A 143,197-nucleotide genomic window follows, 5' to 3' on the forward strand; every position below is an offset into this window, starting at 1 on the left:
GCCTTGGGGCTATAATTGTTTGATCTCAATATTGGAAGGCCTCAATCTGGTGCCTCTTCCTCTTCCTCCTCCTCTCCAGCTCCTGGGCCGTCGCGTTGGTGGGTGCCTTGGTCCTTCTAGGCTTGTTTGCTGTGGTCTACCTCCCCAGTCAGTCCGAGGATCCTCTCTTCTACGGTACGTTGGCTCCCCTCTTCCTTCTGCTGGATCAGGCCAAACGTCCATCTAGCACCCCATCCAGTTTCCCGCCCTGGCCACCCAAATCCCCTCCGGAATGTATACCAACAAGGTAGAGAAGTCCTTATGTGGGGGATCCGGTGCAAACTTCTGTGATTCATGTGCTCTAATATACATCCGGCCCCCAGCGTGGTGTAGTGGTTAAGAGCGGTGGTTTGGAGCAGTGGACTCTAATCTGGAGAACCGGGTTCGATTCCCCTTTCCTCTACATGAGTGGCAGACTGATCTGAAGAACCGGGTTGGTTTCCCCACTCCTCCACATGAGCGCCGGACTCTGATCTGGAGAACCAGGTTTAATTCCCCACTCCTCCACATGAGTGGCAGGCTCTAATCTGGGGAACTGGGTTTGATTCCCCTCTCCTCTACATGAGCGGCAGACTTTGATCTGGAGAACCGGGTTGGTTTCCCCACTCCTCCACATGAGTGGCGGACTCTAGTCTGGAGAACCGAGTTTGATTCCCCACTCCTCCACATGAGCGGGGGACTCTAATCTGGTGAACCCGGTTGGTTTCCCCACTCCTCCACATGAAGCCAGCTAGGTGACCTTGGGCTAGTCACAGTTCTCTCCGAACGCTCTCAGCCCCACCTACTTCACAGGGTGCCTGTGGCGGAGATAGGAATGGAAGGAGATTATAAACCGGTTTGATTCTTCATTAAGTGATAGAGAGAGTCGGCATATAAAAACCAATTCTTCTTCTTCTTAATCTCTCTCTTCCAGTGTTCATGGTCTTTTCCTTCACGTCTGTGATCGACACCATAATCGCTTTGGAAGAAGAGGGTTATATTGGCGGATTCATGGAGTTCTACATGAACGAGGTACCAGGCCGGTCTGGGGTATGGCCCCCGATTCGCCTACCCTGGCTTGGCTGTACAGTTCAGCTCCCGATCCTTGGGCTCTGAGGTTCAGAACAAACAGCAATAGAGGTCGGCACAGTTGGGCAGCTGTCCAGGGCCACCGTCTGGGAAAAGGCCCCCTGTGGACTGGAGACATGGGCTGTTTCCCAGAGGGAGGTGTGCTTGGGGGGCAGTGGAAGAAGCAGAGCGCATGTCCCTTGGCTGCTGCCCCTTACCCCCCTTTGGACCAAAAGACTCTCTTGTGATAGGGTCGTTTATGCATGGGTACTTTCACTCATGTTCTCCCCCGGTCTGAGTTGGTTGTTCCTTGGAGTCATGCCTGAGTTTTCCATCCATTAGAGATGACCTCGCGCCCAGTCCTCACAATGTCCGAGTCTTCCCATTCCTCTGTTAACCCGACTTTTCCCTCTCCCGTGAGCAAAGCTCGGGTGAAATCCCCATGCGGAAGGCAAAGTGCGGGACACGCAAGCTTGCTTTCTCTCGCAGCCAAGTACAAAGCAGCATGTCCAGAGGCAGGGTGTCAGATACGTCCTGCTTCCTCGGAGCATTTTCTGAGCACAAGAAAGGCTTTTTAAAACCGAGGCTTGGATTTCCCCCCCCCCTTTCAGATTGCTCCGTTTTTGTTTTTGTTTTGTTCTTAAAATGCTTTTTTAATGTGGCAACTGGGTTTTTTTGGGGGGGATTTTCTCTTGTTGTAAGCACTCCAAGTAATCCAATTACAAAGCAGCATTTCAAGGGGCGGGGTCTTGATTTGGAGACTGCTGGTGCATAGATTCCTAACCAGAAAGCGTGGGTCCAGCCGGCAACGAACCTCAGATGAAACTCCCATGCACAAATGACCTTGTGAGAGGATGCGGCCTAACCACACGATCTCAGTTCTGTTTTGTTTCTTGGGCAGCGGGGACAGAGCTGGGCCCTCACATCTCTCTGACACTTCTTTTGCCAGGGTGAGCCGTACCTCCGCACAGCCTATGGGATTATGATCTGTTACTGGGACGGAGTGGTTCATTATGGTCTCTACCTCATGATGATTACAGCCATTTCTCAAAGGTAAAGGGGGGAGATGTAAAGGGCTGGGGATCTGTCATGGTGAGCAGTTCAGTTATGGTGTGGGACAGGCAGAAGTTCAAGGGGTGCAGTTGGAACAGCTACAGTGCTGGGGCGTTGCACCAGCTGGATTACTGCTATAGCAAATCAGGGAGAGTTTGGAGTTGTGTGACCATGGGAGAAGATCTTGGCAGTCAGTTCAGGAAGTGGAGCTTGACAGAAAAGATATAGTTAGCTTGTGGAACTTCCTGCCACAAGAGATGGCCAGGACTGCTAGGTTTAAAAAACGGATTGGTCAAACTCCAGAAGGATACATTTCTTCAGGTGTTAGCCACGCTAGCTAAGTAAAACCTCCATGTGCAGTGCAGTTTAAAAAACCTTCACATACTAAATGTGCAAAGCAGCTCCAAAGTTAAGTTAGTAGAGAAAGTAGTGGCCGAATAACACAAAGGAACTGTTTCTTCTGTTTCTGTTAATTTGATAAAAAATTGGCATCCTGTAAAACTGGTGGTGGGGAAAAACGCCATCAAGTCACCGCCGACATAGGGTTTCAAGGCAAAGGCCAAACAGAGGTGGTTCGCCATTGCCTGCCTCTGCGTCACAACCCTGGTATTCCTTGGTGGTCTCTCATCCAGGTATTAATCAGGGCTGAGCTGCATAGCTTCTGAGATCTGGTGAGATCAGGCTAGCTTGGCCCCCCCTGTTAAACTAGATTACAATAATTCTTACCGGAGTACGGTAATATGGATTGCAAATGTTTTTGCTGACGGTGAACAGTTCTATGTAACGGGGCCAGATCACATCAGGGAAAAGTTCCTGAAGCTGGTGGAAAGCGCTCCTTCGAGCAGAGCGAATCCAACCCGATATATACACGACAAAAAGAAATCCCAGCATCCCAGGGTGGGCGATGTCCTTGAGAAAGATTCTTTTTTAAAAAAATATAATTTTTATTGAAATTTCAGAAAAAACAAAAACACACATAACAAACTCAGTCATTCCCATATATACAGTATAGTCCAGCTTCCAGGGGGTTCATTTTAAATTTATCAGTTCAAACTTACAAGAAAGAAAAAAAGAGAAAAGCAAAGGCCTATTCAGCTGTCTTTCAATATACTGCTTAATCTTAAACTATACCAGTAATATTAATCATTTCTACCTATTCACTTAATCTTCACTTGGCTAATAATCTGTATTTACCATTCCATATAAACTATATCATATGTCCATTGAATTTATAATCTAATATTGCTGTTCCAATTTTCTCTCTCTCTTTTTTATCCTTGACGAAGATTCTGTGATTCTTTTTCAGAAAGAGTTACCGGAATTTCGGCCTCTATTGGATCGGGTCCCTCACAATGAGTCTTGTGGTTTTCCTGCTGGGTAACATTGTCGGTGAGGAACTTTGCAACCATTCTGTGTCGAGCACTGCGGCAGAAAGACACCGGGAGGAATGTGCCGAAGAAATAAATGCGTGGCTCTTTCTTTCCGTTTCAAGTTTGAAAGAAAGCCTCGGTCTCTCACCTTCCCGTTGGTGCACAACACACACAGGGTAGCTCACGACAAGATGAAAAAAGCAGATTTGAAAAACTGAACTCTGAAATGTTAACGACAGATAGAACGTTTGAGAAGGGAACAATGACGGTTGAAAGTCAGCGGTGACTGAATTTTGCGGCCCAGTTTCGTTTGGCATGCTAATCTGGCCCAGAGTATCAAGGATTGTCACAGGGAAGCTATGCAATGGGCTGCTCCCCTGCGAGTTCCACCAGGACAAATAATTATCTCCTGGAGCGATTTGGGGTCATGAAAACAGTGGGGGGGTAGGGACCAGTGAAGGCCCTTCTCACACCATGTCATGGTTAGGGTTGCCAACCTCCAGAGGAAGGCAACAAAAATGGTGAGGGGTCTGGAGACCAAGTCCTTTGAGGAAAGGTTGAAGGAGCTGGGGATGTTGAGCCTGAAGAGGAGAAGACCGAGAGGGGATATGATAACCATGTTCAAGTACTTGAAGGGCTGTCAAATAGAGGAGGGGGTGCCGAGTTGTTTTCTGTTGCCCCAGAAGGTCGGACCAGAACCAACGGGTTGAAATTAAATCAAAAGAGTTTCCGTCCAGACATTAGGAAGAATTTTCTAACAGAGCAGTTCCTCAGTGGAACAGGCTTCCTCGAGAGGTGGTGAGCTCTCCTTCCCTGGAGGTTTTTAAGAAGAGGTTAGATGGCCATCTGTCAGCAATACTGATTCTATGACTTTGGGCAGAGGATGAGAGGGAGGGCGTCTTGGCCATCTTCTGGGCATGGAGTAGGGGTCACTGGGGGTGTGGGGGAGAGGTAGTTGTGGATTTTCTGCATTGTGCAGGGAGTTGGACTAGATGACCCTGGTGGTCAACTCTATGATTCTTTGATTCTAAGTGGTAGCTGGAGATCTCCCGCTATTACAAATGATTTCCAGACGACAGAGATCCGTTCACCTGGAGAAAAGGGCCACTTTGTAAGGTGGACTCTATGGCATTATACCCTATTGAAGTTCCTGCTCTCCCCAAACTCCGCCATTCTCTGGCTTCACCCCAAAAAAATCCAGGTATTTCCCATCCTGGAGCTGTTAACCCTAGTCATGTTCCTGCCTAGAACTGGGCCCCCGCGACATGTCTACATTGAGTTGCCACAAGAAGCTTGCACCTGCTGTATGGCTGAGAAGGTCCCATGGCTATCATGGGTGAAATGTAATTTGTAGATTGGCCCTGTGTTTCCCGTATGCGAATTCACACCTAGTTGAAAATTGTGCACATTTAACAAGGATAGTTCACTGTGAACTATCCTTGTTAAACGTGCATAATTTTCAACCAGGTGTTTCTTTTTTTAAAACACAATTTTATTTTAACAAACACAAACAATCGCAAACACATAAACTCAATATAATAATATGTGTGAAGCATGCCATTCAAAACTGCAATTCTACTGTCAACCTCATTAAATTACATCGCTCTTTGTTTATAACCTGCTGTTTCATATCGGTTAGCACACTTATTACTTACTTACTACCTGTGTGTGTAAAGTGCCTTCAAGTCGCAGCCGACTTATGGCGACCCCTTTTGGGGTTTTCATGGCAAGAGACTAACAGAGGTGGTTTGCCAGTGCCTTCCTCTGCACAGCAACCCTGGTATTCTTTGGTGGTCTCCCATCCAAATACTAACCAGGGCTGACCCTGCTTAGCTTCTGAGATCTGACGAGATCAGGCTCGCCTGGGCCACCCAGGTACCTAAAGCTGTTTTATTTTATCTAAATTTGATTCCGTTGTGTTCCAGATTTCTAGCTGTACAATAAATAAGAAAAACCACATTCCATTTTCTCCAAAATTCTGCGATTTATGTATAAAAGATATCTTTTATGTATAAAAGATATCAGCTTGGCCATAGTTGCGTATTCTGTTAATTTGTTAATCCATTCATCTAAATCTGGGTATTTCTCTGCTTTCCATTTTGCTGCATATACCACTCCTGCAGCCATTATCATATACTTAGTTCACTATGTGTTTTTGAAACGTTGCTTGGTAAAATATTTAATAACATACTTTTCGAGTCCAGGTGTTTCTGAGGTGGTTGTGGAGTTTTTTTTCTTTTTCTTTTTCTTTTACAGCATAAACCAAACTGGGATCCTCCATTGCTGAAAAGGGCCTGATTCTGACGAGTAACTAGCTCTGATTAGTAATAAGCAACTCAGGGAAAAGACAGTGTTACAGACTGCAGAAGAAAGCAAACAGAATGAAAAATAGACAGTCGCCCTTCTCTCTTGGACCTGCACGTTGTGGAGGGGGAGAGAGAAAGAGATGTGTGTTTGTGTGTTCTCTCCATAGGGAAATATGGGTCTGAGATCCGGCCAGCCTTCCTCCTCAACTTCCCTTATCTTCTCATCCCCATCTGGGCCGCGAGGAGAATCTTCAGCCAGCCCAAGACATGGCCTCTTCTCATGGAGGATAAGGTACTTAAGAAGAGCAGTGCTGAATCAGGACAGGAGGTTTCGGCATGAAAGCAACTGCCCTTCGCCTGTTGGTGATTCTCAGGATTCTGGAGATCGACTGCCCCTTCACATGGAGGTTCTGTTTAGCTTCCCTGGGAACATCCTCCAATTGGGATCACGTTGTACTTAACATTGCCTCCTGGATACCAAACAGGAGGATGTATGTCAAACCGAGTCAGACCTGATACAGCCTGGTATCAATCTATTCTCACTGTCAGCAGGGCTCCAAGTTTCAGGCAGAGAAGAGCCTTTCCCAGCCAGGGATGGTTTTCTCTGGAGATGGTGTCTTTCAATGTGCAAAGCATGTGTCCTGCCCCTGAGCTAGGGTCCTTCCACTGACACACTGATCTTATGGCTGCCGTGTAAATATCTGCAATACCATCTCTGGCCATTGACTGGGGTGGTGCTAGAGAGCAACAGAAAACCCCTTCCCCTTCCACCTAATGGTGATGCAGAGAGAACGGAGCATCTGTCTTCCTCTCCTGAAGACCTCCATTCAAGACCCCGACACTTCTCATGCCCTGCTTTCCAAACCTGCTGCCCCACCCCAAGCCTTCTGCTCTAAAATTCAGCACCTTCCTTTTTTGCTTTTCTTTTTGTTTGGGGGCAGGTTTTTGAAGAGCAGAACAAAAGTCTGCTCCGGCGCCCGCTGGACTTGGGACTGGTGGGATTCCTTCTCCTTGCCGCAGCATTCACGCTTTTCCGAGGACTGGTAAGCAACAGCTTGGCCTTCCGTTTGGGCTTTAGAAGATTGGGATGTGGGGGAGGGACAAATTCAAACCCTTCCGGCCCTCTTGGCTCTCTTTGACTTCCTTCCTCTGGAAGAGTTGGGCCTTAACTGATGGGCAGGGCTGCTGGTTGTTCAGGGAAGCAAAACAACAATAACTTCACATTGCTTTCTGTGTTTGTGCCTGTGCATTTCTGGCTATTTAGGTGGTTTTGGATTGCTCTGCTGACACTTGCTTCAATTACGTGTACCAGCAAGAGCCATACCTGCGGGACCCCGTGGCGTACCCCAAGGTCCAGGTGAGCAGAGAGCATCCTACCTGGCCTGGCGTAGGTGTCCGCTGGGGGCCCTTTCACAATACCATTAGCTTGATGCTTTAGGTCTGGAAGAGAAAAAAAACCCTGACCCGTCTTTTGTGATGAACAGGACAGGCCTGCCTGTGCCCCCGGAAAAACTGGGGACCCCCAAACACCCCCTCTCCCCACTTCCCTGCTGCATTGATGTCATAGTCCCGCTGTACACTGCATTGGTATCGACAGTGGAATCGGCTACCTGGGGAGGTGGTGAGCTCCCCCTCACTGGCGGTCTTTAAGCAGAGGCTGGACAAACACTTGTCAGGGATGCTCTAGGCTGATCCTGCATTGAGCAGGGGGTTAAACCAGATGGCCTGTATGGCCCCTTCCAACTCTATGACATGATATGATTGCTTGCCAGGTCACTTTCTCAGGCAGCCCTTCTCCCCACGAATCCCTCCCTCTCGTTCTCTAGATGCTGGTCTTCCTCTTTTACCTCCTCCCGTATTTCTGCCTCTGCTTCTACGGTCTCTTCCGTCCTGGGTGCACCTGGATGCCGGACTGGGCCTTGGTTTTCGCCGGTGCCGTGGCGCAGGTAATTGGAGAATCTCTCTTCCCTCCAACGCACATGGTCATGATTGTCGAGGTCCTGTCCAGCCCCGTCGGCCCTGCTCTTTCCCTCGTGTGAATGTGGGGGCGGGGGAGCTTGTTTCCCAGCAGCATCTCCACTGCCAGTTTTCTGCCCGCCACGCTAAGGACACCATTTGGGTGAAAAACTGTGAGGTGCCCATGGGGAGTGGCCAGAAATCCCTCTCTGCTGCCGCGTCCAGGGGGCATCTGTGGAGAAAGGAAGAGCATGCCCCGGTGTAAATTTTCCCCTTAGGGAGTTTTAGTGAAGGGGAGAAGCCCCCCGTGGTGATGACTGCTTGGGCCCTGGGTCGGCAGTTTCAGCCATGGAAAGTGTGTGGCTGGAATTCAGGTAGCAGAGTGTGCCTCTGGGCATGTGCAGAATGCATTCACCATTTTGTGAGCAAAGGTGCTTTCTGGAAGGATTTTCAGAGAGCAGAGGGTGTGGGTTCCAGGTCTCTTTGGCCTCCCAAATGCCTCTCTATTTCCAAATTTTGCACCGTCTCAGAGTTTAGGTGGGTGGTATTCCATGCGGCGTTACTATAAATCAACGTATTATAATTTAATCATAACCTAACTGCGGCTGTTGCGTGTATTCAAGCAGTTTTGGTCTGTTAAAAAGGTAAAGGTCCCCTGTGCAAGCACATGGTCATTCCTGATCCATGGGGTAACGTCACATCCCGACGTTTCCAAGGCAGACTTTGTTTGCGGGGTGGTTTGCAAGTGCCTTCCCCAGTCATCTTCCCTTTACCCCCAGCAAGCTGGGTCCTCATTTTACCGACCTCGGAAGGATGGAAGGCTGAGTCAACCTTGAGCCAGCTACCTGAAACCAACTTCCGCTGGGATCGAACTCAGGTCGTGAGCAGAGCTTTTGACTGCAGTTACTTTTAAAAAAAATTTATTAAGAGAAAATGAGAATATAACAATAAAAGAAAATGAAAATATAACAATAACAGAAAATGGAAATAGAACATTACTAAAATACTCATAATACAAAATTCTTGAAAAGAAACTAAAACCGTGCTGCTAATACAACGAAAATATCCGTAACATTGAACCAAGCAATAGTCTATCTATTTATCTAAAATCAGTATGATTATTACATCACTACCTCTCTGCGATTTACACATTGGGGTGTTTTTTCCATCTTTGAAATTGCTAAATTCTAGCGAGCGTCCATTTCTTCCGTATTTTTGTCATTATTATAATACGTCAACTTAATTAAAGCATAGGTTTCTTTAACCTTATCAAGCCAATTATTTAAATCAGGGAATCGATTGCTTTCCCAGTATCTCCCAAGATTTGTTCTAGCAACCGTTAGTATATGGAAAAACATAACTCGAATATCCTTTGGTTCATCTGGAAAATAATTTGCAGTTTGGGTCAGTTAATTTTATGAGTTTGGTTATTTATCCAGTAAATCTGCATAATTTAAATCTGCATCAGTTTGCATGTGAGGAAAAACCTGAATCGTTCTAAAAGGGGGGGGGGAACGATATTTTCTTTTTGTTGACATCCTCTTAGAAGACGTCTACCAAGCTTGCCTCATTGGAACTCAGCCATTTTTTATAAGTGTTTGCGTTTTAATGTCTTTTAAAAAAAAAAATCAGCTGCAAGTATGAATCGAGGATGGGGAATTATTTTTTAGGTTTTCCAAAATGTTTAAAACCAAAAGCCAGTCTGGTGTTCTTGTTAGGGATTGGCATTGAAACTAGGGTTGCCAATTGCCCGGTGGTGGCGGGTAAACTACCACCCATCTACCGGGCTGCCTGCCGGCCAGCTGAGGACCAGCGGGCACTGTGGGCTCGCACTCACAGACGCGGCGCACACGTCACTTTTGGGTAAACTCAAAAGTGATGCGGACGCTCTAGCACCCTCAGCTAAAACTCTATGGAAACCATAGAGTTTTGGCTGGGATCGCTAGAGTATCCCCATCACTTCCGGGTTAAACCGGAAGTGCCATAGGCGCATCGCGCGCGGGTGTGCCAATCCAGGCACATGCGCACATCGCACGCTAACGCCACGGCCCCGCGAAGCTCCCACCGGTGGAGCTGCGGGGCCTGGCAAGCCTAATTGAAACCCATTCTCTAGTTGACACTTGCCAGCTGGCCTGGGACCTCTCATTCACTTTCAGCCTAGCCTACCTCACAGGGTTGTTGTGCAGATAACCTAGGGAAGGCAAACTTGTGGGAGAAGGGGTAACCTAGGGAAGGAGGAAGCAAGTATGCTGCTTGGACTTCCTCGGAGGAAGGGCGGGATACAAATGTATGGAAGAGATGAGTCTCCCTTTAATTCTTGAAATAATGATTGCTGGTAGCTGGAGCAGAGGATATGAGGAAGGCAGCTGTTGCTGCTTGAAGCTTACTATTTGGACAGCGTGGTAGAGAGGGAGAGAGGCAAGGCTAACCTTGGGTTGCCAACCTCCAGGTGGTGGTTGGAGATCTCCCACTATGACAACTGATCTCCAGCCTATAGAGATCAGTTCCCCTGGAGAAAATGGCCACATTGGACATTGGACTCTACGGCATTGAAGTCCCTCCCCTCCCCAAACCCTGCATTCCTCTGGCTCCGCCCCCAAAACCTCCAGGTATTTCCTAACCCGAAGCGGGCAACCCTAGGCTAACCGGAGGCGCCCCTCCCAATAAGGGGGGGTGGGCGGCTGGGGGCCATAGCTGCCTTGTCTTTACCTGTCAATTCAATTTCACAGGCACAGTTCTCGCACGTTGGGTCTTCCCTCCACCACCACACCCCCTACCCCTACCGCACCCCCGAAGATGCTTGGTGGCCTGTGATGATCTCCAACGTGGCCTATGCTATGGGGCCCCACCTCCTCGCCTACCGCTGCCTCCGCAGTCCTGCCTTCTTCTGTCCGGCAGCCTCCCGAGACGAAGACAAGAAGAAGCAGTGAGATGGTGGGCGGCCTCCCCTTGAGAAGCGAAGTGTGTCGTATGCCTAGGGTTGCCAACCTCCAGATGGTGGCTGGAGATCTCCCGCTATTACAACTGATCTCCAGGTGATAGAAATCAGTTCCCCTGGAGAAAATGAGTGCTTTGGCATTCGGACTCTATGGCTTTAAAGCCCCTCCCCTCTCCAAACCCTGCCCTCCTTAGGCTCCACCCCCAAAATCTCCAGGTATTTTCCAACCCGGAGCTGGCAACCCTACGTACACCCCACTGAAGAGGGGCTCTGTCTCGGAACGGAAGGAGGTTTGTGGGATAGGGTTGCCAACCTCCAGGTGATGGCTGGAGATCTCCTGCTATTACGACTGATCTCCAGCTGATAGAGATCAGTTCTCCTGGAGAAAATGGGTGCTTGGGCAATTGGACTCTATGGCATCGAAGTCCCTCCCCAAACCCCGCCCTCCTCTGGCTCCGCCCCCCAAAACCTCCCTATTGTGAGACGATTCTTCTGCAGTCTTTGCTCTCTGTTTGAGGACCTGCACTGGGTGTTGAAAGTCAGTTTAAAATCGGGGCCCACGCAAGGCATCTTGGGAGCGGGAATGTGACTCAGAAGCACCTGGGCATCCTCACGACAACTTCCTGTTTGGGGGGGGGAGGAAATGGGTTCAAAGAGCTTTACTTGTTTAATATAGGTAGGGTTGCCAACCTCCAGGTACTAGCTGGAGATCTCCTGCCATTACAACTGATCTCCAGCCGATAGAGATCAGTTCCCCTGGAGAAAATGGCCACTTTGGCCATTGGACTCTACGGCATTGAAGTCCCTCTCCAAACCTCGCCCTCCTCAGGCTCTCCCCCAAAAACCTCCCGCCGGTAGTGAAGAGGAACCTGGCAACCCTAAATATAGGTGAGCCAGTTACTGCAGGCCAGGACCATATTTGGTAGGGGGTAAGGGGGCTATTTTTCTAAATTAAAGGTAGCTTTTTTTTTGTTTAAAGAAAAGCCCAGAAATGGACAATGGAGGTACTATTGGAAGTCCTTGTTTACAACATTAAAAAAGATATGTATGATTTTTAAATGGTGTGCCGTGTGACGGTCGTTTTTGTGGATTTGCCTGTGGTTTCCGTGCCCCAAAAGCAAGCAGCCCTCCCTTACGTTGAATACTTATGCATGGGATCAAAGATAGAATGCCCCAGTGCGTGAAGGATCCATTTAGATATCTTGGTGAAAAGCTGTTGATGCTCATGGAAGGCGAACCCATCAGAAGTATCGTGCTGGAGTGGACGAAAGAACACATATAGAACACATTTGGGAATTGCGACTTTAAAAGCTGCAGGAGCAGGCAGAAATTCAACAGGTTTGGCAACCGTAATCTACAGAAACCCTTCTGCCGTCTCTTCCTAAACGGAAAGCAGTAGAATTCCAGCTGAGCCGTAGTACCATGTCACACTGTGTGAGTCAAAAGAAATAAAAGGGCCGCACCAGTAACAGGAAATAAAAATAAGGCCAAGGCCAATGGTGCAAAATAGATTAAAATATTTTTTTATTACTCAGAATAAAAATTCCCTACGCGTTTTGCCCAGGGGGCTTCTTCAGGGGAATCGGCTGTTATTACAGTAGTAGAAGAAGAAGGGTTGGTTTTTATATGCCAACTTTCTCTGCCACTTAAGGGAGAATCAAACCAGCTTACAATCACCTTCCCTTCCCCTCCCCACAACAGACACCCTGTCAGGTAGGTGGGGGTGAGAGAGCTGTGACTAGCCCAAGGTCACCCAGCTGGCCTTATGTGTCGTCTTTGCCCTCTGTTTGTCAGTAGTCCTTGTGAGCATAAATTCCATAGCAAGTTGCTAATGAAAGGACCTTACTATATACTATTATCTACCCAAGGCAGTATCTTTCTCATTCCTCATGTTTCCGAGGAGCCGGCCTGGCTGCGGAAACCCCTGGCTGCACAAAGAGGAAATGGAGTGTTTGCATTGAGATCCCCCAGGATTCTAACACCTGTGGATCCCCCCCCCCCTTTGCAGCTGAAATGGGAGAGGACTGATCCCGAGAAACTGGATAGCTGCTTGTGATGCAGCCCGAAAGGAGAAGGCAGAGACGGGGAAACCCGATAGACTAGCAAAGCTGGCTGTCTCGAGAAGCTGGGTTTGAAGTTGAAGCCGGGACAGCTTGGTGGAGATGGGGCTTGAAAGGTCCCACCATCTGCCACCCAATCCCAAATTTGTGCCTGCGTTGGAATACATGAACACATAGAATCATAGAGTCGGAAGGGACCACCAGAGTCATCTCGACCAACCCCCTGCACAATGCAGGGAATTCACAACTACCTCCCCCCCCCACACACACACACTCCATGCCCAGAAGATGGCCAAGATGCCCTCCCACTAATCTGCCTAAGGTCATAGAATCAGCATTGCTGACAGATGGCCATCCAACCTCTTCTTAAAAACCTCCAGAGAAGGAGAGCCCACCACCTCCCGAGGAAGCCTGTTCCACTGAGGAACCGCTCAAACTGTTAGAAACTTCTTCCTAATGTAGATGGAAACTCTTTTGGTCTGACCTTCTGGGGCAACAGAAAACAACTCGGCACCCTCCTCTATATGACAGCCCTTCAAGTACACAGCCCTTCAAGTACATGAAGCTGCCTTATACTGAATCAGACGCTCGGTCCATCAAAGTCAGTATTGTCTCTCCAGGGTCTCAGGTCAAGGTCTTTCACATCACCTACTTGCCTAGTCCCTTTAACTGGAGATGCTGGGGATTGAACCTGGGACCTTCTGCATGCCAAGCAGATGCTCTGCCACTGAGCCATGGCCCCTCCCTCTGGGCCTGGCCTGGGCTCCAATCCTGCTTCTTCAGCAGCTCTGCCCGGCTCCCGTCCAGGCAAAAGGATTTGCAAAGTTCCCCTTTAAAATGATCTTCTCTCCCCCCCACCCCGGCTTTATCCCTCCTTCCGGTCCCATTGCAGCCTCCTTTAATGCAGTAGTTGCAACCGTCTCTTTGCCACCAGTCCCTTTGCGCAACTTTCGCCTCTTGCAAGCAGCTGTTTTCCCTCCCTCCCCCTCCCCCAGCACCAGCCTCTGGCTCCCTTGCACTTTTGCTGAGCAAGATGCCAGAAGGGATTCTGCAACTCATCAACCTCGTCCTGATGTACTGGAAATAAAAAAAATAGGGAGAGAGGGAAAGGAGAAACGTGAGAGCCGGGTTTCTTTTTTCCCCTCCCCCCAAACTGCATCAGTCTCAAGTTCTCCAGCACCTGAGAGCTACTTCTGGGCTGGGACACCCCGTCCCCCTTCAAGGAGAAATGGTGAGTTGTTGGGGGTTTTTTTTGTGCAAGGTTGTCTTACAGTTTGCGATTCACCTTGATCGTGCAACATTGCTGCAACGTCTCCGGAGAGCATCCTTCAGTTCAGCTGGGTACCACTTTCCCAGGGATGCTGACGGGGAGGCGGGATTTAGCTGCATCTCTGAGAGGCTTTTCGGTGGCAAGGGAAAGAGATACGTCGCAGTGGGATGCAGAAGGAGACACAGTTCTTGAGACTAGCTTTGGAAGAATTAGGGGATGGGGTTTGGTTTCGTAGCTCAGTGGCAGAGCATCTGCTTGGCATGCAGGAGGTCCTAGGTTCAATCCCCGGCATCTCCAGTTAAAGGGACTGGGCAAGTAGGTGGTGTGAAAGACCTCTACACCTTGAGACCCTGGAGAGCCGCTGCCGGTCTGAGTAGACAACACTGACTTTGATGGACCAAAGGGTCTGATTCAGTATAAGGCAGCTTCATGTGAAGTCAATAGGCTTTAGTGGAGGGGCCGGTGCTCAGTGGTAGAGCATCAGCTTGGCATGCAGAAGGTCCCAGGTTCAATCCCCAGCATCTCCAGTTAAAGGGACTAGGGAACTAGGTGATGGGAAACACCTCTGCCTGAGACGCTGGAGAGCCATGGAGAGGGGCCATGGCTCTGTGGTAGGGCAACTGCTTGGCCTGCAGAAGGTCCCAGGTTCAACCCCCGGCATCTCCAGTTAAGGGGACTAGGCAAGTAGGTGATGTGAAAGACCTCTGCCTGAGACCCTGGAGAGCCGCTGCCGGTCTGAGTAGACAATACTGACTCTGATGGACTGAGGGTCTGATTCAGTATAAGGCAGCTTCATGTGTTCATGTGTACTTTTCTCTCCTCCCTGGGGAACAGAAGCGTCAGGCTTCCCCTGCCTTTCTACCCGTGCAAAGAAAGTTTGCATCGTAAAAGAGTGCATTGAAGTGGAGGGGAATGCAGAAAATTTTCTCTGGATTGCCACAACGTGTCTAAGGCAGTTGGAGACCGGAGTCCATTTGAGGTTAAGAGAACTTCTGCAAATCCATTTTTCTCCGCCAGATGAGATGTTTGCTTTATTAACTCCTGTCTATGGCATGTTTATACAGCACCCCAGACCCTTATATTGCCTGCTGAATCCCACAAAGAAAAATAATTTCCTATAGTAGGATTTTTCAGTGAGCTGGATTGCCCTAGCTGGCCGGCCCAGTGACCAAGGGTCTTTCTACTCAACCAGTTTAGAAACTGCAGAAGAGAAATTGAAATATTAAAGAACCCTTGCTCTGTGGAGAATTGTGCCTGCCCGCAGAAACCGCCAGTCTTGGTGCGGGCAGTGGGAGGAGACGGTGGAGGAAAGCAGAGGGGGAACCATAGAATCATAGAGTTGGAAGGCACCACCAGGGTCATCTAGTCCAACCCCCTGCACAATGCAGGAAACTCACAACTACCTCCCCCACCCCCCACCCCCAGTGACCCCTACTCCATGCCTAAAAACCGCAGAGGAATGCCAACAGAAGTCAGTTCCCCATTCTCAGGCTTGGCTTGGTTTGGGAGGTGTATTCCAGAATGATTACCATATATCAAAAGCTTGGCTGCCAAAAGGCGGGTTTTGAGGAAGGATTTTAAGGCAAAATGTGGTGTGTGTGTGTGTGAGAGAGAGAGAGAGATGGGCACTTTCACACGTGCCGAATAATGCATTTTCAATCCACTTCCAATGCACTTTGCAGATGGATTTTACTGTGTGAATCGGCAAAATCCACTTGCAAACAATTGTTAAAAGTGCATCGAAAGTGGATTGAAAGGGCATTATTCAGCATTTACGAAAGCGCCCACACACAGAGAGAGAGGTGTCATGTGAGGTCCATTGGATAAGGGGCAGAGCCATTCAAGGGACCAGGAGATCTAGGAAATTCTGGGAGGAGAACCCAAGCACCAGGGGCAGCATGGGAGAAGATATTCCTTCCCCCATTAGCCTGATAGCCCATACTTAGCAATAGAGAAGGGATCTGGTTTTCCTCTTTGGTTCAGCAGGTGAGTCTGAGGATCTAGTTTGGCTCCTGTCCCCATTACCCAACACCCTCCCCCCCACTACCACCATCCTGACAGGTCCCCCAGCACAAAGGAAGCAAGTTAGGGTTACCAACCTCCAGGTAGTATATTATAGCTACATATACACTTTACAGTATGTGGTAATGAAACCAACAACAACACATACATTCAGTACAACAGTGGATGTACAAAATTTCCACAGCTCATTTGAATTCCATCTGGTATCAAATAAGTCCTTTAAAGTAATTATCTTAGTCTTTTCTCAAAACAGATGCTGCAAGATGAACAGTCAAGGAGAATACGATCGTTTCGGAGCACAAGGGCCACTTGAGCCCTTACCAGGAGTGGAAGGAACTCAGCATCTTACCCCTCTGGGGAAGTATTATGCACTTTATTCTGGAAAAGGTTATTCTTTGAAACCTGATATCATGGATGTTGATATAGGATTGCATGCATTGCATCTTTTGAAGAACTGATGAAGAACTGAGCCCTTGTGCTCCGAAACGATCGTATTCTCCTTGACTGTTCATCTTGCAGCATCTGTTTTGAGAAAAGACTAAGATAATTACTTTAAAGGATTTATTTGATACTTACCAGATGGAATTCAAATGAGCTGTGGAAATTTTGTACATCCACTGTTGTACTGAATGTATGTGTTGTTGGTGGTTTCATTACCACATACTGTAAAGTGTATATGTAGCTATAATATATTGGCATTGTTAGCAGCATTGCTCCTGTACTGGTTTTCTCATCCTCCTGATAATAGTACAGAGGTGTCTTTTTTCTCCTTAACCTCCAGGTAGTAGCAGGAGATCTCCTGTCATTACAATTGATCTCCAGCCAATAGAGATGAGTTCACCTGGAGAAAATGGGCGCTTTGACAATTGGACTTTATGGCATTGAAGTCCCCTCTCCAAACCCTGTCCTCTTCAGGCTCTGCCCCCAAAATCTCCCGCCGGTGGTGAAGAGGGACCTGGCAACCCTAAAGCAAGCAGAGGGCCCTGGATTCAGTCCCGAGTTGACCTGGATGTTCACAAAATTGCTAGTCTCGGTTCATCTTTTCCTGCCCCCTGCCCCAAATTACAACTTCCAAGCAATGCTGAGATCAGGAATCAGGTCATAAAGACGGGTGGCTGTCCTGGACGGACTAAGGAGCAGAACAGCTAATGACTGGTACACCCTCCCTCCCATAAGAACATCACAAAGGCCCTGCTGGATCAGACCAAATTCCATCAAGTCCAGCAGTCTGTTCTCACAGTGGCCAACCAGATGCATCCAGGAAGCCCCCAAACAAGACGGCTGCAGCAGCATTGTCCTGCCTGCGTTCCACCGCACCTCATATAATAGGCCTGCTCCTCTGATTCTGGAGAGAACAGGGATGCATCATGACTAGTATTCATTTTGACTAGTAGCCATGGATAGCCCTGTCCTCCATAAGAAAAGCCCTGCTGGATCAGACCGAGGCCCATCAAGTCCAGCAGTCTGTTCACACAGTGGCTAACCAGGCGCCTCTAGGAAGCCCACAAGCAAGACAACTGCACCAGCGTTGTCCTGGCTGTGCTCCACAGCACCCAATATAATAGGCCTGCTCCTCTGATCCTGGATAGAATAGGGGGATCCATTTTTACTAGTAGCCATGAATACCCCTCTCCTCCATGAACATGTCCACTCAACTCTTAAAGCATTCCAAGTTGGCAGCCATCACCACATCCTGGGGCAAGGAGTTCCACAGTTTAACTCTGCATTGTGTGAAGAAATACTTCCTTTTATCTGTTTTGAACATCTCACCCTCCAGCTTCAGCAGATGACCCCGCGTTCTGGTCTTATGAGAGAGGGAGAAAAGCTTCTCCCTGTCCACACTCTCTATACCATGCGTAACTTTATAGACCTCTATCATGTCTCCCCTTAACCGCCTTCTTTCCAAGCTAAGCTCCAGAAACCCCCTCACAGCATTTTCTGTGTCAGCGGTAAATGAGGCTGAAATATTTTTGCGGGCGTCAGAAGGGCCCTGCTGGATCTGACCCAGGGGCGTCCGTCTAGGCCAGCATCCTGTTTCCGACAGAGGACAGCCAGATGCTTCCAGGAAACCCCTGGAGTGGGCCTAAAGTCATGTACACTCTCCTCCTTTGCTAGATCCTCCCGGGAGGTCCAACTCTTCTTCACGGTGCCACCTCGACACTGCTTCTCCTGACCCTGTTCTGCCAGCTGGCCGTTGCCCAGAAAGGCCGGAAAAAGGTTGTACATGTCTCAGGTGCGTGATGGTACTCTTGCTTTTGAGGTCGGGTGTATTGTGCATGCGCCATTTGGGGCAATCAGTCCATGGTCTTAATTCACGTCCCATGTGAACATAGGAATCTGACTTAAATGGGGTGGTTGTACAAAATACACATTTTTTCCATTTCTTTGAATTTTTGCACATGTGAAGGAACATCCCTTTTTGTCTTGCTTATTTTGTTTGGTAAATTTCTAGTTTCTTTTTGTCATCCTCCCCCGCCCCGCAACGTAATTTTTACATTGATCCCCAACCAAAACCCAGTTACATTACAAAACCCAGGAGGGAAGGTGGCATGGTATAGCCTGATCTTCTCAGATCTTGGAAGCTAAGCAGGGTCAGTGCTTGGAAGGGAGACCACCAAGGAAGACTCTGCAGAGGAAGGCAATAGCAAACCACCTCTGCTTCTCACTTGCCTTGAAAACCCTTTGTTTCTTATTTATTTATCCATCCATCCATTCAAGTATTGCCAACCTCCAGGTACTTGCTGGAGTTCTCCTGGCATTACAACTGATCTCCAGGCAGCAGAGATCAGTTCCCTTGGAGAAAAATGGCCGCTTTGGAAGGTGGGCCCTATGGCATCATACCCCTCCCCAAACCCCGCCCTCCTTAGGCGCCGCCCTGAAAATCTCCAGGTATTTCCCAACCCAGAGCTGGCAACCCTATTCATTCATTCACTTCGTCTGTACCCTGCCTTTCTCCTGAATGGGGCCCCAAAGGAGCTTATACCATTCTCCTTTCCTCCATTTCATCCTCACAAAAACCCTGTGAGGTATCAAATCAAATCAAATTTATTAATACGGTCAACTGGCACTCACATGCAAACACATCAAAAATTTCCAGACTCAATGGTTTTGCACTGCAGAATCACAGACTGCCTGTACAAATAAAGCTGTAAGATCAATAAAAACAACCCCTGGTTAAAATCATCACCTTAAAATTGATAAAATTATAAAATATCCTAACGATAATTCTCTAATAAAGTTCGCATATTTTAATAGCAACGGCGCAGAACTTGGTAGTTTGGAGCGTCAGCTGAGGGTCTTCTCCTAACAGGAGCTTCTTTGCCAAAAACTCAACTGACTCTTCAGTAGGGTTGCCAGGTCCTTCTTCGCCACTGGCTGGAGTTTTTTGGGGCGGAGCCTGAGGAGGGCGGGGTTTGGGAAGGGGAGGAACTTCAATGCCATAGAGTCCAATTGCCAAAGCGGCCACTTTCTCCAGGGGAACTGACCTCTATCTGCTGGAGATCAGTTGTAATAGCAGGAGATCTCCAGCTACTACCTGGAGGTTAAGCAAACCAGAAACAGCACGTAAGAACAATATGATATAAATACAAATATATTAAGGTGACAAGTGAAAAGGTGAAATAAGCAAAAATACAAACAGAACAAAATGCACAAATATATACAACAAAAAATTCCCAGCCTAGACAATTCAAACAATGGTCAGAAACTGATATAATATAACAAGTTCAAAGGTAAGTATTCAGATCACAGATCTTGAAAAATGCTTGTTCTATATAATCTTGTATTTCTCTTTTGCAGGAAGAAGTAGACAAAAGGCTTGGAAACAAATATCAAGAGTTAATCCGTAGCTTCATTGATAGGACGTGTTGTCTAGATCATGTGACCACGTTTCGCTATGGGCTTCATCAGCTATGCAATCAATAAAAGAGGAAATAGAATGCACCTAATAGGTATCATTTCATAACAGACCAGACTGGTTCCTCACAAGGATCTGCATAGCTGATGAAGCCCATAGCGAAATGTGGTCACATGATCTAGACAACACGTCCTATCAATGAAGCTACGGATTAACTCTTGATATTTGTTTCCAAGCCTTTTGTCTACTTCTTCCTGCAAAAGAGAAATACAAGATTATATAGAACAAGCATTTTTCAAGATCTGTGATCTGAATACTTACCTTTGAACTTGTTATATTATATCAGTTTCTGACCATTGTTTGAATTGTCTAGGCTGGGAATTTTTTGTTGTATATATTTGTGCATTTTGTTCTGTTTGTATTTTTGCTTATTTCACCTTTTCACTTGTCACCTTAATATATTTGTATTTATATAATATTCTTGCATGCTGTTTCTGGTTTGCTTTACCTACTATACAGCACGGAGCCTTCCCTTTTTTTCCAGGACTACCTGGAGGTTAGCAATCAAAGTAAAAAAAACTAGTGCCTCAATAAATGGGTAAATCAAACACAACAGCACTTATGGCCCCAAAATGCAAAAATATGCCGCTTAAATACAATTATCTATATTTATCTGATTCTTAACATGAATCTGAATATACTCCCAGTTGTACAATATATAAACCCTAATTACAAATTTCATTACATATGTAAGAAAGTCCAAACTCTACCACTCAAAGAGAAGTGGTCAGAGTATTACAAACGTCCATAGATGCCAATAACAAAAGATGGGTTTCCGGTATTTATGCCCATTTCGTTCAAACTTCTTCAATAACGGCAATCTTGTGACGATGAAGCAATCATGGAACATATGTCCTGTAAAAAATTATATGCATATTCTTGCAATTTTGGCCCATAAGTACTGCCTGGAGGTTGGCAACCATACCCGGGGAAACCCTGTGAGGTAGGCTAGGCTGAGAGAGCTCGAAGTTCCGAATCCCGGAGTGCTAACACCCTTCTCTGTCCTCAGAGGATGACAGTGGCGCCGTCGTGGTGCAGACGGCCCCGGGCAAGGTGGTGACCCACCGCGGCGGGACGATCGTCCTCCCTTGCCGCTTCCACTACGACGTGTCGGCCCACGACCCCGACGAAATCCGCCTGAAGTGGACCAAGATGGCGGACCCCCTGTCGTTCGAGGACGTCTTCGTGGCCATGGGCAAACAGCGCAAGGCCTTCGGGAGCTACCGGGGCCGCACTGCCCTGCAGGAGGACGATGCCGGGGACGCCTCGCTCATCATCCGGAACGTCACCCTGCAGGACTACGGGCGCTATGAGTGCGAGGTGACGAACGAGCTGGAGGATGACGCGGGGATGGTGAAGTTGGACCTGGAAGGTAACGGGAGGCTGTTCGGGGTGAGGGAAGCCAAGGGGATCAAGTCACCCCCTCACCTCATTGAGGAGAGATTGGAGGGACAGTGGCTCAGTGGGAGAGCATCTGCTTGGCATGCACGTGGTTCCAGGTTCAATCCCCGGCATCTCCCATCAAAACAGGGGTGTCGAACTCATTTAGAATAAAACCATAGGCCATTTTTGCATGGTCAGTTTTGATGCTCACTCACAGCTCTTTTTAAAAATGCAACTTTAAAAATGCCTATTCACGGTCCCGGCGCAAAAGGAGAAATTCCACCCCCCACTTGCCTGTTCCTTTGTTCCTGTTTGCATAGCCATTAGCATGTGCATAGCGAACGCGTCGCTTTTGTTTTGCATGGTTCCTTCAGGGGATTCTTCTGGGCTTCGGCGGAGCAAACACAAAAGGTCACGTTATAGGGGCTCTTAATTAATGCAAAGCAGGTCTGCGCCGGCTTCACAGTCACTTCCGGAATGACTGTTCAGTGTGAAAAATTCAAAAAAATATGCGGGGCAATTCAGCCTGGAACGCACTGCTAATTACCATGCAAAAATGGCCATAAAATCATAGAGTTGGAAGGGACCCACCAGGGTTATCTAGTCCAACCCCCTGCACAATGCAGGAAATTCACAACTGCCTCCCTCCCTTTCCTAAGGGAGTTTCTATACATACAGTAGTCCACAACGGAGTGCACATTTACAGCCGGCATAACAGGCTTGTACACGGCTGATGTGTGAGGATTCCTACCTTTTGCATTTAGCTTTAATAACATCTTGCTAACCATTACATCTTCAGCAGTCACTTACTGTTTTAAACATTCATGGGAGTTTTTCAGTCACTTGTGTGGGTTGTAGATATTATTGCTGCTGTCACCATATATGTTAAGTAATTATTGCACTGTGGCTTTGCATTGTACATTGATTGCATTAGACATAGGAATATTTATTGTTATATTTAAAATATAGTGTATTTGTTGACTTATTGACATTACCTGGAGGCTGGCAACCCTAACTGGGGGGATGGCTGCCTCGGCCGGCTCGCGGGCCAGATAAGAACTCTCAAGGGGCCGGATCCAGCCCCGGGGCTGTATGTTTGACACCCCGGAGTTAAAAGGACCAGGCAGTAGGTGATGTGAAAGACCTCTGCTTGAGACCCCGGAGAACCGTTGCCAGTCTGAGTAGACAATACCAATCTTGATGGACCAAGGGTCTGATTCAGCATAAGGCAGCTTCATGTGCGAGATGGAATAGGAGGCAGATTTGGTGTTTAAAATCAGTGCAGGGAAAGGCTCGCATGAATGTAATGGAGATCTGGAATATCACGAAAACGTAAATCATGAACTATGTAATCACCTATGAAGCTGCCCCAGTGTTAAGTCAGACCAGACCCTTGGTCTGTCAAGTTTAGTGTTGCCTGCACTGACTGGCAGCAGCTCTTCAGTGTCTCCAGCAGAGAAAGGCCTTTCCCCACTCATGAGACCCTTGAACAGCAGGGATGAGACTAGAACCCAGAACACTCTACATTCAAATCAGGTGCTTGATCCTGAACCGGGGGCCCTTAATGAACACGTGAAGCTGCTTTATACTGAATCAGACCCTTGGTCCATCAAAGTTGGTATTGTCTACTCAGACCGGCAGCGGCTCACCAGGGTCTTAGACTGAGGTCTTTCACATCACCTACTTGCCTAGTCTCTTTCACTGGAGATGCCAGGGATTGAACCTGGGACTTTCTGCATGCCAAGCACATACTGTACCACTGAGCCATGGCCAGCTAAGATGCTGGGTGGGCTTCAAAAGGGTGTGATAGAGGTTTTAAAAAATATTGTGTGCTGAGAGCAAGGAGAAATGTTTTCTTTCTGTCCCGGCGACTCATGCAGAAACTGCTGGGACTCCTCCAAGAGTTACCTTGTTCTTTCACTTGGTGGTAGAAGGTGCTGTCAAGTGGCAGTTGACTTATGGCAACCCCCCAGGATTGCTCCGTAGGCAAGAGACAAACAGAGGTGGTTTGCCATTGCCTGCCTCTACATAGCGACCCTGGACTTTCTTGATTGTCTCCCATCCTGGTGCTAACCAGGGCTGACCCTGCTTAGCTTCTGAGATCTGATGAGATCAGCCTAGCCTGGGCCATCCAGGCCAGGGCAAAGATGAACAGAAGAAGAAGAGTTAGCTTTTATATGCTGACTTTCTCTACCACTTAAGGGAGACTCAAACTGGCTTACAATCACTTTCCCTTCCTCTCCCCACAACAGACACCCTGGGAGGTAGGTGGGGCTGAGAGAGTGTGACCAGCCCAAGGTCACCCAGCTGGCTTCAAGTGTAGGAGTGGGGAAATAAATCCAGTTCACCAGATTAGCCTCCGCTGCTCATGTGGAGGAGCGGGGAATTGAACCCGGCTCTCCAGATCAGAGTCCACTGCTCTTAAACACTACACCATGCTGGCTCTCTGCCTCTGCGTAGCAACCCTGGACTTCCTTGGTGGTCTCCCATCCAAATACTAAACAGGGCTGACCCTGCTTAGCATCCAAGATCTGACAACATTGGGTTAGCCTGGGCCATCCAGGGTCCGTCTTTCCCCTAGGCACTGTAATTTTCCTATTCCCAGGATTTGCATGTAAAGAGGCAAGAATAAATTTCTAGCTGATTTTAATTTAAATGAGTTGGAAGAGCTGTCTGGGGGAGGGGGGGGGTCCGTGAGGGCACAAATTCAGAAAGGTCCCACTGGGGGCTTTGCTCCCTCCCTACGCTCTGGTAGGGGTTTATTTATTTCTTATTCCTCCCTGTGAAAACTGCCTCCCCCCCCCCCCACCCCATACTCTCTTCCTCCAGTCGGGATGTTTTACGAATCTGCTCTCTGCAATCCATCTTCCCGGTTTTATTAGCCGCTGACACGTAAACCTTCAGCCGCCATAAAAGTCAATAAGAGCGACGATAAAGCACCTCAGACACGCTCCCCCATTGCGGGGGTGGGGGGTGGGTAGAGGGAGCAATGAAAGAAATGGAAGGGGGGAGGCCAGAAAGCCAGTAAAAGAGGAGCTGACTGTTTCCCATGAGAGAATCAGCTGCAGTTACCTGGAGGTGCTGGAAAGAAACCCTCTGTGAAATAGTTCCCAACATCCTGTCCCATAGAACTAGGAAGAAGAAGAAGAGTTGGTTTTTATATGCCGACTTTCTCTACCACTTAAGGGACAATCAAACCAGCTTACAATCGCCTTCCCTTCCCCTCCCCACAACAGACACCCTGTGAGGTAGGTGAGGCTGAGAGAGCTCTTAATAGAACTGTGACTTGCCCAAGTTCACCCAGCTGGCTTCGTGTGGAGGAGTGGGGAAACACATCCAGTTCACCAGATTAGGCTCCGCCGCTCATGTGGAGGAGTGGGGAATCAAACCCGGTTCTCCAGATCAGACTCCCCTGCTCCAAGCCACCACTCTTAACCACTACACCACACTGGCTCTCATGAGGGCATGAGGTCCATGAGGGCAGGGAGAAGGAGAACGGCCATCTAGACATTTTCAAATAGAAGAAGACAACGAAGATGATGATGAAGACAACGAAGAAGAAGAGTTGGTTTTTATATGCCGACTTTCTCTACCACTTAGGGAAGAATCAAACCGGCTTTCCTTCCCCTTCCCACAACAGACACCTTGTGAGGTAGGTGGGACTGAGAGAGCTCTAAGAGAGCTGTGACTAGCCCATGGTCACCCAGCTGGCTTCATGTGGAGGAGCGGGGAAACCAACCTGGTTCTCCAGATTATCTCCTAAAATAAGGTTTCTGGGTGGGGAAGAGACAAATTTACTACTGAAAAGCACAAGTTTGGCTCACTCCCAGTGCTCTGTCCAGAATTTGGAAATAAACAGAAGAACAGAGGGTTCCTAGTGTGCCAGCTTCCCTCTGGAAACAAGCCCAAATAATTCTGAACTCCACATTCTGGGTATACATTTGGACGAGGAGAGCTTCGGAAATATCTCAGCGTGGTGTAGTGGTTTGGAGCGGTGGGCTCTAATCTGGAGAACCCGGTTTGATTCCCCGCTCCTCCACATGAGTGACGGAGGCTAATCTGGTGAACCAGTTGGTTTCACCTCCACATGAAGCCAGCTGGGTGACCTTGGGCTACTCACAGTTCTCTCAGGACTCTCAGCCCCACCTACCTCACAGGGTGTCTGTTGTGGGGAGGGGAAGGGAAGATGATTGTAAACTGGTTTGATTCTCCTTAAAGGTAGAGAAAGTTGGCATATAAAAACCAACTCTTCTCCGTCATCATCTTCGTCATCTTCTTCTTTTTCTCCACTCCTCCACATGAAGCCAGCTGGGTAACCTTGGGCTAGTCACAGTTCCCTCAGGACTCTCTCAGCCCCACCTACCTCACAAGGCGTCTGTTGTGGGGAGAGGAAGGGAAGGTGATTGTAAGCCAGTTTGATTCTTCCTTAAAAGGTATAGTAGGTCGGCATATAAAAACCAACTCTTCTTCTTCGATTCCCCGCTCCTCCACATAAGCGGCAGATTCTAATCTGGAGAACCGGGTTCGATTCCCCACTCCTCCACATGAAGCCTGCTGGATGACTTTGGACTAGTCACAGCTCTCTCAGCCCCACCTACCTCACAGGGTGTCTGTTGTGGGGGGGGAAGGGAACGTGATTGTAAGCCTGTTTGATTCTGTTTTAAGTGGTAGAGAAAGTCGGCATATAAAAACCATCTCTTCTTCTTCTTCTTCTTCTTCTTCTTCTTCCTCCTCCTCCTCCTCCTCCTCCTCCTCCTCCTCCTCCTCCTCCTCCTCCAAAACCCAGGCCCGCTATATTGTGCTGGGCAAAACTGTGCCAGTAGATGGTCCCCTTCTCTCCCTGCCTTGTGCTTCTCCCGCCGGACACAGTTAATATCCGATTCCGCTGGGGATTGGTGTTAAATTGCAAGATTGAGTTAGGATTGGATTGCGGGGAGAGGACACCGAAGCTGCTTGCTGCAATAAAGGGAGATTTCCCCTGGACGTTGTCCGCCTCTGGTGCTGATACTGCTGTAATCCCCAAACAAGCCATCAAACTGCCGAGTGCCGCGGAAAGGAATTCATTAAATGGCATAAGGTTTCCGTCAGCGCATCTGCACAAGTGGCCCGTCAGGGAGAGTGCCTGTTTGTGTCCCTGCATGAGTTGCTGCTCTGGACTGGGCTCTTTGCAGATGGGGAAGCCCTGTGGTGGTTGCTTGAAAGCAGGTATACATCTGATAAGATGCTGGCTAGTTCTTTAAAAACAAGATATTACTCAGATACAGAGACAAGCCCTGCAAGAAATGAGGCGGAGTCCATTACAACAAGATTTTAAAATAAGAATGTAAGAACACAAGAAAAGCCCTGCTGGATCAGTCCAAGGTCCATCAAGTCCAGCAGTCTCTTCATACAGTGGGCAACCAGGTGCCTCTAGGAAGCCCACAAACAAGATGACTGCAGCAGCATTATCCTGCCTGTGTTCCACAGCACCTAATATAATAGGCATGCTCCTCTGACCCTGGAGAGAATAGGCATGCATCATGAACATAAGAAAAGCCATGCTGGATCAGACCAGGGCGCATCAAGTCCAGCAGTCTGTTCACACAGAGGCCAACCAGGTGCCTCTAGGAAGCCCACAAACAAGATGGCTGCAGCAGCATTGTCCTGCCTGTGTTCCACAGCACCTAATATAATAGGCCTGCTCCTCTGATACTAGAGACAACAGATATGCATCATGACTAGTATTCATTTTGACTTAATAGCCATGGACAGCCCCATCCTCCATGAACACGTCCCCTTCCCTCTTAAAGCCTTCCAAGTTGGCAGCCATCACCACACCCTGGGGTGGAATAATGTAAGCTTCCTGGAGACATCTGGCTGACCACTTTTGGAAGCAGGATGCTGGGCTTGGTGGCTCAGTGTGGTATAGTGGTTAAGAGTGGCGGATTCTAATCTGGAGAACCGGGTTCGATTCCCCGCTTCTCCACATGAACAGCGGATTCTAATCTGGAGAACCAGGTTCGATTCCCCACTCCTCCACATGAAGCCTGATGGATGACTTTGGGCTAGTCACAGTTCTCTCTGAACTCTCTTAGTCCCACCTACCTCACAAGGTGTCTGTTGTGGGGAGGGCAAGGGAAGGTGATTGTAAGCCGCTTTGAGACTCCTTTTGGTAGAGAAAAGTGGGGTATAAAAACCAACTCTTCTTCTTCTTCTTCTTCTTCTTCTTCTTTCCCTCAAGGTAATTCTCATCCTTGTCTCCCTTAGGGGTGATCTTCCCGTACCACCCACGGCTGGGCCGCTACACCCTGAACTTCCACGAGGCACAGCAAGCGTGCCTGGAGCAGGATGGGATCCTGGCTTCCTATGACCAGCTGCACGAGGCCTGGCTGGAAGGGATGGACTGGTGCAACGCTGGCTGGTTAGAGGATGGGTCGGTGCAATACCCCATTTCCAAGCCCAGAGAGGAATGTGGGCAGAAGGAGACCCCTGTTGGAGTGAGGAACTACGGATACCGGCACAAAGATGACGAGCATTATGACGCATTCTGCTTTACTTCCAACCTTAATGGTAAGGGACAGAGGAATGAGTTAGTGTTGCCTGTGAGATTGGGTGGGAGGGCGGAAATCTGGTGAAATGGACTCATGTCACACCGCAATATCACTTCTGGCTGTGACATAATCGGGTCGCATGATGCTCTAGGATTTCCTTGAAACTCTATGGTAAAAACCATAGAGATTGGGGAAATTCCTAGAGTGTCACATGATGTGGTGGCGTCACTACAACTGGAAGGGACATTGCAGCATTGCATGACATCATTTCCTCCCAATATCCTTCTCAATTAGTCGAGGCAAGATTTTGAAATCAATTGACCTAGCTCAGTGGTCGGCAAACTCATTAGTCAACAGAACCAAATATCAACAGTACAACGATTGAGATTTCTTTTGAGAGCCAAAATGCCTTTTAACAACCATTCATGCACGGGAGGTTTTGCCTTGGATTTGCCGCTCTCTAGATGCACATTTTCCCCATCTGCATTCTCAAAACTCTGCAGGGGGGCTTATTGTTGAGTTTTGAGAATCTGGATGGGGAAAATGTGCATCTGAATGGCAAATCCAAGGCAAAACCTCCCATTCATAAATGGCCAATAACGCCCCCCCCCCATGCAGAGTTTTGAGAATCTGGATGGGGAAAATGTGCATCTGAGTGGCAAATCCAAGGCAAAACCTCCCATTCATAATGGCCAATAACCACCCCCATGCAGAGTTTTGAGAATCTGGATGGGAAAAATGTGCATGTAGAGAGTACAAATCCCAAAAAGAGAGTACAAATGAATCAAACATGGCTTCGCCTCCCAGCCCCCAACGTCCTCCTCCTCCTCCTCCTCCTCCTCCTCCTCCTTACCGCCGCCGCCTGGGCTCCTTCCTTCCTCCGCCAGCCAAAACCAGCACGAAAAATCCCGCCCGCTGATTGGCTGCCACCGCCCGCCTTGGCTCCGCCGGCCCTTGAGCGCCGCGTGCAAAACCCGGCCACGCTGTGAGGGGAGGGAAAGGGGGGAGGAGGAGGAGGAGGGCGCTTTCCAGAGCCGCACTCTAAGGGCCAGAGAGCCGCATGCGGCTCTTGAGCCGCGGTTTGCCGACCACTGACCTAGCTGATGAATGGAGGATGTGGCACAATCATATTTTTAAACTAGATTTGCTAATGGAAGAGGAGGACGTAGCTCGCTCCTCCGCCTCCTCCCCCTCCTCTAACTTGGATAGTTTTCATGATTCCCTGCCTGGACCAAGTGGGGTTTGCAGCAGCGGCTGCCGGTCGTTTGCCAGAAGCCGAACACAGCCGCCGAACCAGCAGGCCTGCCAGATTTATACGACAGGCAGTATGTTATAAGCAGCTTGTCAAGGTCCTTTAGTAATAAAACCTGTAATGGGTGGAGGAGAGGGAGAGAGGCCTTTATTCTATCTGTGGCCCAAACGCCATGAGTTGCGATTAAGAGCGGCGGACTCTAATCTGGAGAACTGGGTTTGATTCCCCGCTCCTCCATATGAGCGGCGGACTCCAATCTGGTGAACCGGGTTGGTTTCTCTGCTCCTACACACAAAGCCTGCTGGGTGACCTTGGGCTAGTCATAGTTTTCTCTGAACTCTCTCAGCCCCACCTACCTGTTTAGGGTTGCCAACCTCCAGGTAATAGCTGGAGACCTCCTGCTATTACAGCTGATCTCCAGCCGATAGAGATCAGTACCCCTGGAGAAAATGGCCACTTTGGCAATTGGAGTCTAGGGCAATATATCCCTCCCCTCCCCTCGCCCCACCCTCGTCAGGCTCTGCAGTAAAAACCTCCAGGTATTTCCCAACCTGGAGCTGGCAACTCTATGTCTGTTATGGGGCGAGGAAGGGAAGGCAATTGTGAGCCGCTTTGAGAGAAAGGTAGAGAAAATCGGGGTATAAAAAACCAACTCCTCCTCCTCCTCCTCCACTACTACTACTACTACTACTTCTTCTTCATCCTCCTCCTCCTCCTCCTCTCTGCCCATGATAAGTTAAACCCATTTATGTGTTTGTCTGAATCTTTATCTAATTATATATTACTGAAGTTGCTTGGGTCCCATTTGTTAAATTATGGGGGGCAGGCAGGTGCTGTCAAGTTGCGTCCGACTTATGGTGACCCGATCAAGGGGGTTTTCAAGGCAAGAGTTGAGTAGTGGTGGTTTGCCATTGCCTGCCTCCACGCTGCAACCCTGGCCTTCTGGGTGGTCTCCCATCTAAGTCCTAACCAGGGAGGAATCTGCTTAGCTTCCATATTCTGAGGAGACCAGGTTAGCTTGGGCTCCATAGTCTGTTATGGAGGGAGGGGGAGAATCAGAATTGTCCAGGGTCTGTCGCAAAGAAGAAGAGTTGGTTTTTAAATGCCGACTTTCTCTGCCACGTAAGGGAGAATCAAACTTGCTTAGAATCACCTTCCCTTCCCCTCCCCACAACAGACACCATGTGAGGTAGGTGGGGCTGAGAGAGCTCTAAGAGAGCTGTGACTAGCCCAGGGTCACCCAACTGGCTTCATGTGTAGGAGTGGGGAAACAAATTCAGTTCACCAGATTAGCTTCTGCCGCTCATGTGGAGGAGTGGGGAATCAAACCCGGTTCTCCAGATCAGAGTCCATCACTGCAAACCACCGCTCTTAACCACTACACCACGCTGGGGGGAAAAATCTGCCCTTCTCTCCAAAGGACTCAGGTGGGTTTAGGGTTGCCAGGTGGGTGGTTTGGGTGGGCCATTGCCTGCCAATCCACCCAGCTGCTCGCTTCCGGAAGTGCCACATCGCTGGGGCTGCTTTAGCACTCAGACCCCCAAAATTATCCCTGAAAAAGCCCCATCTGGTACTTTAGTAGTTGGCTTAGAAAAAATATCTTATAAAATATTTCTAAAGTGACTTATGAGAACAGATTTTCAAAAAAGCACAAAGGTATGATAAAAGTTCAAACAGAGCCGCTGTGATATATCCTAGTGCTGGATTAGACTCTGAGAGATCTGTGTTCCAATTCCTGCAACTGCCCCGATAAGTCAATTGATTTCAAAAGAAATCTTTCAGCCATACCTACCACACAGGGTTGTTGTGAGATGGGGAGTGGAGAACCCTGTATACCGTCCCCTCAGCTCCTTGGAGGAAGGGCAGGATAAAAATAGACTAGACAGAATTTTAAACCAAGGCTGCTGAGATTTTTCCTTTCTGCTGTAGCCAGCAAAGAGTACATTATGAAATGAATGTAATCAATAACCGGCCAAATCGATAAAACAGCAATGTAAAAAGAAAATAGCTGTGGGGGGAAAGCATGGTTAAAAACCATTTCTGCAAGGGCCAGCAGCAAATTAAAAGTAAATAACATTTCGAGCTGGCAAAATGAAAACCTCTCTGCCGTCTGCTTCCGCATGCCATAGAGTCCAGTGGCCAAAGTGGCCGTTTTCTCCAGGGGGACTGATCTCTATTGACTGGAGATCAGTTGTAATAGAGGGAGATCTCCAGCTACTACCTAAGTAGTACGACTGCCCCAAGAAAGAAGGAGTGAGCGTACCTACAGTCTGTGTATAGAACACACAACTCAGGCTTGACGGTGGCTTACCGGTTGCACAATATACAATTCATCTTCAGTTGCCACCGGAATCAGCTAACTTTGAAATGAGCTAATGAAGCTTTTCAGAACATGACAGGACTAGTCACAAATGCTCTCTTTTCGGAACTATTTGCCTCCGGACTTTGTCGGGACTTTCCGCACCCACAGAAAAACAGCAGCGCTGTACTGAACCCAACTTACGGGCTTTGGACGGTTGTTATTGGGTCCTAACACTACAGGAACTCAAGGCTTTGCCCGATTCTCAGTTGTGTTGTATAGGATTGTAATCCTTTGTTTTTGACTCTTGTGTTGTTCGTTCGGGGTTTGGCTTCACAGATTGTATATAACACGGTGTTTTCGATTTTTGTTTATTAGTTTAATAGGGGCATGAAGTTAATGCCTTATAAATAAACTGTTTAATGGAATGTTTAGATGTTTAATTAAGTATATGAGCCTCCATGCTGTCAATTTCTTAAGTTGTCTTAACTCTGGCATAGGTATTATTATTGTTTTGTAACCACTACCTGGAGGTTGGCGACCCTAGCTCAGTGCGAGAGAGGGTGACTGGCCAGCCAGTAGGCTTGCCGGCTGGGTAGGGGTTTTCACCTGTATTTAAGTCCACCAAACAGCCCTACATTTTGGGGACGTGCACAGCCCAAGATTATTGGACTGTTATCTTGTTTCGCGTTGATATTGTGATAGCTTCTTCAGACTACATTTATATCCGACTGCAACTTTGCAGTTCATGAGAATGACTCTTCAGTCCTTCTGCCCCTCACTCGCTTCTCCCCGCCCCGCCTTCCCTTTCAGGCAAGGTCTACTTTTTGAAGACCTATCGGAAGCTGAGCTTCCCCGAGGCTGTCCAGGCCTGCAAGAAGAACGGCGCCGTGGTGGCCAAGGTGGGTCAGCTCTACGCCGCTTGGAAGATCCAACTGCTGGACAAGTGCGAGGCCGGCTGGGTGAGCGACGGCAGCATCCGGTACCCCATCGTCAACCCACGGTCGCGGTGCGGAGGCAGGGAGGCCGGAGTCCGCAACCTGGGCTTTCCGGACAAGAAATACAAACTCTTTGGCGTTTACTGCTACAAGGCCGCAGACAGCACGGAGCCCAAGAAGACGGAAAAAGACGGGCCTGGGAGGTGGAAACCATTCCAGGTGTAGAGGCAGGGAGTCACAGCCCAACCGTTGACCTGCGAGGAGATCTGCCCTCTTCCTTTCTCTTCTGGAGTGTTGGGGCGTTTCCTCAGCAACTCCTTTGAGCGAACGGACCGTGCCCAAAATGGCCGGGTTGCGAAGCTGCAAACAGGAACGTGTCTGATTCAATTTACGTGCTGGAACCGCCCAGGCTGCCCAGACGTCTGGCTTGCGTCCGGTCCGGCTGCTCATGTCTGGCTGTGGCTGCTAATCCTTCTGCTTGTCCCCCCCCCCTCCCCGTGAGAAAATGGAGGGTCTGTCTTGGCTTCTCGCAGCTTGCTCATATTAATGCTTCTGGTAAAGCTTTTGGGGGATTTCTCTGGGTTTCAAAAAAAAAAAAGGAAAAAAAGAAAAGGCCAGATTTGCCCTTCCAGATTTGCCCTTCCAAAAATTATCGTGACTTTTTACGATCTGGTGGCATCCGGTTGAAAAAGAGACTCACGTGGCGCTGCTATTTGGGTGAGGGTTTACACCTCTCTTTTGCCTGATTGCATCAGAAAGCTCCCAGCAGGGGTCCCAAAATGAAATGGGGGGAGCCCACCAGCCACCACTACAAACACACACACCCCACCTTGGACTGCAGGTTCCCTCCTCTGGTTTCCTTTCCACTCTGGCAATCCAAAAGTGCCGTCAACTTTGTTCGTTACTTGGCTTGTTGCGTAGGATTGTAACCCCTCTGTGAGCCAAGGTGTGTGTGTGCTATCAAGTCACAGATGATTCATGGTGACCCCCGTAGGGTTTTTAAAGCAAGAGGCGTTCAGAGGTGGTTTGCCATTGCCTGCCTCCATGTGTTCTGAGAAAGTTCTGGGAGAACTGTGAATGGCCCAAGGTCACCCAGCATGCTTCATGGGGAGGGGAATCGAACCTGGTGCTCCAGATTAAAGTCTGCTACTCTTAACCACTACTTGGGTTGCCAACCTACAGGTTCTTAGTAAACAGAGGCAGCAGCATAAAATGCAGAAACACTAAGATTTGTAACAGTAGTGGTATTATTGAAGCATATCCACTCAAAGTTACATAAATACAAAAGATACTTTCAAAGTAGTATATACATTGATATACATGGGTCAATTTGAAAGCAAATTCACTTGTACATTGACAAGATTAAATAAATCAAATATACTGATTATTCAGCGTCTTGTGGTTTTTCCATTCAAGAGGTGTAGTTCTTTACAGAGGTCCAGGTTATCTCTCTGTTTCGGCTAAGAAGCCTTCCTCAGGGACCACTAAATACATAATTATGCCATATAATAAACAACAATAGAACAAAGCATCAGGGCATAAAACAGGACAGATTTTGCTTATATACAATGTAGTATAAAACATATACTCACATGCTGGCAGTTCACACGCTAAGCAAGTTACGAACTTTTCTTATGTTCTTATGTATGTCTTGTTTGGGGGCTTCCTAGAGGCCCCTGGTTGGCCACTGTGAGAACAGACTGCTGGACTTGATGGGCCTTGGTCTGATCCAGCAGGGCCTTTGTTATGTTCTTATGTTTAACAATGGAGGTTCCATGTAACCAGTCTGGCTAATAGCTAGGGTTGCCAGTCTCCAGGTGGTCCTGGAGAGAATGAAGGCTCAGTGCTGTATAGATGATGGAAAAGATCCAAACAGCACTACAAAGTAATATCAACACAAGATAAATTTATAAAGGTGCAGGTAAGTGCAAAGAGTGAACATATGTACAAAGATTAAGGGAAACACAATCAGGATTTTTTTAAACAATTAGCATAAATAGTCCAGCAAGATATGCAATATGACAAAAGAAATTGTCCAATGGATCACATAAAAACAATATAGCTGTCCATGAAAGACTTTCCTGTATTTCTCGGTAGCTGGACACAAAATGTCAAAAAAGAGGACCACAGCGAGGAGGTGCCAGAGGAGGTGCCCGGACGTGTCGTCTAGATCATGCACACGTTTCGCACATGGCTTCATCAGCTACACATATCAGAAAAGTTTATAACAATCATATCAATTTCAAAGAGGGACCGAGAGGATTTCTGTATAGGTCTCCAAAGCATATAAGCTTTGGAGATATATGCTTTGGAGACCTATACAGAAATCCTCTCGGTCCCTCTTTGAAATTGATATGATTGTTATAAACTTTTCTGATATGTGTAGCTGATGAAGCCATGTGCGAAACGTGTGCATGATCTAGACGACACGTCCGGGCACCTCCTCTGGCACCTCCTCGCTGTGGTCCTCTTTTTTGACATTTTGTGTCCAGCTACCGAGAAATACAGGAAAGTCTTTCATGGACAGCTATATTGTTTTTATGTGATCCATTGGACAATTTCTTTTGTCATATTGCATATCTTGCTGGACTATTTATGCTAATTGTTTAAAAAAATCCTGATTGTGTTTCCCCTAGTCTCCAGGTGGTGGCTGGAGATTTCCTGGTATTTCAACTGATTTCCAGGCGACAGAAATAAGTTCACCTGGCCACTCTGGAAGGTGGGCTTTATGTCATTATACCCCCATGGAAGTCCCGGCCCTCCCCAAACTCCATCCTCCTCAGGTTCCACCCTCAAAATCTCCAGATATTTCCCAACTCAGAGCTGGCAACCTACTAATAGCCCCATGAGTGTGTCTGACTCCTCTAAACAGCATTCTCAGCTAAGTGCCTGTCTCTACAGCAGTTGGGTTCCACAAGATTGTCATGTGTTGTGTGAAAAGAGGTTGTCAGCGCTGGACGCAGCTTCACTGGACGTTTCTGATTGTGGGAGAAGAGAGGGGGAGAGTTCACTGTTTCTACCCCATCCGAAGTTTTATCAGCCTCTATCAAGTCTCTCTTTAATTGCATTTTCTACGAGATCCCGTCCTCTTTTGCTTTTCCTTGCAGGGAACGAGTGTTCTGGGTTGCAATCCCTAGCACAGAATTATCTCCTCCAGGAAAGGTGGCTCACGTCGCCACCCACCTGCCCTGAAAGGAGCACGGAGTTCGGTTGTGACAAATGCCGATCACAGGCTTGGGAACCACTGTCGGGAAGCCCTGAGCAGGATTTGGCCTGGAAGCCAATGATCTCTCTCTCTCTCTCTCTCTCTCTCTCTCTCTCTCTCTCTCTCTCTCTCTCTCTCTCTCTCTCTCTCTCTCTCTCTCTCTCTGGTTCTGTAAAATATTGGATGTCCTTGCTCAATTGACTATCCTGATTAAAAACTATCCCTGGTGGTGATCCCAGAGTGTATGTTGTCATGCCTGTTAGATAATGCAGAGGAGTACTAGCACAGCAGTGTGGGAACGTCGGTTTGCCAACTTTGGGTTGGGAAATACCTGTAGATTTGGGTGGGGAGGGCCAAGATTGGGGAGGGGAGGGACCTCAAGGGAGTATAATGCTATAAGGGCTCACCTTCCAGAGCAGTCCTTTTCTGCAGGGGAAATGATCCCTGTCAACTGGAGATCCACTGTAATCCCAGGAGATCTCCAGGTGCCCCCCGGGGCTTGGAAGCCCTGGGTCCAGGGCTTCTGGATCCAATGAGCCATATGCATGACACAAATTGAGCCCATCTGCATCCTTTCGCTGTGCAGCGCTTATCTGTGGGATGGACCAAAGAGCTAAGCAGGGCACCCTCTTTGCTTTTTTAAAGTTTTTTAAAAATGCAAGCTTCTTGTCTCTCAAGGTGTGCTTCAGAAAAGGGATCGAGCCATGATCCGCAGCCAGAGAAGTGTCTGGTTTGTTGGAAGAGTTGCAATGTCTAGCATGCAAAGGAACTGATGAGGAGACCCAGCAGGGGGTGAGCAAGTGGTCAGTTAGTTAGGGTTGTAAGGCTACAGGCCTTTCCACCCTTTTCACACCTCTTGACTGTCCTCAGACTGATACTCTCAGGGTCAATGTCCTTTTTCTTCTCTGATGACATCACTCCCTCCCTCTCCCTCCTTAGATAGTTAGACAGCTAGAGGCTCTGTCTCTCAGCTTTCCTATCTAAAATGTAGTTTCCTCAATAAAGAGCAACTTCATCTTTAATCAGTGAGTCTGACGCTTGTGTGAGTACTTAACATATCTGCCAACAAAGGTTATGGGCCCAGACTCAGTTAAACTGATTAAAAGAAAAGTTTGCCCCAAGGCTCAGCAGAGTCAGTGGGACAAAGACAAAAGAAGTTAAGGTAACCCCCACCCCCGTGGCGATCAGTACTGTTGCTTGGAAGCTTTAACAGAAAAGAATGATGGCACATGGACAATCCAAATGCAAGGCTTATTACAACAGGAAAAATTATGGAGCGCTGTTTCTTCAGAACGACCCACAAAGCAAACACAGCAAGTAACATGGGATGAGCAGAGTAAGTCTGATGCTTCTCTGTGTGCTTAACATATCTGTGAACATGGTTTTCCATGGGGTGAGAGAGTGGGCATTCTTTGGCCTCCAGGAGGGATATTTTACTCCCTCTCGGAAGCACACCTTAACGTGGTGAGGGGGCTTGTGTGTGTCAGTGAAGCTGAGAATAATACCATAAGGAGTTTAGACTCTGTCAAGAGGTTAAACATAGAAATAGAGAAGTGATATGATAACCATCTTCAAGTACTTGAAGGTCTGTCATAGAGAGGACGGAGCAGAGTTGGTTTCTGTTGACCAGAAGGCCGTGCAAGAACCAACAGGTTGAAATTAAATCAAAAGAGTTTCCGGCTAAACATTAGGAAGAACTTACTGACAGAGTGGTTCCTTAGTGGAACAGTCTTCCTTGGGAGGTGATGGGCTCCTTCTTTGGAGGTTTTTAAGCAGAGGCTAGATGGCCATCTGTCAGCAATGCTGATTCTGTGAATTTAGGCAGATTATGAGAGGGCGGGCAGGAAGGGTTGCATCAGTGGTTGGCTCTCATGGCCCTTTCTTACATGCCCAGGGTGATGCTGAGCACCACTTTGGGGTCAGGAAACAATTTTCCTTCAGGCCAGATTGGCCAGGGATCCTGGAGGGCTTTTTGCCATCTTCTGGGCATGGAGTAGGGGTCACTGGGGGTGCCGGGGGGAGGTAATTGTGAATTTCCTGCATTGTGCATGGGGGTTGGACTAGATGACCCTGGTGGTCCCTTCCAACTCTATGATTCTATAGAGCTGGAAGGGAGCTTAAGGTTCATCTAGTCCAAACCCCTGCATGGTGCAGGAAATTCACAACTACCTCCCCTCCCACTCCCCCAGTGTCCCTTGCTCTATACACAGAGGAAGGCAAAAAAACCTCCCGGATCCCTGGCCAATCTGGCTGGAGCCCCACTGGGAAACGGGAGACAGCCCAGAGGAACCAACAACATAATCGAGACCTCTGGGCAGAGAGAGGTACTGGAGGGTGTGGAGGAGGGACTCCCGAGCTCCTTTTAGCTTTGCTTCTCCAACCCCAGAAACCGAAGCAGGGTGTGTGGGGTGTAGATGGGGTGGTGGAGAAGGTGTTGTGGGGGCAGGCCCCTCAAAAACTGCTTTCTGAGCCAGAATCAAAGGGAAGCGTAGGTCTGATCCAACCCCTTCATTTGCTCATCTGATCGGTCTCCCCTACATCATTGCAATCGGCACATCTATTTGCATGCAGGATTTAGGCTGGGAATCTTGACAGCTGGAATGACGGGCGGTTTCTCTCCCCCTCCCCCTTATTAAAAGGTTAATTCAAATGGAAATTCATGGGGGGGGGGAGGGATTTTAATTGTGTGTCAGGGAGGCAGGCCCAGGCCTCTGTTTCAAATTAGCTGTGTGAATAGGGTTCCAGGTCCTTCTTTGCCACCGGTGGGAGGTTTTTGGGGCAGAGCCTGAGGAGGGCGGGGTTTGGGGAAGGGAGGGACTTCAATGACATAGAGTTCAGTTGCCAAAGCTGCCCTTTTCTCCAGGGGAATTGATCTCTATTGGCTGGAGATCAGTTGTAATAGGAGGAGATCTCCAGCTAATACCTGGCGGTTGGCAACTCTATATGTGAAACCACAGCCCCAAATCACGCGCCCCTCAGTCGCCCTGTCAATAGAAGCACCGAAGAAAGAAAACAGGCTGTGGTCTTAGGAACTGTTAAAAAAATTTATTAAAATGTCCGGCAGTACAGAAACCGCAGAGGGCTTTCCCCCCACCCTCCCCCATTTGTTTTGGAAAACCACAAGGCTGAAGGGGGGGGGACACACAAGGAGGAATAGTGGACAATGCAGTTATGGGCAAAACAGCAGAGGCGTCAACCGCCACACTCCACACTGGCTCTCCCACCAATCGCGCCGAAAGGAAAAAAAAACCAGTTTCAAACATGACGACTTTTCAGCACAGAAAAGCATTCTGTGTAGCAGAGGGAGAGGGGGCACATTTACATAGGTGGGGGTGGCATCCATGCCCATTTCCCCAGAGGTGTCTTATGCAACGTTAGATGGTCTTGTCTCCCCAGCTCAAGAGAGGCTGGACACGTCCCCTACCCTTGAACACATGAAGCTGTCTTCTACTGAATCAGACTCCTGGTCAGTATTGTCTACTCAGACCGGCGGCGGCTCTCCAGGGTCTCAGGAATAGGTCTTTTACATCACCTACTTGCCTAGACCCTTTAACTGGAGAAGCTGGGGATTGAACCTGGGACCCTTCTGAGATCCTCTGATACTGGAAATGTCTGGAGCCGAACCTGGGCCCTCCCTTCTGCATGCAAAGCAAAAGCTCTCCTGGCAGGGGTTTGGAGCTTAGGGTGTCTGGCCTGTCTCATTGCAGCTCCTTAGAGCTCCTTGCCAACTCCAGGTCGGGACATTCCCGGGAATTTTGTGGGGGGGTGGAGCCTGGGGAGGGTGGAGTTTGGGGAGGGGAGGGATTTCAGTGGGGTCTGATGCCCTAGAGCAGGGTTGTCGAACTCATTTTTTGCAAGGGCCGGATATGACATAAATGTCACTTGGTTGGGCCGGGCCACGTGGACCATAAAATTTAATACCAGGGACCGGAGATACAAACTTTATAGAAGACACAGGCAAAGCCAATCAGTGATATTAATGACATTAAAAAATTTAAACTTGGGGGGGCTGCCTTGTCTGGCAAGTGAGGGTGGCTGCCCACGGGCCATACCTTTGACTCCCCTGACTTAAAATTTACTGTGGCAGAAGAACACCATTATCGATAGACATACTTATAACATCGATAAAGGGTATCCGTAAACACACAAAGCTGCATTATATTGAATCAGACCATTAGCCGTCAAGGTCAGTATTGTCTACTCAGACCGGCAGCTGCTCCCCAGGGTCTTGGGCGGAGGGGTCTTTCACATCCCCTATTTGCCGATCTTTTAAGCTAGAGATGGAGAGGACTGAACCTGGGACCTTCTGCATGCCAAGCAGATGCTCTACCCCGGAGCAGCCGAGGCCTACAGTCATTCGGTTTGACAGTACTCCCAGCCCAGGAGAAACGGATCCCTGTCCTGCCATTTGCTCTAAGCAAGCCTCTTCCTCAGTGAAGGGAAGCGCTAATTCTCCGAGGAAGGAAAGACACTCTTTCCCTGCTCAGTCCACCGGGACTAGTTATACTTGTCACCGATTTGTGTCTGTTTACACCAGTGAGTAAACCAAACTTGATGGGAGAGGCTCTCTGTTGACTGTCTCTCCACAAAAGCATTTTCCTCATAGCAGGCCTGCCCTGGTTGAAAACGATCCCAAATGGAAACTGGAGAAAGCTGAAATGAATTTGGGTTCCATCCCAATCCTCAAATCTGACACACACACACCCTTTACTCCAAATGAACATCGAGATCTCGTTGTGAATGTTATCATTCGCAACGAAATGTTTTGCATTGTATGAAGCCCCTGGAAACATTCCACGTACATTCTCTTAGGAACTCTGTAAAGGCAGGTGTTGGAAGGCAAAGGGAGGAAGCTTGTCAAAGCTCTTTTGGTATGCTGGTGGCAGAGGCGAGATTCGAACTGGAGACTTGCCGGATCTCAGGTTGGGTCCTTGGCCACTCTGCTGTATTGACTTTCACCTGGGCTAGGTAACGACCCCAAAGGCCAAGCTGCCGTCCTCTCCCCTTCTTGGTTAAGAGACGTAGCTTGTTCTAGAAAAATATGTTTACCGTGGAAGGACAAAAGGGGGGGGGGAGGACTAGGGCAAAGGTGGAAGAGCCTGCTGTTGGATCAGGCGGGTTTTCGGAAGCAGCTTGCCTCGAAGAGGCGGAAGTCTGGCTCACATGGGTGAGTAGGTCGCTTGAGGACTGTATGTGTGTGTATAAAGTGCCGTCAAGTCGCAGCTGACTAATGGACACCCAGTAGGGTATTCAAGGCGAGAGACTCACAGAGGTGGTTTTGCCATTGCCTGCCTCTGCATAACAACCCTGGTATTCCTTGGTGGTCTCCCATCCAATTACTAACCAGGGCCGACCCTGCTTAGCTTCTGAGGTCTGATGAGATCAGGCTAGCTTGGGCCATCTAGCAGCAGGGAAACCCCCATCCCTCTCTTGGAAGATACTGCAGGTTTTTTAGGTAGCATCTTCTAATATTGAAGAAGATAAAGATCCAGGCAAACACATAAAGGGGGTTTAACTTATTTTGGGCAAGGAGGAGGAGTTGGTTTTATATGCCGACTTTCTCTACCACTTAAGGAAGAATCAAACTGGCTTACAATCACCTTCCCTCCCCACAACTGACACCCTGTGAGGTAGGTGGGACTAAGAGAGTTCAGAGAGAGCTGTGACTAGCCCAAGGTCACCCAGCAGGCTTCGTGTGGAGGAGTGGGGAAACCAACCCGGTTCACCAGATTAGAGTCTGCCACTCGTGTGGAGGAGGGGGGTGGTTCGAGACTGACACGAACCCTTACAACCACACTGGCTCTTGATCAAGTTTCCCCTTTGCAGAATTAGGCCTCGAGCCCCTGGAATTTTCCCACCCTAGGCCACTGGGTACAAGCTCCCTCCAAAGGTGGTCGAGATGTGTCAGCTGGCGCCAATGATCTCCAGCAAGTCAAGTAAGAGCAGCCCAGCCTCCAGGTCTTCACCTCAGTCAGAGCCGCTTCCCACTGCCTGCATGAATTATGCAAAGCGAGCACGTTTCCCTAATTTATTCCGCATAGCTCTTGCGCTGCTTTGCATAATGAAATCTGGTTTTGCTTGTCACTGGGGGGCGGGGGGACTGGGGCACGGAGATCACCCCTGGAAAGTCTTCGGTATAGACTTCCAGACAAATATTTGCAGCCGTAAAAGGCTAGCGAATCGCTTTCGTCTGTTGCTAAAAAGCTGAGATGCTGAGGAAGCGGAACCGACTTGAGGTTGCCAACTCAAGGCTGGGAAATTCCTGGAGATTTGGGGGTGGAGCCTGGGGAGGGGAAGGACCTCAACAGGATATAATGCCGTCGAGCCCACCCTCCGAAGCTGCCTTTTTCTCCACGGGGGACTGATCTCTGTTGCCTGGAGATCTGTTGTAATTCCAGGTCTCCAGACCCTACCTGGAGGCTGGCAACCGTAGGAACTGCACAGAGGGTTCCTGGGGAATTGTGCGGTGGGCGTGCAGCCGTGATCCCCTAAGGACTGTCCGCTGAAGGGAAGGTGCTCTTTACAGCAAGAAGTTTCCAATGCAACCCCCCATCATTTTACAAATCCATACTTGTGCAGAAGAGCGGTAAATCCTGCACATGTGTTTAGGGTTACCAGGTCCGTCTTCGCTACCGACGGAAGGTTTTTGGGGCGGAGCCTGAGGAGGATGGGGTTTGGGGAGGGGAGGGACTTCAATGCCATAGAGTCCAATTGCCAAAGTGGCCATTTTCCCCAGGGGAACTGATCTCTGTCGGCTGGAGATCCATTGTAATAGCGGGGGATCTCCAGCTACTACCTGGAGGTTGGCAACCCTACGTGTGTTCCATTCCTTACCTTACAGAGTCCTAGGGCAGAGGCTAACAAAAAAAAAAAAGAGAGAGAATGATTAGGAGGGGGCGATGGGGGAGCAGGAAAGGCATCAGCTAGTCCATCCATCCATCACACACGCAAGGCCGTCACATCCTAGGTGGGCCCGAGGGAGGAGAGGGGAAGTTGGGGAAGGGGCGGGGGGTGGGGAGCAGGAATTTGTGCTTTTTGTTCAGGGGGGCTGTCGTTAAAAGTAGTTCCCGTCCTCCTCTGTCCAGTCCAACTTCGGGCGCTTGGGGCGTTTTCGCCGGTCCTTGCGGGATTTGTGGTGGTGGTGCTGGTGGTGCTGGTGGTGCTGGTGGCGGTGGTGTCTCCGGGTTCTATGGGCCCGTCTGGCTGTACGGAGACAAGGAGGGGGGGAGAAGATATGTCACTTTAGTAGGGTTGCCAGGGTCCCTCTTTGCCAATGGCGGGAGGTTTTGGGGGCGGAGCCTGAGGAGGGCGGGGTTTGGGGAGGGGAGGGACTTCAATGCCACAGAGCCCAATTGCCAAAGCGGCCATTTTCTCCAGGGGGGCTGATCTCTATTGGCTGGAGGTCAGTTGTAACAGCAGGAGCTCTCCAGCTAGTACCTGGAGGTTCAGTACAGGAAAATAGCTGGTAACATTGCTAAATATATTGTAGCTATGCAATTCACAGTATGTGGTAAAAAATCCACCAATCACCCTATATACTGCAAAGAAAAGATGTACAATTTTTAATAATCCTAACAGGTAAGTCTAATTACATCCCTCTAACAGGTAAGTGGTAGTTCAAAGTTCGTAGTAAAAATTCATTGGGTGCAATTTCTCATTATATCAGCTGCAAGATGTTCAAGGAGAATATGATCGTTTCGGAGCAATTTTGCATTGGAGGTAAAAGAATTTAAAAGAACTGATTCTGACTTTACCTTCAAAATACGCTCCTTTTCCAATTGTAATACCAAATATTGTATTTGTTTGATTTGTCCCTGCCAACGTATTTATGTGGGCTCTAGTATTCGACCAATTAAAGCACGGATTTTGGAGCACAGGTCCAGAATTAGGGCGGGCGTGACTACAGCCCCGGTTGTGGAGCACTTCCAACAATTAAAACATAATGAGAACGATTTGAGATTTTTTGTAATTTGGCGCTTACAACCTAATAGATTTAATAGGAGTGACAATGAAAGAATCCTTAGACGCAAGGAATCTTACTTTATACACATTTTGAACACCATGTCACCTCATGGCTTGAATTTAGAGAACGACTTGTCTTGTTTCTTGTAAATGTGTACTGTCACTTTAAGAATCGTTCTCAGAGGTTAGTGCATCAGCCGGGACACAGAATACACACCGGATGGGTATTTAAGTTACTGAATAAACCATGTGAATAACGCCACCTGAGTCCTTACCCAGAGTGGAAGGAATTCAGCATCTTACCCCTTATGGGGAAGCATTGCACTTTACTCCGGAAAAGGTTATTCGTTTGAAACCAGTTAGTATGGATGGTGATATATAACTCACATTGTATTTTTGTAAGTATTTGAAGTATTTTTGTATATATTTAAATTATTTATTGAGAAATATGAAATGTATTTTAAAGAGATTGTAGAATGTGAAAAGGTCTTGTTTGTTGTGTTGCATAGGAAGAACTGAAGAAGGATCGGGCTTCATGCTCCGAAACGATCGTATTTTCCTTGAACATCTTGCAGCTGATATAATGAGGAATTGCACCCAATGAATTTTTACTATGAACTTTGAATTACCACCTACCTGTTAGAGGGATGTATTTAGACTTACCTGTTAGGATTATTAAAAATTATACATCTTTTCTTTGCAGTATATAGGGTGATTGGTGGATTTTTTACCACATACTGTGAATTGCATAGCTACAAAATATTTGGCAATGTTAACAGCTATTTTCCTGTACTGATTTTCTCATCCTTTTGATATATGTACAGAGGTGTCTGTTTTCTCCTTCGGTACCTGGAGGTTGGCAACTCTACTCTTTAGGGAACAGTGGGGTAAGCAGGCCCCGTCCTTCATCCCTGCGAGATGCTCCATGCGAAGGAAACGTCTTTTAAGAAAACATCCCAGCTATTTTCTTTCTCTCCAAATATTTTTCTCTGCTTCTTTCCCTTTGTCTACTTATCTGATCTCCTCCAGTCGTTCTCTGAGCATTTATTCTTTTTCCCAGTCCCCCCCAGCCCCGCCTGTCCCTTTCACACCCATTAGGGATGTGTGTTTGCTTGCCAAGGAATGAAAACAGACAAGAATGGCAACGAACACTTGAACGCTTTCCCTTTTGGTTTGCTGCCCTGTCTTTTGCCTCTGAAACCTGGCCCTGTTCTCCCACTGGACTGAAACATAGCTGGGACAATTCCTTGTTTATGGAGAATAATAATCCCTCAATGTTCGATCACGCTGGATGGCAAACACACTAGTTACAGCTAGGAATGCCTCCCACAGGATTTATTGAATGGAATTTAATAATGAAAATGGACTCCTGTAACAACCAGGGAGGAGCCAATTTGGCTTTTCGCTCAGATTTTGATGCGTGTTGCTCTCGGTTTTGGTCAGCCTTGCTTTCGGTGCCACGGTGGATACTGCATTTCTTTTGTTTCCTGAATGACAATTCTAGCCCATTTAGATACAATCATGTGCAAAAACACTGGAAAACGTTTGGGGCAAAGAGAAATTGAGGTTTACTTTTGACAAGGAAGAAGCAAAATCAAAAAGGGGGTATTCAAATTCGACCAGCCAGTTTTTCAAAACTTGGTCTCAACCCTAGTAATAATGATAAAAAGGTAAAGGTCCCCTGTGCAAGCACCGGGTCATTCCTGACCCATGGGGTGACGTCACACCCCAACGTTTCCAAGGCAGACTTTTGTTTATGGGGTGGTTTGCTGTTGCCTTCCCCAGTCATCTTTCCTTTACCCCCAGCAAGCTGGGTACTCATTTTACCGGCCTCGGAAAGATGGAAGGCTGAGTCAACCTTGAGCCGGTGACCTGAAACCAACTTCTGTTGGGATTGAACTCAGGTCGTGAGCAGAGCTTGGACTGCAGTACTGCAGCTTACCACTCTGTGCCACAGGGCTCTTAGTAATAATGAAAGTAATTAAAATAAATTAAGCATTTCAAATGAAAACAAATAAAGAAAGTGTGTGTGTGTGTGTGTGTGTGAAAGCTCCTTCCCCTCAGTCGGGTCAGTTCACATTTGGTGAGAGCGGAAGGAATGTAGGGCTGCCACCGTCCCGCTGGTGGTGGGAGATCTACCCTCTTCTCCGAGTTCCCACTGCCACTCAGCTGAGCAGGGGAAGGAAAACGGGTAGTGAAATGGGGGGGGGAGGTGCGATTAGTGTCCCCGGCTCAACGATGCAACTTCTGGGGCGACCAAATGACATCATCACTCTATGGTTTGGGGCAAATGCTATATTGCCCCTGGCGTGGTGATGTCACTTCTGGGACATGCCAGAAGTTGTGTTTTCATGCCAGGGATGTTGATTGAACCCCCACCCACAGAGTAAGTCCCCGCTTTTTCTGTCTCCCACGGGTTGCCTGGCAACCCTGGACAAACGTGAGGGAACCTCCAACGGCACTCTCATCCAAACTACAACTCCCAATAACCTTTGCAGGGCTTTGCCCTGCTAGTTAAAGTAGAGCAAAACCAACATAAGGTTGGAGGAATGGTGAAATTTAGTTTTGAAAGCAGGCTGGCTTGATTCGAAGCTGCTCCTCTTGGGGCATCTTTATTTGTGAAGCAGTTTCTCTTCCCATGTGCTGATTCCCCCCCCCCCATTAAAATTAATATATTTTTCAATGCTCTTTTTGCACCCTTCTTGTATAAATGACGTCAAAGAAAAACAAGACAGATCAACGACAGCAAAACGTGAGGTGAACTGAAACCAAACAAAGGCCAAAGGGCTACTGAGCGCAGCATCCTATTTCCCACACAGCAGCTAGTCAAATGCCTCTGGGAAGCCCGTAAGCACAGTCTTCTGGCAACAGCTCCCGATGCCCTCCCCCAAAAGAAACAGAAGTGGCCGTATCAGATCAGCCTTGGTTTGAAGGCCCTCGGGCTCTCCCCGCAAACCCTCTGAGACCCCCCCCCCAACCTGACTGGGCATCAGGACACTCACGTTTTGTGCAGAGGATTCTGGGCTGGTCCCACGTCCCATCATCATGGCACCTAATGGTGGGCAGGTGCCTCTGGATGAATCCTTTCTCGCACTGGTAGCGTACCGTGGAATGGACACTGTACTTCTCCTTCTTCTTCCTCTTGCCTAAGGGGTAGGCATTCTCGACCGAGGGGGGAGACCCACAAAGCACTAGAGAGGACCGTGGGAGGGGGAAGGGCAGAACAGACAACATCTCAGATTATGATTATTACAATCAGTTCACATTGTACCATCCAAACACAAACCGAGGCTGCGTTCCACGAGTCCTTGGGTTTTGTGCAAGTGTCGGGCTAGACAATACACTCACAGCTAGGACAAAATAATTCTGTTGCAAAGATTGCAACAGTGTGTGTGAACACAGCCTGAGAGATCATTGAATCAAGGGGAGGGGCGGCAAAGGGGAGCTGGGATGACCCAAGACGGTTATGTCTTGTCTACAGATGACCCACAAAGACATTCCTGAATGCTTTTTCTGTGCACTCATAGGAGCCCCCTGGCACAGAGTGGTAAGCTACAGTACTGCAGTCAAAAGCTCTGCTCACGACCTGAGTTCGATCCCGACAAAAGTTGGCTTCAGGTAGCCGGCTCAAGGTTGACTCAGCCTTCCAGCCTTCCGAGGATGGTAAAATGAGTACCCAACTTGCTGGGGGTAAAGTGTAGACGACTGGGGAAGGCAACAGCAAACCACCCCGTAAACATAGTCTGCCTAGTAAACGTCAGGATGTGATGTCACCCCATGGGTCAGGAAGGACCTGGTGGTTGCACAGGAGACTACCTTTACCTTTAATAACTTTGCCAAGGGTGAAGGACCTCACCATCTGTTTGCACTCTGTCGCTCTGCTATATGGCTTTTTCGATCAGGGGTGTCAAACATATGCCCCAAGGGCCGGATCCAGTCCCTTGAGAGCACTTATCCGGCCTGCGAGCCAGCCACCCCCACTATCGATCTGGGCTGGCGAGGCCTGGCCTGGCCTGACCAAGTGACATTTATGTTGTATCTGGCCCTCGTAACAATGGAGTTTGACACCCCTGTGCTATGTACTGCATGGCTAGATACACCCTAGTTCAGGGATGTCAAACATATGGCCCAAGGGCTGGATCCGGCCCCTTTAGAGCACTTATCCGGCCTGCGAGCCAGCCGAGGCAGCCACTTCCCTACTCTTGATCTGGGCTGGCGAGGCATGGCCTGGTCTGACCAAGTGACATTTATGTTATATCCGTCCCTCGTAACAAAGGAGTTTGACAATCCTATTTTAGATGGCATCAACAGAGCAACGTACGCTATTTATTCCTATAATATCGTTTCAGAGAAAATATAGTCATGGGTTTGACTCTGCGCAAGGGAAGTGCAAACCCAATATGAGGGGGTTCAGGTTGAAACAGCAGGGACAAGCTATTCAAGACCTCTCCCCAAACCAAGGTCTTAAGGATGTGAGTAGGAATCATAGAATCATATTATAGAATCATGGAGTTGGAAGGGACCATACAGGTCATCTAGTCCAGGGCTTCTTGAACTTTTCCCACTCGTGACCCCTTTTCACCCAAGACCTTTTTACGCGACCCTGGGTATATAGGTATTTAACATAGGTATATATTTACTTATAATAAATCATAAAGAAATTTATTTTAAAACAATTCTTTTACTGTTGCTAAATTTTTTGCAACCCCCACATTCAGTTACGTGACCTCATATGGGATCCCGACCCACAGTTTAAGGAGCTTTGATCTAGTCCAACCCCCTGCTTAATGCAGGATCAGCCTAGAGCATCCCTGACAAGGGCTTGTCCAGCCTCTGCTTAAAGACTGCCAGTGAGGGGGGAGCTCACCACCTCCCTAGGTAACCGATTCCACTGTCGAACAACTCTTACTGTAAAAATATTTCCCCCTAATATCTAGCCAGTACCTTTCCTCTCGCAATTTAAACCCATTATTGCGAGCCCTATCCTCTGCTGCCAACGGGAACAGCTCCCTGCCCTCCTGTGACGGCCCTTCAAATACTTAAAGAGAGCAATCATGTCTCTCCCCCCCCCCCCGCCAACCTCCTCTTCTCCAGACTAAACATTCCCAGCTCCTTCAGTCTTTCCTTGCAGGGCTTGGTCTCCAGGCCTCTGATCATCCTCATCGCTCTCCTCTACACGCCTCTACACTCGCTCCATTCTGTCCACACGTGTAACACAGCCTGATTCCCAAACTTATTAATGGAATCCTCTTCTGTTAGCTGAAGCGATGCCCTATTTGTATAGTATAATAGTACTGAGAGTTATGGCTTTAGAAATCTAATCTGTTTGGAGTGGCCGGTTCTGGGCTCCAGCATTTTGGGAGGGGGAGAGGAGGAGGACAGATTTACATATTTAATTAATGGCCGTTATCAGGACCGATACATCATTAGGCCTTTGCCAGCGGGGAATTGGAAGGCATATTTCTTTCGTTTGTCGCGAACAGCTGGAGGTTAATGTAACTTTCCAGATAAAGAAAGGAGTCTTAATAGTTTTTAATGGCCGCTTTCCCAAGCAAATTAAAGTGAAGGAATTGGTGCGGGGAGGAGGGGTCCTGCAGTTGGAGGCGGATATTCCTTCACTTACAGTGTTGGCATGCCGCGAGGCAATGAAATTAAGATCCCGGAGCGGGCACAGGCTGGGCTCAGCAAAACGCCTGATTATGCAAAATCACAGCTTTAAGAAGAAGAGTTGGTTTTTATATGCCAATTTTCTCTACCACTTAAGGGAGAATCAAACTGGTTTACAATCACTTTCCCTTCCCCTCCCCACAACAGACACCTTGTGAGGTAGGTGGGGAGAGTTCAGAGAGAACTGTGACTAGCCCAAGGTCACCCAGATGGCTTCATGTGGAGTGGGGAAACCAACCCGGTTCCTCAGATTAGCCTCTGCCGCTCATGTGGAGGAGTGGGGACTCAAACCCGGCTCTCCAGATTACAGTCTGCCGCTCCAAACCACCACTCTTAACCACCATGTTGGTTCTTTAGTTCTTCCCTCCCTTCCCCCTCCGCTCCCTCCCCAGTTATAATCTGCTGTAGTTACAGAGGAAAATCTCCAAAATTGGAACTACATTTTTTCTTTAACCATCCTGTTTCATGCACCCCTTTTCCCTTGGGCGCTGGAAAGAGGCCGGAGACTGTTTGCAGGGTGAAAAGGAAGGGGAGACTAGCAGGCTTTGCAGCAAATCGATCTCTTTTTCAAAGGCTCACATACATGAACACAACCCGTGAGCATGCCTTACTGTATTGTCCTCTCCATCATGAGATAAGAGTCAAGACTATCCAGGAAATTTTAAAAAACAATACGGGTCTGTCTGATGAAATTCGTACTCAACAACTTTTGGAAGATAGTAACCCATTAATCTCGAGATGTGTGGCTGAACTTTGTGCCACTATATATAAGGCACAGAAAGATGTAAGTCATAAATAGTAAATGCTATTAGATAAACCTTTTAGAAGTTAGAATATGGTCCATTTCAGAAATGGGATTTTATTGGGATCGTGTTGATAATTTTTATCTATGGATTTGTTGAGCAATTAATATTGCTTTATGGTGATTGTATGTTATTTTGACGTGGTCAAATGACTGTAAATTAAAGATTGATTGATTGATACATGAACACACATGAAGCTGCCTCATGCTGAATCAGACCCTCGGTCCATCAGTATTGTCTGCTCAGACTGGCAGCGGCTCTCCAGAGTCTCAATGTAGAGGTCTTTCACATCACCTGCTTGCCTAGTCCCTTTAACTGGAGATGCCGGGGAATGAACCTGGGACCTTCTGCATGCCAAGCAGATGCTCTACCACGGAGCCCCAGCCTCTCCCCCGCCCACTCGAACCAAGCTGATGTTGTAAGGATGCAAGAATAAGCCCACAGTCTGGTAATATTAGTCTCCAAGCAATGTCAGGACCCTGTGATCTCCCCTCACCCCAAGAAATCTCCAGGAATTTCCCTGCTCAGCATTGGCAACGCTGTATAGCCATGGCTCAGAGTGATGTGTTTCTACCAGGGCTGGCAACATGCAGGGAGGGTGGGGGCGGCTCAAGATGTGCAGACACTCAGACTGAGGGACTAGCTGTTGCATACACCCCAATGGAATTGTGTTGGAAAAAGCAACTTCTTTGGACCTGACTGTCTCTGATGTGGTTTTTGGTTCAGATTGGGCCAAGGGCTTACATTAGGGTGGAGCAAGGGCTATCTAGTGCTTATCATCCCCAGACGGATGGGCAAACTGAACGTGTCAATGCTGTACTGGAATGTTATTTACGTTGTTATGTCAATTACCACCAAGATGATTGGGTTGAACTGTTGCCTTTGGCAGAATATGTTTACAATAATGCTGTACATCAATCTACAGGATTCAGCCCTTTCTATGCTGTGTATGGTCAGGACTTCGGTCCTATTGCCCCTGTAGAGGTAACCGAGGGGGAGGGGGATCCTGACGTAGCCTCTTGGGTGCATGCTCTCCGCACCATATGGCCATGGCTGGTGAGAAACCTAGACAGAGCCAAGCGCAAATATAAAGCTCAAGCAGATAAGCATCGCTCTCCCAGCACAGACTTTCAAATTGGTAACTTGGTGTATCTTTCCACCAAAAACCTACGATCCACTCGCCCTTGCCACAAACTTAGTGCCAAGTACATAGGGCCATATCCCATTGCCCGGATCATCAACCCTGTCACCGTGGAACTGACTCTCCCTAAAACCTTAAGACGTATCCACCCAGTCTTCCATGTCAGTCTCCTCAAACCTCATGTCGCATCCTCGGAATGGCACCCGGAACCGCCTCCCGAGCAACCCGTGATGGTGGGGGGGGGGGGAGGAACATTTTGAAGTGTCAAAGATCCTGGATTCACGTATACGGCATGGGTCTCTACAATACCTAATTCGCTGGAAGCACTTCCCCCCCTGCCTATGACGAGTGGGTACGTGCGCGGGATGTATCCGCCCCACACTTAGTGAACGCCTTTCACACCGCCTACCCTGACAAGCCGTCCCCCGTGCAAGAGGGGGGGCCTTAAGGGGGGCAGAATGTCAGGCCTGTCTCTCAGTTGGTTTTGTTTTCCCACTGACCAGCTCTCAAGGACTGTTATGCATACCTGAACTCTTTTGAAGCTCTTTTGAAGCTGTTTGTGTTTTGTCATCTCTTGCTTTTTTCAGGCTTTTATATTACCAAGTACAAGCCAGCAAGCTCCATTGCTGTCACCTTTTCTTTGTTCTCTGTTAACCTATTTGACCAGTAAAAACCAACTTCTTTGGACCTGACTGTCTCTGATGTGGTTTTTGGTTCAGATTGGGCCAAGGGCTTACAAACTGTCTAGATCAGGGGTGTCGAGCTCATTTGTTACAAGGGCCGGATATGACATAAATGTTACTTGGTCAGGCCAGGCCTCACCAGCCCAGATTGAGTGTGGGGGTGGGCGGCTGGCTGCCTCAGGTGGTTCACAGGCCAGATAAGAGCTCTCAAGGGGTTGGATCCTGCCTGCAGGCCTTATGTTTGACACCGCTGGCCGGGGCGACTATTTTCTCCAGGGGAACTGACTGTCGTACCTGCGGGACCACCTCTCCTGGTACACCCCCAAAGAGCTTTATGCTCAAGGAACAGCAATTTGCTGGTGGTCTCTGGCCCCCGGAGCGTGCGGCTGTCCTCGGCCCCGGCCTGGTGGAACAGTCTACCAAGTAACAGCAGGGCCCTGCGGGACCTAAATGAGTCCCGCAGGGCCTGCAAAACAGAACTGTTCCACAAGGCCTACACCTGAGGGCAGCTGCACATCTTTCTGCTATCATCATTTGCTGGCCTCCCCATCCCCCCCACCTTGTTTGGGGGTCCAGTGCTGATAGGGTTGCCAATTGCCCGGTGGTGGCAGGTAAACTGCTGCCCATCCACTGGGCTGTCCGCCAGCCAGCTGTGGGCACGCGTGCGTGGATGCAGCACAAGCGCGCACAGACGCAGCACACGTGTCACTTTTGAGTAAGCCTGAAAGTGACGCAGACGCTCTAGCACCCTCGGCTAAAACTCTATGGAGACCATAAAGTTTTATGGGACCACCTCCATAGACTCTATGGAGACCATAGAGTTTTGGCCGCGATCACTAGAGTGTCCCCGTCACTTCCTGGTTAAACCGGAAGTGACATAGGCGCACTGCGTGGGGGTGCACCATGCCAGGCGCACGCACATCGCGTGCTAAGGCCACAGCCCCGCAAAGCTCCCGCCGGTGGAGCTGCGAGGCCTGGCAAGCCTAAGTGCTGACCAGGCCTGTCAAGCGGCTGTGATTGGAATGAGATGTCATCTTGTTTATTGTAATATGAAATATGAGTTTTAAAGGATGTTTTAATGTATGTTTTAATTGATGTTTTTATAATTATGTTGGGACCCGCTCTGAGCCCTGCTTGCCGGGAATGAGGGCGGGATATAAATGCAATAAATAAATAAATTAATAAATAGATCTCTTATGTCATTTGAGCCCTGATGAACTATCAGCTGCAATGTCACCCTCTGACTACCTGCTGTGGTGGTGCTGTGGAGCAAAAGAACAGCTCCTTCCTCCAACATGGCGGCACAGACCATGTTCAAGGCCTCTGCAGTTACATTCGGGGTACTCTGCCCGAGATTCTCATCTTAACTCTGCCCATGGAGGGATTCCATTTGTTTGTTAGCTTGGTTTACCTGTGTCCTTCTTGCAGACGTATGGGAGGTTGTAGTTGCACGGGACATCGTTCCACTTGCCGGTCTCATGCGACACCAGCACCACACAATCCTCGCCACCCGCAAAGAAGTTGTCTGGCTGGTTTTCTTGCCAGTTCTCGTATTGCTGGAAGGAACAGCAGAAAGCGGCAACGGAAGTTAAGCATAGCCCTGGAGCCTGGGCATCGGACTGTTCAGAGTTACCACCTCTACTCGGCTCTTCCGTTTGCGTGCCACAAGACCAGGCCACAGTTATCCATACTCTGATCTTACCCAGGTTAGACTACTGCTATAAAGCTGTGCGCGGTGCTGCCCTTGAAGACTGTTTGGAAATTCCATTTGTTCAAATACAGCTGTGAAATGCCTGGCTGGTAAAGATGAATGGGAATAGAGCTACTCAGGGTTTTTCGGAATGTCACTGGCTGCCATATTGTTTCCTTGCACCGTACAATTACCTCTAAAGCCATGAATAATATGGGCAACAGGATATTTGACATACGGCCTACTACCCTATGAACCCTGCCCAGCAATCTGTGGAGACCAACTTCTGTCTGCTGCACCCATCCTCTGAGTTGTGTTTGTGTATGTGTGTGTGTATGTGTGTGTGTGTGGGTAGATTATTGAGACAGGGCCTTTTTGGTTGTGGCACCCTGACTGTGGAACTGCCTCCGTGCACCTGCTCACTTCAGACCTCTTCTCTGGTGCCCAGGTGAAGCTATGTTAGTTTTTCCAAGTCCGTCATCTGTCTGTCTTTCTTCCCCACCTGGCAAGTGTTTATTTCTAAATCCCTGTTTGAGAAATAAATGGGGGAGGTGGGTAATTTGCCAGGGAGAGTCAACGGATTGGAAGGAGGGGTGTGCCAAACCTTGCCAATCATCCACCCCGAGAAACTTTCCCGTAACTATAATCCCTGGGATTAATCTATCAACACTAGGCTGTTGTTACCATTTTGGTTATATTTTCTTTGTGGTTTGGTTATAATGGGGCTTCACTTCAATGATTATTGCTTCTGTTAGCAACAGATTTATTTGGTCTATGTATGCTTTGTATGGTCCTCCATGCCCTGACCTGGATAGCCCAGGCCAGCCTGATCTCATTAGATCTTGGAAGCTAAGCAGGGTCGACCCTGGCGAGCATTCGGATGGGAGACCTCCAGGGAATACCAGTGTTGTGACGCAGAGGCAGGCAATGGCAAACCACCTCTGAACATCTCTTGCCTTGAAAACCCTAAGGGATCATAAGTCAGATGTGACTTGATGGCAGAAAAAAAAGGTCTTTCATAAGACACCCAGAGAAGTGAGAAAAAGAAGACTTGGTTTTTATACCCCGCTTTTCTCTACCTTTAAGGACTCTCAAAGCGGCTTATAGTCTCCTTCCCTTCCTCTCCCCACAACAGGCACCTTGGGAGGCAGGTGGGGCTGAGAGAGTTGACTGGCTGAGATCTGTGACTGGCCCAAGGTCACCCAGCAGGCTTCAAGTGGAGGAGTGGGGAATTGAACCCGGTTCTCCAGATTAGAATTCACTGTCTGCAGCTCTTAACCACTAGACCATGCTGGCTCTTGAGGTGGCACAGTTAATCGCTTCAATTAACTGGTCTCTGTGCCATTCCTGAAGGGGCAGTTGGATGCTGTGACACAGTGCATGCTCAATATGCAGAAGATGCCCTGTTCAGTCACTGGCCTCTGAGAACTTGGGCATGCCGGCGATGTACTCTGCTGCCCTGGGCTGATGTCTCCTGTATGGATGCCTACCAGTCCCGTGTTATCCGTCCACTGGAAATCCTGTTCCACGATGCGGTCGTTGAGTCCAATCCACGTGTTCTCGTACCCGAAACCTGAACAGGAGGGAGGTTAAGACGTCATTAGTTCCACTCCTTGGATAGCGAGAGCTTCTCCGCCCCACAGGAGACCTTTTGGTGCTTCCTGATTGTCTTGCTACAAGACCTGGAACTTTTCTGTCAGAAGGGTAGAGATTTCCCTAAAACAGGGGTGTCAAACATAAGGCCCAGGGCCGGGGCCAGACCCCTTATCTGGCCTGCGAGCCAGCCGAGTCAGCCCCCCCCCCCACTCAATCTGGGCTGGCAAGGCATAGCCTGGCCCGACCTAGTGACATTTATGTCATATCTGGCCCTTGTAACAATTGAGTTCAACACCCCTGCCCTGAAATCTAAACTCCTGGAAACGTGTCCATTGGTAAATCTGGCCCTTGACGAAGCAGCTCTCTGCCAGAATGTAGTTACTGTGCTCACTGTGTTAAGATTTCAGTCTCAAGCAAGCGCTCCCGGCTTCCATAATGTCGCAACTCAGTCCTGAGATATTACCAAATTTCATGTTTGGATCGGAAAATCCCAATCTCTGCCATGGATTTTCCCCACTTGGGAAGAAAGGAAGGTGGACTTTGTTCCCTGACCGGATGAATGTAATTTAAAACGCTTTGAATACGTCCACACATACTTTTTAGCTTTTTGGGCACATTATCTTCTCATGTATGGCTATGTGGTACTTTATTTAGGCTGATGAAGTGCTAAGCCATGTAACGACCTTCGGTCCTGGACATTTGTCGTCCCTGCATATCACCAGGTAGCTACTTGACCAGCTTTGTCAGACTGTTTTTCACAGTTACGTAGAATTCCTTTCTGCTCATATTACAGAAGAGAGCCCTTCAGTACGAATACAGCACAGAACTTTTTCAGTAGAGACGTTTATCATCATTTTGGGAGTAGGCTGCTCCCATGTGTTCAGCTATGTTTGAAGTTCAAGATAAGCAATTTTCTATCTGATTAATCTCTACACTTGAGGACTCGTAATTACGGTAAATAAGAATTTATTTGGGATAATACCTTTATAAGAACTGTAACCTAGTTAATTGGTGAGCTCATTTTGGCTGCGACTGTACTGCTGTTTAATTCTACACAACAGTTGTTCACATATGTACTGGATGCTAAGAATTATCGTGGTGATATTTGTTGTTATCTTTATTTCACATATTAAGTACTTTGAAGTTTGAAGCAATTAGTATAAACTAGAGACATATTTTTGCTAGGTTAATTGAGTTTACTTTTCACTGTTTACGGTTGAGATATTTTTGGCTTCCTATGCTTCATTTTGTATGTTGTAATTTAAAATTGCCAGGCTGTGCAAGCCGGTGGGAGCTTGGGGGCGGGTAGGGACATGAGGGGAGGGCATGCCATGTCACATACACCATGATGTCAATTCCAGGAGAACCTGAGAATAGCTCTAGGAATCACCAGAAACTCTATGGAAAAACCATAGAGTTTCTAGTGATTCCTAGAGCTACCCAACATCACTTCCAAGATTTCCCTGGAAGTGAAATCATAGTTCACATGAAACCAACAGGATTTTTAAAAATTCTCCTACTACTGCCTGGAGCGGCGGCAGGCAACGTGGGACACCATTGGGAGGCAACCCATCATACTGGAAGGCCTAGAAACCTTAACAGAATTTGATAGGAATGTTCCCGTTAAAATGGACTCCTGACTTTGGCCATTTATGCACAGCTGTTTCCTCGCATTTACCCGCAGACTACTTCGGGGCTTTGCTTTGATTATGCATACATTTTCCAACCGTCAGAGGACACTCTCCCCGTGTGCTTCTGTGCATTTTCCGGATGCTAGCTAAACACGAATCCAGAAAATGTGGGCAAAACATTGTGAGGAGAGCAAGGCGACCTCTGATGGTCAGAAAATGCAAGCATAATCAAAGCAATTACTATTACTATGTATGGGTGTGAAAGCTGGGCAACGAAGAAAGCTGATAGGAAGAAAGCAGATTCCTTTGAAATGTGGTGTTGGAGGAGTGTTACGGATACCGTGGATGGCCCAAAAAAAAATCAGTGGGTTCTAGATCAAATCAAGCCTAAACTGATCCTAGAAGCTAAAATGGCTAAACTGAAGCTGTTGTACTTTGATCACATTATGAGAAGACGAGAGTCACTGGAAAAGACAGTCATGCTAGGAAAAGTTGAAGGAGGCTGTCAGGCTGCTATCTCGGTTTCGTTATTGCCTCTGTCTCTGCGCTGTATTGTCTGCCCCCCAAGGTCGCATACCTAGGCCTGGGAACTCAGCTCCTGGGAAACTGTATTCAGCCTGTGCGTGTAATCTCCCGCCTTTCCTGCCTTATAATATCTCCCAGCTAGTGAGCCTCTCATAGCTGTCATTTTATTCGTTTGCACTGTATGCCTATTTGACCAGTAAAAGCCATCTGTTTGGACTCTATATGACTTTGTGGTGATTTCTGGTTCTGTGGGCCAAGGGCTTACATTATGACAGCTATCCCTTCTCTTCACCATTCTACTAGCCAGGCTGGAGCCCAGGGGGGTTCGCCTGCCACTTGGATGGGAGCTGTGCAGCTCTCCAGGTGATCTACACCCTGGAGCCCTTCTCTGAGGATCCTACTCTGTTACAAGACTTAATCGCTGAACTTTTCCGGACGACCCGAGAGGTTTGCCGCTTGAGGGGACTGGTACAGGAACAGTGGCAATCTCTTAAAGGACGTCTCTGGATGTTAACGTCGGAGGATACTGATGCTCGTCTAGATCTTCAGGACTTGGATCAATTACTGGACGATGCCCGATTGGCGACTGAGGATTTACAAATATTAACTGGACTTTTGGATAATCTTATTTCTCGAGAAACTCTTTCTACCATGGCGGGAGCCCCGCCGGAGGGTTTTTCCCTGATCCCGGATGCAGCCAGCTGTCAGGCTGAGGCCAAGCGAGTCGCTATTAGCACCGCTCTTCTCCTTGTGGAATGTACAAAGGACACCCCGGTAGCCACCTTGGCTCAAGTTTTGACCTCGACTTTTGGAGCCGAGGCACCCGCACTGGCGGTTCGAGTACAACCTCTGCTGGGCGGGGAACCCGACCCCCTACTCGCACTCCTGGAAACAGAACTTTTGCCGCGCATTACGGCAGAGACTGCCCTAAGACTTGAGAACGCCAAAGTTCTTGCGGATCAGCAAGCCGCCGAAGCGGCTAAGGTCGCAAGAGAGAGAGAGGCTGCAGAAGCAGCCAGGGCGGCTGCAGCAAGGATTAGGAATCTGGCGAACGTGGACACGCGCCCCAAAGACAATGTACTAGGGCTATCGGGTCTGTCTTATTCCCCGGCGTTTGTCCCGTCGCGCGCGACCCAACGCGCACGCCGTTTGGCTGACCGACGTCGAGACTCAGGAGAGTCTGAAGACGAGGATTTATATGGGGATAGCTCTCAATGGGCCACAAGCTTCCGGACCAGTAAGCCTCATCTTACTGGTGGCCCAAGTGAGGAGGTTCATCTCTTACGAGCCCAGAATCGGGAGCTCTCCGACCGTGTTGATCAACTCCAGGAAGTAATGGAACTTATGCTTCAAGAGAACAGGCAATTACAACAAACCCTGATAGCGCAGAGACAGCCCATTCCGATACCGGGTCAGGGGGTACCCGTACAGCCACCCGCCAATGTGCCTGCCCCACCCTTGCCTCCTGGAGCTCCCGTTGCTCCTCCGCCCGGACCACCCGTGCAACCACCCGCTAATGTGCCTGCTCCACCCTTGCCTCCTGGAGCTCCTGTTGCTCCTCCGCCCGGACCACCCGTGCAACCGGGTCAACCTGCGCCCGGCCCTTGGAAGCAACTCAAATTGAGGACTACGTATGACGGATCTCTCGAGACTTTGCCTTGTTTCTTGCATCAAGTGGACAGTTATATGCGAGAACAAGGACAACTTTTCCCCACGGAAGACAGCCGGGTGCGTTACGTAGCTTCCCTTCTGACAGGTAAAGCGGCTGACTGGATGGTCCTCCAGTTTGACACCCGCTCTCGTGCTATTCGTTCCCTCAACAACTTCATGACTGCCCTGAGAAGGAGGTTTGAGGACCCCTTCCTGGGGGAAAGAGCCAAAACGGAACTCTTACAATTAAAACAAGGCTCTGCTACAGTTCGAGAATTTGCCGATGAATTTCAACGACTGGCAAGTAAAATTGTAGGTTGGCCCGAGACCACCCTGATCCATCATTTCAGGGAAGCCTTGCATCCTGACATTCTGAACTGGTCTTACATGCGAGGCGATCCCGATACCCTCGAAGACTGGATCCTATTAGCCGAGGAAGTGGAAAGCCGCCGACGCTTCATTTCTCTCGTCCGTCAAAAGCACAAGGAAAAAGGCACCCAAAAGCCTCAACCCAAGGCACCACTGCTCGTCCCACGAAATCCCCCACGTCCGCCCCAGGAACGTGAAGCCCGATTTCAGAGGGGTGCCTGTCTTACTTGCGGAGAAATGGGCCACTTTGCAGCCGTTTGCCCACGCCGCCAGGAAATATTTCGTCCCAGCACGACAACCCGCGCCCGAGGTCGTCCACCACGCAGAGGCACCGCGGCCACCCGCAGCGCAGCTCCGGGAAGACCCACACCCTCTGCACTCCATGCCGGGGACCCAGCCTCCCTGCCTACTACCAACGACCCCGCCGGGTCTCGGATTACAAGTGCCCCATTGGGGGACGATTTTCCCTCTTCGGATGAGGAAAAGCCTTGGATTTCTCCAGCCTTAAACCTGGAATCTCCCCTCGACTTGTCAAAAAACGGCTCCGGTCTGTGGTGAATGGAGCGTCTCCACAGACCTCTCAGGATCTTCCTATCAAACCGAATGCTCCTACCAAAATCAAAGAAGTGGACTCCACCGTCTACGTGGATGCAGTTTTACAGCAACTTAACGGTGGCCCACAAATCCCCGTCAAAGCACTAATTGACTCCGGTTGCTGTCGCACTCTCATAAGCGAAACCACTTTTGCTGCACTCAGAGCCGACTCTGAGGCTTTACCCGCCCCCGTCCAATTTGCCCAAATGGACGGAAGCCATTTCCAGGGGGGTCCAGTTGATCACCGCACCATAGGGGTGGCAATGGGAATTGGTTCCCACTGGGAACAAATAGACTTCACTATAGCCCCTATCCGATTTGAAGTGGTCTTGGGAATTAACTGGATTAAAGGACATAGTCCCAGTATTGATTGGGAAACAAACACTATCTCCTTCGCTAGTCCCACCTGCGACCAGCATCGGCAAAACTTTGCTCTGCTATATCCGCCCGTTCCAGCATTAACCTCTACTGCCCCAGCACCACCGGCTCTACCCGCTGTATACCGGGACTTTGAAGATGTCTTCGACCTTAGGGAATGTGATGCCTTACCCCCCCACCGGGCCTCAGACTGTGCGATTGAAGTGGTAAAGGACTGCACATTAACCAAGAGTAAGATTTACCCTATGAGCGCTTCCGAGCGCACTGTCCTCCGGGACTTTTTGGACAAAAACCTCGCCAGAGGGTTCATTCGCCCTTCGAATGCCCCAAACTCGGCCCCCGCGTTTTTCGTCCGGAAAAAAGAGGGCGACCTTCGCCTGTGCATTGACTTTAGAAAGCTCAATGCGGTTACCCAGACCAACGCCTATCCTATCCCATTAATATCCGATATTTTGGGACAATTACAGGAAGGCCATGTGTTCTCTAAATTAGACTTGGTGGAAGCTTACTACCGAGTCCGTATCCGCGAAGGGGATGAGCACCTCACTGCCTTCTCTAGCTGTTTCGGAATGTATGAATTCCTTGTGATGCCGTTCGGATTAAAAGGGGCCCCGGGGGTCTTCATGCAACTCATCAATGAAATCCTACATGACCTTCTATATCGTGGGGTGGTGGTCTACTTAGATGACATTCTCATTTATTCGAAAACTATGGACGAGCATGTGGCTCTGGTCAGGGAAGTTCTGCAACGCCTGCGTAACCATCAACTTTTCGCAAAACTAGCTAAGTGCGAATTTCACCAAAGCAAACTCACGTTTTTGGGATACATCATCTCCCACCAAGGTCTTCGCATGGACCCCGCCAAAGTCCAAGCCGTCCTCGATTGGACTCCCCCCACCAACCGGAAGCAAGTACAGCAATTTCTGGGATTTGCAAACTTCTATCGAGGATTCATCCCTAACTTCGCCCAGGTGGCTCTACCCATTACGGACCTACTGAAAACTAAGGGAAAAGTAAGCTCGGCTGCCTTGCCCTCCGCGAAAATCCTATGGACTGAGCAATGCCAAGCCGCCTTTCTGGCCCTCAAACGCCTCTTCACTTCGGAGCCGGTGCTACAGCACCCAGACCCAAATCAAATGTTCATTGTGCAAGTCGATGCTTCCGATGTAGCCATGGGAGGGGCTCTCCTCCAGCAAGGACCGGATGGTCTTCTTCACCCTTGCGCTTACTTTTCAAAAAAATTTGCGCACGCTCAATTAAACTGGCCCATCTGGGAGAAAGAGGCCTCAGCAGTTCATCATGCACTGACTCTATGGCGACAATTCTTGGAAGGGTCTAAAGTCCCCTTTGAGGTTTGGACCGATCACAAAAATCTAGCTGCCCTCACGGGGTCCCATAAGCTATCGGCGAAACAACAACGGTGGGCGGAGTTCTTTGCGCAGTTCCGTTTCACCCTGAAGCACGTCCCTGGGAAGCAGAACGTTCTTGCGGATGCCCTCTCCCGTTTACCACAATATCCGGTAAAACTCGAAAGACCCACCAACTCTCTGTTCACCCCTATGCAACGTGGGGCTCTACCTATGCTGGCTGTGCAAACTCGATCCCAGCATCAGCACACCTTACCCAACGTACAAGCTCCGCCAGCCCAACCGGCTGCCCAGCCGCCACCGCAACAAACCGGAGTTCCCGCCCTTCCTACCCCTCCGACCGCCCAGCCGCCTGCAGTCTGCGCGCCGCCGCACGTAAGCACTAGCCCCATAACTGTTTCTAAGATCTCCATGGCCGACGGGGGGGCCCCCTCCAAAATCCCCATCTCCGAGTCCTTTTTAACTGTCCTTCGGGACCAGTGCCTTTTAGAACGTTCCACTCATACCCTACCTCCTGGTGTTTTGGAACAAGGAGGATCCTGGTACAAGGACTCGAAATTGTATGTCCCCAAGGCTCTCCGGAAGGACGTTTTACATTTAGCCCATGGAGCCAAAACAGCTGGGCACTTTGGGTTTCTGAAAACCCTTCACTTATTGCGCAGACAGTTCTGGTGGGGGGGAATGCGTTCCGACATTGACTCCTTCATCCGCAGCTGTCCCGTTTGTGCCGCTGCGAAACGATCGCAGGGCAAACCCCCGGGACTGCTACAACCTCTTGAAACGCCCAGCAAACCTTGGGAAGTGATTGCTATGGACTTCATGACTGATCTCCCTCTCAGTGGGGGTAAAACTGTGTTGTGGGTTGTTACTGATTTGTTTTCTAAGCAAATACATTTGATTCCATGCGCAGGGATCCCCTCTGCTCAGAAACTGGCCCGCCTCTTCGTGACGCATATCTTTCGTTTACATTCGTTTCCGCGTAAGATAATTTGTGACCGCGGAAGTGGTTTCGTTTCTAAGTTTTGGAAAGCTTTCCTCAAGTTGGTGGGAGTGGAACAAGGGTTGTCTAGTGCATACCATCCTCAAACTGATGGTCAAACTGAACGTGTCAATGCTGTACTTGAATGTTATTTACGCTGTTATGTTAACTACCACCAGGATAACTGGGTGGAACTGTTACCTTTAGCAGAATATGCCTACAATAATGCCATGCATCAATCCACAGGTTTTAGCCCATTTTTTGCTGTGTATGGACAAGATTTCAGTCCCATCGCTCCTACAGATGATATAGAGGGGGAGGAGAACCCCGACATTGCCTCCTGGGCACACGCCCTCCGTACCACTTGGCCCTGGCTCGTTAGCAACCTCGACCGGGCCAAACGTAAATACAAAGCGCAAGCTGACAAACATCGCTCCCCCGGGGGTGATCTGCAAGTGGGTACTTTGGTTTACCTTTCCACCAAAAATCTCCGTTCCACCCAACCGTGCCATAAGCTCAGTGCTAAATACATTGGCCCTTTCCCCATCACCCGGGTCATAAACCCTGTCACGGTGGAACTGGCTCTCCCCAAATCCTTGAGGCGTGTGCATCCTGTTTTCCACATTAGCCTCCTCAAACCCCATGTTGCTTCTCCACAGTGGCATCCGGACCCACCTCCTGCGCAACCCATCATGGTGGGGGGGGAGGAACACTTCGAAGTCTCCAAGATCCTTGACTCCCGTGTTCACCATGGCAACCTGCAATATTTGGTCCGTTGGAAACATTTCCCCCCTGCCTATGACGAATGGGTACGCGCACGGGATGTCTCCGCCCCCGACCTTGTCGACGCCTTTCACATTGCTTACCCAGATAGGCCAGCCCCCTTGCGAACTGGGAGGGGGCCTTGAGGGGAGCAGAATGTCAGGCTGCTATCTCGGTTTCGTTATTGCCTCTGTCTCTGCGCTGTATTGTCTGCCCCCCAAGGTCGCATACCTAGGCCTGGGAACTCAGCTCCTGGGAAACTGTATTCAGCCTGTGCGTGTAATCTCCCGCCTTTCCTGCCTTATAATATCTCCCAGCTAGTGAGCCTCTCATAGCTGTCATTTTATTCGTTTGCACTGTATGCCTATTTGACCAGTAAAAGCCATCTGTTTGGACTCTATATGACTTTGTGGTGATTTCTGGTTCTGTGGGCCAAGGGCTGACAGAGGCAAGGAACAGAGAAAGACCCAATGTGAAATGGATTGGCTCTATAAAGGAAGCCACGGCCCTCAATTTGCAAGACCTGAGCAAGGCTGTTAAGGACATTTTGGAGGACACTGATTCATGGGGTCGCCACGAGCCAGACTTGACGGCACTTACGGTATCACACACAATCAAAGCAAAGCCCTTTAGTGGCCTGTGGGGTGACCGCCAGGAAACAGCTGTGCACAAATGACCTTTGTGTAAAAATGGCGTGAAAAAACACAGAATAAATAGGTGAGGACAAAAATGCTCACAATTAACACGAAATGAAAAGTGGACTATTGGCCCACGCCAAGTGCGGCCTCCCTCTTGGTTCCAATGTTTGGAGCCGTGTCCCTCTCTGCCCTCCCCCTCCCAGATCGCCAACCTACTGTTGATGAAGTTATGCTCCTCCCTCGAGTGGATACTGGTCAGGTGACCGGACCGCCGACGGCAGTCCCGTTCCGCGTCCTCCCAGGAGCGCCGGTGAGCAACGTAGCGATAGCAGTGACCCTGGAACTTGTGCCAGCTGTGTTCGCAGCCCTCCGTGTCTGGGGGGGGGGGGTGGAAGAAAGAAGGGAAAGGAATTGCCTTTGAAAAAACTGATCTGCCGTCTGTGCGACAAGGGCTGATTCGTGGCCAAATACGACGGTGTCTGCTGGGGTGAGCGTGCCGGCATGGGTGAAGGGCAACATCTGTGCAGCCCTGTCTCCGATCATGGATGGTCCTGACCTACCCCACCAGCAACCCCCCCTCCCCGTTCCTCTCAAGCTGACTGTGCTGGTGCCGATAGTGTAAAATTAATAAAGGATAACTAGACTTTGAAGCCCAACGGGGAGTCTCAGACTGCTTTGATCTCTGAGGAAGGCGGATGTGGTGGGAGATTAAAAATGGTGCCTCAGAAGGATAATTCACCCCCCATACACACACACACCCCTGGTTAGATATTTCAGAGTGGGTGGAAGATCTGCTAAAATCCTGTTTTGCACTGCTTTGTTCTGCATAATAGGATGTGAGTGGAAAGAGCTCCTGTTCTCCCCGTCGGGGGGGGGGGGGATTATCCTGCCCCAAAGCGGCGTCGAGTCCCCAGAAGCAGCGTTGGGACTGAGGGGGCGGATCAGATTTATATGATTCGTTCGATCTCATATTTTTCTGCTGTAAGGAAGCCTCTTACACAGGCAGGGAAAGAAGGCAGCTGCGTGTCGAACCAACCAGGGCTTGTCAGGGAGCAGCTGGGGCAGCAGGCACAGTTTGGTGGCCTGGGGACCGTCTGGGGGTACAGGCACAGTTCGGTGGCATGGGGATCATCAGGGTCATCAGGCACAGTTCGGTGGCGTGGGGAACGTCAGGGGAGGCAGGCACAGTTTGGAGGCATGGGGAATCGTCAGGGGCGGCAGGCACAGTTTGGAGGCATGGGGAATCGTCAGGGGCAGCAGGCACAGTTTGGAGGCATGGGGACCGTCTGGGGGGACAGGCACAGTTCGGTGGCATGGGGATCATCAGGGGCGTCAGGCACAGTTCGGTGGCGTGGGGAACGTCAGGGGCGGCAGGCACAGTTTGGAGGCATGGGGAATCGTCAGGGGCGGCAGGCACAATTTGGAGGCATGGGGAATCGTCAGGGGTGTCAGGCACAGTTCGGTGGCGTGGGGACCATCAGGGGTGGCAGGCACAGTTCGGTGGCGTGGGGACCATCAGGGGTGGCAGGCAAAGTTCGGTGGCGTAGGGACCATCAGGGGTGGCAGGCAGAGTTTGGCTGCGTGGGGACCGTCAGGGACGTCAGGCACAGTTTGGTGGTATGGGGATTGTCAAGGGCGGCAGGCACGGTTCAGTGGCATGGGGACCGTCAGGGGTGGCAGGCATAGTTTGGTGGTTTGGGCATCGTCAGGGACGTCAGGCACGGTTTAGTGGCATGGGGACCGTCAGGGGCGGCAGGTACAGGTCGGCGAAGGGGGATTGCATGTGTGTGCACACCTCGAATCTTATACCTAGCATCTTAAATTCGCAAAATGAATAAATACATGCATTAGCAGGGGTAGAAGCAGTATGAGGTGGTAGATGAAAGGTATTTACACCCCAGCGATCCTTTTCCTCTAGTCCCTATCCAAATGTGTAATGGGTTAAAGGCCTCCAGGCAGCAGGGTGGTGGGTGGCCTCTCTAGTTAGCTTTCTGGGGCAGGACTGGCCCAGCAGGTAGCCTGACGCCTTCCTCCCTCACCTCTGTCGCACAAGTTTCCCCCGTAGCTGGGCAAGCAGAGGCAGACAAAGGAGTTGGTTTCGTCGATGCAGGTGCCGCCGTTCTGGCAGGGGGTAGACAGGCAATCGTCGATATCTGTCGAGGAGAGAGGATTCAGAGGCAGCTTTCAGAAGAGGGTCAGGAGGGGGGGATGCGGTGGAGAGAGGCGACCTATTGGGAATTTCCCCAGAAGCTGTCTGGGGCAGACAGGTTATCCTCTAAGTTCCACTGGGAAGACTCCCTTCTGAATGGCTGCTACTCGCAAAGTTATTTTCCAGAGAGGGTTGCCAACCTCCAGGTAAGCCTGGAGATCTCCTGGAATTAGAATGGACCTCCAGACGACAAGAGACCGGTTCCCCTGGAGAAAATGGCTGCTTTGGAAGGTGGACTCTCGGGCATAACACTCTGCTGAGGTCACTCCCCTCCCCAAACCCTGCGTATGGCCAAAGGCTGCTACAAAAATTAATCTAAAAACAGAGTAAGTCCAGATAACAAGCAATAATAATATCAGGAAAAAGCATACTTCTCAGAACCACCAATACTATGCACAGAACATTGTTTGAAGTTAAACATACAGAATTATCTAAAATCTGACAATCTAAAATCAACAAACAGACTTTATAATAATCAGCAAAACCAAACAGAACTTGAAATTAAGACTTTGTGGTATTAGCCTCTGGTCCATGGAATTTGCAGTTCAGTGTTTACTACACTGGGCAGCCTGGCCCGAATTTTCTTTGCAGCTAGAGAAAAGAGTAGGGTTGCCAACCTCCAGGTACTAGCTGAAGTTCTCCCGCTATTAAAACTGATCTCCAGCCGATAGAGATCAGTTCCCCTGGAGAAAACGGCTGCTTTGGCAATTGGACTCTATGGCATTGGAGCCCCTCCCCTCCCCAAACCCCGCCCTCCTCAGGCTCCGCCCCAAAAACCTCCAGGTATTTTCCAACCCGGAACTGGCAACCCTAGGAGAAGCACCGCCATACACTTTGCCTGTGGAGGCCGGAGGGGTGTGACCCGTGCCCCATAATGCCTTGCAGGAGGGGCCACTCTGCAGAGACACCATTCCACGGTTCACGACTGTCTCGCCCAGTGACTAAAGCCGTTCCACGCAATTATAAGGCGGCACAGAACGGCCCTCGCCCACGTCAAACGGCGAGCTTCCCTCCACGCTCTAGGAGACAGAGGGACTGGGATTGCGTACTGACAACTACATCAGGATTGATGACTACAGACTCCGGGCCCCGGATCTCCACCCCAGAACAGAATGCCAACAATCTGTCTTGTAAAAATGGCCTTAGCTATCACCTGCTCCACCTAAACCTACAAATAGGGCTTGCCAACCTCCAGGTGGTGGCTGGAGATCTCCCGCTATTACGTCTGATCTCCAGGCGACAGTAGAGTGGCCAACCCCCAGATGGTGGCTGGAGAGCGCCTGCTATTACAACTGATCTCCAAGTGACAGAGATCAGTTCCTCAGGATAAAATGGCCGCTTTGGCAATTGGACTCTATGGCATTGAAGTCCCTCCCCTCTTCAGGCTCTGCCCCAAAACCTCCCGCCAGTGGCGAAGAGGGACCTGGCAACCCTAGGGAAGGAAGAGAGTAGAACAGGGATGTGAGGTCATGCTATTACAACTGATCCTCGGGTGACAGAGATCAGTTTCCCAGGAGAAAAATGGCCGTTTTGGCAATTGGACTCTTTGGCATTGAAGTCCCTCCCCTCCCCAAACCTTGCGCTCCTCAGGCTCCGCCCCAAAACCCTCCCGCCGGTGGCGAAGAGGGACCCGGCAGCCTTAGCAAAGAGGGCGACTTTATGAGGGACAGTTGGCTCTGCATCTGCAAGGAAAAACCGAACTTTCTCCATCACAGTACGTTGATCTAAATTGGCCAGAATTGTCCCTGAAAATCTTCGCCTTGGAACGGGCAGACCAACATGCAACGGGGTCAGGTCTTCCACTCCTGAGCCTCCACAGATACATCTTCTGCTCTTTATAAATCCAATACTCCTTTCCCCCTCCCAAACCTTCACTGGACACATCTGGCTTCAGGTGCCTTCTTGATCGGTGACCCCCTTCCCAACCCCTCACCTATTTCGCAGTTCTCCCCTGTGAAACCCTGGGGGCAGGTGCAGCTGGAGATGTTCCCGTCGGACTGGCAGGTCCCGCCGTGCAAACAGGGCTCATGGTCGCAAGGATCGGCCTCAGCTGCAAGACACAAAAAGAGTAGAGAGGTGCCAATAGGGTTGCCAACCTCCAGGCAGTAGCTGGAGATCTCCTGCTATTACAACTTATCTCCAGCCGACAGAGATCAGTTCCCCTGAAGGAAATGGCCGCTTTGGCCATTGGACTTGATGGCGTTGAAGTCCCTCCCCAAACCCCACCCTCCTCAGGCTCCGCCCCAAAAACCTCCCGCCAGTGGCGAAGAGGAACCTGGCAACCCTAGGTGCCAAAGAGAATTGTGCACCGAGCAGATTAGACAGAGGTAATATATCGGTACAAAACTGGGATACCCTTATGCTACAATGTAACCTAAATAACAATAGACAGTGTGGCCATTTTTGCATGGTCAATTTTGATGCTTGCTCAAAGCTCTTTTTAAAAAATGTGACCTTAAAAATGCCTTTTCACAGTCCCGATGCAAAAGGAGTTCCACTCCCCCCACTCACCTGCTCCTTTGTTCCTGTTTGCATAGCTATTAGCATATGCATAGCTAACACGCCTCTGTTGTTTTGCATTGTTCCTTGAGGAGGATTCTTTGTGGCAAACACCAAAGGTCGCGTTATATGGCCTCTTTAGTAACGCAAGGCAGGTAAGCGCCGGCTTCGCAGTCATTTCCGGAACGACGGTTCAGCATGCAAAATTCAAAAAAATATGCGGGGCAATTCAGCCTGGAAAGTGCTGCTAATTACCATGCAAAAATTTCCTATAAGTCAAGAAGGTGCAAAATCTATCTATCTATCTATCTATCTATCTATCTATCTATCTATCTATCTATCTATCTATCTATCTATCTATCTATCTATTTATCTATCTATCTATCTATCTATCTATCTATCTATCTATCTTTCTATCTCTCTCTCTCTCTCTCTCTCTCTCTCTCTCTCTATCTATCTATCTATCTATCTATCTATCTATCTATCTATCTATCTAGTATTACCTAAATCACAAAATATATGACAATTAGATGTATTCTCAGACAAAGTAATAAACAACCATACATAAACACAGTAACGAACAACTATTCAACATATTCCATGGAAGTCTTTAGACTAGCACATAGTATTTTCTTTACTTCTTGCAGGAGATGTGAGAAATGAATGCGTCACAGGAAAAAAGGTGAGTTGGCCATATGTCTCGAAGCTTGCGTTTCTTTCCTTATCTTTGCAGGTAACTCATACAAAAGACAGTATCTTTCCAAAGAAGGAACCTTCAAAGAAGAGAAAACGGCCTGACAGCCTCCTTCAAGAGCCGTTTTGCGTCGCTCAAGGTGAGCTAGGCTTTTTCAATTCTCCAAAATAATATCTGGTATTTCACTGTATTTCTACTCACCTTTTTTCCTGTGACGCATTCGTTTCTCACATCTCCTGCAAGAGGTAAAGAAAATACTATATGCCAGTCTAAAGACTTCCATGGAATTATGTTGTATAGTTGTTCATTATTCTGTTTATGTATGGTTGTTTATTACTTTGTCTGAGAATACAAGTAATTGTCATATATTTTGTGATTTAGATAATGATAGATAGATAGATAGACAGACAGACAGACAGACAGACAGACAGACAGACAGACAGACAGATAGATAGATAGATAGATATTGCACCTTCTTGACTTATGCTGTCTATTCTTATTTAGAGGGAATATATTGGAATCCATTTGCCAAAGTTGCTTCTTGCCATGCCAATCCCTGGCCAAATATTTCAGCCACCCCCTCTGGCTCCGCAGCTTTCCGCAAGCACATCGTCCAAGCCATGAGGACTGGACACCTGGATTTAAAAGAAAAGAAATGAAAACTGAGATTGGGTGGGATGCTAATTACTGAGGCCAGAACAACCATTCCAAACCACCAGAGCAAAACACGCAGCCTTGCTCCATTTGTGGTTCATTGCTGGATTTTAATGGCATGTTTTAATTAAACGTTTAATGAAAACACTTTGAAAAGAAATTTTAATTGCATGTTTTAATGGAATGGGTTTGGGTAATTTAATTGTTAAATATTATTATATGTCAGCCCCCTCTGGAGAGGGGAGGGGCTGTGGCTCTAGGGTTTGCCAGCTCCAGGTTGGGAAATACTTGGAGATTTTGGAGTTGCAGCCTGAGGAGGGAGGGGTTTGTAAGGGGAGGGACTTCGATGGGGTATAATGTCATAGAGTCCACCTTCCAGAGTGGCCATTTTTTGAGACCCTGGTGGGATTCTGTCCTCTTATAATGAGCGACTTCCTTCCTTCAAGTGGCATCTGGAGAAAAGAGGAATGCACTTTGCCCAGCAGTGAGCCTAGGGTTGCCAACCTCCAGGTAGTAGCTGGAGATCTCTTGCTATTACAACTGATGTCCAGCTAGGGTTGCCAGGTCCCTCTTCGCCACTGGTGGGAGGTTTTTGGGGTGGAGCCTGAGGAGGGCGGGGTTTGGGGAGGGACTTCAATGCCATAGAGTCCCATTGCCAAAGCGGCCATTTTCTCCAGGGGAACAGATCTCTTTCGGCTGGAGATCAGTCATAATAGCAGGAGATCCCCAGCTAATACCTGGAGATTGGCAACCACATGTCCAGCTGATAGAGATCAGATCACCTGGAGAAAAATGGCCGCTTTGGCAATTGGACTGTATGGCACTGAAGTCCCTCCCCTCCCTAAACCCCGCCCTCCTCAGGCTCCGCCCCAAAAACCTCCCGCCACTGACGAAGAGGGACCTGGCAACCCTACCGCTTTGGCAACTGGACTGTATGGCATTGAAGTCCCTCCCCTCCCTAAACCCCGCCCTCCTCAGTCTCCGCCCCAAAAATCTCCAGGTATTTCCCAACCCGGATCTGGCAACCCTGAGTGAGCCAGGGGGAGTCCGGTCCGGAGTCCAGAGAAGGCACGGAGGCATGGTTATCAGCTCCAGGAAGAGAAGATAAAAGTCCCTTTATCTTCCGAGAGAGAGCCCTGTGGGCAAACAGCAGCCAGCCTCTTCTGTAGAAGTATTAATTGCTTTTTAAATAATAACAGGGCAGTGGGGCAATGAAAAAGGAGCTTCTCCACTGTTGGAAGATGCTTTGTTAACTGACCCTGACAGCAGTTCTCCAAGGTCCTCGGTAGAGAAAGATCTCCCCAGCACCTGCTGTCTGAATTTTTTGAGTTGGAGATGCTGGGAACCACACCTGGAACCTTTTGGACGCGAAGCAGGATCTCGGCCTACTGAGCCACGGTCCCCCTGCAGCTGTTGGTTTTAGTTCTGGGACACAGGCCATTGACTCTTTTTAGTCAGAAACTTGGTCCCTCAAGCCCTAGAGCAGGTCTTGAGGGCTCTTATCCGACATGAAGCCAGCCGAGGCAGCCCCCCTCAGTCCTGATCTGGATTGGCAATAGAGTTTCCAACCTCCAGGTACTAGCTGGAGATCTCCCCTGGAAAAAATGGTCGCTTTGCCAATTGAACTGTTGTATTGTTTGTGTTGGTTGTATTGGTTGTTATTTGTTTTGCATTATTTTTTATGAATTTGAAAATTAAATAAAATTTTAATTAAAAAAATTAATTTGCCGACGGTGGGTTAGAGCCCACAAAATATTTCCCTGTGCCCAACAGCCTATGCGCAAGCGCTAAAACGACTCCCCGCAGTCTTTTCACGCATCGGGCGAAATGATTGTACCCCCCACAATCTTTTCCAGACACTCAACCTTAACACAAGCATTTCTTCTGACGCGATTCCCAAAACAAATGAAATGCAATCGGGCACGTTGGCTGTTGTCCATTCCACGGCTCCACGAGTACACTGCCAGTTTGTTAAAAAAAAACGTAGAGCTGTGTGACGCTCGCAGCTCCTGCGCGGAATGGTGCGGTGCGTATTTCCCTCTCCCGTGATGCATCACTTGAGCCAAGCCCGTAGGCACTAACTTTATCTGGCAGATCTTGCATTGATTTCTTCCAAGGGGGATGATTCAGAGAGGGTGTGTGTGAGGCTTCTCGTCTCCCCGATCCTCTGCCTGAGCGCTGCAAACACTTTGCAAGGAAGTCTCACCCCGATGCATTCCCCTCCCCCTACACTAGGGTTGCCAATAGGGTTGCCAACCTCCAGGTACTAGCTGGAGATCTCCTGCTATTACGACTGATCTCCAGCTGACAGAGATCAGTTCACCTGGAGACAACGGCCGCTTTGGCTATTGGGCTCTATGGCATTGAAGTCCCTCCCCTGCCCCAACCCCGCCCTCCTCAGGCACCACCCCAAAAACCTCTCGCCGATGGTGAAGAGGGACCTGGCAACCCTAGATGCCAACCTCCAGGTTGCCAAGACCCTCTTTGCAAGACCCTCTTGGCAACTGGCGGGAGGTTTTAGGGGCAAAGCCTGAGGAGGGCAGGGTTTGGGGAGGGGAGGGACTTCAATGCCATAGAGTCCAACTGCCAAAGCGGCCATTTTCTCCATGTGAATCGATCTCTATCAGCTGGAGACCAGTTGTAATGTAATGCCTGAAATCATTACATGCTATGGGAAATGTATTGGAAATGTATTCTTTGATTTGAAATATATTCTTTGTACTCAATAAAGTATGTCTGCACTCATGAACATGCCACACTCAGCATATTAGAGGTGGCTTGTATAGTTACACCAAGCACTTGCATATGTTACAGGCCTCAAGTATAAGAGGCCCACTGTTGCTCCTTAGTTAGAAGCTAATTAAAGAATCCATAGAAGGCCTTAGTATGCTTGCATAAGCTGGTTTTCCAGAGACAAGAACCAGCTAGGAACCTTCGTAGTTCGCCTTGGCAGCTGCCAGGGTCCAAGATAAGAAGAACTGCAGTAATTTAGGATCAAATAGAAAAGCACCTGACCATGAGGGTCTTCACTGCTCATTCGTGAACATGAGATCATCACTTTCTCTGTAACCGCCTTCAATTCTGTAATAGGGCATGCTAATTTGGGGGTCCCGAGTATTGGGCATTTGGGTCCTTACGTGTGTATTACGCCTCTCTAACCACCCATAATCGAAGTCTATATTCGTGCTTGCAATCCTTTGATGTTTGTGTGAATTGTCCTGCGCATTTGGGCAATTTTCACCCGGTGGGTATATTGGGCCTAATAAACAAACTGCTTTGAACTATAAACCTCCTACTGTGTTATTGTCATTGGGAATTGATACAATAATACAGGCATATCAGTAATAGAAGGAGATCTCCAGCTAATACCTGGAGGTTGGCAACCCTAAGGTGGTGGCTGGAGATCTCCTGCTATTACAACTGATCTCCAGCTGATAGAGATCCGTTCCCCTGGAGAAAATGGCCGCTTTGGCAATGGGACTCTATGGCACTGAAGTCCCTCCCTACCTCAAACCCCGCCCTCCTCAGGCTCCGCCCCAAAAGCCTCCAGGTATTACTCATCCCAGAGCTGGCAACCCTACCCCTCACTCGCAGGATGCTCTGGCGAGTGAGACCCAGGCCCTGTGGGATCTGTAAGACCGAGATGTTCTGCCAGGCCTATGGTCGAGGACCACAATGGTCTCCATCCTGCTGCCCTCCCTCCCTCCTTCCCTCCCTTCCTTTTATCATTTGCCTACATCCTCTTTATTTTAATCCCCATCCCTCCCCTTTACTGAGAAGATTTTATTGTTTCCCTCTTATTCTTCCCCTCTGAATTGGCTCCCACTATTGTTTATTGGTCATAGGGTGCTTTGGAACTTTTTAGAGATGTTGTGGTTTTAAATTGTATATGGTTGGAATTTTAAATGTATCGGAAGCGTCGTAAATTGCTCTGAGCTTGACTTGAAAGATAGGAAAGGGCAGCATAAAAGTTGAATTAATAGGGTTGCCAACCCTTTCCATGGACTAGCTGGAGATCTCCTGCTATTATATAACTAATCTCCAGCCGATAGAGATCAGTTCACTTGGAGAAAATGGCCGCTTTGCCAACTGGACTCTATAGCATTGAAGTCCCTCCCCTCTCCAAGCTAGGGTTGCCAACCTCCAGGTACTAGCTGGAGATCTCCTGCTATTACGACTGATCTCCAGCCGAGAGAGATCAGTCCCCCTGGAGAAAATGGCCGCTTTGGCCATTGAACTCTATGGCATTGAAGTCCCTCCCCTCCCCAAACCCCGCCCTCTTCAGGCCTCCCCCCGGTGGCAAAGAGGGACCTGACAAACCTACAAATGAATGACGATGTCGGTGATGATGATAACCACCACCACTACTATGACTACTACTACAATGCCATAGAGCCCACTACTATGACTACTACTATGACTACTACTAGTGTCAGAGAGAACTGCAGAATGTAGACCAGAGTGGGTCAAGGGAACATATCACTCCAGTCTTTACCCATCTATACTGGCTCCCAGTTTGTTTCTGGTTACAATTCAAGGTACTGGTCTTGACCTTTAAAGCCCTAGATGAGGCCTACATGTGAGCCAGCGTCGTGTAGTGGTTAAGAGCAGCAGACTCTAATCTGGAGAAACGGGTTTGATTCCGCACTCCTCCACATGAGCGGCAGACTCTAATCTGGAGAACTGGGTTTGATTCCATGATCCACATGAAGCCTGCTGCAGACCTTAAATATAAGAGGATGAGGTTAAATATAAGGGGAAAAGAATGAACTGAAATTTTAAAATGGGTGCAGGAAATTCTGTAACTGCTATTTTATTTTATATGTTGTATTGGATCCAATATTTGGATTTGATAATAATTTGGCTTTGTAAGTACGTTTAATTTGAAAATGATGTTTTATAAGTACAATACAGAAAATGTTTGATTAATATAAGATGGATATAAGGACTAATAAGAACTATTAGTACTTTCACTGACATATAATGTGTTATTGTGTACTGCATCGAAGATATCTGTTTGCTAACTTTTGTTAATTGTTTGTTAAACTATGGCTGTTTATGCTTGGTAATTCACAGAACATTCCAGGCTGAAGTGCCCCGCATATTTTTATTTCTTCGTTGAACCATCATGCCATACGTCACTGAGACGTCGCACACCTGTTTCACATTTCTTAACAGCCCCTTTAACACGACCTTTTGTATTTGCTCCGCCCCCGCATCGAAGCATTCACTGAAGGAAGCATGCAGAATCCTAGCCTTGGCTTAGCTATGCAGAGGACTATTGCTAATGGCTATGCAAACTAAGGAACGAAGGAACAGGTCAGTGTGGGTTGTGTGTGGAATATGCGGGGCACTTCAGCCTGGAACTCGCTGCTAATTACCAAGCATAAACAGCCTATTAGATACTTTAATGGTTGATTTCAAGATTTTACGATTGGACCTTACTAATCTAATTTTCCTTTCTGTAGTCAGAAAAATAATATGACCGTTGGTTTTAAAATGTGCAACACTAGGGTGTTCAGATCTATGAAAACAAATAAATATAGCTTGTACTTTAATAAACAAACATACCTTCCACCTGGGTTAGAAATCTGAACAGACTTAATACAGTCCATCCAAAGCAAAAACGGGAAGCCAAGGCCATTTATGCATGGTAATTAGCAACGCGTTCCAGGCTGAAGTGCCCTCCATATTTTTTTCCCACTGAACCGTCATTCAGGAAGTGACTGTGAAGCTGGCTCATACCTGCTTCACATTTCTTAAGAGCCCCTTTAACGCGACCTTTTGTGTTTGCTCCACCCCGCCTCAAAGAATCCCCTCAAGAAAGCATGCAAAATCACAGCCGTGCGTTTGCTAATGGAAGAAACGAAGGAGCAGGCAAGTGAGGGTTTTTTGTATGGAATTTCTCCTTTTGCATCGGGATCATGAATAGGCATTTTAAAGGTCGCATTTAAAAAGAGAGCTTTGAGTGAGCATCAAAATTGACCCTGCATAAATGGCCCAAAAGTTTTGAGAAGCAAAATTTCCCAGAGAGGTTTTACACATTCTGCATGCCTATGGGGGGAGACTATGGGCGAAAACGCATGGTCACTTTAGCCTCCTTTATTCCCTGTTTCAACCAGGATTCAGCCAGGATCCAAGGCACGTTCGGCGAACGTATATATAAATACGTATAAATATATATAAATATTTTTTAAAAAACCAGGCCAGAAGATACAACAAACCCCTCAAGCCACAAACACGATAATGGGAGATGTAGGTCTTGCGAGGAAGGGAAGCCAGAGGGCGCCCATAACTTTAACTAGGGCTGTTGGAAAAAAAAATTCGGTATAGTTCAGATTCGGCCGAATTCAGCCCGTTTGGATTCGGGATATGCCGAAGTCCGAACTCCCCCGCTTCGGGTCTGTGCAATTCGGCGCGAATTCCAAGTTTGGGGAAAAAATTCGGCCTAATAAAGCCATTAAAAACACAACCGCGACTTTCCGCGGCTCCGGGGGGGCATTTTGGGGGTAGAGGTCCCAAACTTTCAGCGGAACTTCAAAGGACCCTTCTCGCAAGACCCCCCAAGTTTTGTAGAGATTGGGTCAGGGGGGGCTGAGATATGGGCCCTGAAAGGGGTCCCCCCCACCCTTAATGTGCATCTCTGAACAGAGCTTGCCGCCCAGGCACAAAGCTCCCACCCCCGACAAACAGCTGAGCTGCGGGGAGCAAGGGCGGGGCAGGTGAGAAGAAGTTTGCAAAGCAACACAACTGCAAAGCAACACAACTGCAAAGCAACACAACCATGCAAAGCAACACATTTGCAACCATGCAAAGCAACACCTGACACCTGGGAGTTTGCAAACCATGGAAAGGGACAGAGGCAGCCAGCTATGCATAATGGGCGGGGCAGGTGCAAAGAAGTTTGCAAAGCAACACAACTGCAAAGCAACATGTTTGCAACCATGCAAAGCAACACCTGACACCTGGGAGTTTGCAAACCATGGAAAGGGACAGAGGCAGCTAGCTATGCATAATGAGCAGGAGGGGGTGGAATTTCCCCTTTTGCATCGGACTCGGGACCAGGCAAATGCATTCTTTAAGTCACCATCTGAAAACCAGTTTTGAGAAAGCATCAAAATAGACCTAACCGATCTTATGAATGAGGGAAAACCTGAGGACACACAACTGAAGCCCCCCCTCAAACCAGGGAGAGAGAGACTCGAGGGGGCACACACACCCCAGGCAGAACAGGTGAAAGCCCCCTTTGGCTCCCCCCCCCAGAAACTGCTCCCTCCCCACACACACACAGACTCTGCTTCCCCCCCCACACACACACAGAGGAGAAAAATTATAGATTAAAGCCCCCAAAGGGGTCTTACTGTGGCTGTCTTCTGTTCCATCAGGAGGGGCTGGGAGGACTGGGTAATCCAATACAATTCTATTTAAGCACGGGAGGTTTTGCCTTGGATTTGTCGCTCTGGAGATGCATACAGGATCGGGTGATCCATTCATCCCAATAGGGAAAAGGGGAAAGCCCATATCTCGGGACCCCCTTACCCAATGTTTACAAAACTTGGGGGGTCTCTTAAGAAGGCTCGTCTGAAGCTATGCTGAATGTTTGGGGGCTGCCCCCCAAAAAATGCGCCCCCTGCAGCCACGGAAAGAGAAAAGGGGGGAGCCCATATTTCTGCCCCCACTGAACCCATCTTTACAAAACTTAGGGGGTCTCTTAAGAAGGCTTGTCTGAAGCTATGCTGAAAGTTTGGGGGCTGCACCCCCAAAAAGCGCCCCCTGCAGCCACGGAAATGGAAAAGGGGGGAGGGAAAAGGGGTGGCGCCCATATCTTGGGACCCCCTGACCCAATGTTTACAAAACTTGGGGGGTCTCTTAAGAAGGCTCGTCTGAAGCTCCGCTGAATGTTTGGGGTGTCTACCCCCAAAAATGCGCCCCCTGCAGCCATGGAAAGGAGCAAATGTGCACACTAACCCCCCCATGAGGATTTCTCTCTCTTTCTCTCCCCGGCCGGGCCGCGCAGCAGCTGATTCCTCCAGTACTCAATCCTGACTGATTGGCCAGAAGAAGACCCAGCTTGGCCATCGATTGGCCGGGGGAGAATGCTGCTTACTGATGGTTATGCTGCTGCGCCCCGAATTTGCCGAATTTATTCATGAACTCCCGAACTCGCTGAATTTGGCTCCCCCGTGTTCCCGCCATTTTTGAGTTCGGTTTGTCCCGAACTAAAAATCGCAGAATCAGGAAATTCGGCTGTTTTTTGGTACGGGCCGAACCGAATCGACAGCCCTAGCTTTAACCATTGCCTAACAAAAGAGGGAATTTTGGCAGCCACAGCTTTCCCCATCCCCACACCTCCGAGAGAGGGTAAGGGGTGCCAGCTGCCAACCTCCCCCCCACCTTACACAGAGTTTCCAGACCGGACAGCCTCTGCGTTTCCCTTTGCTGCTCTCTTCCCCAGTGCCAAGACGGTGAAGCAGCATCCGCCGGAGGATGTCGAGCTGCTGAATATTAATCAGATTGGTTTTCTGGCCTCTTTGAAAAGTCTACTCGCTTTGCCGATCCTTCCCCAGACGCTTTAAAAGGCTCCCGGAGTGAAAGCAGCCACGCCGGGAGGCCCCTGGCCTGCTATTATTAGCAGCAGCAGCAAGTGATAAATATTGAACCTGCTGCTTTCCCGAGAGCTTTGAGGGAAACGGAGATATCAAAGGCAGTGTGCGTTCTGTCACACTGCAGTTCGGCCAAGAAACAGAATCTAAGGCAGTGCTGTGGAGAGAGGGCATTGGCTTGGCATTGGGGTTGCCAGCTCTGGGTTGGGAAATACCTGCCGACAACTGATCTCCTGCCGACAGAGGTATTTCCAAATAGTGGACAGGGAGAAGTTTTTCTCCCTCTCCCATAATACTAGACCGCGGGATCATCTGTTGAAGCTGGAGGGTGGACAGATTCAAAACAGATAAAAGGAAGTATTTTTTTCACACAACACATAGTTAAATTGTGGAACTCCCTGCCTCAGGATGTGGTGATGGCTGCCAGCTTGGAGGGCTTTAAGAGGGGAGTGGACATATTCATGGAGGAAAGGGGTATTCATGGCTATTATTTAGAATGGATACTAGTCATGCTGCATACCTATTCTCTCTAGTATCAGAGGAGCATGCCTATTATATTAGGTGCTGTGGAACACAGGCAGGATGCTGCTGCTGTCGTCTTGCTTTTGGGCTTCCTGGAGGCACCTGGTTGGCCGCTGTGTGAACAGACTGCTGGACTTGATGGGCCTGGGTCTGATCCAGCAGGGGCTTTCTTATGTTCTTATGAGTTGGCAACCCTATTCCAGGCCCCATCTAGAGACCAGCAACCCAACTGGAGCAGTCTCCCAGTTAATCCTGGGAGAAATACTGGGAGGGATCAGAACACAACTCTTTTCAGGTTCCAACAAAGCTTAAAGGAACGTGAAAAGTCATTGTCTGCTCTCTCCTCCAGAAAGGGTGGGTACATTCAGGAGTAGGGTTGCCAACCTTCAGGTGGAGCCTGGAGATGGCCAAGAATTAAAACTAATCTCCAGCAATAAATTCCTCTGGAGAAAATGGCTGCTTTGGAGGGTGTGTGCACTCTATAACATTAGGGGAGGAAATGAAGGAACTAGATTCTCAATGGCCAGTCATCAATACAAAATTTAGTGCCTGCTAGGGTTGCCATAGAGTCCAATGCCATAGAGTCCTATGGCCAAAGCGTCCATTTTCTCCAGGGGAACTTATCTCTATCGCCTGGAGATCAGTTGTAATAGCAGGAGATCTCCAGCTACCACCTGGAGGTTGGCAACCATAGTTGCCAGGTCCCTCTTCAACACTGGTGGGAGGTTTTTGGGGCGGAGCCTGAGGAGGGCGGGGTTTGGGGAGGGACTTCAATGCCTTAGAGTCCAATGGCCAAAGCGGCCATTTTCTCCAGGGGAACTGATCTCTATCGCCTGGAGATCAGTTCTAATAGCAGGAGATCTCCAGCTAGTACCTGGAGGTTGGCAACCTTAGTGTCTGCCCAGTTAGGGTTGCCAGCTCCCTGTTGGGAAATACCTGGATATTTGGGGGGTGGAGTATGAGGAGGGCAGGGTTTGGAGAGGGGAGGGGCTTCAATGCCATAGAGTCCAATTGCCAAAGTGGCCATTTTTCTCCAGGGGAACTGATTTCCATCACCTGGAGATCAGTTGTAATAGCGGGAGATCTCCAACCACCACCTGGAGGTTGGCACCCCTATGCCAAGTGCATAAAAAGGGTTGGGGGCAGTGCAGAAGGAAAAACTGGGGGAGAAAGGACATCAGGAGACAGCTTTAACAGCCCTTCCCGTGACTTCAAAAGCTTCATCCTGAACTAGCAAAGTCGTTGCCAGCTTTGGATAATAAGGCACCTTACCCAGAGAACTGCCGTTGGTCTCCTCGGCCCATGCCAGACTCACAACCCCTTCGACTGTAAACACCTCCCTTCTTTCTTCTCCGCTACCGCTATCAGCCTCCATCGGAAAAATCCCCAACAGTTCGCCTGGGGTGACAGGAAGGTAACCCGCCTGTCCAGTTTCCACTGCTTCCTTGCTGGGGTGGATGGAGGGCCCCATGCTTGGGTGGAGATCTCGGGCCCGTTGAGGGCTCGTAGGCTCTGACATGCCCTGGAGTAGGAGAGAGATTCCAGTGTCAGATAAACTCCATGGTGTCTGGTCTTCTTCCTTGTTGACGTGCTGGGTTAGGGCCTCTACGTCCTTGTCTGGAACGAACCAGGTGGAAGTGTAAAGGTCAGCTTCACTGTGGACGGAAGGCCCAGCGGTAGCTCCGTCTCGCCAGTGGACGAGGCCGAGTCCAATCGTGCCAACAGCTTCTGGAAGTGCTGCGCCAGTGTGGCGGCCGCTGCCTGTCACGTTGGCTTCAAGATGGCCACCTGCACCGTGACTGACTGCATCCTGGGGCTCGTTTGGCTCGAGAAGGCTCAGCGTCTCTGTGCTTGCGGTGCCATCTGTCGGCGCCAGACCCTCCGTCTCCTGAGGTTCTTTCGGCTTCACGTCTGTCGTGGCCTCCCGGCCGTCTTGGTTGTCGCCGGCAGCCAGCCACGCCTCGGGTTCCCTTGAGACAAGCCGAGCCACGTGCGGGTAAAAGTTGTCCGGGGTCAGCGAGGGAATGTCCTCGGGCGGAAGGGTGACAGCGCCTCGCCCCCTCAGCTCAGCCGGGTCTTCTGAACGCTGGGTGGACTCTTCCAGGGTGGCTTCCTCGCCAGCCACGTTCAATAGGCCTGTCTCCCTTTGCTGTTTATCTGAATACAGGCCATCTTTCTCCATCAGTCCCTGGGAAACCCCCAGCGAGTCATGCTGGGCCTGAAAACCAGGCCCCGGAACCTCTTCCACAAAGCTCACGGCCTTTTCTGGGGTTCCTTGGGAGTCGTATTCAGGCTGGGCACTTCCCTCATCGGGGTGGGCCTCGGGCCTCTGATGCGGAGCATTGGTCGGGATCGTTGGCATAACGTTCTCGTTGCCCGAGAACCCGCCCTCATTGTCCAGAGCCTGCGGCAAACCCTGAGGGTAGTCTCCTCGGATGCTGGTGCCCAGGGGTGCGTCTTCTTCTTCTGCCACCGTGCCAACCTCTTGGGGATAAAGCGCTCCATTGGCCACGGCTGGCATTAGTGTGTCAGGATGCTGGTGATCTGTGGGAAAGGATTGGCTCTCTGGCGGGTCAGGGATTTGAGGCGGGCGGATGGCCTCTTCGGCCCCAACGTCTTGCACAGAGAACGATGCAGGAGAGAAAGTCATCTCAGGGTGGTGGCCCTGATCCACGGATGCTGCTAATCCTGCAAGGAGAGGAAAGAAGGTTAGAAAAAGAGCTCTGGAAATTCACATGTGAGAAACTGGATTACTGGAACATCGGCTCTTGCAAGAATAGGGTTGCCAACGTCCAGATGGTTAAGCAAGCTAATAAAAAATACACAACCTAGGCTGAAAATAGGAAAAGCTGAAAGAAAGGAGCCGCACGTAGAATCTTTGATATCCAAGTATAATTCCTATATTACTACACTAATATTCCAATTCAAACATAAACTCAATATAATACATAAATCAAGGCATTCAATTCATGCCGCAAAATATAAATGCCCCACCAATACAAATACAACAATAATTGACAAAAACAAAATTATATCCTAACTAAGCTAAATTGCATATCCATAAATGACATAAATATCGAATTTTACCTGAGTATAATTCCCATAAGTGAAGTTACACAAAGCCTGAAAGACACGTAAACTCGGGAGAAATTCTCCAAGTCCGCAATTTCACCGACTCGCGTAATTGTCCTTCTGGAGGTCAAAGGCCCTCCATTCAGTGGAAACATTGTCAGTGGCATGCTGGATGAAAGGCAAGGACGTGAGGTCGATCCTAGTCACGTTTCGTTCACTTCGGCAGCTTGCAGTGTGTATTCGTAATCCCGGTGGCATTGAAATTCAGATTGTCAAATGTGCTTCCGGTTTATCACCTTTACCTCACTATTCTCTGTGCCAAGCGTCTGTAATTGACCAGCATGGATTTTGTTCCTTAGTAATATAGGAATTATACTTGGATAACAAAGGATGTGTCACTGGCAACCAAGACCAGGTTAATTCATGCCATCGTATTCCCTATTACTATGTATGGGTGTGAGAGCTGGGCAATGAAGAAAGCTGATAGGAAGAAAGTAGATTCCTTTGAAATGTGGTGTTGGAGGAGAGTGTTACGGATACCCTGGACTGCCCAAAAAACAAATCAATGGGTTATAGATCAAATCAAGCCTGAACTGACCCTAGCAGCTAAAATGACTAAACTAAGGCTGTCGTACTTTGGACATATTATGAGAAGACAAGAGTCACTGGAAAAGACAATCTTGCTAGGAAAAGTTGAAGGTAGCAGGAAAAGAGGAAGACCCAACAAGAGATGGATTGACTCTATAAAGGAAGCCACGGCCCTCAGTTTGCAAGACCTGAGCTAGGCTGTTAAGGATAGGACACTTTGGAGGACACTGATTCATAGGGTTGCCATGAGTCGGAAACGACTTGACGGCACTTAACACACACAACAAAGAGTCTACGTGCTGATCCTTTCTTTCAACTTCCAGATGGTGGCTGGAGAGCTCCTGGAATTGCAACTAATTTCCAGGATACGGAGATCAGTTCACCTGAAGAAAATGGCCACATTGGAAGGTGGACTCTATGGCACTCTATGGGGGTTACACTTCTGGGCAGCAGTGTGTGTATGAACAAGATCTTGAAGTACGGGTGGACCGAAAGTTAAATATGAGCAGCCAGTGTGATGCAGTGCCAAAAAAAGCTAATGCCATCTTGGGGTGCATCAACAGAGGTATAACATCCAAATCACAAGATGTCATGGTTCCGCTGCACACTGCATTGGCCAGGCCGCACCTGGAGTATTGTGTGCAGTTCCAGAGGCCTTGCTTCAAAAAGGATGTGGACAGAATTGAGTGGGTGCAGAAGAGAGTGACGAGGATGACCAGGGGCCTGGAGACCAAGCCCTATGAGGAAAGGCTGAGGGAGTTGGGGATGCTCAGTCTGGAGAAGAGGAGGTTGGGGGGGGGGACAGACATGATTGCTCTCTTGAAGTATTTGAAGGGCTGTCACTCAGAGGAGGGCAGGGAGCTGTTCCTGTTGGCAGCAGAGGATAGGACTCGCAATAATGGGTTTAAATTGCGGGTGGAAAGGTACCAGCTGGATATTAGGGAATTTTTTTTTACAGTAAGAGTTGTTCGACAGTAGAATCGGCTACCTAGGGAGGTGGTGAGCTCCCCTTCACTGGCAGTCTTTAAGCAGAGGCTGGACAAACACTTGTCAGGGATGCTCTAGGCTGACCCTGCATTAAGCAGGGGGTTGGACTAGATGGCCTGTATGTCCCCTTCCAACTCTATGATTCTATCTCATTGAAGTCTCTCCTCTCCCCAAAACCCAGCCTCCTTAGGCTCCACCCTCAAATTGACAGGTATTTCCCAACATGGAGCTGACAACCCTATGAAAGAAGAGTGTATGTGGGGGTGAGGGGATAGGATAAAAAAAAGTTCCCCATGCCACTTCACAAGGCTGTTCGATGCCACAATGCAGTGGAAGCATAACAAAGAAAGCACAGGTAGCTCTCTTGAAGTACTGAACGTTAATTTTTACAGAAAGAGCATTGGGTTGGTTTTGAATTTTTCCTCCCTGCTGTTTTGACACATCCCCCAAATCCCTGTTTTGATTATGCTTCTTCCTTGCTGTGAATCTAACCTGCAAATCTTCACCTTTGCACCATTTTCTATTTCCCTTTTGGTACCAGAAATTCTACAACGTTATTAAACGCCTTAGTAAATTATAATACCATCAAAATTTGTGCATAAAAAATATACAGCATGCATGCGCAACACACAGGCGTCTCCTAAACTGACCGCGAGAAGCAGAGAAAGGGAACCGTTGACAAAAACAGGGGAGGGGAAAAATAATAGAAAAAGCAATGAAATATCTGGTTTAATTAGAGAGCCAGCATGGTGGTTAAGAGTGGTGGTTTGGAGCAGTGGACTCTAATCTGGAGAAGTGGGATTGATTCCCCACTCCTCCACAAGAGTGGCAGATGCTAATCTGGTGGACCAGGTTGGTTTTCCCACTCCTACACATGAAGCCAGCCGGGTGACCATGGGCTAGACACGGCTGTCTTAGAGGTCTCTCAGCCCCACCTACCTCACAGGGTGTCTGTTGGGGGTAGGGGAAGGGAAGGTGATTGTAAGCCAGTTTGATTCTCCCTTAAGTGGTAGAGAAAGTCTGCACATAAAAACCAACTCCTCCTCCTCCTCCTCTTCCTCTTCTTCTTCTTTTAAAAGGAGCACATTTCTAGCCCCTATGGAGGACAAGACTGTCCTGAAAAGTATACAGCTGGGTAGAATTTCTCGTGGTTAATAAATGGAGCTGCTCCCTCGTTTGAAGAGAAGCCCAACAAGAAACAATTATGCAAACATGGAAAAAATGGTACAATAAATAAGAGATGTCAATTCTTTCTAAACATGTCTTCTTCCCACCGGGGTTCGGCGGCTAATGAGTTTGCAGTCGGGCCCTTTCCCACCTCGGTGAAACAGGATTCTCTGCCAAGAGATCTTATCATGGGGACTCACTCGATAATGGGTTGCAATGCCAGGGAGCATCCTAGGCCGGTTGCTGTGGCAACCGCCTCCTCATTAGCACCGGCTCCTCGCTGCTAAGGCTGTTTGAGCTGGGGGGGGGGGAGCTGGATTTTCCTGTCAGGGGCGTCCCGACGGGATGAGCAGATGAGAGAGTCTGTGCGGTAGGGCAGTTAAGAAACAAATTTGGAAGCTGGTGGGGAGGAGGGGCTGGGCTGAGGGGACCAGGGAAGGCGGTTTCTATGGAGACGAGATGCGTTGGTAGCCATGATGGGCCACAGGAGACCCCCCCAGAGAAAGAGCTGTACAGTTTGAGCATCCCTTCTCTGGACTGCTTGGGACCCGAAGTGGTCCATATTTTGGATCTTTCAGTATTTTGGCATATTTGCATATGCAATAATGAGATACCTTGGGGATGGGTGCGACCCAAGTCTGAACAAGAAATTCATTTATGTTTTATATACACTTTGTACACATAGCCTGAATGTAATTTTAAACAATATTTTAAAGAATTTTGTGTATATTAAATCATCAGAAAGCAAATTGGCATGCTGCTGAGGGCCTGTGAATAATGCCCGCATGCCAGCTCAAAAAGTCCTGTTTTTGGGTTAGCCCAGATATCGGATGCCTGGATAAGGGATATTCAGACTGTAGAAGACTTTTTAATAGTCCTTAAGCCGTCATAAAAGTTATTACATGATTGGGAGATCAGTTGTAATTCCAGGAGATTTCCAGGCTTCACCTGGAGGTTGGCAACCCAGTGGGGGACCCATTAGCCATTCAGCAGTATGACAGAAAGACTATGGGGAAGAAGAAGAAGAAGAGTTGGTTTTTATATGCTGACTTTCTCTACCACTTAAGGGAGAATCAAACCGGCTTACAATCACCTTCCCTTCCCCTCCCTACAACAGACACCCTGTGAGGTAGGTGGGGCTGAGAGAGCTCGAGGACAGCTGTGTTTAGCCCAAGGTCACCCAGCTGGCTTCATGTGTAGGAGCAGGGAAACAAATCCAGTTCACTGGATTAGCCACTGTTTATGCGGAGGAGTGGGGAATCAAACCCTGTTCTCCAGATCAGAGTCCACCGCTCCAAACCACCGCTCTTAACCACTACACCACCCTGGCTCCCCAGTGATGTTCCCTGAAGAGTGTCAAGGCTAGCAACAAAAATGGGTGAAAAACGCCATCACATCAACAATATGATGATATCACGGGAGGTGACATCACACCATCAATAGGGTGCTCTAGAATTCACTGGCAATTCTATGGTAAAACCATAGAGTTTCGGATGAATGCCAGAGTATTGTGTCGAATGCATGATGGCATGTTCAAGTTTGCCACCAGAAATGTCGTCACACTGTCACTGTGATGTTGCCCCCTCCATGCCCCTGCCTCCCAAGTCTCCTGTAGGGTGCCAGCTGCCGGTTGGCAACCCTACATTGAGTCTGCTCTCCAAAGCTGCCATTTCCTCCAGGGGAACTGATCTCTATATATGGAGATCACTTGTAATTCTGGGAGATCTCCAGGTCCCACATGGAGGTTGGCAAACCTACCTGGCTTATGGTTCCAAGATTCCCAGGGCTCGGAGTTCATCCGAGGCTCCAGGCTGGCTCTGCCTTTGCAGAGGAAGCCCCTTTTCTCCCCTCATTTGGCAAGGTGATAAAAGCATCTGCGTTTTGAAGTCTCTCTCTAGACCAGGGGTGTCAAACTCAACTGTTACGAGGGCTGGATATCACATAAATGTAGGGTTGCCAGGTCCTTCTTCACCACTGGTGGGAGGTTTTTGAGGTGGAGCCTGAGGAGGGCAGGGTTTGGGGAGAGGAGGGACTTCAATGCCATAGAGTCCAATTGCCAAAGCGGTAGGGTTGCCAACCTCCAGATACTGAATAAAAAATAACCAGCACTAATGGCTAACTAAATAATCTGCTTATTTAATCAAATTGTTCACTAGTTATTTCAAGACTGTTCTTATTATGAATGAAGATAGATGCAACATAATAACATATACTGTCTCTGTTGTTATTAAATTCTATAAGCATAACCAACTAAACATAACGTTGTAACTGGCAAGATGCCTTGAACGTACAAATCAAAGTCTATAACAACATACAAGTACAACATTTAAATACAAGGGTTATACCACAAAATGCCACAATTGGTTATGCTTATAGAATTTAATAACAATAGAGACAGTATATGTTATTATATGTTGCATCTATCTTCATTCATAATAAGAACATTCTTGAAATAACTAGAACAATTTGATTAAATAAGCAGATTATTTAGTTAGCCATTAGTGCTGGTTATTTTTTATTCAATCACTTGAATTCACCATGAGTTCCCTCCTTTTTTCTTGAATTCTAAAATCTCCAGATACTAGCTGGAAATCTCCTGCTATTACAACTGATCTCCAGCCGATAGAGATCAGTTTACCTGGAGAAAAATGGCTGCTTTGGCCATTGGACTCTATGGCATTGAAGTCCCTCCCCTCCCCAAACCCCGCCCTCCTCAGGCTCCGCCCCCAAAACCTCCCACCGGTGGCAAAGAGGGACCTGGCAACCCTACAAAGCAGCATTCTCTCCAGGGGAACTGATCTCTATCGGCTGGCGAGCAGTTGTAATAGCAGGAGATCTGCAGCTAGTACCTGGAGGTTGGCAACCCTACATAAATGTCCCTTGGTCGGGCCAGGCCGTGCCTCGCCAGCCCAAATCGAGAGCGGTGTGTGTGTGGCTGCCTCAGCTGGCTTGCGGGCCAGCTAAGAGCTCTCAAGGGGCCGGATCCTGCCTTATGTTTGACACCCCTGGTCTAGAGACCATGACTCCCCTCCCCTCCACCAAGCCTCAATCCTCCTGCCTCCCACCTCTCCCTTCTTCAGCCTGCCCGTGCCCCCCACCACAACCTCTTTAATTTCCCTCCTCTTAATTTGAGCCTTGCTCGCTGCTGCTGATTTGCAGAAACGGTCTGCACAGCCCTAAGTGCGGAAAATTATGCATATTTGCAAAATTACTCCGTCTGCAGAGACTGCGCGCGTTCCCTTAATTGGCGTTAACGCTTTTCCTGCAGAAATTAGGCCTAAGTGCATTACACTTGGCTGCAAACACCTGCTAATTGGCATCGACGGCCACTTTGCGCTACTAGGTCGGGGAGATTTTGAAGGCTGGAGCGTGTGTAGGGGTGCTGGGGGGTATGTAGGGTGGTAATAGGTAAAGGTCCCCTGTACAAGCACCGGGTCATTCCTGACCCATGGGGTGATGTCACATCCGGATGTTTACTAGGCAGACTTTGTTTGCGGGGTGGTTTGCCAGTGCCTCCCCCAGTCATTTTCCCTTTACCCCCAGCAAGCTGGGTCCTCGTTTTACCGCCCTTGGAAGGATGGAAGGCTGAGTCAACCTTGAGCTGGCTACCTGAAACCGGCTTCCGTCAGGATCAAACTCAGGTTGTGAGTAGAGCTGGGACTGCAGTACTGCAGCTTACCACTCTGCGCCACGGGGCTCTTACCTACCTGCTGTAGGGTGGCCAGGCATGGAAACCCAAGGAAAGCGTAGAGTTTAGGGGGGGAAGTGCTAGAGCATCGCCTTGGTGCGATGCCAGCATTTCCAGGTCATGCCAGAAGTGACATCATTGCATGGTGACAGCAAATGCTGCCCCCTCCCTAGAGTTGCCAACCTCCAGGTACTAGCTGGAGATCTCCTGCTATTACAACTGGTCTCCAGCTGACAGAGATCAGTTCCCCTGGAGAAAATGGCTGCTTTGGCCAGTGGAATCTATGGCATTGAAGTCCCTCCCCTTCCCAAGCCCCGCCCTCCTGAGGCTCCGCCCCTAAAACCTCCCACTGGTGGCGAAGAAGGACCTGGCAACCTTACCCCTCCCATTAGCCAGCCTGGTTCCGCCCACTGACCAGATGAGTGTCAGTGATAGGGATGCCAGCCTCCAGGTGGGGCCTGGGGATCTCCCAGAATTACAGCTCATCTTCAGACGACAGTGATCAGTTCCCCTGGAGAAAATGGAAGATGGACTCTATGTAGGGTTGCCAACCTCCAGATAGTACCTGGAGATCTCCTGCTATTACAACTGATCTCCAGCCGACAGAGATCAGTTCCCCTGGAGAAAATGGCTGCTTTGGCAATTGGACTCTATGGCATTGAAGTCCCTCCCCTCTCAAACCCTGCCCTCCTCAGGCTCCGCCCCAAAAACCTCCTGCAGGTGGGGAAGAAGGAATTGGCAACCCTAACTCTGTGACATTATACCCTGCTGACGTCTCTTCCCTACCCAAGCCTTGCCCTCCCTAAGCTCCACCCCCAAAATATCCAGGAATTTCCCAACTCAGAGCTGGCAACCCTACACTTCAGCCTTCAGCTTGATGAATAAGGTTGCCAGCCTCCAGGCGGTGGCTGGAGATCTCCCGCTATTACAACTAATCTCCGGGCAACAGAGATCAGTTCACCTGGAGAAAATGGCTGCTCTGGAAGGTGGACTCCTTGGCCTTATATCCCACTGAAATCCCCACCCTTCTCAAACCCCGACTTTATTCAGGCTCCACCCCCAAAATCTCGGCTGAGCAACTGGTTTGGGTATTTCCCAAACCGAAGCTGGCCAACCCTATGGGTGAGCTATGCTTCCATTTTTGAGGACAGATATCTGTGTAATATGTAGGGATTGGATGCCCTTTTCTGACAACCGGCCTTGTGGCTTAAAGTTATTTTGCTTAAAGTTACTTCAGAAGACATAACAATTATGTTTTTGCTTAGAAAAAGGGCTAATTTCCCGCCCCCAGAAGGAGGTAGAGAGCCTGAAACGATGCCAAAGAGACTGCTGTAGTTTCTGTCCGCACTCGTTCCTTAAACCTGCTATCTATTTTTATACATATGCTTTGATAATAAAAACCATCAAAGGACGCCGTGCTTCAGATCCTCATTATTCTGTAGGAGAATAATCGTATTAATGAAGTTTCCCAATTTTCTGGTTGAAACAGATTGACAAGAATGGATAGTTTTGATGCCTTCCTTGGTCCTAGCTTGACTAGTTTCCCCCAAAAGGGGCATCTGTGACAAATCGACATTCAGAGATATACTTCCTCTGATTATGGAGGTTCTGCTTAAGAATGTGAGAAGACGCCTGCTAGGTCAAGTCAAAGGTCTCTGTATTTCAACCCAATGCCCCCAGTCTAGTAGGGTTGCCAGGTGGGTTGTGTGCGCGTGTGGGCAGGCGCACCCAATGACGGCACTTCCGGTTTTACTTCCGGAAGTGCCGCATCATCGTGGCTTCTTTTGCACTCAAACCCCAAAAATTGCACTCAGCCCCGCCCCCTAACCCCCCGCCCCAATTGGGAGGGGGGACCTGGCAACCCTACAGTCTAGTGATGGAGAATCTGATGAGAAGTCTGCCAATCTAGACAATCCTGCACTGGTTAAGTGGAAGCTAGGAGAGAGGAACTCACCGGCCAGCTAAAAAAAAAACCCCAAGTCTTAAAACGCTTCTTTTAAGACTCAGCACTGAGCGAATAATATAATTATACTCATTAAATATTACTATCGAGAGAACAGGACATAAAAGTGATATAGCAGGTTCGGTAAAACAAGACGAGGTAAATGAATTTCCAGACTGACTTACGGTTCCCTTCCACTTCATTGGAAACTGGAAAGTTCAGGCTGACTCCAAGAGAGGAGGCGGGACTCGGTTCGGCTCCACCAGGGGGCGCAATAGAGTTATCCACCATCTTTTGTACTTCCAGGGCCAACACAGGAAAGGCCGTGGGGGACGCAGTGTTACCTTCTGGGTCCCCCTCGACGCCTGGGTCTTCTTGGCCTTCCTGAAAATAGCGCCCATTCAGCCCAGTATAAATGCTTTTCCGGGTCGATTCAGGGAGAGCTGCAAAGGTTGAGGTCACTGCGGTGGCGACCGGGTGCTCTCTGAGTGTTGTCACAGCAGGGGCAAGAGTGGGGTCCATGGGGTGCCCCTTAGGGATGTGGGTTCGGGAGGGCTGTTGCAGGTTCGGGGACGCAGTCCCTGGGGGGATCGACCGATGGGCGGTCCCTTGCAACCAGGTTGGATATACCGAATGGGTAACCCCCTCTGTCGGGAAGCCTTCTTCTGCCAAAGAAGGGGACACTGCTAAAGTTTGGCTGATGTTGGCGGATTCGTCGGTGGTGTTCGCTTGTCCCAAGTCCTGCTGCTTCGACGTATGGATTGGAGCCTGGTCAGCTCGGCTGAGCAACTGGTCTTTGTCTGGGGTCTCGGGAGAGGAGGCGAAGGGGGGTGGGTCTTTACTGTCTCCGCCCAAAAGGGGTGCCTTCGTTGCCGCCGTTCTCCCCTTCCCTGTTTCTTTTCCCGCTGGCAAATCCGTCACCAGCTGCAGCTGTTCGTCTTCTTCTAACGACGGTATCGGCGCTTTGTGCGAGGGTCCGTACGGATCCCTGCCGAGCTCTTTGGAATCTCCTGACATGATGGAGTCGTCATTGTCTTTCGGGAAAAGCTCGTTCTGCGACAGCAGCGGCAGATCCGTGTCGTGCTCCACTAAGACATTTTCGATCCCCCAATCACGGCTGCCTTCCGGATCCTGGTCGACAGGCTCTCGGTCCTTGAGACTTTCCTGCTTCTTGGCTTGTTGCCGAGCTGTGGTGAAATGAGGAGAGCGTTAACCATCTGGGTTCACAAGGAGTCCTGTCAAAGTAACCTGAGGCTCTGCCCTAAGGAGGTGAAGAGGGACCTGGCAACCCTATGAGTCGGACCTTGGTCCATGAAGCCCTGCATTTTGGCTTGCAGCTGCTCTGTGGGGTCCCAGCCGGAGAGAGGCTCTTTCTCGCGACCTGAGACCTCTTTTACCTGGAGACAGAACCTGGAACATTGTGCTTGTTGAGCATCACTCTCTCCCGGAGTGACGGACTCTCCCTTAGCTGCAGGAAGCCCCCTCCAGGAGGTAGGCCTTGGTGTGAGATAGCCACCGTGGTGTAGTGGTTAAGAGCGGTGGTTTGGAGCGGTGGACTCTGATCTGGAGATCCGGGTTTGGTCCCCCACTCCTCCCCATGAGTGGCAGAGGCTAATCTGGTTAACTGGATTTGTTTCCCCGCTCCTACCCACGAAGCCAGCTGGGTGACCTTGGGCTAGTCATGGCTCTCTCAGCCCACCTACCTCACGGGGTGTCTGTTGTGGGGAGGGGAAAGGAAGGGGATTGTAAGCCGGTTTGATTCTCCCTTAAGTGGTAGAGAAAGTCGGCATAGAAAAACCAACTCTTCTTCTTGATTCCCCACTCCTCCACATGAAGCTGGTTGGGTGACCTTGGGCTAGTTACAGCTCTGATAGAGCTCTCTCAACCCCACCTATCTCACAGGGTATCTGTTGTGGGGAGGGAAGGGGAAGGGGTTTGTAAGCTGGCTTGATTCTCCCTTAAGTGGTAGAGAAAGTCAGCATATAAAAACCAACTCTTCTTCTTCTTCTAATTTAAAGGGCAGTCAGGCTAGTCCCTTTGAGTCGCTGGCGGAACAGGGGCAGCGGGATTCAATTTTCCTCGCATCAGCCGGAGCAGCCGGAGCGTCACTCGGCAAAGGGGGTGATTTACGAGGGAGCTCTCAGGAAGAGAGAAAACGGCCGTGTTTCAAACTCCCCTTCCTTTTAATAAAACAAAGCGCCGGTGTTACGGGGACCTCAGCCTGGGAGGGGTTCATAAATCCAGACTTTTTTGATGACTCAAAGTCCCACCCTGGCTGCTTTCTCAGCAAACTAACTGATGGGGAGTCTGGGGAAACTGACAGCCCAAGTTGGGGCAGTCACCAATGGCCAGATTTTTGTGGAGGAGGAGGAAAAGGAGGAGGAGGAGGAGGAGGAGGAAAAGAAGGAGGAGGAGGAGGAGGAGAAGGAGGAGGAGAAGGTGAAGGAGATGAAGGAGGAGGCGAAGAAGGAAGAGGCGAAGGGGGAGGAGGAGGAGAAGAAGAGTTGGTTTTTATATGCTGACTTTCTCTACCACTTAAGGATTAATCAAACTGGCTTTCAATCAGCTTCCCTTCCCCTCCCCACAACAGACACCCTAGGAGGTAGATGAGGCTGAGAGAGCTTTAAGAGAGCTGTGACTAGCCCAAGGTCACCCAGCTGGCTTCATGTGGAGGAGTGGGGAAACCAACCCGGTTCACCACATTAGCCTCCGCCGGTCATGTGGAGGAGTAGGGAATCAAACCCGGTTCTCCAGATCAGAGTCCACCACTCCAAACCACCACTGTTAACCACTAGACTACACTCTCAGAGAGAGTCCAATGTGGCTCTCAGAGAAGGTCCAATCTGACAAGATAAGCTTTCTCAGACGAGACTGCCTCATTGGGTCATTGTGGGAGCCTCCCCCCTTGGTCAGCTTTTCAGGAAAGAGCCCCAAAACACGACAGGTAAGATAAAGTCGCTGGAAACCTTTGAAGCAGAAGGCGTCGAACTTCATTGCTGGATCCGGGAAACCCGTCCGGTTGGGGAACTGATAGATGGTCCTCACGCCGGGCTCCTCTCCCCCACATTTCTTCCGAGGGATGCGAATTGGGTACCGGACACTTCCGTCGGCCAGCCAGCCTGGGTCACACTGGTCAAGCCCTTCCCTCCAAGCGAGGTACAGCTGCCCGGTGGTAGCCAACAGAGCTCCCCGGCTGACACAGTACTTCTGGGCCGCCTGAAATGTCAGCCGTCCGGGGCTGGATGCGTAGAACACCTTTCCTGGAAGTGGGAAGAAAATGACACACTTAATCTGCATTCACATGAATGGCTGACCACTGGTTGACCATTTAGCTCCTCTTTTGTTCCTCTTTTCTCCATCCCTGCTAAGAATCATAGAATAGAATTGTAGAGTTGGAAGGTACCACCAGGGTCATCTAGTCCAACCCCCTGAACAATGCAGGAATTTCACAACTACCTCCCCCCCACACCCCTAGTGACCCCTACTCCATGCCCAGAAGATGGCCATAGATGCCCTCCCTCTCATCATCTGCCTAAGGTCACAGGGTATCTGTTGTGGAGAGAGGAAGGGAAGGAAACTATAAGCCAGTTTGAGACTCCTTGAAGGTAGAGAAAAGCAAGGTATAGAAACCAACTTTTCTTCTTTTTCCCGCATGAAGCTCCTTGAATCCTGACTGTGAATGGCCACACAACAGTATGCTGTGACTGCATTCCTTTGGACCATGGGATGGCGAAAACATTGTCATTTTTCCTGAGCGCAAAGCACACTGTGGCATCAGCTTAGGGGAAAACAGAATTGTGACACCTCTCTGTTAGAAGCTCACGGAGATAGCATTGAGTCGACTTCTTTATTTCCTATGCCAAATGGTGCCACCCCCTCCCCGGAACGTCTCACTGCTTGGTGGAGCGGTGGGGGGGGGGACGCAGATAACATCATGCTTTATCTTCATCCTTGCAACCCTTACCTAGAGAAAGGGGCATCCATCAAAGTTGGAACTTGCTTTGTTTTAAAAAATGATCATTGCTTACATTAAGCCAAACACTGCAGCCAGGGTGTTTTGGGCAAGGGCGTGTGTTTTTTAGACAAGCTAACAGAATAAATGACATTTGCTCTCCTGTGCTTGGCTGCCCCTTTTGTGTCCAATGAAAAGGGAAGTATCCAGGCATGTCCAATCTCCGAAACACCTGTCTGCTCACCCGTCCCCCTCTAGGATCATGATGGGAGCTTGGACCTCAAATGGATTTCTGGAACAACTGAAAACGGCCCTTTCTCTGCGAGCAGAGGGAATCGTCCCAAAGTAAAAACGTTTCAGCTAAATGGGGTGGTGTGTCAGGCATCTGCGGCTATCTTTGAGGGGGTGATAGTGAATTTTGTGGCCTCACTGTTTAGATCCAAATATTCCAGCTGGGATAAAATTGGAATTCTTTTTTTTCCAGTTCGTATGAAACGTGATTAAACTATTATTGTTAAAAGGGACACCAGTTTGCATCTGCGTGAAGATCGTCCCAAAGTAAAAGCATTTCAGCTAAATGGGGTGGTGTGTCAGGCACACGCAGGTATCTTTGAGGGAGTGATAGCAAATTTTGTGGCTGCCCTGTTAAGATCGGAATATTCCAGCTGGGATAAAACTGGGGTTCTTTTCTTTCCAGGTCGTAGGGAAAGTGATTAAATTGTTATTGTTAAAAGGCACACACCAGTTTGCATTTGCTCGAAAATCGCAGGCAGCTTCTCGATGTCATAAAAGAACCGAGACAAATCGGGAATGCCGTCAACAAAAACGGGCGAAACAAAACGGCTCATTAGGCAAACACCAAGAAACGAACAGCGGGCAGATTGGGGCATCGTGCTCTTGGAGGATCAGAAGATTGGGACAGGGGAAATTAGAGTTTTTTTAAAAATCCCTCTCTGCCACTTTGAACTATTGAATTTCTCGCTCGGAACTCTGCATCCCAAGATCCATACACACTGAATAAGAAATAAAAAAATCCATATTTCTACATTTGATATTTTGCTGCTGGGAATTCTGGGAGTTTTAAAGGCTGTCATTGGGAAGCCAATCAAGTTGATAATTAATAATTAATTGACAACTGTGCATTTTAAACACAGGGGCTCTGTTTTGGTTCTGGTGTATGGGAAAATAGGCCAGAAGGCCATGATTTATAGCCATGTGCTTTGGGCTTTCCAGTGTTACCACCAGGCTGTAGGGTTGCCAGGCCCCAGCTGGGGGTGGGGTATACCCCACTTTGGGGGCCCTCCCCCCAGCGCCATGTAGGTGGCTGGCGGGGGTCTTATAGGGTTGCAAACCTCCAGGTACTAGCTGGAGATCTCCTGCTATTACAGCTGATCTCCAACCGATAGAGATCAGTTCACCTGGAGAAAATGGCCACTTTGGACATTGGACTCTATGACATCAAAGTCCATCCCCTCCCCAAACCCTGCCCTCCTCAGGCTCTGCCCCCAAAACCTCCTGCCGGTGGCGAAGAGGGACCTGGCAACCCTATACTAGCTGGAGACCTCCTGCTGTTATAACTGATCTCCAACTGATAGAGATCAGTTCACCTGGAGAAAATGGCCGCTTTGGCAATTGGACTCTATGGCATCAAACTCCCTCCCCTCCCCAAACCCCTCCCTCCTCAGGATCCAGCCCCCAAAACCTCCCGCTGGAGGAAAAGAGGGATCTGGCCACCCTAGGGTCTTACCAGGCACAAAGTGAGGCCCAGGCCTCGATGCCATTGATGTATTGAGGTCAATCACGCTTTCCACAGATTGGTAAAGGGAAGCGACTGAGAATGAGTACGCCATCCCCAAAGTGAGAAGTTAATGGGAGTTAGGGTTGCCAGCCTCCAGGTACTGGCCGCTTTGGCAATTGGACTCTACGTCATTGAAGTCCCTCCCCCTCCCAAACCCCGCCCTCTTCAGGCTCCGCCAGTGGTGAAGAGGGACCTGGAAACCCAGTACAAGCAAAATGGAAGCTGTGAGAAATAGGCAGAGCCTTTAAGTGGGTTAGCAGCGCTAATCCTTTTAGCAAGAGCTACTCTTCAAGATTAGTTGGTGGTGGCATACAACAACCAGGCAGAAATTGGACAAACCCTCTCGGGAGTAAGGCAAGAAGGCAAGGCGGTGTGTCACCAAGCCGAGATCCAAGACGGCTGCAGAACTCTGCAAGCTCCCCGAATCCAAGGGAATGCAGCTTGCGAGTCCATTTCCTCTTGAAAGTGATAACAGAAACCCTTGTCAGAATTCCAGCTGTCTTGAACAATGAGTCATGAAGCGCGACTTTTTGCAAGAGTTATGCGTGCGTTGTTTCAACGAAAATACCCAAACGCTCTGAAACGTCGAGGCCCGGGTGCAAGAAACAGAATCCCCTCCCCTAAAGCATTAAAAAAAAAAAAAAAAACAGAATAGCCGAACCACTTGTGTACCGATTTGATCTGTGCCAACTAAAACATTAACAATTCATTCATTGCTCTCTCTCACTCCGTAAACGGTTCACTGGGGAACGATTTTGCTGGGTTCTCACAAGCCCTATCAACAATGCTAGACGCAAGCAACTGCCTGCTGAGCCAATCAATATGAGGAATTGAGGAACTCACTCCCACCAGCCACTGTTTCGGATATTTGCTCGCCCCATAACGCTACCAGGTCACAGCCCACTAGACCAATCAATAGTTAGGGTTGCCAACCTCCAGGTGGTAGAAAAAACTGATGACTAAATGGATACAACAATCAAAACTGCATCTATACAGTAATATCATAAAGCAATTGTATCCCAACACACCACACACTATGAATAACAATATGTATATTAAAGAATCTTTGCAAAATTATACGAATAGTCAACATGTATATGTGTTGCAATATGCACAAGAACATCCAAATCCATTCATAAATGCACATTGACAAATCATCTCAAAATCATCAATACGACATCATGGGAGACATCCAAAGCAAATAGGTCAGCGAATGGCGAGAGGGGAATCTGGTAAAAATCACATTTCAAAGACAAATTCCTTCAGTCGCCCAATCGTTCGCTTCCAAGGACTCAAAGACGCCCAGTGTGGAGCGCAAGAACCACAGGATACACAATTGCGCAAAATTCACGCTAACAGATCATCGGTCCAGTATGTGTCTTCAGACGAACAGCGGAATCTATGCAACAGCAGACTCCTAGCTCAAATCAAGTCCCCGCCCCTTGAAATGCTGCTTTGTGATTGGCTTACTTGTAGTGCTCCCTGTGAGAGAAAATTCCCCCCTAAACCCAATTGCCACATTAAAAAAGCATTTTAAGAACAGAAACATAAAAAACTGAGAAATCTGAAGGAAAGGGAGGGGAGAAATCCAAGCCTCGGTTTTAAAAAGATTTAAGGAGGAAGCAGGAAGTATTTCAATGCCTGCCTCTGGACATGCTGCTTTGTAATTGGCTGTGAGCAAAACCAAGCTTGGGTGTCCCGCATTTTGCCTTATGCATGGAGATTTCACCCGGGCTTTGCTCAGGGAAGATGTAAGTATCGGGTCAACAGAGGAAGACCCAGACATTGCGAGGGCTGGCAGCGAGGTCATCTCTAATGGACGGAAAACTCATGCATAACTCCAAGGAACAACCGAGACAGACCAGGGGCGAACGTGAGTGAAAGTACCCATGCGTAAACGACCTCAGAAATATCTCAATAAATAAACAGATCATCGGCTGCTCGATTAATGGGATGCACCAACTGATCAATTAAAATACTGATTAATCTAACTGATGAATTATCTGCTACATACTGATTTCAGTTGTAGCCACACGGGATTCCCCTCCAATCCGTGTTCTATTCAGCTCCAGAAATAACGTGTGAGCTCGTGGACTCTACCGGCGACCTACCTTGCAGCTCTCTGGAGAAGCAATAAACATCATAAGCTTCCTGGGTGTCCCTCTCGCCATAGCTCCGCACCCCCGGGAGGCTGTTGCGATCTCCATAGCAACCAGGCCTGGAAAGGGTGATGGGGTACCTGCACGGATGACAAGGGAGAGAAAGGAGAGATGCTCAAGGATTTTCCCAGAAGCCTTTGCCGCACCAAAGGATGCAGGGGGCGGATTCACCTCTGACACTGAAATGTCTTTGGAGAAGAAAAGGGGGGAACATGGGTGTCCGTCTTGGGGAGGGCAGGCATTGTAAACAGTCAGCACGGCATCCCTTTACCGGCTCTTTCAGAAGCCCAGCCTTGTGTTGAAAATGAAAAGCAGCCTCAGCAGGCTGCAACTGGGACAGGAGATCGGGATAAAGATCTCCCCCCTCCCTCAAAAATCCACCCTGCCTAGCTTTTCTGAGCAAACTGACAATACCGTTTCCCCAAAAACATTACCTCACAATCGTTCTGGTGGTCCTTAGCTCAAGGATGTGTGTGTGTGTGTGTTTAGGAAGGGATGTAGATCTCTACTTACTGGGGAGGGGTCTGCAATGAAATACACAACTCCCCACTCCCTGACTCCCTTATTTTATTCCCTCCCAATGGGGTTCTTAAACCACTCCTGGCTCTGTTGCTTCTGTGTGGTGTAAATTGTGCGTATGGAAAAGAAGGGAGGCATTTAATTGTTTTTTAAAAAGGTAAAGGTCCCCTGTGCAAGCACCGGGTCATTCCTGACCCTTGGGGTGACGTCACATCCCGACGTTTCCAAGGCAGACTTAGTTTACGGGGTGGTTTGCCAGTGCCTTCCCCAGTCATCTTCCCTTTACCCCCAGCAATCTGGGTATTCATTTTACCGACCTCGGAAGGATGGAAGGCTGAGTCAACCTTGAGCCGGCTACCTGAAACCAACTTCAGTTTGGATCGAACTCATGTCGTGAGCAGAGCTTGGACTGCAGTACTGCAGCTTACCACTCTGCACCACGGGGCTCCTTAGTTTTTAAATATGTATATATACAAGCAGGGGACCTGCAGGGACTTGTGGTGGGGTATCTCACTTCCCCCTCCTCCACTAATTCCTCTGTTCCTTCCCTGAAATCCCCAGGAGCAGCTCTCCTTTTTCTGCTTCCTTCTCTCCTCCCCACCCAACCTCCTAGGGTTGCCAACCTCTAGGTTGTAGCTGGAGATCTCCTGCTTTTACAACTGATCTCCAGCCGATAGAGATCAGTTCCCCTGGAGAAAATGGCCACTTTGAAAATTGGACTCTATGGCATCCCTCCCCTCCCCCAAACCCTGCCCTCCTCAGGCTCTGCCCCAAAAACCTCCTGTCGGTGGTGAAGAAGAAGAAGAAGAGTTGGTTTTTATATGCAGAATTTCTCTACCACTTAATGGAGAATCAAATCGGCTTACAATGGCCTTCCCTTACCCTCCCCACAACAGACACCCTGTGAGGTAGGTGGGGCTGAGAGAGAGTGAGGTCACCCAGCCCAAGGTCACCCAGCTGGCTTCGTGTGGAGGAGTGGGGAAACCAATCCAGTTCACAATATTAGCCTCCGCTGCTCATGTGGAGGAGTGGGGAATCAAACCCGGTTCTCCAGATCAGACTCCACCGCTCCAAACCACCTGGCAACCTTACAACCTACCTTTATCCACCCCACTCCTGTCTTCAGCTTTCCTTTCATTGCCCTAGGATTGCCAGGTCCGGGTTGGGAAATACCTGGAGATTTTAGGGGTGGAGCCTGAGGAGGGCAGAGTTTGGGGAGGGGCAGGACTTCAATGGGGTAAAATGCCATACAGCCCACCTTCCAAAGCAGCCATTTTCTCCAGGTGAACTGATCTCTGTCGCCCGGAGATCGGTTGTAATAGCGGGAGATCTCCAGCCACCACATGGAGGTTAGTCAAGGAGATGTAGTCACTATGGCAAAACTTATATCTCTTAAACAAAGCCCAATAACACAATTATTCTTTTCCACATGTGTGTGGTAAGTATTTCAATTTGATTATGTTACTTCACATAAATCATGATATATAAAATCATACAGGCCACTTTCTTTTGCAGGAATATTCAAAATGATATAGTTTCTTTTACAGAAATGATCAAGTTCATATAAACATTCTATGTTTATATGAACATTCTATATGTATATAGAATGTTTATATGAACTTGATCATTTCTGTAAAAGAAACTATATCATTTTGAATATTCCTGCAAAAGAAAGTGGTCTGTATGATTTTATATATCATGATTTATGTGAAGTAACATAATCAAATTGAAATACTTACCACACACTTGTGGAAAAGAATAATTGTGTTATTGGGCTTTGTTTAAGAGATATAAGTTTTGCCATAGTGACTACATCTCCTTGACTAACTTCCTATATTGTGGTCCAAGTATTTATTATTGTGACCACCTGGAGGTTGGCAACTCTACTTTCCCCCCTTGGAAGCCTCTCCCTGGGAAAACTCTGGGCAGTGCTAGCCATTGTGCCGGGCCCAGTTGCCCGGTGGGATACCCACAAGGACTTATGGGCAGCCAGATCCAAGCCGTGGGCCTTACGTTCGACACCCCTGCCATAGGGTCTGCCAGTGGAAGCTGCCATTTCTTCCAGGGGAATGGATCTCAGGTGTAATTCTGGGAGAATGTCAGGCCCCACCTGGAGGTCGGCAGTCCTGAGAGGGCAGAAGAGATTTCCAGGTCCCAAACGGGTAGGCATCGGCGTTTCCTCGAGCGCCGTGAAATGGAGAGTCGCTCTTGGCAAAGGCGGGCAGCCGGTGGCCCCGCCGTCCTTCCCCCATACCTGACTGTGCGGTCGGCCAGCCATCCGGCGTCACAGTTGTCGTAGCCGTCCTCAAACGCGGCTTGGAGGTGGGTCGGGGAAGCGATGGCCGCCGAGTTCTCCCGACAGGCCTCCTGAGCCTCCGGAAAAGTCAGCGCGTAACGGTTGCTGGCCGCCCGGTAATGGAACACCACACCTGGGCGGGAAAGACAAATGCAAAAATAAATACAGAAGAAGAAGAAGGAGAAGAAGAAGAAGAAGAAGAAGTTGGTTTTTATATGCCCACTTTCTCTACCACTTAAGGAAGACTCAAACCGGCTTACAATCACCTTTCCTTCCCCTCCCCACAACAGACACCCTGTGAGGTAGGTGAGGCTGAGAGAGCTGTGACTTGCCCAAGGTCACCCAGCTGGCTGCGTGTGTAGCAGCGGGGAAACAAATCCAGTTCTCCAGATTAGCCTCCGCCGCTTATGTGGAGGAGTGGAGAAATCAAACCCATTTCTCCAGATTGGACTCCGCCACTCCAAACCACCGCTCTTAACCACTGCACCATGCTGGCTCAGGCTCCATTTAAAAACCATCTAAACCAGTTGTAAAGAAAAGCAACCTTGCTCTTCTTCTGATCACCAAACCTTGGTTCAGGCTGCGGCCTTCTATGTCTTCAATGTCTTGATATCAGACTCTGGGAGCTGATGACCAGCTCTCTCACAAACCATTCCCGTGAGAAACCATTCCCATTTCCCATGGGAAGCCACTTCACTTTGGGGGAAAAGGTGTGGAGACCGTAGGCATTGCCACCTCCACTTCAAAGCACCTCCATTTCAAAGCCTTCCTATTGTAAATCAGCTATCTGTTCTTTTGGTGACAATCCTGTTAGAAGCCTGACATCTCAAAAGCTTGAAGGAGCCCAGATGTTTTGTATTGCTGCAGAGATGCAAATACATCTGTAACTTCACCTAGAGGTGTCATGCCAAATATCTTACAAAGTTTATTGCGTCCCCAACATCTCATTGGGCGGAATGGCCATCACCCAATGAGATGGGAGAGATAAATATGAACTCTGTTCTAATCAAAATCATGAAGCTTGGGAGGGAGACATGCTGGTCATGTCTCCAAGCGATCATCATCTGGCAACCATGAAGGGCTGACACTCTGCGTGTTAGGACAAGAACTGGGTCTTGGTAACTATAAATCAACTAAAACCTTGCATTTGTTACTCTCTTGGAAACTTTGCCTATTTTGCCTGAAACTTAAAGAACTACTGTGAAGTTAGAGATTGCTAAGATTTCTTGTTTTTATGCTATCTGCCTCACAAACAATTTCCTTTCTGTAACGAGCACATTTTATTAAATAAACTTATAGACTTTATATTGAAGTCTGAGAAGCCTTTTTTGGGTCTCAGGGCTAAATCCAAGTGCTTGAGTGTGTGTGTGTGTGAGAAACCACCTACCCTAGTGTTTTGTGGCAATAAGCCTCCCCTGGCAGAAGCTCTACTCTGCAGGGACGGTTTTTGCTTGTTTTTGACTTTTGGGAAACTGGCTGGGAAAGAGTAGCTCTCAGCTCATCCCTGGGAAAGCCAGCCCTTTGGAATTGAGAGCTGGTGGCAATATACCTGTACTGCGCTTAAAGGAGGAGTCCTGGGGCTCAGTAAGGGATTTGGGTTTCCTTAGGAAAACATTTGGCGACTTTGAACTACAGAGGAATCGGCCTGCTGGAGAGCAGACCGAGTCTCCTTGACAAGGTAGCGGAGTCTACCCGCATTGGGCTTTGGGGGGAGTCCTGAAGCCCAGTGGGGAGTTTGGCAACTTTTGACCCAAGGAGGAACCGGTTTGCTGGAGGGCAGGCCGGACCTCCTTGACACCAGTGCTCCTTCAGAATATACTGTGGCATTCAGTTCCTCAGGTTAATTATTCTCTCTCTGTGTGTGTGTGTGTGTGCGTGTGTGTGTGTGTTTGGAAAGGGGGAGGGAAAGGTGTCTCACTCCCTGTTCTTTCCCCACCACACACTCCTCCAACTCTAGAAACTCATGGCAGGAGATAGCCCCTCACCTGTCACTTCTAGGGGTACCAGATCTTGCTCGTCGTGTATCCCGGCCACGATTTCGCAACGGTAGAGGCCGGCGTCGCTGGCCCGGGCAGCCCAAAGCAGCAGCGTGGCATTGTAGCGGCGGTGGGGGTAGCTCGGCAGGGAGACCCTCCCTTCGTACCCCTTGGAGATCTTCACCACATTGTCCTTGGCCACCAGCACCGAGATGTCCTCTGGCTGCCCCGTCGCCGATTGCACCTTGCTCCACTTGATGCGCGGCGGGTCAGACGGCTCGCTCGGGCCCAGGGAGGTGGATGGCTGCAGCAGGAAGAGGCAGGGGAGGGCTACTGGCTCAGCCAGGCCCACCCGGAGGGGCTGGTGGTGGACCTTGTTGATTTGGATCACCTTCCCGGTCTCCTGGGAGCCTGTGGGCAAGAGATCATACAATCACAAAATCAAAGAATTGGAAGGGACCACCAGGGTCATTAAGGTTTCCCACTCCAGGTTGGGAAATACCTGGAGGTTTTTGGGGTTGAGCCTGAGGAGGGCGGGGTTTGGAGAGGGGAGGGACTTCAATGCCATAGAGTCCAATTGCCAACGCTAGTACCTGGAGGTTGGCAACCCTATCTGTAGGTGCCACCTGAAGCTTACATAAGAACGTAAGAAAAGCCCTGCTGGATCAGACCCAGGCCCATCAAGTCCAGCAGTCTGTTCACACAGCGGCCAACCAGGGACTCTAGGAAGCCCACAAGCAAGATGACTGCAGCTGCACCATCCTGTCTGTGTACCACAGCACCTAATATAATGGGCCTGCTCCTCTGATCCTGGAGAGAATACGTATGCAACATCATGACTAGTATCCATTTTAACTAATAGCCATCAATACCCCTCTCCTCCATGAACATGCCCACTCCCCTCTTAACGTCTTCCAAGTTGGTAGCCATCACCACATTCTGGGGCAGGGAGTTCCACAATTTAACTCTGTGTTGCGTGAAAAAATACTTTTATCTGTTTTGAATCTGTCACCCTCCAGCTTCAACAGATGACCCCGCGTTCTAGTATTACGAGGGAGAAAAGCTTCTCCCTGTCCACTCTCTCCAAACCAGGCATAATTGCATAGACCTCTATCATGTCTCCCCTTAGCCACCTTCTTTCCAAGCTAAACAACCCTGAGCATTTTAACCGCTCCTCATAGGGCTGTTGCTCCAGCCCCCTGATCGTTTTGGTTGCTCTTTCCTGCACCTTCTCAAGCTCGGCACTATCCTTTTTGAGGTGTGGCGACCAGAACTGTACACAGTATTGCAAGTGTGGTCTCACCATACAACCCTATGTGAACCGGATCTTCCCAGCCAAGATTTCCAGGGCAAAGCGAGCCACCATCATCGCGGCCTCTACTACGGCGGAATCAATCAGCAACGTGTGCACAGAGGTTTCCCTGCTCATTTTCCAGATTGATTTTTGGCTACAGCCAGCTGGAGCCAATTAGACAATGCGGGGGGGGGGGGGGGCAAAGGAAAGCAGAGCCCTGAGATCAATGCCATGGCATCGCCAGACATCGGCTGTTCATTTAAAGGTGACGAACAGACCCTGGCATCTGTGTGGCAAGCTCCGGGCTGGGAACTCTTCTATGTCGGGTTGCCAACCTCCAGGTGGTAAGGAAGCAAACACAAGAGCGAAAATGTATCACAAAGTGCAAAATGTTATATTATACAAGCTGCACACCATTTGGAACCTGCATTTTCTCTTGTACCTGGCTGAAGGACATCTGAAAATAAGAAGACATACATCAATATGAATTCTTACAGGCTTTTGTACTAGGATTGGACTTTTATAACACATGGACGGTGTTAGTAACCTGTGTTACTTACCAGGCTATTTATAGCTATTAGGATAGATGTATAGTTGTACTGTCATTGATTTTGTTTTCCATGTTGTGTCGCTTGTATAATATAAAATTTTGCACTTTGTGATACATTTTCGCTCCTGTGTTTGCTTCCTTACATTCTGTACATACACAGTGGTGTCTTTTTTGAATAACCTCTAGGTGGTGGCCGGAGATCTTCCGCTATTACAACTGATCTCCAGCCGATAGAGGTCAGTTCCCACAGAGAAAATGGCCGCTTTGGCAATTGGCTTCTATGGCATTGAAGTCCCTCCCCTCCCCAAACCCAGCCCTCCTCAGGCTCCCCCCCCCCCGGCCAAATCTCCAGGTATTTCCCAACCCGGAGCTGAAAACCCTACTTCTATGGGTCAAACCTCATACGAGACTGGGTTGCTGAGCACCCACAAGCCAACCTTGGAGGGGAATTTGATTTGGATCGAGGGCACCATTCTGGGGAAGGGAGATTTACTCCCTCTCCAGCAGTTTTTCCCATTAAAAAAGAAGTATCCCTATTGGGGGTTCTTTTTCTCCCTCCTGGGGCTTCAAGCAGCTGACCAGACAGTTTCAATCAGGGAAATAGTGCCTGGGAGATAACTAGAGTCGCCAGGTCCCTCTTCGCCACCGGCGGGAAGGTTTTTGGGGCGGAGCCTGAGGAGGGCGGGGTTTGGGGAGGGGAGGGACTCCAATGTTATAGAGTCCAATTGCCAAAGCGGCCATTTTCTCCAGGGGAACGGATCTCTATCAGCTGGAGATCAGTTGTAATAGCAGGACATCTCCAGCTACTACCTGGAGGCTGGCAACCCTAGTTTCAGCCGAGGAAAAGGGGTTGCATTTTAAGAAGGGCAAAATAATCCTTCTTGTACATTTTTTAAAAAGCCGTTTCCTTACCCACCAAAGGAAGGGAAAGCTTCATCGATACAACTAATTATGCAAAGCCGTAAAGAGCCGTTATCCTGACCGTAAACAGTTCGTATGGAGCTGCTTCGGGCTGCAGGCCTGGCGGGAAGAGAGGAGGAGGAGGAGGAGGAGGAGGAGGAGGGAGAGAGCACAGCGGGTCTGATTGGGAAAGGGAATTATGAGAGAGATAAAAGGATCACGGAGAGAAACAGGCACTGGGGCTATGGGGGCTGGAGGGAACGGTAAATAATGGCTTTTCCTCTTTTTTACTGAGGTGCTAAGAACACTTGAGAGATTGGAATGGCCTCCTTGCAGGCTAGAAAGTGGAAAACAGCCATTACTTAAAAAAAAAAAAAAACCCTCACAAGAACATCAGAAGAGCCCAGCAGGATCAAATCAAATGTTCGTCTACTACACCAGCATCTGGTTTTATGGAGGAGGAAAGTGCCATCAAATGACAGCTGATTTATGGCTGTGGTTATTCATGGCAAGAGGCATTCAGAGGGGGGTTTGCCATTGCCTGCCTCTGCATAGCAACCCTGGACTACCTTGGTGGTCTCCCATCCGAGTACTTCCTGGGGCAAGCCCTGCATAGCTTCCAAAATTGCCTGCCTCTGCGTAGTGATTTTGCACACTTAGTGGCCTCCCATCTAAGTACTAACTGGAGCCAACCCTGCGTAGCTTCCAAGATTGCCAGCTTCTGCGTAGCAACCCTAGACTACCTTGATGGTCTCCCATCTAAGTACTAACTGGAGCCAACCCTGCGTAGCTTCCAAGATTGCCTGCCTCTGCATAGCAACCCTGGACTACCTTGGTGGCCTCCCATTTAAGTACTAACTGGAGCCAACCCTGTGTAGATTCCAAGATTGTCTGCCTCTGCGTAGCAACTCTGGACTACCTTGGTGTCCTCCCACCCAAGTATTAACCAGGGTTGATCCTGCTGAGCTTCTGAGATCTGACAAGATCAGGCTAGTCTGGGCCATCCAGGTCAGGGAATTGTAACAGTGGTTTCTAACATGGCTTAAACTGGTGGCCAAACAGATGCTTGTAGGAAAGGCCTGCTGGCATTCACAGGTACGCTGTCTCTGAACACAGAGGCTCCATCAAGCTATTGTGGCTAATGACAGCCGACAGTCCTATTCTCTCCTGTGATTTTTGTCTCCTGTTTCTTGTAGTCCAAGTCGGGCCCCAAGTAATTTGATGGGCAAGTTGAGCCAAATCAGACTGCAGATAGATATGAAGATAGGGAAGGCATGGAACTGATTTGACCAATGTACCAGGAGGCATGTCTACATGAGAGAGCATGCACTGGCGAGAAAGTAGGCAGTAGCTGTTGGGGGAAACATTAAGAACATAAGAAAGGCCATGTTGGATCAGACCAAGGTCCATCAAGTCCAGCAGTCTGTTCACACAGCGGCCAACCAGGTGCCTCCAGGAAGCCCACAAACAAGATGACAGCAGCAGCATTGTCCTGCCTGTGTTCCACAGCACTTAGTATAACAGGCCTACTCCTCTGATCCTGGAGAGAGTAGGTATGCATCATGACTAGTATCCATTTTGACTAGTAGCCATGAATACTTTTCCCCTCCATGAACATGTCCACTCCCCTCTTAAAGCCTTCCAAGTTGGCAGCCATCACCACATCCTGCAGCCGAGAGTTCCAGAATGTAAATAATGCATTGTGTAAATGTTGTTCTCGAAGGGGCACAAAAATGCACCAAACCTAGCAACTATTGCCATTATTATCATCATCATCACTATTATATCCCTAAGAAATGGTGCTTTACAGAGTAGAAGAGTACTGGTCAACGTCCAATGGCTTTTGGACTAGGAAACTTTTCTTCAGGAGAATATTTTGCATCAAACAGAGCTATGCAAAGGATCAGCAAACCAGGCATGATTGCCTTAGAGCCCTCTCAGTTGTTTTGATCAGCAACTCCTTTTTATTTTTTCTCTCTCTCTCTGCCTCAGTTTCCCTCTGGGTACCTGCTTGTCGTTGCTTGTCCTTCCCTTCTCTACCCACTCAAGGGGAAGTCACAGCAGCGTGCCACAGGTCAGAGTGAGACGTGAAACACATGAACACATGAAGCTGCCTTACACTGAATCTGACCATCGGTCCATCAAAGTCAGTATTGTCTACTCAGACCGGCAGCGGCTCTCCGGGGTCTCAGGCTGAGGTCACATCACCTCCTTGTTGAGTCCCTTAACTGGAGATGACAGGGATTGAACCTGGGACCTTCTGCATGCCAGGCAGATGCTCTAACACTGAGCCACGGCCCAGAATCATAAAATCACAGAGCTGGAAAATCATAGAATCATAAAATCACAGAGCTAGAAGGGTCCATAGAGGCCATCTAGTCCAACCCCCTGCTCAATGCAGGATCAGCCTAGACCATCCCTGACATGTGTTTGTCCAGCCACTGCTTAAAGACTGCCAGTGAGGGGGAGCTCACCACTACTCTAGGCAGCCGATTCCACTGCTGAACAACTCTTACTGTAAGAAAATAGTCCTAATACCCAGCCGGTACCTTTCCGCCTGTAATTTAAACCCCTTATTGCGAGTCCTGTCCTCTGCTGCCAACAGGAACAGCTCCCTGCCCTCCTCTGAGTGACAGCCCTTCAAATACTTCAAGAGAGCGATCCTGTCCCCCCTCAACCTCCTCTCCTCCAGACTAAACATTCCCAACTCCCCTCAGCCTTTTCTCTTAGGGCTTGGTCTCCAGGCCCCTGATTGTCCTCGTCGCTCTCCTCTGCACCCACTCCGTTCTGCCCACATCCTTTTTGAAGTGGGGCCTCCAGAACTGCACACAATACTCCAGGTGCGGCCTGGCCAATGCAGTGTGCAGCGGAATCATGACATCTTGCGATTTGGATGTTATACCTCCGTTGATACACCCCAAAATCTTCCCCCAGTGTCCGTGTTCTTTTAAAATATCCAGCCCAAGTAAGAAGAAGAGTTGGTTTTTATATGCCAACTTTCTCTGCCACTTACAATCGCCTTCCCTTCCCCTCCCCACCACAGACACCCTGTGAGGTAGGTGGGTCTGAGAGAGTGTGACTAGCCCAAGGCCACCCAGCTGGCTTCATGTGGAGGAGTAGGGAAGCCAACCCAGTTGACCAGATTAGAGTCTGCTGCTCATGTGGAGGAGTGGGGAATCAAACCTGGTTCTCCAGATCAGAGTCCCCCGCTCAAAACCACTGCTCTTAACCACTACACCACGCTGGCTGGAACGCTCAACAGCTTGCTCCCATTTTCTGTGTGGTTGTGGTCAGTACTCAGCTGTTGGTGTTTGCACCACTGTGGCTACCTGCAGCCTTAGGACTAAAAAAGTGGGGAAGGGATCCACATTTTGGTCCTGGACATCAGAGTTCTCTGGGCATTGGATATCTGAAGGGAAAATGTGCCCTAGGTGATGCGCGGCTGGACAGATGATGCCAGGCAGATGCTGCCTCCAGCCGGCCTTGCCTTCATCCTTTATTCATGCCCAGATTCCTGTTACCATCCATAGTTAATGAGCCACCCATGGCTGGCAGCCTGAGGCGGACACTTATTTATTTATTTGCTTATTTCTTTCTTTCTTTACTTATTCGGTTTTTCTCCTGCTCCTTCCCAACAAAAGTTGAGCTCAGAGCGGCTAACAATATTATACACCATTAAGTCAACACAAGAACACACAAATCAATATTTAAAAAGAGCCAGCATGGTGTAGTGGTTCAGAGCGGCGGACTCTAATCTGGAGAACTAGGCTTGATTCCCGGCTCCTCCACTCGAGCGGTGGACTCTCATCTGGAGGGCCGGGCTTGATTTCCCGCTCCGCCACATGAAGCCAGCTGGGTGACCTTGGGCTAGTCACAGTTCTCGACCAAAATCTCTAAGCCCCATTTTGCTGTTTGCGGAGGCACAGCTCTGGCAAAAGACGGGTTCAGGATCTGATATTCCACAGGTACGCTGCCTCTGAGTGTAGGGGTTCTGTTTAGCCATCATGGCTAACGGAGAGGGATAGGATTCTCTTTCTAGGGCTAACCCGCAGGGCCTGTAAAACAGAGCTGTTCCGCCAAGCTTATGAATGAGGGCAGCCGCAGGTTTTCCCCCAATACCATCATTGCTGGCTTCCCCATCGCCCTCCCCCCCTCAACTTAGGTTGGGGGTACTGCCTGGCCTAGCTTCTTCAGCGGCTCTATTAAAAAAAAATTTTTTTTTACTGGTGGCGTCTTGTTTTATTTATAGCTGGAAAGTATGATTTTTAAATTTGTTTTAATCAGAACAGACTTTATTTGCAGCCATAGACCATCAAATGTCCTAAAAAATTGAAATTGAACACATACATAAATAGCTATGGACCGATAATACAAAAGGTAAAAATGTTGTGGAGATTAAAAACTGGTGTAAAGGGATAAAACCCTCAAAGATCTGCATAAAACAATAGAGATTCTAATCACAGATTGGTTATTCCAGAGCCTTAAGTGCGTTTTGTCTTATTTTAGTTGCCTGCCAGGCAAAATTAGCCATACTAACTGATAAATCTGGTGTTGAATCTGACAAAAGCAGCTCTAGATGATGTTTTCTGAGAGGTCTGGGACAATCCACTAACAAGGGGATCGGAGGGCCTGAGCATATGCGACTGTATAACGTGCACTCAAAAAGGACGTGTTCAGTGGTTTCTAATCCGTCTTGGTGGCATATACATTTTCGTTCATCCATTGGCCTATTATTACGTGTTTTAATCTATGTTTTATATTGAATGTTGTGACCCCGCTCTGAGACTGGCTTGCCATGAACGTAAAGGTCAAGGTCCCCTGTGCAAGCCCCGGGTCATTCCTGACCCATGGGGTGACGTCACATCCCGACGTTTCCTAGGCAGACTTTGTTTACGGGGTGGTTTGCCAGTGCCTTCCCCAGACATCTTCCCTTTACCCCCAGCAAGCTGGGTCCTCATTTGACCGACCTCGGAAGGATGGAAGGCGGAGTCGACCTTGAGCCGGCTACCTGAAACCGACTTCCGTCGGGATCGAACTCAGGTCGCGAGCAGAGCTTGGACTGCAGTCCTGCAGCTTACCACTCTGTGCCACGGGGCTCTATATGCCATGAATGAGGGTGGGATATAAATGTGAGGAAACAAACAAACAAACAAATAAAACTAGAGGCTGGCATGCGCCTTGTGGCAATGAGTTCCACCGCTAAAGGTCTCCAAGTAGCCTCATCACTTACCCAGAACGGAGGCGGGCAGGAGGAGACATCCTAGCAGGATCCATCGGCCTACATCCCCCATGACCTGGGCCATCCTCGATCTGGATTTTCAAAAAAGGAAAAGAAAACAATTGTTCTGACAGCAGAAATGCTTTACTCGCTCCATTGCTGCTAGTGTCCTACTAGGGCTGTCAGCACTGCGTGGGGAAATACCGGAGATCTTGGGGGTGGTAGCCTCGAGAGGGGGGAGTTTGGGGAGGGGCTTCAGCAGCGTACAACGCCCTAGAGTCCACCCTCCCAAGCGGCCATTTTCTCCAGGCCAACAGGGCCAGCGTGGTGGGGTGGTTGAGACTGGTGGACTCTAATCTGGAGAACCGCGTTTGATTCCCCACTCCTACAAATAGGGCTGCCAGGTTCCTCTTTGCAACCGGTGGGAAGTTTTTGGGGTGGAGCCTGAGGAGGGCAGGGTTTGGGGAGGGGAGGGACCTCCATGCCATAGAGTCCAATTGCTAAAGCAGCCATTTTCTCCAGATGAACTGATCTCTGTCATCTGGAAATCAATTGTAATTCTGGAAGATGTCCAACCACCACCTGGAGCATGGCAACTCTAGGACCCCAGGCTGGAGACAGTAAAAAGTACACTATTAAATTAATTAAAACATAAAACACATAACTGAAACGAGGAGAAGAAGAAGAGTTGTTTTTTTATATGTCGACGTTCTCTACGTTTTAAGGAGACTCAAACCGGCTTACAATTGCCTACCCTTCCTCTCTCCACAGCAGACGCCCTGTGAGGCAGGTGGGGCTGAGAGAGCTCGGAGAGAACTGTGACTAGCCCAAGGTCACCCAGCAGGCTTCATGCTTAGGAGTGGGAAAACCAACTGGTTCACCAGATTAGCATCCGCCACTCATGTGGAGGAGTGGGGAACCAAACCCGGTTCTCCAGATCTGAGTCCGCCGCACCTAACCAGTACACCACGCTCGCTCCAATAAAAATGCCCCATAATAATTTAAACCCAAAGTCCCAAAACCAGACAAGAGTATCATTCAACTTTTGGCATCAGGATTGTTTCTGCTCTGGAGAGGATTTTTTTTGAAAACTAAAAAGCCTTTCATGTGAATCCGAGGTTCTCTCTCCAGCCGCAGATTTCCTCTTCAAAGCCCTGCGGCGTCTCTTCAAATCAGATGGCGCTGTCACCTGCTGGCAGACAGCGACTTGAAAGCCTGGCCCGGCTGGCACTCAGAAACCCCAAGCGCTGGCGCGGGCCCAGCAGGTGGGCACCTGGCGGCTCTCTTTGAGGGGCTTTCAAAACAGCCAGATCTCGGCGGGAGGGAGGCATGGGCCGCTGACTCCGGAGAGGCAAGAGGCCAGCCGATCCCGAGGGCTGTCTTCACATGAAGCTGCCTTCTACTGAATCAGACCCTCGGTCCATCAAAGTCAGTATTGTCCACTCAGACCAGCAGCGGCTCTCCAGGGTCTCAGGCAGGGGTCTTTGACGTCACCCTACTCGCCTGGTCCCTTTAACTGGAGATGCCGGGGATTGAACCTGGGACATCCTGCATGCCAAGCACAGGCTTTACCACTGAGCCACAGTTTTATTCCCTATTCCTCGTCTAATTATGGCCAGAGGTCTTTCACGTCACCTACCTGCCTAGTCCCTTTAATTGAAGATGCCAGGGATTGAACCTGGGACCTTCTGCATGCCAAGCAGATGCTCTACCACTGAGCTACGGCCCTTCCTTTAGATTACCTCCGATTTAGGCTCCAGACCTTTGTGGAGAATGTCAGAATTATTTTCACAGGATCAGAGGAATTTGGGCAACGTCGTCGGATTCAAACAGAGTTGGCCTCAGATGGTGTAGTGGTTAAGAGCGGTCGTTAGGAGGGGTGGACTCTAATCTGGAAAACTGGGCTTGATTCCTCATTCCTCCACATGAGCGGTGGAGACTAATCTGGTGAACCGGGTTGGTCTCCCCACTCCTACACACAAAGCCAGCTGGGTGACCTTGGGCTAGTCACAGCTCTCTTGGAGCTCTCTCAGCCCCATCTACCTCACAGGGTGCCTGTTGTGGGGAGGGGAAGGGAAGGAGATTGTAAGCCGGTTTGATTCTTCCTTATGTGGTAGAGAAATTCGGCATATAAAAACCAATTTTCTCCAGGGGAACTGATCTCTGTCAGCTGGAGATCAGTTGTAATAGCAGGAGATCTCCAGCTACTTCCTGGAGGTTGGCAGCCCTAAGCAATGCTCTTCCTGTTTCCTTAGACTTATGAAATTCACCACCACAAGAGATGGAGAATTGCTATTGGCTTAGATGGCTTTAAAGGGGGATTAGAGAAAGACACGGAAGAGGTCCGTCGATGCCAGTGTGATGTCATGGTTCGAGCGTCAGATGAGGATGTGGGTTCGAATCCCCATCCAGCCGCAGATGTTTGCTGAGTGACTGTGGGTCACACCCTCTCGGCCTCACCTACCTCACAGGGTTGTTGTGAGAAGAAAATGGAGGAGAGAAGAAAAATGTAAACCGCTTTGGAGTCCCCTTGGAAAGAAAGGCAGGGTATAAATGAAATGAATCAATTGACTGGCTAGTAGCCATGAGGGCTATCCGGAAAACTCCATGTTCAGAGGCAGTGTATCTTAGAATAGCCTAAAGCTATAATTAACAAGGGAAGGCTGTTGTTTACAGCGTATTCCTGAGAGGAATGCCTGCGCGGGGCTTAGGAGGCAAACTCTACCCAGCGCAAAAAAAAAACGTGCAACCCACATAGGGTTGCATGGGAGATATGCCACCACAAAAAAAGGGGGGAGTTCCTGAACCGAAACAGCCAGCGCCGGAACACCCCAGGAACGCCTCCCGGCTCGCCGCCGCGGCCTGTGCCAGCGGCTGGATGCCGGCAGGAGGCTCCGGCAGTGGCTGGGCCCAGCGTTGCCACAGCAGCGGCCAGGGACCTGTGGCTGGGCCTGCACGCCGGCGCTGGAGCCACTCACGCCGGCGTGCGGCCTTCCAGCAGCCGGCGGTGTGGGCACTTGTACCGGCATTCGCCGTTGCCGGCATCCTAAGGCCTTTTGGCACGGCCGCCGGTGCATCTCAGGAATGCACTGTTAGACACCTTGCTTGAGAGATTCTCAGAGGTTTCCAGGCTGCTGACTGCTGATCTGATCTAGCTGGGCTCTTCTTCTGTTTTTGTGGCAGTGGCAGGTATCAGAAAACTGAAACTATCAACTGTAGTTTGCTTCTTTTATTTATTTTTAAGATATGGACAGTTTAGCTTGTTCTTTTTTTTAGCTTTATTACATCTTACACAACAATACTTTTCAATATAATATCTAACATCCAAGTTTCTTGAAGTACATTAACTCTAAATTTTAACTTTAAAATTAAATACAAAGGGTGGAGAAGGATACAAGGGTGTGGAGAAAGCGCTACAGAAAATAGTTTCATGGGGGAAGGGGAAAGGAATGATGATGATGAGCCAGTGTGGTGTAGTGGTTAAGAGTGGTGGTTAGGAGCAGTGGACTCTAATCTTGATTCCCCACTCCTCCACATGAAGCCAGCTGGGTGACCTTGAGCTAGTCACAGTTCTCTCCGAACTCTCTCAGCCCCACCTACCTCACAGAGTGACTGTTGTGGGGAGGGGTAAGGGAGGGGGATTGTAAACCGGTTTGATTCTTCCTTAAGTGGTAGAGAAAGTCGGCATATAAAAACCAACTCTTCTTCTTCTTCATTATTATCATTATTAATCTTTAAGGAATGCCAATTCAGGCCTAAAAACAGCACATTATATACAAAATGTTGCAGAGGGAAACGAAGGGGTGGGGGACCAGAGTGGAGAAAACCACCGGGGAACAAGAAGAAGGGAGATTTTGATAGACAGAGGGAAGAAGTTTGACATCGATTGTTCTTGACTGTCAACAAGGTCTGATAGGGGAGGGGGGGTTGCTTAAAGAAGAGAAGCCCGGTCGAAATATATATTTTTTTAAGGCAAACTTTCTCCCTACTCCCCACGGGAAGCATAATAATGCCTGATATTATCATATGCTTTGAGTGGCTGGAGCATCCCTCATTGAGATGCAAATTTTGACTTTCTCCCTGTCTGGTGCAGAGATAGCAGAGTTTTTCCAGCCACAATCGGCCCTTGAAGGGGTAGGAAGGAACAATTGTCTGCGATCCGCAGAGGACTAATTCTCTTTCTCCGGGAGATCATTTGCCTTTAGACATATGCCTGTCCCCACCTCCCACCACACACACACTCAAAGCCTTCCTTCCACCTAAGGAGCCAGTGTGGCATAAGTAGTTAGGAGTGGCAGACTCTCATCTGGAGAACTGGGCTTGATTCCCCACTCCTCAACATGAAGCCTGCTAGGTGACCTTGGGCTAGTCCTCCGCTCATGTGGAGGAGTGGGGAAACCAACCCGGTTCACCAGATGAGAGTCTGTCACTCCTAACTACTACACCATGCTGGCACCCTGCTTTTAGGCAAAAAAATTGCATGCAAACGCATGTTATCATGCAAGCGGCTGCCTCCGCCTCCATTTTATCCTTACGACAACCCTTCAAGGTGGGTTAGGTTGAGAGAGAGAGGGAGAAAGTGTGTGTGAGAGAGCTCAGTGCTCCCAATTCCCCAAATGAGTTTCATGGCCAAGTGAGAATTTGAACCCAGTTCTTCTCCATCCAGACATTACACCAACGAGCCGTTTCTGAAAGCCAATGCCAATAGGACTTATGAAATGATCCCCCTGATCATGAATGTTGGGGAAAATATCAGATTGGCCCTTGTTGGGTTTAGTGAGCACATTTGCACATGGGGTGGGGGAAGAAGAAGAAGAGTTGGTTTTTATATGCCGAATTTCTCTACCATTTGAGGGAGAATCAAACTGGCTTACAATCACCTTCCCTTCCCCACAACAGACACCCTGTGAGGTAGGTGGGGCTGAGAGAGCTGTGACCAGCCCAAGGTCACCCAGCTGGCTTCATGCGTAGGAGTGGGGAAACAAATTCAGTTCACCAGATTAGCCTCCGCCGCTCATGTGGAGGAGTGGGGAATCAAACCCGGTTCTCCAGATCAGACTTCACTGCTCCAAACCACTGCTCCAAACCACTACACCACGCTGGCCCTCCAGGCCAGATGAAGCAATGCCACAGTTCCTGTTCTCTCCCGGTCTGGAAAAAACCAAGCAAGCAGATCGCATGGCAAAGCACGCCAGCCGGCCCTGTTTACTCAGAGATGAGCTGAAGCACGGAGGGAGATGCCAAGACGGGTGAGTAAACACCCCATATTTTATTTAAACACCAAACATTAGGATCCGCTCTTCAGCTACTTAAAAGCGAGGCTTTTGAGTGGATTAAGGGTCAAATCAATTTCGGCTCTCTGCTTGCCTTACAAATTGGAGTGGGTGAGGGTTTTCTTTTCTTTTTTGCAATATAATTTCTCAGCTCTCCCTCCGCTTCTTGGTCAGCTTGAGTGCCTTATCCCCCCCCCCTTCAGCACACTTAACCATCTGACAACTGCAGAAATTGTTGGTGTCCCCCCCCCCACCGCCAGTTTAATGGGGAAGTGAGAAGGCATCGCCACAGGGAGAAGAGGGAAGACGCACACATGGATGGGAACTCCAGAGGTTGAGACGAGAAGGAGAAACCTGGACTCCTTCAGGTGTACAGAGATGGGAGCGGGGGATTCTAATCTGGAGAACCAGGTTTGATCCCCCACTCCTCCACATGAGCAGCGGACTCTAATCTGGTGAACTAGGTTGATTTCCCATTCCACATCAAGACTGCTGGGTGACCTTGGACTAGCCACAGTTCTCTTTGAACTCTCTCAGCCCCTTCTACCTCACAAGCTGTCTGTTGTGGGAAGGGGAAGAGAAGGCGGTTGTAAGCCAGTTTGAAACTCCTTAAAGGTACAGAAAATTGGGATATAAAACCAACTCTTTTTCTTCGTAACTATTTTAGTGCACATTCGGATGAAGGCAGAATAGTCCTTCGAGGAATGGCCATAGCCCTTCATCGGCACACAGAACCTCCCATGTCCAAGCTCACATGAACACATGTGCATGAATCTGCCTTATACTGAATCAGACCATTGGTCCATCTAGATCATTATGGTCTACTCCAACTGACCACGTCTCTGCAGTTTGTCTTATGAGGAGCGGTTAAAACGCTTAGGTCTGTTTAGCCTGGAAAGAAGGCAGTTAAGGGGAGACATGATAGAGGCCTATAAAATTATGCATGGTATGGAGAGACTACCTAGCTTGCTGGGGGTAAAGGGAAGATGACTGGGGAAGGCACTGGCAAACCACCCCATAAACAAAAAGCCTGCCTCGTAAATGTTGGGATGTGACGTCACCCCATGGGTCAGGAATGACCCGGTGCTTGCACAGGGGACCTTTATCTTTTTTTTTTTTTTTAATGGAGAAAGTGGACAGGGAGAGGCTTTTCTGCCTGTCTCGTAATACCAGAACACGGGGTCATCTGCTGAAGCTGGAGGCTGAGAGATTCAAAACAGATAAAAGGAAGTATTTCTTCACACAACACATAATTCATATGTGGAACTCCCTGCCCCAGGATATGGTGATGGCTGCCAAATTGGAAGGCTTCAAGAGGGGAGCGGACATGTTCATGGAGGAGAGGGCTATCCATGGCTACTAGTCAAAATGAATACTAGTCATGATGCATATCTGTTATCTCCAGGATCAGAGGAGCAGGCCTATTATATTAGGTGCTGTGAAGCACAGGCAGGACGGTGCTGCTGCAGCCGTCTTGTTTGGGGGCTTCCTAGAGGCCCCTGGTTGGCCACTGTGTGAACAGACTGCTGGACTTGATGGGCCTGGGTCTGATCCAGCAGGGCCTTTCTTATGTCTCAGGTGGCAGTCTTGCACACTACCTACTGCCTGATCTTTATAACTGTGTCGCGTCCTCTCTGGTGCCGCTGCACCTTCGAGAGGGACTTCCCCTGTCGGGGCACCGCCTGTCCGGGCCAACTCCCTTGCAGGTAGGATTTCCTCGGCCTCAGACCACTCAGAGGAGGAGAACGAAACCTTCCTCCCCTGAGCTGGCCAGCTTGATCGCTCCCAGGAAGCGTTGAGCGTGATCCACCAGCCTCCTCATTGGGCCTCCACCCATGCTGCTTTATACTCCCTCCCTCTGGGCTCCACCCCCTTTCACCTCTACCCGAGGCTACAAATGTCCCCCCCCCCCCGTACCTCTTCCTCTCCCTGCCAGGAGGGATCACCCAGAGGGCGGGGGGGGGGCTTGTCTTTGTCCTCCCCTGGGTCTTCCGCCCGCCCTGAGCCTGTCCTGCCCTGGGCGGGTCTTCCCTTCAGGCGTCACTTCCCCGGGCCTGCTCCCTCCCCCCCCCCCCGTCTCGCCAACTGTTTCCTCGTGGTTTCTGTTTTCTCCCTCTTTCACAATACCAGAACGTGGGGGCATCTGCTGAAGCTGGAGGCTGAGAGATTCAAAACAGATAAAAGGAAGTATTTCTTCACACAACACATAGTTCATATGTGGAACTCCCTGCCCCAGGATGTGGTGATGGCTGCCAAATTGGAAGGCTTCAAGAGGGGAGTGGACATGTTCATGGAGGAGAGGGCTATCCACGGCTACTAGTCAAAATGGATGCTAGTCATGATGCATCCCTATTCTCTCCAGGATCAGAGGAGCAGGCACATTATATTAGGTGCTGTAGAGGAACACAGGCAGGATGCTGCTGCAGTCGTCTTGTTTGTGGGCTTCCTAGAGCAGTGGTTCTCAACCTGGGGGTCGGGACCCCCAAGGGGGCCGCGAAGTGTTTTCTGGGGGGCTGCAGCCACTGTCCTGGGACAGCCCCCATCCCGGGCTGTCCAGGACTAACCCAGAAGCCCTGTAACCCTGATCCGTCCGCGAGGGCAGGGAAGATCCCAAGCAGAGAGGTGAGGAACTGGCCGACCGACAGCCAGAAGGAGCCAGGCTGCAGAGACGCAGCGGCGTGCCGCCGCACCCCAGCTGTAGCCCCGCTGTCCAGCTGAGAGGCGGGTGGGCCAGCCCTGGACACGGTCGCACCTGCGCCGGGTGGATGATGCGACAGGATGTGTGGGAGGCCGAGGAAGCTCCCCTGGCTCGGCCAGTTCAGGTCTCGGAGGAGAAGAGGGCGGTCCCCCTTGAGGCCGCTACAGCCATGTTGTTTTTACTTTTAGCCGCGCTCGGGTGGGGCGGGAGCGTCAGCCTGGAATCCAAGTGCGCATGTCTGTAGTGTGGCTTCGCTTTTCTGCCCTGAGTCATCAGTTCCGCTCTGGCAAGGCCAAGGGGGAGAGGGTCGAGGTGCATGTGCAGTTCGGGATTTCCCCCTCGAGCGCGCAGGTTCGGTGAGGCGCAGAAGGAGTGGTGACTGGCGGAGGGGAGAAAAAGGCACTCGTGTGGTGATTAAACGGAGCTCCACTTTGAGGGATAACTGCAGTTCTGTGCACAAGCAGTGTCCCAGTCACAAGAGAGGGGGTTTCCTCGCGAGAGCCCCGGCCTGCGTGGAAGAGTTTTTGGGGAGAGAGGGGAGGACAAGGAACGCAGTGCATGCTCAGAGGCACTCTTTCCGTGCCAGGAAAGGTTGCCGCGCCACACAGTCACAGCCGCTGCGCAACAGGTGGTAGTACCGTTTGCTTGTTTGTTTTAAACTTTAAACTTTAAAGTAAATATATATATGGATACCCTGGACTTCCAAAAAAACAAATGTGTTTTCTTTATCCTATTGAAAATGTCATTTATGCAAATTTATGCAAATGTCAAAAGGTTCACAGGTTACTTGGCAATTGTAAAAGGGGGTCGCGACTCAAAAAAGGTTGAGAACCACTGTCCTAGAGGCAACTGGTTGGCCGCTGTGTGAACAGACTGCTGAACTTAATGCGCCTTGGTCTGATCCAGCAGGGCTTTTCTTATGTGATGTCTCAGGTGGCAGTCTTGCACACTACCTACTGCCTGATCCTTATAACTGGAGGGGTTGGGGCTTGAACATGGGCCCTTCTGCACACAAAACAGATGCTCTCCCTCTGAGCCACGGCCCCTCCCCAAAATTCAGATGCCTCCAATGCTTAAAAAAGGATCTCGGGGACTAAGGCCTGTGAAAAATCAGTACATGAGGTCTTGTATATAAACCAATGGTCTACGTGAAACAGCTTGAGAACCAACCAGCTCAGATGCTGTTGTTTGACTCTGTTAAGGCAGAAATGCGTGTGTGTGTGTGTGTGGGGGGGGTGTCTCTGTCCATGGTGCTGACAGTATTAATGTGCCGATTCAGGGAAAAAAGGTAAAGGTATTCCCCTGGACAAGCACCAGGTCATTCCTGATCTATGGGGTGACGTCACATCCTGATGTTTACCAGGCAGACTGTGTTTGTGGGGTGGTTTCCCACTGCCTTCCCCAGTCATCTTCCCTTTACCCCCAGCAAGCTGGGGACTCATTTCACCGACCTCGGAAGGATGGAAGGCTGAGTCAACCTTGAGCTGGCTACCTGAAACCAACTTCCGTCGGGATCAAACTCAGATCATGAGCAGAGCTTTGGACTGCAGTACTGCAGCTTACCGCTCTGCGCCACGGGGCTCCTCTGATTTGTGGGGAAGGCTCTGCATTATAGCCCCCCCTCACCCCTGCCTAAGGGTTGCCAACCTCTAGGTACTAGCTGGAGATCTCCTGTTATTATGACTGATCTCCAGCTGACAGAGATCAGTTCACCTGGAGAAAAGGGCCGCTTTGACGATTGGACTCTATGGCGTTGAAGTCCCTCCCCTCCCCAAATCCCACCCTCATCAGGTTCTGCCCCCAAAACCTCCCACTGGTGGCAAAGAGGGACCTGGGAACCATATACTTACCGGGGCTGCCTTTGGCTAGGGACATACACCTCTTAGGTTGGCGTGATGGGGAAGATACACCCAGTACAGCACAGGCTCATGTGGATGCGGGCAGCCCAGGGGTACAACTCCTAGATACGTCCCACCAAGACCTTAGCAAGGAGGCCAAAATCAGCGCTGCAGTGTAAGGGAAAGGCCCACTCAACCTTGACATTTACTAGATGACCTTTTCTCTCTTTATCAGCCTAGCCCACCTCACAGGGTTGTTGGAAAGATACAATGGAGGCTGGTAAACCCTAAATGCCATCCATAGCTCCCTAGAGGAAGGATGGGATAAAAATTATAATAGAGTAGTGATGAGCCAAACCTGTTTAGCCCAGGAGCAGCCTGAACAGCCCAGTTTGACCTGGTCTCATTGAATCTCAGGAGCTAAGCAGGGTCAACCATGGTTAGTGCTTGGATGGGAGACCACCAAGGAAAACCAAGGTTGCTACACCAAGATTTCCAGCATTAAATCTAAGAGGCATGCTCAAGGCATGCAACTCTGCTAGATTTTTTGCAGTTTTTTTAAAATATATATATTTATTACAAATATATATTTTTAATATGCATTTGTACATCATACAATATGTTTGCTCTGGAATCGATGTCAGTGCATTCCCTCCATGTTCCCGCCCCACTAGTCTTGTACACAGGTAGGGTTTTCAACCTCGAAATGGAACCTGGAGATCTCCTGAAATTACAACTGATCTCCATGCTACAGAGATCAGTTCTCCTGATAGGCGAGGCTTTTTGCTTTTTTAAAAAATTTATTTTTTTAAATATATTTTAAAAAAATATTTGCTGAGTTGCCTTTGTGGCTGCCATCAAAACCCACATCATTGAAAAGGGTGGGGGGTGGGAATGAATGTGAATTCTGTGGAATGGCACAGGCTCACCTGCTAAATATAGACACCCACACAATGGAGACTGTTAGACACAGCTCTATGCTGACACTTTTCAAAGTTAAAAAAAAAGCAACATCCAAATAAACAACAGGAAACCAGTCGCTCACAAGCCACAGGTGCGCATACGTACCACAGCAGCGCATACCTCCTAATGAAACTCAACTATCTCTCCCGAAACACTCTCCCCAGATTCCAGCCATTCCCCAGACAACTCTGACAACAGCCCTTCCAACTAGGGATGCCAGCCGCCAGGTGGGAGCTGGGGACACCCCCCCCCCAGAATTACAGCTCATCTCCAGACTACAGTGAGCAGTTTCCCTGGGGAAAAAAAGGGTACTTTGGGGAGTGGATCCTACAGCATTGTACCCTATGGAGGTCCCTGTCCTCCCCAGGCTCCCTCCCAAAATCTTCAGGAGTTTCCCAACCTGGATCTGGCAACTGTAGCCCCCTATCCGCCGCCAGTGGCCCCGGGGGACCTGGCAACCCTAGGCTAGGATCCACAAGTCCAGCAATCCTTTGTGACAATTCCCACATCCAGGCTAGAGAGGGACCTGGAGATTTCCTGGAATTACAACTGATCTCCTGAGAACCGGGTTTGATTCCCCACTCCTCCACGTGAGCGGCGGACCCTAATCTGGAGAACCGGGTTCGATTCCTCCGCATGAGCGGCAGACTCTCTTCTGGAGAACCAGGTTGGTTTCCCCAGTCCTCCACATGCAGCCTACTGGATGACCTTGGGCTATTCATAGTTCTCTCCAAACTCTCTCGGCCCCACCTACCTCACAGGGTGCCTGCTGTGGGGAGGGGAAGGGGATTGTAAGCCGGTTTGAGTCTCCTTAAAAGGTAGAGAATGTCGGGATATAAAAAATCAACTCTTCTCCTTCTTCAAACCCTGATGGGATGGAGGCAGAATGTGTTGGCTCCAAGCCAGAGCACTGCCTCTTAAAATGCCCCAACGCTTTCCTTGAAAGGGACTCAGGAATCTTGAATGGTAGGGTTGCCAGGTCCCTCTTCGCCACCAGCGGGAGGTTTTAGGGACGGGGCCCAAAGAGGGTGGGGTTGGGGAGGGGAGTTGCTTCAATGCCATAGAGTCCAATGGACAAAATGGCCGTTTTCTTCAGGTGAACTGATCTCTATTGTCTGGAGATCAGTTGTAATAGCAGGAGATCTCCAGTTAGTACCTGGAGGTTGGCAACCCTACTGAAAGGGTACCTGGAGTTTCCACTGAGTTCCTGAGGGAGAGAGATCTGCCTTTGTCTGGAAGCAACCTTCTAGCCCGTGGGAGAGCCTAACGTCACCCAGGAAGCTTCATGGTCGAGCAGGGATTCGAACCCAGCTCTCTCCAATTCTAGTCTGATGCTCTAACCTCTATGTGGCCCTGCCTCTACCACCTGTGTGGTGCACCCAACGCCCCGCCCTACCTTGTAAAGAACAAGGTGGCCCTTCAATGTGGAAATCTTTTCAGCCCTGCTCTGGCTTTCAAATGCCTGCTCCCATCGGGAACTTGCTGGCGCCTTCCTTTCCTCGGATATTGCCGCTGAGTGTTGGGGAATTTTATGCGAACTGGCTACATAATAATAAGAGTCATAAAAAAGAAAAAAGAAAAATCCTGACTCTTGTTCTCTCTAGCCTCATTCTCGAGGGAGGAGGCTAGAAAGGGGAGAGAGAGGAAAGAGGACATATAACTTCAAACCAGGGGGATCAGTTTTACAAAGGGATTGAAAAACCGAGGGCCTTTTTTCTTACTGATTTTGCCTTTTACTATCATAAGCATTTCTCGTTTTCATGCTTTGTTGGTGTGTGTTTCTACAACACGTGCCATTTAATAGCCTCAAAAGAATGAAACAAACTGCATCACACGGGAATCCCTCAGCCTGAGGAAAGTTCATTCCCACTTCTTAAAAGGTGCCAATCCCCATCTTCCTCTCCGACCTATTTGCGTGTCCAGAACCAAAAAAACCCTCACAATCAGGAAAGGGGCAAAGACCGCCTTGTCTGGAAGTAAAGGGATGGGAGCGAACAGGGTATGCAGAAGGAGGCAACAGAAGTTAGAAATCAGCCCAAATTCATGAGCTGGAGGGAAGCTGGGTCTCCCCCAGGATGCCTACGGTCAGGTCCACACAGGGGGTGTGCCTTTTCCCCACCTGGCTTAGCCAATCCAGAGGCTTTCTACTGCCTGTCGATCATAAAGGCCCTTGATGGGTACCTCTGTTCTGTCCTGTGCCCTGTGCACATGCTCTGCATAAGAACATAAGGAAAGCCCTGCTGGATCAGACCAAAGGCCCATCAAGTCCAGCAGTCTGTTCACACAGTAGCCAAGCAGGTGCCTCTAAGAAGCCACAAACAAGACGGCTACAGCAGCATCTATCCTGCCTGTGTTCCACAGAACCGAACATAATAGGCCTGCTCCTCTGAACCTGGAGAGAATAGGTATGCATCGTGACTAGTATCCATTTTGACCAGCAGCCATGAATACCACTCTCCTCCATGAACATGTCCACTCCCCTCTTAAAGCCCTCCAAGTTGGCAGCCATCACCACATCCTGTGGCAGGGAGCTCCACAATTTAGCTATGCTTTGTGTGAAGAAATGCTTCCATTTATCTGTTTTGAATCTCTCTCCTCCTGCCCCCCCAGACCTTTGGTCCATTAAAGGCCGTATTGTCTACTCAGACTGGAAGCTCTCCTGAGCTCTCCATAGAACCTCTTTCAGAGTACGATTGACTTATGGAACTCCAAAAGAACCTAAGAAAGGCTCTGCTGGATCAGACCCAGGCCCATCAAATCCAGTAGTCTGTTCACACAGTGGCCAACCAGGTGCCTCTAGGCGTCCCACAAACAAGACGACTGCAGCAGCATTGCCCTGCCTGTGTTCCAAAGCAGCTAATACAATAGGCCTGATCCTCTGATACTAGACGTGGAGATGGCCACTCAGTTGACATTAAAAGGGGATTAGACCAATTCCTCGGAGACGGCGAAATCTCATCTCTTGGTTATTAGCCGAGATGGATAAATGGAACCTCTAGCTGCCCGTTGGAATGCCAGTTTCTAGAGGGCACCCGCACTGGGTGAAGATGGCCCCCACTGCCTTGTTTGTAGGCCTGTGGGCGACATTTGACTGGCCCTGGTGGGAATGAACTGGGAGACTGGATTAGATGAACCCTGGGCCCATCCCAGTGGGCAGTTCTCGAGACCCCCTCCGTTGTAAGAACTAGAAGCAAATCAAACCCGGCTCTCCAGATCACAGCCCACCTACTCAGGAACACACTGTTTGGGGATCTTAAGCCATCCCCCCCCTCAAAGGGATTGCCAAGGCCTTTGGGGATCTCACAGGCCAGCTGTGGCCGCCCCTTGGCTTGGAGGCAATTCAGGCTCATGTCCTCCCCTGGCGCTGTGCTCGGCAGGAGGTGGATAATCTCTCCCCGGGAGGGTTTTCTCAGCGATTGCAGGCGAGGAAAGGGTTGCCAGCACCTTATTAATCAGCAGGCTGGCCGGGGAGTCTTTTAAACAGACGGGTGTGCGCCGTGTTCTGGGGACTTGATTAATACAGTGACGCTGCCTCTCTGCTCCCGAGAGGGGGGCGATATCAGTGCACACCAGCTGGCCAAAGGACCGCATCGGAACCCGTGTTTTCGGCGGGGAAACCCTGACGTTTGGCAACGCGGATGGCTCTCCTGGGGAGGAGGGACCGGAGTGACAGAAAGCTCTGCGGTACCTGTTTGATAAAGAAACAGCCACTAGATGACTTTTTGCCATAAATGGTAGTTCTTCTAGGACCAATATGCACAATGATCATATATAATTAATTGTATTTAACTGGATAGTTAGATTCTTAGCTGAATAAAGAATAGCAATAATAGCCTTTAAATTTGAGAAAATCTTATATATTTGATATTGAGAGAATTAGCATTTATATTGACTTATGTAATGGTTAATAGATAGACTAACATGGGCGAAAACGCACGGTCGCTTTAGCCTCCTTTATTCCCTGTTTCAGCCAGGATTCAGCCAGGATCGAACGCATGCGTTTCACCGAACGTGCGTTCGATCTTGGCTGAATCCTGGCTGAAACAGTGAATAAAGGAGGCTAAAGCGACCGTGCGTTTTCGCCCACAGTTTAATGACTAGATGACTGAGCGGGTGCACTATGAATTAATATGTTATTATAAGGCAAAGATTATATTGACTAAACTTGGACACAAAAACCTAATGTGTTCCCTCCATTTCCCCCTTCCCTATTTTCCCCCTTTTTAAATTTCTGCACCCTAAAAATCAAAGAAAGAAAGAAAGAAAGAAAGAAAGAAAGACAGACAGACAGACAGACAGACAGACAGACAGACAGACAGACAGACAGAAAGAAAGAAAGAAAGAAAGAAAGAAAGAAAGAAAGATAGATCGATCGATCTGCGGTCTCCTTCTCAGCGCCTGGATCTCTCCCCACCCCACTGAGGATGTACAAGCCAATGAACCTTGTTAAATGCTATCTTCTTTTTGCATTTGGGTGCACATTTTTTCCAAAAGAAACATTCACAGGCAGCAGCGTTCACCGGTATTCAAATCCTCCGTATTATATCAACGACAACCCAAAAGCAAAGGATTTGTTTCAAGCATTGGGCGTTCAGAGCGCTGCACGCATGCTATTTTGTCACACTCACAACAGCCCTGTAAGGTAGGCCTGAATCGCAGGGGCTATGGCTCAGTGGTAGAGCCTCTGCTTTGCAGGCAGAAGGGCCCAAGTTCGATTCCAGTCCTCTCCAGCTAAAGGATCAGGTGGTAGTAGGGTTGCCAGCTCCAGGTTGGGAAATACCTGGAGATTTTGGGGGTAGAGACTGACGAAGGTGAGGTCTGGGGAGAGGAGGGACTTCAATGGGGTATAATGCCATAGAGTCCTCCCTCCAAAGCAGCCATTTTCTCCAGGAGAAATGATCTCTGTCACATGAAGATCAGTTGTAATAGCGGGAAATCTCCCGCTTCCACCTGGACATTGGCAACCCTAGGTGGTAGGTAGGGTTGCCAGGTCTCTCTTCACCACCGGTGGGAGGTTTTGGGGACAGAGCCTGAGGAGGGTGGGGTTGAAGAGGGGAGGGATTTCAATGCCATAGAATCCAATTGCCAAAGCGGCCATTTTCTCCAGGGAAGCGGATCTTTATTGGCTGGAGATCAGTTCTAATAGCAGATCTCCAGCTAGTACCTGGAGGTAGGCAACCCTAGTGGTCGGTGTTATGAAAGCCGGAGACCCTGGAGAGCCACTGCCAGCCCGAGTAGATGATACTGATCTTGATGGACCAGGGGTCTGATTCAGTATAAGGCGGCTTCATGTGTTCAATCCCCTTATTACAGATGGGGGGGGACTAAAGGTGAGTGAGTGGGCTTGTGTAAGGGGGGAGATCTGAACCTAGACCCATCAAGTATTGTCGCAGACACGAGACAAAAAACACGTCATGCTGCGTCGGGCCCTGAATCCAGCAGAGAACGCGAGATGCGAATCCTTTAAATGTACAACGGAGCCATGCATTTAAAGATAACTCTTGGCCCCTCTGTTCTACAAAACATTGCAGTTCTAAAGTGTTTAAGAATTGTTAATTACCCTATGTGACATTTTGTCTATTTACTATCTAGTTGCTAATTATTATCTAAACTGTCTAATGATGCTTGACCTCCAAAATTCTTCTTTGCCTGGTTTTCCTGCCTCGGAAGCTCTGACCAAATGGTGCCGATAGTTGTGTTTGAATAAACCAGAGCTGGACTCTCTTTCTTTTGTTTCTGTAAAATATTTAAACTATTAATAAGAATAGGAATGATACTAATCCAAAAGGCATGGTTTTTTTTAGCAGCGGACAGATCCACCGAGGGGGGTAGTGAAATTGTGGAACTCCCTGCCCCAAGATGTGGTGATGGCTGCCGACTTGGAAGGCTTTAAGAGGGGAGTGGACATGTTCATGGAGGAGAGGGCTATCCATGGCTACTAGTCAAAAGGGATAGTAGTCATGATGTATGCCTATTGTCTCCAGGATCAGAGGAACAGGCCTATTATATTGGGTGCTGTGGAACACAGGCAGGATGGTGCTGCTGCAGTCGTCTTGTTTGGGGTCTTCATAGAGGCCCCTGGTTGGCCGCTGTGTGAACAGACTGCTAGACTTGACGGGCCTTGGTCTGATCCAGCAGAGCTTTTCTTATGTTTTATGGTGGGGGGGCGACGGCAAAATTCTCCTGCAGACGAAGTCCGCAAAATGCAGTCTTGGGAAGAGTGTGGACGCTTCGCTGAGCTGCCATTCCAGGAAAAGATACAGAAAGCAAGATTTTTAAAGGTTTTTTCCCCCCTCCCTGTTTCCCCCCCCCTCTTGACACATTTTTGAACAGCTTGTCAAGAAAAAATTGTCACTTGAAAGCAGCGGAATTCTTCCCGCGCCGTCTGCCTGTGCCCGCAAGGACTACGTAATATTTCACTTATTGGGTGGGTTTTCGCAATTAGGAAGATACTCGTGGGCCTCTGTTTGGCATCTGGCACAAACACGTCCCGCTTCTTCGCTCAGCCTGCCTCGGGGGGGGGGCATGAGGCATGCACAACCGGGGGGGGGTAAAGGGAAGGGGTCCAGTTTGGAGGGGGGCGCGCTCTGAACTCTGCTGACCAGGCTCTGCCGAAAGGAATTGCGCGCACGTTATGACCCCGCCAATTTTTATATGGAACGTCTGATATCGTCTCCGTGAGCATCTTAACAAAACCTACCGGAGGAGCGGTGCCCCCCCTCGCATCTGTCATCTCTTGCATAATTCATACGCCTCGTGAATACACCAATCTGGTGATTGGTGATTAGCTTCACATGAAATGCAATTTAATACTTGGCAAGCGACCAGATTTTCCCCCACCCCCACCCCCGCGGCCTGGGCATTATCTTGGCATTTTTCCTCTCTGGGATTTTGTGAAGGCCGTTTGGGTCCTTTGACCCTCCCTCCCAGCCCGTGATGCTAGTGAGGAAGTCAGATTGGGCAGAAGGGATCTAGGGGTGATAGAAGCCATGGATCCCAACAGGGCCTTGGGGATGTGAAGTCACATGTGGCTGGTTGAGCTGCCAAATCATGCTGCAAAACATCAGGGCGGAATCATAGGGGGCAAAATCCCATTCTGTGGGATTCAGCAGCATTGTGGCTTTACTGCGTCAAATGCTGCGAACCTCCGGGCTTCTCCACTGTGAAATACACGCCCAGTTAAGGTTGCCAGGTTCCCCCCTCTTGATCGGCAGGAGGTTTTAGGGGGCAGTGCACATAGGGGCCGTGGTTCAGTGGCAGAGCATCTGCTTGGCATGCAGAAGGTCCCAGGTTCAATCCCCGGCACCTCCAGTTATTAAAAGCAAGTAGGTGATGTGAAAGACCTCGGCCTGAGACCCTGGAGAGCCGCTGCCAGTCTGAGTAGACAATACTGACTTTGATGGACCTTGATGGTCTGATTCAGTATAAGGCAGCTTCATGTGTCCCTCTCTGCCACCAGCGGATACCTAGTCAAATCTTTCACTCTGTTCTCAGTTCCCTTGGGGAACTGAGAACAGAGTGAAAGATTTGACTATTGGGTACGATTTGGATATGTTTACTGTTTGGGGCTGAAGAAAAGATTTGAAACGGCCGTCCCCCACCTTTTCCCAAAAAGTGTGCTTTTGGGATAGTACCTATTATTGGACTTTTTGAAGAAAATACAACATTTACTTGAAAGAACATGGCAATTGGTGCACTGAGACTGCACCCTATTTAGATTGTACATACTGTATATAACTTTGACTGTTCTTATATGTATCTTTAACTCTTGTATTGTTGATGTCAATAAGATTTTTTGCTACTTTTGTACTGAAGACTCCGTTGCAATTTTCTAATTACCTGGAGGTTGGCAACGCTATTCATCAAGTCCAGCAGTCTGTTCACACAGCGGCCAACCAGGGGCCTCTAGGAAGCCCATACGACTGCAGCAGCACCATCCTGCCTGTGTTTCACAGCACCTAATATTTTCGGCATGCTCCTCTGATCCTGGAGAGAATAGAGATGCACTAATATCCATTTTGAGTAGTAGCCATGAATAGCCCACTCCTCCATGAACATGTCCACTCCCCTCTTAAAGCCTTCCAAGTCGGCAGCCATCACCACATCCTGGGGCAGGGAGTTCCATAGTTTAACTCCGCGTTGTGTAAAGAAATATTTCTTTTTTATCAGTTTTTAATCTCTCACCCTCCAACTTCAGCAGATGACCCTGCGTTCTGGTCTTATGAGAGAGGGAGAAAAGCTTCTCCTCGTCCACTCTCTCCATACCATGCATAATTTTATAGACCTCTATCATGTCTCCCCTTAACCACCTTCTTTCCAGGCTAAACAGCCCTAAGCGTTTTAACCACTCCTCATAGGGCAGTTGCTCTAATCCCCTGATCATTTAGTGAAAGAGAGGCTGAAACAATGGCCATTAGCCAGGATAACTCAATGGAACCTCCATGGTCATCAGCAGTCTACCTCTAAATAGAAAGGCGCTGAGAAATAAGCATCAGGGGATGGGCTGCTGCCTTCATGTCTTGCGAATGGACCTTCCAGTGGCATCTGGCCGTCCCGCTGGAAACAGGATGCTGGGCTAACTGGGCCATTTGGTCCAATACCTCAGGGCTCCTTTTTATTCTAGCAGGTAAGATGTTGGTCTGCCAGCAGCTGCCTTGGCTGAGTCAGACTACTGATTTACATGCATCGAGATCTGTCTGTTCCAGGAACGATTCTCCAGCATCTCTGGCTAGAAAGAGAAAATGGTCCCCTGTAACTGGAGATTCCAGGGATGGGGGCTATCATTTGCACCCATACATGGTTTATGTGCTGGCATGTTCTTTAATGCACTCCGCTCATGGAGTGGGACACTGAGCTCCTCCCCCGGCAGCTATCTTGCACGATGGGTTCCCCTTCAACACCCCCACATGCCTTGACAACATGCAGGGGTTCTCTGACGAAGGAGGAGGAGGAGAAGAGTTGGTTTTTATATGCTAACTTTCTCTACCACTTAAGGAAGAATAAAACCGGCTTACAATCACCTTCCCTTCCCCTCCCCACAACAGACACTCTGTGAGGTAGGTGGGGCTGAGAGAGCTGTGACTAGCCCAAGGTCACCTAGCTGGCTTTGTGTGTAGGAGTGGGGAAACCAATCCAGTTCACCAGATTAGGGTCTGCCGTTCACGTGGAGAAGTGGGGAATCGAACCCGGTTCTCCAGATCAGAGTCCACCGCTCCAAAGCACCCCTCTTAACCACCACACCACACTGGCAAGGAAGATTTTTTTTTAAATTGCTGCAAGACACCTCAGTCTCCTGTTTCTTTTTAAGTTTGCTCTTACGTTGGTCACAGGGTCTCAGCTTTCCCACAATCAGCTTCCTAGTTTCATTAGCGTCACGCACATATGCTTATGGGTTTTTATGCATCATTCATATGGGATTGATGCATACCACCTCCGTTGCTGATTTACTGGCATGCAATTAAATGTGGGAAAGGCATTTGTTTTACGAGGGGGGGAACGGGCTTGGGGAGGAAACGGACAATAAAGCATCACGGGTTCACTTTGCACCGGAATCAAGAGCTGAGCCGGGTTTTCCCATTTGAAAACTCGGGGAGCTGAAACGTGTGACCCTTTCCCCTTTCTGGGCGGGACAGGCAGCAAACTGTGAGTCTCCACTGGACACAACTGGCATTCAGGTGCAAACTGCTGTAAAAAAGGCAAATTCCATGCTGGCCATAATTAGACAAGGAATAGAGAATAAAACTGCTGATATCGTACTGCCCTTGTACAAATCTATGGTGAGACCACACTTGGAATACTGGGTACAGTTCTGGTCACCGCACCTAAAAAAGGATATTACAGAGCTTGAGAAGGTGCAGAAAATGCAAACAAAATGATTAGGGGACCAGAGCAACTGTCCTATGGGGAGCGGTTAGGACGCTTAGGGCTGTTTAGCTTGGAAAGAAGGCGGTTAAGGGGAGACATGATAGAGGTCTATAAAATTATGCATGGTTTGGAGAGAGTGGACAGGGAGAAGTTTTTCTCCCATAATACTAGAATGCGAGGTCATCTGTTGAAGTTGGAGAGTGACAGATTCAAAACAGATAAAAGGAAGTATTTTTTCACACAACGTATAGTTCAATTGTGGAACTCCCTGCCCCAGGATGTGGTGATGGCTGCCAGCTTGGAAGGCTTTAAGAGGGGAGTGGACATATTCATGGAGGAAAGGGTATTCATGGCTATTAGTTAAAATGGATACTAGTCATACTGTATACCTATTCTCTCTAGTATCAGAGGAGCATGCCTATTATATTAGGTGCTGCTGCAGTCGTCTTGTTTGTGGGCTTCCTAGAGGCACCTAGTTGGCCACTGTGTGAACAGACTGCTGGACTTGACGGGCCTTGGTCTGATCCAGCAGGGCCTTTCTTATGTTCTTATGATCTTATGTTCTTCTGCCTTGTTTGGCTAGAGACAGCCCCCTGACCCTTGCAGGTACCAACATTTGGGATTGGGTGTTTGTGATGCTGCATCGGACAGGCAATCAATCTCCCAGTCCAAATTCTCACCATGGTTTAAACAGTTTAAAAGGGATCATGTCAGAGCTTCATACCTGGTCTGTACCCCCCTTCCATAACCCCAGAATAGTTTTTACCTCCCTCCGGTTTCAAACCATGCCAACGGCTTGGATAGCTGGACGTTACTCCCAAAAACCATGTGCCTCTCTATGTATTTGTGGGGTTGCTCCAGAGCACCCCAACTCATTACACCTTATTCTATCCTCTTTACACAGATCCAGAGAAGCTGCTCTTTCTCCTCTCAGACGCCAATCCTGATGTTTCCTACAAAAGTGTCACTCTTTGCTTTAGCAGCTAAGAAAATCCAACCTAAAGCTGATTTTAATCAGGGAACTTAACGTATTTAAATACTAGTTTCTTGTGGGTCAGACTGTTTTAAAGTTATTTTATGATATTTTAATGTTATTTTAATGTTTTGTATGGTGGATTGTGATGGCCTTGGGTCACAGACAATAAACTTTATCACCTCCCTGACCCCTATCCCCAAAGGACGCTGCTGCATTTTTTCGGGGGGGGGGGGCTAGAATTAAAACAAGAAAAGATGTAGGCATGACAGCAGAAATCCCGAAGCCTGCAAAGTTTGCTGGTCCACGCAGCTGCAGGCAAGATGCAAATGGGACACTCGCAAACTGGGTACCAACGGGCTAGGGAGGGCGCTGTTGTTCAGAGGTAGACTGCCTCTGAACACGGAGGTTCTGAACAGCTCTCATGCCTGTTCAGGGCTGTTTGGCCATGACTGACCTTCCGGATGCCTCCAGAGGTTCACCTAGCCCGTGAACAGACAGCTGTGTACCTCTGGGAGGCCCACAAGCAAGGTACGGAAGGGATGGATCCCCCCCTTGAGGTTGCCAGCTCTGGGTTGCAAAGTACCTGGAGATTTTGGGGGCAGAGCCTGGGAAGGGCAGGGTCTGGGGAGGCTTCAGCAGGGTATAAGGTTGCCAACCTCCAGGTGGTGGCTGGGGATCTCCTGCTATTACAACTGATCTCCAGGTAGAGTTGCCAGGTGGGTGGCGCTTCCGGAAGTAAAACCGGAAGTGATGTCATCGTGCGCATACACCCCCTAAAACCTCCCACCGATTAGAAGGGGGGGGGACCTGGCGACCCTATCTCCAGCGGACAGAGATCAGTTCCCCTGGAAAAATGGCAGCTTTGGCAATTAGACTCTATGGCATTGAAGCCCCTCCCCTCCCCAAATCCCGCCCTCCTCACTCTGCATAATCCGCCTTCAGTCCCCGTGAGAAAGGCGGACTATAAATATCATAAATTAAAAAATAAATAAAAATAAAACCCGCCCCAACATCTCTGCGTGGTTCTTTCTCTGACCCACTGCTCTCTCTCTCTCTCTCTCTCTCTCTCTCTCTCTCTCTCTCTCTCTCTCTCTCTGTGATTTGGGAGGGAGCCGATTTTTGCAATCCTCTTCAATGGGGGCGAATGTAAACCATCCACCTTTCGTCGACGTCTGGCGTTACTGAGCCCCGGTGAGAAACGGAAGCGCATGACAACTCCCACAACCAAAGAGGAAATATCAAACGAAGCTGCAGGCTTTTAAAAAAGGGGAGTAGCCCACTTTCAGGTTAAACAATGCCTTTTAAGATCATGCCTCTCTCCCTCATGTTCCATTCTTCTCCCTCCTCTGAGGCCGGGAATTTGATTGAATAAAGCCTGCCGAAATACCTGCTCTCCCTTTAGGGATTTATATTGGTGCCATCGATGTGCAGAATCAATGCGTTATAATGTTTCTAAATGCACTTCATTGGATTTTATTGCATTGCTATGTATATTATTATGTTGTTAGCTGCCCTAAGCCCGTGCTGCCAGGAAAGGGCAGGATATAAATAAAAGTTATTATTATTATTATTATTATTATTATTATTATATTTACATCATTTATAGTTGGCCTTTATTCACCGAGACTCAAAGTGGATTACACAGAGTAAGTCGGTTTAATCGGAAGGATCCTCTAAGCAGTGCAATCGGATTTGGATGGTAGGAAGCTCAAACCAACCAGAAATCTGAGACCAGATTATTCACCTGTGAGAGCCAGCATGGTGTAGTGGTTAAGAGTAGTGGTTTGGAGTGGTGGACTCTAATCTGGAGAACCGGGTTTAATTCCCCTTGACTGCAAACCTGGACAGTCCAGGCTAATCAGATATCAGAAGCTAAGCAAGGTCAGCCTTGGAGAGTACTTGGATGGGAGACCGCTAGGGTTGCCAGGTCCCTCTTTGCTGCCGGTGGGAGGTTTTTGGGGCGGAGCCTGAGGAAGGGAGGGTTTGGGGAGGGGAGGGACTTCAATGCCATACAGTCCAATTGCCAAAGCAGTCATTTTCTCCAGGTGAGCTGATCTCTATCGACTGGAGATCAGTTGTATCAATCAATCAAAGTTTTATTCCGATACAATATCAGCTCTGAATAAAAATCAAAGTTAGGTTAAAATAATAAAATAAAATAATAAAAAGTTGATGATTCTGGGAAGGATGATTTGAAGAAGAGGAGGAAAGATCTTCTATGGAGAAAGATTTTCAATTAGCTGTTTACGAATCCCACTAGACCGGAGGCAGAATTTGGCTACTTGAATGGTTATCTCCCGAGAGGAGTCTGCTAAGAGAAGGAAAACTTTGGGCGAAAACGCATGGTTGCTTTAGCCTCCTTTAATCCCTGTTTCATCCAGGATTCAACCAGGATCAAACGCACATTCGGCAAAACGAATGCTTTCGATCCTGGTTGAAACAGGGATTAAAGGAGGCTAAAGCAACCGTGCGTTTTCGCCCTTTAACTTCTTCCGATCTCCCAGGAAAGGATGACAATATGGGGAGAATGTACTGCGATCTTATGTCGTTGTAGAAGGGAGCTGCAGCAGAACATGTTCTGTTGTTTCCACTTTCTCTGTTTTGCATGGGCACAGTCACTGGTGAAATAGCGGGAGATCTCCAGCTAGTACCTGGAGGTTGGCAACCCTAGAGACCACCCAAGAAGTCCAGGGTCGCTACGCAGAGGCAGGCAATGGCAAACCACCTCTGAAAGTCTCTTGCCTTGAACCCCCACCCCCCTTGAGATTGCCATAAATCAGCTGCAGCTTGAAGGCGCTTTACACACAGACTTGAGTTTATATATCTAGGAAATAAGGATAAAGAAAGGAAACCATGCGTGTTCAAGGGGGCCTCCTCTCAAATAAACAGGCCAGTCCTCCTTACTGTCTCAGTAGGTCAAGATCTGCATTGCCAGTAAGTGGGCCATTGCGTTCTACGGCTCTGAATATTTTATGTCACCTGGGCAAGCGGACTCTCTTTTTTTAAAAAAGGAGTTGAAAACATTCCATTGATGAACTGGTACAATTAGCCGATAAACGCCTTGATTGCAAATGAAAGAGAATTCAGGCTTTAATCGCCACTGGCCAGATGGCCTCCTTTCCCCTCCTCCCACCCCCCGGCACACCAGCGCCGGACTCTAATCTGGAGAACGGGGTTTGATTCCCTGCTGTAATCTGGAGAATGGGGTTTGATTCCCCACTCCTCCACATGAGCGGCAGACTCTAATCTGGAGAACTGGGCTTGATTCCCTGCTCTAATCTGGAGAACGGGGTTTGATTCCCCACTCCTCCACATGAGCGATGGACTCTAATCTGGAGAGCGGGGTTTGATTCCCTGCTCTAATCTGGAGGACGGGGTTTGATTCCCTGCTCCTCCACATGAGTGGCAGACTCTAATCTGGTGAACCAGATTTATACCCCACTCCTGCACATTGAAGCCTGCTGGGTGGCCTTGGGCTAGTTGCAGCTCTCTCCAAACTCTCTCAGCCCCACTTACCCCACAAGGTTGTTGTGGGGAGAGGAAGGGAAGGCAATTGTAAGCCACTTTGATACACCTTAAAGGTAGAGAAAAGTGGGGTATAAAAACCAACTCTTCTTCTTATGGACAACCATCAGGGCTTTCAAGGCAAGAAGCAAACAAAGGTGGTTTACCGTTGTCTGCCTCTTTGTAGTGACCCTCGGTGGTCTCCCATCCAAATATTAACCAGGGCCGACCCCGTTTAGCTTCCGAGATCTGATGAGATCCGACCTGCCTGGGCTATCTGGGTCAGGGCAAAGGACCCCCGAACCTCCCGCCTCAACTCAAGCACTAGAACTTCTTCTCGACAGCTTTGCCTAATAAGTGGGATGGAGCTGGGTGGGCTACTAGGCTTGTACAAAAAGGGTCCGTCGAGCTGTGGCCTCGGCTGGATCAAGATCTGCTTCTGCAGGGAGCTGTCCCAGGTCCTGCCGCTCTGGAGTTTGCACAGGGAAAGGCCCCAGGTTCAATCCCCAGCTCTTCCAGGCGAAAGAAACCTTCTGTGGTTCCATCTGAAAGCCGGCATTTGCCAGGTGTGGCTGAGCACCTGGGAGTCAAGCAGCCGGATGGATCATGGGGGGAGGAAGCCGAATTTAGCCACAGAGTCTCTCCAGTCCTATGGATGAGACTCGGCCTAATTTGGGCAGGGGCTATGGTAGAGCTCATGCTTTGAAAGCCCAAAGCCAGGAGCAGGTGTCGTGATAGACCCTTGGCTGGCTGAGCCACTGCTGGTCCAAGCAGACCGTACTCACCTGCATGGACCAAGAGATGGACATCAGAGAAGGCATTAGAACATAAGAACATAAGAAGAGCCCTACTGGATCAGACCAGCGGTCCATCTAGTCCAGCATCCCGTCTCACACACTGGTCAACCAGTTCTTCTGGAGGGCCAACAACAGAGCATAGAGACCGAGGCCTTCATAAGAACATAAGAAGAGCCCTGCTGGATCAGACTGGAGGTCCATCTAGTCCAGCATCTCGTCTCACACAGTGGCCAACCAGTTCCTCTATGCATAGTTCCTCTATGCCAACAACAGGGCAGAGGCCAAGGCTTTCCCCTGATGTTGACTCCTGGCAGCTTCCTTTAAATACACCAACCAGCAGCTGGGCTCCATCTGGGGCAGGCGGAAATGGTGCCCCCTAAACACATGCAATGCCCAAATAGCCATGGGCTGCCCCCACAAGAAAGCAAGGGGGCCAAATGCAGACACAACAGCCATTAAAATAGATTCAGGGACAGCATGGGGGTTGGATGCCAAATTTGTCCCCCGGGGCTGCAACTCCCCAGTGCCTCGAGGGCCCAACTGGAACTCGGAACCCCTTTCAATAGATCACAGCGTGTTCATTTAGAGCCACGAGAGCTGGTCCCTATCCGAGTAGCCCCGCCCCTTCATCTGCCTCGCTACGCCCTGGGGCGCAGCGCCTAACCTCTTTCTGTGTTTCCCCCTGTTCTTAGACAGAGGTCCTGAACGATAAAACCATAAAACTTAAGTAAGACCCATCTCCAAAAACACCTCTCTTCTCTGCAGCCCCCCAAAAATGAGCCACAGAATAAATATGCTGAGAGTCAGAGTCCTCTAAGAGGAACTGAACCTTTTGCCCCAAAGTTGCTCAAGAAAACGTGGACCGTTTGTTAAAACATGGTATAATCCATTTTTACCCTGGCCTGGATGGCCCAGGCTAGGCTGATCTCGTCAGATCTCAGAAGTTAAGCAGGGTCAGCCCTGGTTAGTATTTGGATGGGAGACCACCAAGGAATACCAGGGTTGCTGTGCAGAGGAAGGCACTGGCAAACCACCTCTGTTAGTCTCTTGCCATGAAAACCCCAAAAGGGGTAGCCATAAGTCGGCTGCGACTTGAAGGCGCTTTACACACACATACATATAATCCATTTTAGGGTAAGTTGGTACACATAAGGACGATGCAAAAGGATATCATAGAATCACAGAGTTGGAAGGGACCACCAGGGTCATCTAGTCCAACCCCCTGCACAATGCAGGAAACTCACGACTACCTCCCCCCCACACAAACACCTAATGACCCCTACGGCATGCCCAGAAGATGGCCAAGATGCCCTCCCTCTCATCATCTGCCTAAGGTCATAGACTCAGCATGGCTGACAGATGACCATCTAGCCTCTGCAACAAAACCTCCAGGGAAGGAGAGCTCACCAGCTCCCAAGGAAGCCTGTTCCACTGAGGAACCACTCTAATGGTTAGAAAATTCATCCTAATGTCTAGATGGAAACTCTTTTGATTTAATTTCAACCCGTTGGTTCTGGTCCGACCTTCTGGGGCAACAGAACCAATGGGTTGAAATGTACTGAGAAGTCCACTGACTGAAGAGGGCAGCCGGTCTGAAAAAGGGATCCTTAGCACTAAGCCCAGCAAAACCATTGCAAAAGGGCAGTTAAATCTTTAAGGCATAAAGATTTTACATAACTTTGGACTAACCAGTGAATCCAGATAGGAAGGAACACATGAACACACATGAAGCTGCCTTATACTGAATCAGACCCTGGGTCCATCAAAGTCAGTATTGTCTACTCTGACCGGCAGTGGCTCTCCAGGGTCTCAGGCAGGGGTCTTTCACATCACCTACTTGCCTGGTCCCTTGAACTGGAGATGCCGGGGATTGAACCTGGGACCTTCTGCATGCCAAGCAGAGGCTCTACCACTGAGCCACAGCCCCTCCCCTAAAGGAAGATCAATGCCTACCCTCCAGAAGTTACAATACAAATGTGACAACTGGAAAACAGCTGGAAAGTGGAGATGGTTGCCGGAAGTATTCTGGTGGGCACATACCCACACCCCAACCTCTTTAAAGGTGGACCGCCATCAGCAACAAAAGGTAGCCTATCCATCCAATCACATTTTTATCCTCCCCATGCTTCCTTCTAGAGTCTCCAGACACCATCCATGGATCTCTCTTCCCCCATCTTATCCATACGACAACCCTGTGAGGTAGGCAAGGGGGAGAGAGTGCAACTGGTCCCCAGAGAAGCGGCATCCCTGGGTGGGGATTTAAACTGGGGTCTCTCGAGGCAATCGTATGGATCATGACGCCCGGCGGGGTCCTTATCACTCGTGATGGAGGTGGCAAATGAACGGCGTTTGGAAGCAAACACAAACACAAGCAATCCACATCCTGCACCCCAAAAAACTAAAGGAATCCCTGTCAAAGAGCATAAGACAACCTCATCTCGTTTTCTGGATAAGTCCTTGGGTCTTTCCCAAGGGAGGGAGGGAGTTCATAGAATCATAAAGTTGGAAGGGACCATAGAGGCCATCTAGTCCAACCCCCTGCTCAATGCAGGATCAACCGCCCTAGAGCATCCCTGACAAGTGCTTGTCCAGCCTCTGCTTAAAGACCACCAGTGAGGGGGAGCTCACCACCTCCCTAGGCAGCCGATTCCACTTTCGAACTACTCTTACTGTAAAAATGTTTTTCCTAATATCCAGCAGGCACCTTTCCGCCCACAATTTAAACCCATTATTGCGAGTCTTCTCCTCTGCTGCCAACAGGAACAGCTCCCTGCCCTCCTCTAAGTGACGGCCCTTCAAGTACTTAAAGAGAACAAATCATGTCCCCCCTCAACCTCCTCATCTCCAGACTGAACATGCCCAAGTCTCTCAGCCTTTCCTCGTAGGGCTTGGTCTCCGCTCCCCCCCCCCCCGATCATCCTCCTCGCTCTACGTCCTACAACGTTAATTTATTTTTGAATTTTCCACACTGCCTTTAAGGACAGGACAACCACTGTACTGGATCGGAACAAAGACCCATGCAGTCCTGCATCCTGTTCCAAACAGTGCACTGCTGTAGGTCTCCAGAAAAACCGCAGAGGGTCCACCTGGTTTTCACAGGTCTTCCAATTCTGGAGCTCCCTTTGAGCAGCCGTGGCTGGCAGCATCCATCCCTGAGGCCATTTATGCAGGGTCAGTTTTGATGCTCGCTCAAAGCTCCTTTTTTTAAAATGCGACTTTTAAAATGCCTATTCACGGTCCCGACGCAAAAGGAGAAATTCCACCCCCCACTCGCCTGCTCCTCCCCTTCCATTAACAACCGCCGTTTGCATAGCTAACGCATGCGGCTGTGATTTTGCATGCTTCCTTGAGGGGATTCTTCGAGGCGGGGGCGGAGCAAACACAAAAGGTCGCATTAAAAGGGCTCTTAAGAAATGCGACGGTTCAGCGTGGAAAACTCAAAAAAATAAGCAGGGCACTTCAGCCTGGAACGCGCTGCTAATTACCAAGCATAAATGGCCTTAGAGACCTTCTCTGCCCTGACTCTGTCCATTCCTTTTTATTTTTAAAAAGGAATGTAGCCACCGCCACCACACCTTGTGGCAGAGAGTTCCACAAACCAGCAGGGCTTTCCCAACACAAGACGCACACATTTGAACACACATGAAGCTGCCTCATACTGAATCAGATTCTTGGTCCATCAAGGTCAGAATTGTCTACTCGGACTGGCAGCAGCTCTTCAGGGTCTCAGAAGGAAATCTTTCCCATCCCCTACTGCCTGGTCCTTTTAACGGGAGATGCCGAGGATTGAACCTGGGACCTTTTGCATGCCAAGCAGAGGCTCTTCAGCTTAGCCACAACCCCTCCACAATATGCTGATGAATAAGACAAAACCAAATCAGACCAAAAACACCACCAAAACACACATAATATGCATGCACCAGATTATTTTTTTAAAGCAAGACGACAAAATTTCAAAATCACAAATGAACGCTGTAATCCTATCTACACTTTACTGGTGAGTAAGACCCACTGAACTCAGTAGGGATTGGTTCTTGTAGGTTATCCGGGCTGTGTAACCGTGGTCTTGGAATTTTCTTTCCTGATGTTTCGCCAGCAACTGTGGCAGGCATCTTCAGAGTAGTAACACTGAAGGACAGTGTCTTCAGTGTTACTACTCTGAAGATGCCTGCCACAGTTGCTGGCGAAACGTCAGAAAAGAAAATTCCAAGACCATGGTTACACAGCCTGGATAACCTACAAGAACCAATGAACTCTGACCGTGAAAGCCTTCGACAATATTCAGTAGGGATTACTTCTGAGAAAACATACGGCTAGGCTAAAAAGATGACACAAACAGGTCTCTAAAGAGGTGGCATGTAGTTTTCCTAAATAAATAACAAACAATAAAAGCAGCTAAAATCAGAAATCAGAGTCCATTTCCATACATTACCCCCCCCCCAAAAAAAAAACAACCTGTTGCAGGGCTTAATTTGAGCTGCTCAACCATGTTTGCAGTTTTCAGTTCTGCCTTGATTTTCTTCTGATTATGAACAGAAGAGTGTCTCTGGGCACGTGCAAAGTAGAAAATGAAGGAGGCTTCTGCGGTTAGAATGCATTTTTCTGCACGTCCTCATTCCCCCCCACCCCAGCCTTTCTTTGAAATCTGAAGCTGTATGAAAGCAGTCAGGGGTGGGAGTGTAGAAATTTCATGGCTGCTTTTTTTGAAAAGTACAAAAGATAATCAGGTACATTAAAAGCAAAACAAAAACCCAAACCAGAACAAACACCTGTCGGGTCTAACCAGGCCAGCCAAAGGCTAGTTTAACGTGCATGCCATAAGAACATAAGAAAGGCCATGCTGGATCAGACCAAGGCCCATCAAGTCCAGCGGTCTGTTGACACAGTGGCTGACCAGGTGCCTCTAGGAAGCTCACAAACAAGACGACTGCAGCAGCATTGTCCCGCCTGTCTTCCACAGCACCTAATATAATAGGCCTGCTCCTCTGATCCTGGAGAGAAGAGGTATGCATCATGACTAGTAGCCATTTTGACTAGTAGCCATGGATAGCCCTCTCCTCTATGAACATGCCCACTCCCCTCTGAAAGCCTTCCAAGTTGGCAGCCATCACCACATCCTGGGGCAGGGAGTTCCACAATTTAACTATGCATTCTGTGAAGAAATACTTCCTTTTATCTGTTTTGAATCACCCTCCATCTTCAGCAGATGACCCCGCGTTCTAGTATTATCAGAGAGGATGTAGCTTTTAAAATAACCAGTTCCAGAAATTGGGGGTAGTTTCCATATACATCGGGATCATTTTAAGGATCTCTCCTCTCTGATCCAAATGAGATCTAACTCTCGCCACCGCTTCCGCTCACAAACCGGCCCTGCTTTCTTTCCCTGCCCCCTCCAAGGCAGCCTGTTGAAAACACACATTGACAGCCCCGCTATAACCCGTCTAATTAATTCTCTGCCCACCTGCCAATCTGTGCCCGTTCCCTGGCATTCCATCAGATTTAGGGAGCCCTTCAAAAATAGGACCTCCGCCAAAGATGGGAGATACACAGTTAGGGGGCTGAGCCCTTTATGACCAGGGTTTACTAAGCTTGGAAGCAGCTTCCCCCACCCAGAGCGGTCTTCCTTTATTGTTTCCCATATAAATGAATGGCTCGTGTGTTCCCCCAAGGGAAAATTATTACCACAATAAATAAATACACTGGGCCCAACAATGTGCATGGTCTTTTACTAGACTATGAGAGGAAGGATGTTCCCCTGCCCCAAGGCACTTACAGTCTAGAAGCCACCTTAGGAGGTGGGAGAAGGGGAAAACCAGAGGAAGAATTTGTATGCTTTTAAAAGCACCAACTGGGGACACAGTGGGAGCGGGGTGAAGCCTAGATTCCCTTCCTTGCTGCTGGGGGAGGGGGCAGCTTTCTCTCACTGGGGAGGGGCCGTGGCTCAGTGGTAGAGCATTTGCTTGGCATGCAGAAGGTCC

General features: G+C 49.1%; 3 protein-coding genes across 3 annotated transcripts in view; 2 read left to right on the top strand and 1 right to left on the bottom strand.

Annotated features, from left to right (window-relative positions):
- Positions 1-10,701, top strand: part of TM6SF2 (transmembrane 6 superfamily member 2) — a 20,831-nt gene extending 10,130 nt beyond the window's left edge. The window contains exons 2-10 of the mRNA XM_056867744.1: positions 80-174; positions 953-1,050; positions 2,036-2,139; positions 3,446-3,528; positions 5,983-6,107; positions 6,757-6,858; positions 7,080-7,172; positions 7,642-7,761; positions 10,501-10,701. Coding sequence (XP_056723722.1) covers positions 80-174; positions 953-1,050; positions 2,036-2,139; positions 3,446-3,528; positions 5,983-6,107; positions 6,757-6,858; positions 7,080-7,172; positions 7,642-7,761; positions 10,501-10,701 — 1,021 coding nt within the window. The remainder of the gene's footprint in view (positions 1-79; positions 175-952; positions 1,051-2,035; positions 2,140-3,445; positions 3,529-5,982; positions 6,108-6,756; positions 6,859-7,079; positions 7,173-7,641; positions 7,762-10,500) is intronic.
- Positions 10,702-12,131: 1,430 nt separating this feature from the next.
- Positions 12,132-32,604, top strand: HAPLN4 (hyaluronan and proteoglycan link protein 4). The gene is made up of 5 exons (XM_056867745.1): positions 12,132-12,143; positions 18,177-18,294; positions 20,987-21,349; positions 27,607-27,909; positions 32,255-32,604. Exons 1-5 carry the CDS (start codon positions 12,132-12,134, stop codon positions 32,602-32,604), a joined length of 1,146 nt encoding a protein of 381 aa, XP_056723723.1.
- Positions 32,605-42,636: 10,032 nt separating this feature from the next.
- NCAN (neurocan) lies at positions 42,637-111,391 on the bottom strand. The gene is made up of 14 exons (XM_056845136.1): positions 111,319-111,391; positions 103,354-103,755; positions 101,327-101,501; positions 98,506-98,633; positions 93,611-93,904; positions 90,830-91,831; positions 80,473-81,888; positions 68,162-68,278; positions 66,059-66,172; positions 64,236-64,394; positions 55,021-55,103; positions 53,252-53,396; positions 46,549-46,737; positions 42,637-42,787 (listed from the first exon to the last, which is right to left on the bottom strand). Exons 1-14 carry the CDS (start codon positions 111,389-111,391, stop codon positions 42,639-42,641), a joined length of 4,446 nt encoding a protein of 1,481 aa, XP_056701114.1. The 3' UTR covers positions 42,637-42,638.
- Between the last annotated feature and the right edge of the window lie 31,806 nt (positions 111,392-143,197).

Source organism: Euleptes europaea, chromosome 2 (assembly GCF_029931775.1).
Source record: "Euleptes europaea isolate rEulEur1 chromosome 2, rEulEur1.hap1, whole genome shotgun sequence".
Classification (NCBI taxonomy): Eukaryota; Metazoa; Chordata; class Lepidosauria; order Squamata; family Sphaerodactylidae; genus Euleptes; species Euleptes europaea.

Excerpts from the sequence above, each read along its gene's own strand:
- HAPLN4 (XM_056867745.1), top strand. Across the intron at positions 18,295-20,986 it reads AAAGGTTGTACATGTCTCAG|AGGATGACAGTGGCGCCGTC; the intron begins GTGCGTGATGGT and ends CTCTGTCCTCAG. Across the intron at positions 21,350-27,606 it reads GGTGAAGTTGGACCTGGAAG|GGGTGATCTTCCCGTACCAC; the intron begins GTAACGGGAGGC and ends TGTCTCCCTTAG.
- NCAN (XM_056845136.1), bottom strand. The coding sequence starts at position 111,391 with ATGGCCCAGGTCATGGGGGATGTAGGCCGATGGATCCTGCTAGGATGT. Across the intron at positions 101,502-103,353 it reads GGTACCCCTAGAAGTGACAG|GTGTGGTGTTCCATTACCGG; the intron begins GTGAGGGGCTAT and ends TTTCCCGCCCAG. Across the intron at positions 53,397-55,020 it reads GGACGGATAACACGGGACTG|CAATACGAGAACTGGCAAGA; the intron begins GTAGGCATCCAT and ends TGTTCCTTCCAG.